Source organism: Melospiza melodia, chromosome 8 (genome assembly GCF_035770615.1).
Source record: "Melospiza melodia melodia isolate bMelMel2 chromosome 8, bMelMel2.pri, whole genome shotgun sequence".
NCBI lineage: Eukaryota > Metazoa > Chordata > Aves > Passeriformes > Passerellidae > Melospiza > Melospiza melodia.
The window spans coordinates 20,136,518-20,261,057 of record NC_086201.1 but is presented as its reverse complement, the minus strand read 5'-3'; the positions used below and the strand labels follow the sequence as shown (position 1 = coordinate 20,261,057).

Here is a 124,540-nt window from a genome sequence, read left to right as displayed (position 1 = left end):
ATCCATAAATATATAGGTATAGGCATTCTGGACTTCTCTATCAGTGGTGAGTAATGAAGCAAGATAGCCAGGATCAGACCTTACTTCTGACAAATATACTACTATTATGCATCAATTTACATCAAATTCAGAGAACACCACACTCCAAGTTTCCAATTTAGACTGACTTTTTCTTTATATTTTTTTTCCTGAGCAAATGCATGCTGTACTTGCAATGAAGTTCTATGACAGAACACAAGCAAGCAGGCATTCTTTAATTTACAGCATACAGACAACACTATGCAGAGTACCTTCAAAATCAGAAGGCATATAATACATCCTTTCATCTCCTAATATACAATGCCAAGGAATTTCTGTTTAATTACATAAACATGGCATTTTCAGCAAATGTTTGTAATATAGAAGATGTAAATATTTCTATTATTATTTGGTTAGACAAAATAAATAAAATGTGTTTGGAGGTAGTAATTTCTACCTTACAGAGAAAATATGATGCCAAAGAGTCCAGAAACTCCATTATAAAGTGGCTGTTATCAAAAAAGAAGTATTGTAAAATGTAGAGAACTCAAATGGCTTCTGATTTTGAAACAGACAATCTGTCTGAAATTCTAGTCAAAGACTGAAGTGGGAATTCTGCCTTTGGGATTTATCTTATACACAAAATAGATGTTTACTGTGCAATAGCTCTGTAAGGTATACATGAGTCATTTTTAACCACAGTATTTCCCAGATAAACACAACTGCTGTATTCATAATGAAAATTAATTCAGTTACGTAGATAGTGCAGTTCATAAAACATCTGACAGAATGGAAAAGGTATTTGACAAGTTCCAACTGGTATTTTTTCTTTAATCTTTCAGGTGCTTTTTGGTTGTGAAAGAAAAAGCAATGAAAAGTATACGCAGAAAGAAAAATCTGGTTGGAAACAAAATCTATTCCCCAAAACACTGGGTGCAGTTACAGGGAACAATGAGCAAAATTAGGTGGAAAAAGCCTGGGTTACTCTGATGATCAAACCCCCATGAGGACTGGGTGCAGTGGTGCTTACTTCCTACAAATTACCAATTAATCTTTCTCTCTTGTTTAACATAACAGATGGTCAAATCACACAGGTGTTAATTTCCAGGTATTTCTCATATATTGTCCTTACCTAATTACTCATTCACCTAATTTGGTGAGGCTTTAGGAGTTGGAGCAACCACTCCTGATCCCCTGAGCTTTTTTAAGAATCTACCCCATATTTCTTTCTTTACATATCCTTCTATGTAAATAATATCACAGGTGTCCGAGAGGACAGTATCTTACACAAAAGCAGTCACCACCTGAGTCTCTCTGGATTCAAATGCAGCACCAAGGAATGCAGAAACAAGGAAGAAAAACACAAATTTGAATGTGCTTTTATAATATAATTTTAAAAGAACTGGATTTTTAAGGATAATTTTGAAGGAAAAGTGGGCAGCTAACATGTCAAGACAAAGAATGGAGTTGCTGCTAATGACCCTATCTCCTACTGCTTAGTAAGCTAATTATATTAAAGAAAACCAGAGCAGAGGAAATTAGAGGGCATGTTGATGTTTCTATTCCTTCCAAATCAAAACACTAGCCAGCCAGCACGATGTAGGAAAGCCCCTTCAGGTTACATACTCTGAGAAAGCTCTTGTATATAGCTTTGGCAAAGCCAAACAAACACGCTAAGTATACTTGGGTTTTTATAGCCAAAGGCTATCCCTACTGTGGCTGTGCCCTCATGCTTTACATGTGCTCAATAAAGCAGAAATCCACCTTTCATGTCAGACCCTAAAAGAATATTACAGCTTAAAGTGGAATTGAAGAACAGAAATTATCTCCTGGAGCCAAACGTGTTTGATAATCTTGGAATGGGTAATAAAACTCTTCTGCAATCTTTTGCATGAGCTTCCAAGAAGTTTTTTGTAAGGAGGTATTTTCTGAATTTGTATCACAAAGCTACTGGTTAGCAGCAGCGGTTTCCAGTAAAAAGCTATTTCCTAGCTCCTATTCCCAAAGCATGACTACTAGAGCTCTGTAAGAATGATGTCAACTCTGCTGAAATGGCCATGGGCTCACAGGCATGCCCAGCAGCTCCAAGCAGCTGACACAGCTACTGCTAAACACCCACCCTCCCGCAGAGGGATAGCCGGGCTCCTGAAAAGCTGGATAGTGGAACATGTACAGACAGTGCATGCCTGCCCGTCCCTACTTGTATCCCATTCTCGAGGTGTGAGCATGAAACCACCCTTCTAACAGAAGAAAAACCCCACTATATTAGTTTGCTAAACTCTGATATAAAGGATGGAAAATAATCTAGACAAGCCATTAATTTTAATTTAGAAAATATTTAAATTAGAAAAGCTTAACCCATTTGGGTTGGAGGAAAAACAACTGGCCTTTTCAGTACCAGCTTAATGGCATGATCCAACCTATGCCTACCAACCTATTAATCCCATTTTTTTACTATGCTCCAGAAAAACCTACATCCTGATAGTGTAGGTATCCTGAAGATCCACACTCTACAGGATGTAGTGACCTGACAAGAGATCCTTACTCAGTCAAGGCTATGCCTGCCTGCCACAGATAATACAATATCACAGAAAATAATTTAATTACACAAAGATCAAAAACTTCAGAGCGTGACAGCTCCCAGTCTCATGCATAGTGCTTATCTAAGGCATAAAATCAGCATCAAGAGCTACATGTGCAACAAGGAGATTTCCTGCTGCAGACCTGTATATCTGAACACAGCACTAGCACAGCAGCACTCTGCTGACCTCACAAACTGTCAGGTAATTGAACACACAACAGAAACATCTCAATCTCTTGACACAAGCAGAAAAGCAGAGAACAGCATTTCAGCTGCTGTAAATTGCCTTCAGTAGCAGCAGGCCAGCTGGAACACCATCCACACTTCCCTCAGGTTTGCCACACCAGGAGACTCCCTCCTGCTCCTCCTCAGATCTGCTGGGACTATCCAACTCCTCCATGCACTCAAGTGAACTCAGCGCAGCCTGGTGAGCAAGTTGTGCAGAATTTTTAAATTACAAAACCCACATCCAAGTTTGCCAAAATCAGTGACCTACATTTAAGAGTAAATAAAGTATCACCAAAAAAAAAAAAAAAAAAAAAAAAAAAAGAAAGAAAAAAAAGGGCAGGGGGACCAATTTGACTATTGTTAGTTGATTCTTGTAGGTGTTTTGCTTGAAGGTGCTATTAAAACAGCACTTCATCAAACAACTACTCCCCAAAATCATCTGCTGCTGAAACACTTCTGTCCTAGCTGCTTACTGAAATGCTGCTTCCCTTCCCCCAATCCCACAATCCTTTCTCAGCTCATGAGGGCTCTATTTGCAATGCTACACAAAAGGATTAGTTGTTTCAACTTTTCTGTTTTCCTCTTTCCAAACAGCTTCAGTCATGTCTCTTTTGAGTGACCTCAACAGCATTTTACTCAACACTCAAGCCACCTTTTTTTTTGGGATGGGGGATGGGGGGGTTTGGGGGGGGCCTAGGTGGGGGGAAGGAAATAACCAAGCAATTTGGTTTGACATAACTACAAAATCAAATCAAAATAGTATAAATATGTATTCATTTTAAATGCTGCTTTTGAAGTCCTACATCTCTGAACCAAACAAGCATTTTCTGCACTTTAACCTCTAGATAAGCACCACATGAAAGCATGCATTAAGTAAGCTAGAAAACAACAGGTTTTAACACCGTTACTCTTCTCCTAGGTTTACCAGTGCTATATTCTGTGATCTCAGACAAACCATTGTACTTCAGCCTTCTTAACTGTAAAAAGGTAAAATGCATGCTAAAGCATCTGAGAATATTTTAAAAGTTCTGAAATTGAAAGCGACTTTGAAAAGATTGGCGCTAATGCCAACTATTATTTTCATAGAATACAAACTGCACTGCTAAGGGAAAAAATATCCTGACTGCATAATCACTTGAGAACAGTGGCTTCTGTACATGTGCTAGATGACTTTCAAAGGAAATGTCATATTTTTAAAATACATGTGCCACTACCATATTTAATAGAAAGTCATCCCATATCTTTTGGTGCCATGAGTGTTGGAGCCTCAGCACAAAAGCATTTGGTTTTGTATTAGGCTATAATCACTCTGCAGGAGCTGTCAGGATTTATCACATCAAAAATACATGCACTAAAAAAAAAAAAAAAAAGGAGTGCTTGCCCAGAGTTTGGTACTTTAGAGACATTAGACTCCATTTCATTAATAGCACCTATTTGTGCACTTGGTCTTTGTGGCTCAGTGTGATCATACTGAAGTATTGCTCATTCTCTCCAAGAGGCTTTTGTTGTGGCACTTCAAGGGCAGATCCTCAAACAACAGTAAGTGTTCAGGAGCAGCCAAATTAGAGAGGCTCAGGTGCTAGGAGCTGCATCAAACCCCAAAGCCACTGTGAGGATTTACTCACAGCCCATCAATGTCTAGTTGGATATTTTGTGCACAACCTGATTCAGTACCAAGTTGAGAGCATCAAATCATGTAGTGTCCCAGGCCTGGAAGAACTGTTAACTGACTACAGAGTTTTTCAATATGAGGTTGTCAAAGATACCAGCAAAAGACATCTGAGAAGTGATCACTGATCCATGCATTTCACAGGGATGAGACCACATGCAAAGGTGTTTGCATGCGAGGAACCAGCACAGCTTAGTAACTCATCTTTCTGAACATTTATCAGAACAAGACCTTTCTATATGAATTTCCAGTATATGTTTTGAAATATATACAGCCCTATTTTTAAAAAAGAATAAAGGTATAATTTCTTTTAGATGCCAAGAAACATAGGCTCTTGAGTGATAAATTATTTTCTTGAGGAATAATTAAACCGTCCTTTAGAGAAAAACTTGTGTGATTGCTTGTTTAAAATAGAAGGCTTCTGTTTTACAAAAGGCTTTAGGCTTAGCAGTCTTTCAGCAGGAATTTATACATATAGAAGGAAAACTCAAAACAAAACAACCCACCAACAGTCATAGAGAAGAGTACGGTTTCTGCCCTCTGAAACTACAAGAACTACTAAATACAACACCATTATGTAAGTTGTATGTAGAACTGCAATCCTACTAAGTGCATCAATAGCAAATACTGTCAACACACTACTGAAAATATTTCAAAACAAATTACAGTATCAGTAAATCACATTCAGCTTTCATTGCCATGTATACATTTGCCTTGAAGTTGGAGACCCAGAAACAAGGAGCTTAACAAGAAAAGGCATTCAACTAAGAAGGTTAAGTGAAGAACACATAAATAAAGGCAATGTCCTGCAACAGCTGAACCATAAAAAGGAAAAAACCAAACAAGTCTGCTCTGGTTTTAAGTACAGTTCAAAAGTGTTGAAGTCTGTCTAAAGCAGGAAAAGATGGATGGATTTCTGGGGGAGGAAAGAAAGAGAAATCACACATTTCCATTGAACTGTTTCAAACTAAGGGCATTGTACGTTTTTCTAGCTGTAGTCTTGACTACAGGACTCTGTCATTGAACCCATGGAAAATCCATGCTGTCATGATGTTACAATATTGGTTTTTCTATCCTGTTGTGTATGTTGGCGTTTACCACTACCAAGAATTCACAGTGACATCAAACCAAGACAACAGCTTTGTTACAAAGAAGATATATTGCTGTGAGAAACAAAAGATGGTGAGTGCAGATCTTCCATAACACACATGGCAGATCATAATATTAGAAGTTAGCAAGAGAGAGAGAATGACACAGTCAAGCACTGGTCTTTCCTCAGGGCAGTCTCAAACAAGAGCTGAAATATTAATCTCCCTGAAAGTCAAGTGAGATTTTTACAACTTATTTCAAGGAAATAGGACCTTGGTTTCATAGAACTAATAGTATCTTCTCTGTCCAGTAAAAAAAACTTTAAAAATTTTTAAAAGAAAATAAAAAATCTATATAACCAATTACTATTATATAAAAAGCTGGTTTATAGCATTCTAGCAGCGTGCACTTCATATTCTTTTACAATGTTGCAATTCTGAAACAGTGCCAAACTTGAAGAGCCAGACTCAAGAGAGTGTGTTTTTCCAGAGTTATTAATTTTGACGAAAATAATATCTACTAGTCTCCTGCATTAAAAGATTTCAGCTCTGCAGCTTTCAGAGTCAACTTTCATTTCTTTTTATGTTAACATGCTTTTCCTTTTAAGCTAGCTATATATATTCCTTTCTTTCAGCTATCACTGTATTAGCCCACGGTTAACTGACAGCCTTGGACCATCAGCCCATTGAAATGAAGGAGCTCCTTGCAGAACACAAGTTAAATCCATAGGTGGTAAACATACACCAATCACATTAAGCCAAATCTGGGCATACTACTCATATCAATAGCTTGGCAGCACTGCTGCCGTATAGTTATGCTTTTGTTTAAAACATTTTTGTCAAGTTTGTTTCAAACCTAATAGCCTTTTTGGTACAACATCTGCTTCTCTAGAGCCCTAAGGTCAGAAACACCTTGCAAGGTGGCTTGAAGAACAGTGAAGTAGGACGCCACAGTCTACTGTCTGTCTTACAAGCCAAAAACTATGGGAGGGTTTGCATCCAAGATTTGTGACAATTTACAATTTTCTGCATTCTCAGATAACAATAGCAAGAACAGCAAAAACAGTCCTCCAAAGTCCAATTGGCTTAAGAAAACCTTTTTCAAAGTTGTTCTGCTTTCTCATTGCCCCGCTAGTCCCTGGAGAAAAAAAAAAAAAGAAAAAAAAAAAAAGAAAAAAAAAGGGGGGGTGTGGCTCTGGTAGAGTTTTAAAAGAATCTTAATTCAAATTTCAGCTCAAAGATTCAAAGATTTGGATCATGGCTTATCACTCTCTCAACTATTCTTTGGTTTAAAATCCTTAAATATTTTAAAATAAGTCCACTTAGCCACTTATCTCTACTGAAAAGATGTGAGTGATTTGTTCCGCAGTTCGTGAAACAGACTGAGCTGTAAGCAAAGCACTGCACATCCTGCTGTTTATCTCAAGGTTATGCTGAGCGTCACCATCAAACAAGTGATTTGGCCCACGTTTAGTTGAATATTATTTCCCAGCATGGTACTGAGAGTTTACTAACAGCAATAGAGGAGCAGAGCAAAGAAGCCTTAACAGAAGCACTGTATTGTCCTAGTCCACCATTTAAGGAAATCTGAACATTCCCCTACAATAACAATTAATGACACTACATTTTCAATAAAATTGACACAGCATCTCCACTCCCCAGAGGATCAGATTTGTTTGCCTCTTCCCACCCATGCCTTTATTCCTGCATTTGAATGGGAGAGTAGATGGGTTGGTGAGAAAAAATATTACTAATTTCCCCCTTGGTTTGGTTTCCAGCTTCAGCAATGAAAAATCACCAACTTTTTGATGTTCATGCAAACATTAACATAGACCTGTAACATGATTAAGATTTCAAGCAACAAAACATGTAAAATGCAGCTTCAGGGAAAGAAATTGAAAATTTGTATCTAAAACAAGTCGTAGCCCTGCTAAACCAAAACGCAGCTGGTGGAGTGATTTATGGGTAGATGCGAGTTGTAGCTTGGTAATGAGCTGTGCTGGAGGATGACTCAGCTGAGCAGTGAGTTATCTGAGCTGGAAAAGAGAAAGCTGAACTATAGATAAAGTTCTTTCTCAGAAAGGCTGGCTGGTTGGCATTTTGTCCTTGATTGCCTTTGATTGATTGTCCCTGGCAATCTGCTGATCATGACTTTTAAAGTACTCTCAAGATAAAATACTTCAGCAAACACTAACAAATTTTGAAGGCAGTTTTCACCTAATTAAAAAAAAAAAAAAATAAAAAAGAAACCAACCAAACCAAACAAAAACCCCAAGAACAAATCCAGGGACTTTACCAAATTCTAAGAAAGAAATGTAAATTACACAAAAGAAAGCAGAGTCTTTAGGAAGGTCATTAAAATTGCTTCTAAGGCCTTTTATTTCCCATGGGTTTATTTTTAACCTCATTTTAAAGTGTGCTTTTGAAACCAATAACATATACTGATATAGTGACACTTAATAGAATTTTCTCTACTTGGTATCAGACAGCACTAGAAATGCAGCTTTACCGTTGGGTGATTTTGTTCTTCCCAGTTATTCTAAATGTGCCTGCTAATATGCATAATAGTGTACACTGAATGTGCACAGTCCCTCCTCCCTGGGCTCAGCTGGCAGCTCATCATCTTCTCAAATTACTCTCTCTGTTGCTGTTGCACCAAGCAAATGATTCTGTGCACTTCCAGTGAGAAGTCAGAAAACTGAACTCAGAGTACAATACCTCAAGCAGCAGTTTCAATTAATTATTTCCTTACCTGTCTTGTCTAACTCAGAGCATGCAGGAGTTGTGGGTGTGTACAGAGGTACAAGACAAAATGCATGATACAGGCTTGAGCCCAACTGAAGCTATTTACACAAATGTACCCCAAGACTTGCCAGTCACTTGAAATAGATAATGTGTTAGTAAATCCACTGACATCCAGGACCAGTCAAGTTTTTGGGTGAGAATTTCAGGTGAGTGATAGTTAAGTAGTGTTCTGATGAAGTATCTCAGCCGTTCAACAAGCGTGCTGGACACATGGCTATCACATGAAGTTTAGTCTAGTAGTCTAATAGGCTAATTTTAAGGAAGTTCAGATCAGAAAATAGGTAAGGTCCACAGCCTTGCTTCATGACTCAGACTGCAACCACAGGAAAAAAAAACATGAAGCAAGTCATAACAGCAGACTGACCTTAGCCCTGAGAAAGCTCAAGAGTGCTGAGGATACTGAAATAGAGAATTGCATGAGAATACTCCTATCTATCATGGTTTCTTGTAATAACTGCAGACAAAAGATTTTGCAAATATTTCAGGCTCCATGGGGCTGTCCCCAGAGGGCTGCAGGGTAAAGCACAACTTCTGAGAGGTGAAGGGCACAAGGAGGCAAGAACCTGGGGCGAAGGTGTTCAGCAGCCATGAAACATGAAGATCCACCCCTTTAAGCAGTGATGAAACAACACAGAATTCAAAAAGCTTTTTTGAAATTTTGCTCATCAAACATAAGAAAACAAGCAAGAGCAGTCTTGGGAAGTCTAGGACTATAACACAGACCCAGCAATGCTCCAGTCTAGCACACATCTCTCAAAAAGTGCTTTAGGAGGGCTGTGATCAAAATAAAGCCTCTTAAATGTACAGGTTTTTATGCCAACCTTGTGATTTGAAATCCTGAGTCACCCACTCCAAATGCCAGGAATTCACAGTGCTTTATGTATAGGCAACTAAAGAGACACAAAAATCTTGCAGGACTTCTATATTTTCCAGATATTAATGGCATAAACTTCTAATATAATTACAAAGGACTTGAGCTACAGTCTAATGTTCACAAGCATGTTAAAAAAAACCCAACTAAATACAATTTGCTTAATGTTACTTACCACCACACAATTTCATTTATGCAACACTGATTCATCAAGTTCTTAATTTTTTTACGAAGATCAAAGGAAAAAAGCGTCTGCAGTCTTATTACCAAAAGAGCTATGCTTCTGCCTGAAAAGATCTGTCATTTAGCACCATTCTACAGAATAACTGATTTTTATCTTTTTGTTTTCATTGCTCCTTGCATTCAGGGTACAGAATTTACAAGATCACTCCTTGTTTGCAGTGAGCTAAAGCAGAACATACAACACATTTAAAAATTGAAAGGTGTTCTTTTTCCTTCTGTGAACATACATATACAAAACTCTGAACGGGAGAAACATGCTCCCTATTGTTACCTGTAGAAAGAACTGTAAAAATTATTGTTAACAAGGTTAAAATTGCAAGGGCAACACCTGCTCAAAGAGATCATTCAGGAGATTTACTGCTTCAGAAATCTATGATAGAAGTAAGTTAAGATAGATAATGGCTAGTCATGGGATGTATGAAAAAGTGACTGATTATACATTGCTCCAAACCCCCGGTTTTCATTACTGACATAAATCAAGGTTAGGCAGTAGCTTAGCAAGTCTTAAAAGACAATAAAAAACACCAGTAAAAAAAACTGGCAGTCAGATTTAGCAGAGAATGTTGTGTCCAAAAATACCAGATGCCTTTATAAAAATAAAGTATGTTTTGCTAAGCAATGTCTGAAAAGTTTTTGCAGCCAAATGGAGCTTGATCTTTAATAGCTGAGCAACAGAGGTCCTTATTATTTAATTAAACACTCATTTTAGCTGACATTTATTTAAAAAACCTAAAATGAAGTGATTTTGCTGCAAGGCAAGTAGGTGAAATGGAACGGGTTTATTCATATAAGACTAGGAGTCATGAATGAAACAATGATTTTAGCATAAAAAGAATCTGCTGCTAAACAAGAAGTCACTATGAAACATTACATCCAGACTAGCTGATTTAACAAAATGGCCCTTTGATTTGAAAATACTTTCTGCACCATACTTATGGAAGGACATTTGCTCTTGTTTCCATTTGTGGTCACTACTACTCACATCCATGAGGACAGTGTCTCTCCATCAGGCATTAGCACATCTACCAATAATTCTTAAATAATGGCTGAAAAAAAATCTGATTTTATTTGGCAGGTATGCCATGGACTTTTCAATTATTCATTTTATTTATACACTGTCCTGCTCTCTATTAAAAATACTGCAACATTCCAAGAAGTCACGTGCTCTTCATACAAACACAGAAATAATTTTGCAGATAATGGGACTAAGTAGATGCTTTTGAAGCCAACAAGCCTATTTCCTCAAGCACAAACACCATTATTTTTAATGCCCAAGCAAAACCTCAAACTAAGTGCCTGATTTTCCTGAAATCCCTCATGCTGCAGCTGAACCCATCCTTCATCTTTGTCTCTGAGCACCAGCCATCTGGCTGGTACATGAAGAAGAAACCAGCCAAGGTAAGCTTGAGGAGGGCAAGTGGGTGCCTGAAGTCTGCAAAGCACCACTGGACTCCTGCCTGGAGAAAAGGTGTCCCCTGGTGAAAGACCTGCAAGAGCACATGCCAGTGGCAATGCACAGCCTCTTCTGGGAGTGTTCCACTAACTTCCCACCACACAAACAGGGAAGAGGAACCCTCAGACATTTGCCAGGCAACAAAGCTCCCTGATCCATCAGGTCTCGCCATTTTCCCACAGTGCCCTTGTTGCAGAGGGGAGACACACCAGTTTTTTGAGTGCCCCATGGGGCAGCCGGGTCTGCACAACTGCAGACGTGCAAAATTGGCACAATTTCATTTGGAAACAAACCAAAGGGAAACTCTGTGGATTATCCAAAACAATACCAGATAGAAACTGATATGCATTTTGGAGTCTTTAAAGAGCATAATTTCATTAAGCATGCAAGACCTAATAAGCACAAAAAGGAAATAAGCAGGCGCTGTCATAACAGGAAACATACTAAAGTCCTGCCTAAACTGGAGCTGGCTGGGAAGTGAGCTATTGTCAGACACTGAAATTGCTGATTACCTTGAGCAAGCATGGCATAATGGCCAAAAAAACCCCAAACCAAGGAGACTGGTTTGTTTATTTTGTGGGAAGCATATCAGAAACAATCTAAATCTTAAACATGCATATCCTAAAATATGCCACTGTTTCACTAAAGTGGACAGAAATATTTCAAGTTAAAGGATAGCTAGAAATAAGTATAAACACACAAATGCACATCTCTCTTAGTGCACCTGACTGGGGATACACATACCTTGCTGAGAGCATAGTAGTGTAATTCACGCAGGGTACATAATTTTCACTTCTTTTATCAAAGAAGTTTTCTGTCAAACTACTACACTGCAAATTTACTACTAAAATTGCTTTGAAATTTCGGAACTTTTTTTTACCTTTTTTTTTAATGTCTGGAGGATGGAACAAGGGATCATTTTACTGCCAGTTAGTATACTCCTTGACAATTTATGAATGGTACTGGACTTGGGCTGGTCCTATCTACAGGTTTGTTCTTCATAATTTTCTAAGTGGCACTAGCATTATTCATCTGCACCGAACATACTCAGTTCCAGAAAAGCACTTTCCAAAAGGTTTCTAATCCTGCTAATGCAGTTTCAGTTCCCTGATCCCAGCCATCCTGGAAATTCATGTGCATCACAGCACACAGCTCCATCCGGCTTTGAGATGAAATTGGGATATCTGCCCACACCAATTTGGAACTGACTTATTTCCCTTCAATGGCGTGACATGGCTGAGGCTAAAAAAATCTCCCAACTGCAACAAATCTGAGGCTTCCCCTAAAGGAAAGGTAGTTAAAGGCACAGGTAGCATAGCACTAACTAGATACTTGCTAAACCTCCTCTCTCATTTACCTTATAATAGCCTGTCTCATGGCCCTTTTTTCATATTGTGACCATATATCTTCATGCTAGAAAAATCCATTCATATTTTGTCTACAATCTAAGTTAAAAAATTGAACACTAAAACACAAGCATATCTGAGCAAATAAAAGCATAAAACTATGGATATTTCCCAATATGAGTCAGTGGGGATGTGGGAATTTCTAAAGACAAAGCATCAAAAACAAGAACATGCCACCAAAGAGTTGGTGTTGCTCCCTGGTAGTCAGCAATAAGGATGTCTTTTACCATTTAGAAATCATGCCAGTTCCATTATTTGGATCCAAAAGCTTGCTGTGCAGACTACAAGGCAAGCAGGAAAATCTAGAGGTAGATACTTACTTTTTTCATGTTCCCTGTGTGAAACAGCAAGGCTTGGTGTATCAAAGCTCTATACAGAAGGCTCATTATGTAAGTGACAACTATAATATTAAACTGAATAGAATGATAATATAATTCAAGAAATCTAATTGCTACTGTGCAGGAAACTCATTTTCTAACAATACAAAGCAAAAGCTGTCTCAATCACTAAAAAAATCCACCCCTTATAATTGTCTTTCATTTTCAATTTTATAAAAATGGCCTTAACTCCTCCTAGAGACATCAGCACTTAACTAGTCAATCAATCACCAGAATCAATCACCACACCTGCTGTCTCCATTGTTATTCCTTAAAGGAAAGCATTAGTACAGGAAAACATGTACTGACTAGAATCCACCAGAGGCAAATTAAAAAAAGAAAACAAAACCAAAAGAGTATTCTAATTACTAAAATGAAATACCTTTTGAAAACTGTAAATGAAAATTATTCCATCAGAAGAGAAAGAAAAGTTGTAAAATTTACAAATATAATTTATTAATTTGGTGGAAAATTAAAATAATTTGGATGTAATATTTATCTGAAAAGAAAAACCCAGCTCTCAATAACTCTATGTTCATTATTGTCAAAATACCTTGCCAAGGTAACCACTATCATTAGTTTTACCTTACAAATGGCAAAACTGCAAAGACCTCAGCAGTATCAGAAATCTTGAAATTTGTAGAAAAGCTGGGAAAGTAAGTCATATCTCTCATCTCTAGTGCAGAGTTTTGATTTTAAACTCAACCATTGAAACAGTAAAGAACAAAGACCAATTTCTCAATATTCTGTAATAACACCAAGCATTGAATATAGACCCATACTCCCAAGTTCAATATTCTACTATTCTCACCTCTTAATAGAGAAAAATCATCTAAGACAAGGAAGGGAAGTATAGGAGTATTACATAAATTTTTTACCAGTGTGACCTTTCCAGATCCCAACCACAAATGAAAAGAATCATTACAATCATTAATTAGCTGTGCCTTCATCTGTAGATGTGTCTTCATCTGTAGGTTTAATACTTCTTATAGATATGTCACCATGAACCAGATTAATCTGAGAAATGTGATTATTAACACACAAATAACTGGCAATATGTGGTGTGTTTCTATTTATTTATGGTAATAAGGCAGAAATTTTCTATGCACATGCACCAGTAATTCTCGCAGTGCCTCTGACAGGAGTCAAGAGTATGCATCCCACAGCAGCATATCTCCAAATTATTTAAAAAGAACTTACAAGTGGAGATGGCCTTCTATACAGGTGGAATAAAAGCTAGCACAGCAAAGAAGGCAGCACCTCATTTTGGCTTTGCAGGATATGCTTGTGAAACAATACCCAAAACAATCCTTGTTTTAGAGCTCACTGTGTGACATAACCGCATAACTCAAGTTTCAATCTGCAATCCTTTCCTAGCAGGATCTACCCAGCTCTGTGAGACAGCTCACACAAGGGCCTGGGGCTCAGTGTGCCAGCAGCAGCATCGAGGGACAGAGTGTCCCACTCTGCAGTGAGCTGAGCCTTGCAGGCTCCCGCAGGGACTGTCGTGCAGGTTTCCCCACAACCTCCCCAATGATGGGGATTGATGCAGCATTATCCAATATCACGAGCAACCGACAACAGCAATGGCCTTTTCAACCTCAATGGGCTGCATGGCACCCCATCTTTATTTCATTATCACAGCAGATAACTCTGAAGAAACAACATGCACAGCACTTTTCAAGTCAATGGCACCTCACTTTATGGGTCAACTCATATATACTCTTTTACAATCTCCTAAACTGGTTTCTTGAAGGAAGTAGTTTGTATAACCACATACAAAATAATCTTTTTAAAGTGTACCATGGTTTTTTCCATATCCTCACAACAAAATCTACATTTCCCATTAAAAATCCCAAACTGCATAATACAATATCGTGCATGCTTTACTGCAAAGTCAACGCAATGGTACAAGAAAGGAACAACTCTGTTGCATGAAAAAAAGCAGTATCTAAATAACTCAGAAAACATTTCTTCCGCCAACATCAATTTTCTAAGAGCAAGACATGCTGAATTTTTTTTCATTTCAGCATTTCAATACAGTGCGGTATTTTGAGATAAATTTAACACTTCAGAATATCTACATTTTCATTACATTTACCTCTTTAGGATTTTCAGTAGGACAAAAAGAATCACTGGTCTGGTGATGACATGTTATGTGGCAAATCTTTTTAAAGCAGAATTTTGGTGACTTTACTGATCTACTTTCTACTTTGCCATAAACACCACAGCAACAACAATGTAGGTGCTATCTGCAAATGGGTAATGTGAAGGTGTTTAATACAATTCTTCAGAAAAAAGAAACTAGATAGGTACATCCAACACCAGACTCCATTTCCTCATGACTCCTCCATCTCTAACTGGAAGTGAGACTGAAGGGCTGCACATACCATTCACTAAAAAATGAACAGGTTATGGGAATGTGTCAGTTCCACTGAAGGATGCACAAAGTTAGTTGAATTTAGACAAGATTTCTTTTCAAGCCAGTGAATGCTCTTTTTCAAAAAACAAAGCCATGTCTCACTTCCTGATCCTGCTGCTGGGCAGGGTATCCTGCTACAGGGTGGAGCATTAAATTGTTCAAGAAAAACGCTGGCTGGCAGCCAGTGGAAATTTCATGTGCTATGGATCACACTTCTATTCTACTATGATTCATCAGCTTCAGCAGCCACTAGTGATGGGTATATGTGGCATGTGCCACAGAATATATTTTCTACTACAGTAAAATTTGCCTACAGAATATTTTGTGCCTTCTAATGTGTTTAGTCTAGGCTTATCTAGAGACAATAGAAGGTTCTAGCAGCCTACAGCTATTTCAAAGGCAGTTATGGAATTAATCTCTTAAATTAGTAACCAATAGTGTAACATGGGAAAACAAACTGCAACTGGAAATCGAGGCTTGGGAGATTCAGGCTGGATATTTGGGGGAAAATATCTCCAGCAAGAAACCATTCTGGAGAACCTAGAATAGGCCAAATTGTCATCCTTGGAAGTTTTCAGAATACACTTAGATGAAACTACAGCAGACCCAGTACTTATTCTGCCTTGAGAGGGATATTGGACTAAATGTTCTTTCCAGCCAATACCCTATGACTCCACAATTTTATATATCCTCAGTATTTCTTATTAGTCGGAGTCTCCAACATGAATAAGAAAGTCATTTCTGTCTTGAATTGAATCAAAAACCACACATTTTTAAACACCTGCAAGTGGCTACAAGTCATTGCATTGTGCATCCAACATAATGTAAATACAAAATCAATAAATATATTTAAATATTTGTGTAATTATTTACATAATAATATTTAAACAAATACATATAAAATCAGAGCCTCAGGTGGTAATTTGCAAGGTTTCCAAAACTTTTAACCAGATAAATCAAAATAAATGAGGTGTTGAAATAAAAATGACAGGCAACCCTTTGTTCATCTGGCATAATGGAAAAAGACATGAGCTTCTACAAGCATCAGCCTGAATCTGTGGAATTAATTTTTCTTCAACCAACCTTGGAGTCAACCTTGTCACCTTTTGCTTCAGATTACAAGCTGGATTCTTCTCAGCTTCCCTAACACATTCAGGTATTTAAAGAGGAAAAATTGCCTTCAAACTGAAGCCATCCCTTACAAATTTTTCACATTGATGAGAAAGCACAAGAACAGAGTGTCACTAGTACACAGAAGAAGGTACTGTGATATTATAATAATGAACATAATATTAGCATAGATTTTCCATAGATGTAACACTGGTTTTTATTTTTCTTTTTTATTCAAAATTCCTCTTTTATTACATATTTACTCACTCTCCAAGGCCAAGTGAGAAGATGGGGTAGGAAGCCCAGCTACTGTACATCTTGTTTTGGATTTATGTGCATATTCAACTTCACGTTCTTTTAAACCCAGTAATCTTATAACTATATGTCATTGAATGTGCTTTCTATTGCTGAATGAACATTCTTTAAATGCAAGAAGACAGACAGGCACACTGCTGTTCTGACTGAAGTCAACAGGAGTTACCAATGGATTTAATTTGAAGTCGGATTAGGACTTCTGTGAAAAGCTTACATATAGAAAACCATGTACTGTAAAAATGTAATCCTTTAGGGAAAAAAGTCATTTATAAAAGCCTTCCTGTGAAGAAAAAAAGCACACTATAGACTTAGGTAATCATTTAACAAGCTCGACAGCTGAAAGTAAATAATTATTGGGCAAAGTTTCTAGGATGAAAGGTTTGACCTGCTCTTGAATCTAAAAGCAGCAAGCTGATTGACCTTACTATACTGTGGTTTTATTTCAGGAGTTGCCTTCCCCCCCACACCCCCCTCCCCCAAGCTTTCTTCTGAATTGCATGAATATTTCATGACTAACTGTGCATACCATGGCAGACAAAGAGCTAATAGATTAGTAACTTGACCTGCTATTTATTTGAGGTGCCCCAAACATGTAAGAAGGGAGACTCTGATTTTTCTTTAGAACAATCAGGGTTGATTCTAGAAACTTTACTTTAGCTGGGAAATTGGAATGGGTGGAAGAGGCAAAGGGTATGGTAAGAATTCACATCTGGGAATGAAAGGAAATCAGTGCACGATACAGTCAGACATGATAGAACACTCTTAATCACTGCAGTAAAACACTGAACTTCACTGCATTACCTAGAAACCTTGTTTATACTGCTTCTGCTTTACTTTAGCAAAGGATTAAAAAGACCCAAGCCAAACAAAAAACACACACCATAAACATGGGAAGAATTAGTTATGTCACATTTATACTGTAGAAGTGCAAAAGAGCTCTTCAAATGTCAAATTTTTTTTCCTGATTATGAGTATCAGTTAAAACTGATGGAGAAATCTCTTAAATTACATTCAAGAGTTGCCTGTAAAGCAATTCTTGGAAACCATGTCTTAAGATCAATTATGATTTAAGGATCTTGCTAGTGAAAAGCATGAAGCTTTGAGAGAAAGCAAAGTCTTTTGGATAACTAGCTAAACATAAAATGGAGATTTCATTAATCCCTTTTTCTTCTGCCCTCTGAACAACAATCACTAAAAAAGACAAGTAAAGTAATTGATTTACATGGAAGGAAAACATTTAACTATGAAGCCATTTTTATGCATTAAAAAGGTACACTAATTCATACACGTAGAGTCTGAAGTAGAAGACTGCATTTAACTGAGCCAAAAATTATTTTTAAAAAAATCTAAATCCAAACGGCATCAGTCCACTGTGTAGCCAACATCCAAATATAAAAATTCTTTCACAAGTTCAGATGATTAGAAATTACAAAAAAAGTGGCTAGAAAATGCTGCGCCACAACATTTAGAGACACACGTGTGCATCAGCACAGATGCTAGGTTGGTTGATCGGACAATTTCTAGCCTTAGGTGCCTATTTTCTGTTCAAAGTGACAGACTCTGAGGTTATGATAGCTGCACTTCAGCCTGTTAGTTTCTTGACTGCTGCATGCTCTGATTGTTAGTTGTAGCATTTCATTTGACTTAGGGATGTCAGGCGCTCACATTCAAAATATACACAACTGTGGAACAAGTGTGCATAAAGACCAAAGTTCTGAATTTGGTGAATCTAATCTGCTCCTACTTTCAGGAAATTTATACAGTTTATTTTCTAGACATTTTTGAGGAGGGAAAAAGAGAAAAAAGTACTATTTGTCACCTTCAAGTAATTCTTCCACAAAATCATTGACCAATCCTTGGTCGGGAAGCCATCTACAGATGGAAGGCTCCTTCTCCCCTATCACCTCTGTCCATTTTGAGCTTCTTTTGCAAAGGGATATTTGCATATTTGCTGAAAACATTTTTGGTAACCTGTGCAATGAAAGCTTTTTATTATCATTCAGTGTAACAGAAGTAACCTCTGAAGTCTTTAATCTTAAACTGGAAATGTGGCTTCACAGATACAGCTATTGAAGAGGTGAACAGGTTAAGAGCAGGAATGAAATCTACCCTGAAGAGGAAACTGCGTTACTAGACTTTGCTCTCCAGCACTTCTATTAGCCTGTAAGAAAGCAGCTGAAGGTAGTCAGAAGCAGTCATGCTAAATAACAATTCTGACACAGTTTGGCTGGTATTTAAATTGTAGCTAAACAAAGAAAAAAAGGCAGCTAAAGCTCAAAGGATCTAGGTATCTCAAACCACTCTGGTTACTACAGGAAAACACTGAGGTCAAGCAGTGCAGAAGGAAGCACAAAGTCCTGAAACTTTTTTCAAATATCTACGGGAAATAAATGGTAAAAGTCTGAGAGAGGAGATGTCAGAGTAGGGATTGTGCTGACTCTATGTGGGAATTAATGAATTTCTTTTCTGTCTCTTGCTCTACTTATTCATGCTGAAGATGGTCAAGTCATTTCACCTCTTCTCCTTTTGTTCTGTAAAGCTGGTATTATACCCTCTCCGGTGCATTTTTAAGGCACAGCAGAGCGCTGGAAGGAAGGAAGCCAAGGAAAGAAAGAATTCAGACTGACCCACTCAGCAGATATGTAAGATAGGGGAAAGTAAACCTATTTATTCCTGTGCAAGACTGGTGTGATCCTGTGGCTGGCTGGAGCACAAGCAGGCAGCTCACAGGCACTAACATGCTGGATGCCTCACCAAACCCATCTGAAATTACAATGCTGCTATGATTCATTAACACCCCCAAACACCATACAAAATAGCTAGGCAGAGTAATAATGAAAACCAACATTAAAAAAACATTAAAAAATTCAAACTGTCGTGAAACCAATCTACTGCATCTCAGATTAAAAGAGGGATGATTTTTCTCTCTCTGGGCATTAGAGTCTTTATTCAAAACAATCCTGAAGCAAACTGTCTCCCTGGTCAGAGCAAAATGACAGTATGGTGGAGCATCTTTAAAAAAAGCTAGATGTCTGGCTCAAAAACAGACTAGGCACCCTTTTCCACGGCTAATGCCAGAAGCATGATACCTCAGCAGCCTTTGGTGCTCAGTGTGCTCTGGGTGGCTACCATATATGAAATAGCAGTTCACCTTTTCCCAGTGTCATTTCATCTTTGATCATAAATCCTTTCCTGCTTGCAAAAACTACTGGCTTCCACAGTTTCTGTAAGGAAAGATCTGAGTAAACAACAAGTTCCTTTTTAGCCCCAAGGTTTTTCTTGAGCCTCTCTTTCGAGTTATAATATTTATAATTTCATCCTTCAGGTGGTTTACCAGTGTCTCTTCCATATCTGCTGAATGGTCTATGGTCTCGACTATGGGTATACATCATTAAGTAGACTCAATTTATAGCTGTTAAAAAAATATTGAAACCTGTATACATCCAAGTTTTCAATGCTTCTCAAAAACCCAAACAGATCAGATATTCAAATTTAGAGTGCATCACTTCACTAAGCAATTCTCACAAAAACCCAGGACAGCAACAGGTTTGTGCTACAGCAAGTCACAAGTTTCCACATTGTCTCAACATATTTAAACTGCAACTCAAATCTCTACTGACAAGAGAATTATTTCATTATATAAATGAATCTACATTAGATTATAGCAGTGATAGCCATAATAGTGGCACCATGATAAATAGTAATTAATCCAAGTATTTCCTCAATCCCCTTCACCCGTCAGCCCTAAAGCATTCTATAGATTAAAGTAGTAACCCCATCCTTGGCAGGGAAGAAAACTGAGGTTCTGCAGTGTAACAGCATTTGTTCAAGAAGGAGCAGTTGTAGATCCCAGACATTTCCCTGTTACTCCCTAACTTTCTTATTTTCTCTAATGGATCATTATACACACCCTACAATTTGGAAGTTTGATGGTGCTTTTGGCTTTTGTAGCTTCAAAGGCTTCAAAAGATCTGTGATGTACCTCAGACCTCAGGACTAGCTGAAGTCTAACTCCTGCTGATGAGGGGACTTTATAGAGGTGTGTGGTAAGTCAGCCACATATTAAAGTACAAGGTCTGCTCTTTGGCTCTTAGATGTCGAGTTGTAAATAAAAATTAATGTGTAATAGCACAATACCTTCCTTGGGCATGCTTCCAATTCCCGCTACAAAGAGCCTGGAAAACTGCTAAGAGCAGCTCAAGTGAAGAGAGTGACAGGAGTACTCCAGCAGAGTCGCCTAGCCATGTTCTTGCCTTTGATCACTCTCATTTCTCTTGTCCTGATTGTATCAACTTGCCTTTTATCTTCTTCTATTTAATCTGCACTAATGTGTCTGCAACATAGCTGAAGCAAAATTATAGTCTACATGTGGATTCTAGATCACCTTGAAATACCACACTAACATTGATTTCTAAAAGCAGATCTTGATAATAAAGGCAGTCGGCAACAAAAAGACACAGGAGACATTTTCCAAGCAACTAACAAATTCTGTAACAGATTCAGTGCAGAGATTTACCAGAAGGCTTAAGGCCCCCTAGTCTCCATCCCTTATCTCCTACTTGTCCTATATCCAAGCAGTAGTATTACTCATGTTATTAACACTGGATTTAATTTACTTCCTGGTAAGAGAGAGCAGTGTATGGCAGCACAACAGAGGAACAGGAGGAAGAAACAGTGCAGGGCTAAAAAGAAACACTGAAATATTTTATGTGGCTATAACACAAAAACTGCAACTCTTCTTTCAGAACACCTGTACTTCAGGCAGCACCCTTTACTTCCACCATGCAACTCCCACGGGGAAGGGAAAGGGTGATGAGGACATACAGCAGTGCAAATAAATAAGTCCCTGTCATTAGTATCAATCTGGAGGAGGCAAAGCTGCAGTTTGACTCAGACATGCAAAGAAAGTTTTACATTGTTGAGATTTTTCTTGGGGTTGTGAAGCATTGTCAAAAATAACCTACCCAGCCTTGCTCCCAAGCTCAAGAACTCTGCACACAGCTTTTGTATTCTGGCAAAGGCAAAACTATCCAATAGGCTGAGCTGCACAGGAAGATAACATAGATAAAACCCCCAGTGTTTCGTAAATCTTGACCTTGCAGTACAAGTGTGTAACAACACATGCAAGCTTGTATCTACACACAGTTACAAAAAATTCTCAGATAAAATATTTCACTACATATACTTCTCTCCCTGCACGAGGCAGACATGAACTGTACCACTTAGTTAACTACTGCAGGATGATCAGACACAGCAATGATGAACCCACAGTAGGAGTCTAAACAACAGAAGAGACAACTTCAGCTAGTTGGTATATTTCATAATACTGAGAACAGCATTCTTTTACACAAATAGCAATGTTCAAGGTTTTAAACAGCTGATGTCCACTTTGCTAGTATTAGGAGACATTGCATTTTCCTAAAAATCAAAATTCATATTTTCCACATTTATTCCCACTCAGAGTTGCAGTCTAAAAATATCAATCTTTCAAGCAGCATAATCATGAAAATTTTTTGGGGTTGGAAGGAAACTTGAAGAACATTGAGTTCCAACCCCACTTGCCATGTACAGGGACACCTACTAGACCAGGTTGCTTAAAGCCCCATTCAGCCTAACATTGAAAACTTCCAGGGATGGGCCAGCCACAACTTCTCTGGGCAAACAGTTCCAGTGCCTCACCACCCTCACAGTAAAGAATTTATTCCTAATACCTACCTCTAAACCTACCCTCTTTCAGTATGAAATAATTTTCCCTTGTCCTGTCACTACATGCTCTTTTAAAAAGGTCCCTCTCCAGCTTTCTTGTAGGCCCCTTTGGGTACTGAAAGGAGCTCTAAGGTGTCCCCAGAGCCTTCTCTTCCCCAGACTGAAAACCTGAACTCTCTTAGTCTGTTTTCATAGCAGAGGTGCTCCAGTCCTCTGATCATCTTCTTCAGCAAGTCTTTCTCTGGACTTGCCCCAGCACATCCATGTTCTTCATTTGTTGGGGCCCTCAGAGCTGCCCACAGTAGTCCAGGTGGAGTCCCACAAGAGCAGAACAGAGTGAATCGCCTCCCTTTATCTGTTGCTCATGCAGCCCAGGACACAGTTGGCTTTTGGGGCTACAAGCACACATTGCCAGCTTGTGTTGAGCTTATTGTCAACCAACACACCCAAGTACTTCTCCCCAAGTCTATTCTTACTCCATTATTCTCCCAACCTATGTTTGTGCTTGGGATTGCTCCAACTCAGGTGCAGGACTTTACACTTGGCCTTGTTGAATCTCATAAGGTTCACACAGTCCCAGCTCTCAAGCATGTCAAAGTCTCTCTGGATGGCATCCCTTCTATCCAGCATGCCAACTGCACCACACAGCTCAGGGTCATCAGCAAACCTCCTGAGGGTGCACTCAAACCCACTGGCCATGTCACCAATGGAGATGTTAAACCGCAATACCAACCTCTAATGAACACCAGTTGTCACTGACTCCACTTAGACATCGAGTTGTCCACCACAATTCATTGAGCACAATCATCCAGCCAATTTCTTATCCATGGGCTGATGCCTCTGCAGTTTAGAGACAAGGATGTCTTGCAGGACAGTGTCAAATGTTTTGCACAAGTTCAGATTACTGACATCAGTCTCATCTCTCTTATCCAAGGATGCTGTTACCTCACTGTAGAAGGCTACCAAATTTGTCAGGCATGACTTGTGAAGGTACGTCACCCGTCACAAATCACCCCCTTATTTTCCATGTGCCTTAGCACATGAGAATCCGCTCCATGATCTTAGTGGGCAATGAGAAAAGGCTATCTATCCTGCAGTCTCCATTGTCTTCTTTTTTTTTTCCTTTTTAAAAATGAAGGTTATGTATCCCTATTTCCATTACCTTTTTAAAAATATGTAGCAAAAGCAGAAAAGGACAAGACCGAAATTTTATTTCCTGCACATTTACTGTATCGTTACATTCATGATATAGAAATGCAACCTTAGCATTCAGCAGAGGTACTTAGTGTCAAGGAAAGGATAATAAAGACATGAGCATGTATCATACCCTTGTTCCTTCTAACAAGTCACAGCATCTTTATGACCTTGTTTCACAAGGGCATCCTCAATCTTCTTTGGTAATTCCCTACCCTACATTCAAAACATCTATTTCCCCTGAGGACAGCCTGATTCTGAGTTTGGAGAACATAATGAAATCATTACAGTCAGTGCAGTACCTACACTTGCGTCTGAAATTCACTTCCTTTTAAATGCATACAATGTCAGTTAAAACTCCTGCACCTGAAAGGTGTAGATGAAATATATACTGATGCTCAAGAACAAAGCACCTCATTAGCTCTCTGAGCACAGTGCACTGCAGCTTGTCATTATCCAATGCATTTCTTGCAAGCCAGTGGGTGGGGGATATGACAACCCCTGAGGCTGCATTGCAGAGAAATATTATCAACATTCAAGCAGTACCAGAAACAGAATATTGTCCAAAACTATTTGTCATTGGCATCTCCTTTAGTATGAAAGATGGAGGGCAAATGAAACAAACAACAACAACACAAACAAAAAACCAACCCACTCGTGAAGTGTAGGAATATTGCCTTTGAGTTAATTTAATTTATTGATAAAGCCATTTATAAGATACCTCTCTGTCACATCTAGGGCCACAATCCAATAGAGGATATCTCCTAGGATGAGCCATGCATCAACATGTTGCAATGGGAATTTCTTGGTGTTAAAGGGAAGTTCAAAAAAACATAAAAAGAAAAGGTAAGTTATTAATCCAGTTGCTGAAACATTTTAATATTAATTTTTTCAACTATAACTGTTCTAAAAATGGTTACATTTTACCTGCTGTACAAGAGAGATTTCTGAAACAAGACCCACAGACTTTTTCTATAGATGCAAAGTGATAATGATAACTACAGCGCCGAACAGGACAATCCCTCATGCTGCAGTGGTAACAAGAGTTACCACTTGCAGATGAGCTGAGAGTAGATTCAGGAAATAGACATTCAGGGACTGAAGCTACTTGACTCCAGAGAGTCCTGTGGCTGTGTATTGCAGACTGACTCGTCCTCTAGACCTATCTGCTGCTATGAACACAAACAGACACCCTCTGCAGGAGTCCTTCTAAATGTACCATTTCACTCTCCAAAAATCTGGAAACCTACAGAGCTATTTTGCTGTTTTGCCCCAGAGTTGGCAGTTAGAGGAATCTACCAGCACTGCAACAAAACGTTAAGTACTTTTGTCACAGGAATTGAAGACTTCCTGAGTAACCTTGAATTAACTACATTCTCCTGTCCCTCAGCTGTCATGCAGGATAGCACATAGTCCACTTACAAGGTTGCTGAGAGGCACTAGTGCTCCCAGTACCAAGATACTGACAGCCTTACAAGGCCAAGCATAAATATTACGGGAGCACCACAGAAAAACCTAGTCCTATGTGCACAACACAGTTCATAAGCGTTGTAGTAGGTTGACCCCAGCTGGATGCCAGGCACCCACCAATGCCATTGTATTGCTCCCCTCTGCAGCTGGATAGGGGAGAGAAAATATAATGAAGTGACTGAGATGAGGTCTGGAGAGAGCTCACTCACCAAATGTCATCCTGGAAAAACAGACTCGAACTGGGGAATGTATTGCTAACAAAATCAGAGCAGGGTAGTGAGTAGTAAAATAAACCTTTAAACCATAGTCCCTTATCCCTTTCTCCTTCCCAAGCTCTACCTCCTCCCTTCCAGCAGCACAGGTAGGCAGGGAATGTGCATTATGGTCAGTTCATCACACATTGTTTCTACCACTGCCCAGGGAGAGGAGTCCTTCCCCTGCTCCAGCACGGGGTCCCTATCATGGGGGACAGTTCTCTATGAGCTTCTTTGACATGAGTTAATCTCACAAGCAACAGTCCTCCAAAAACTGCTGCAATGTGGGTCCCTATTCCATGGGGTGCAGGCCTTCAAGAACAGCCTGCTCCAGCACTGGTCCTCTAAAAGGCCACAAATCCTACCAAGAAACCAGCCCCAGTGTAGGCTCCTCTTTCCATGGGTCTGCAAGTCCTTGTGAGAAGCCTGCTCCAGCAAGGGTTTTCCCACAGGTTCACAGCCCTTTCTTAGGCATCCACCTGCTCTGGCATGGGGCTCTTCTACGGGCTGCATCTCTGTGGATCTCCATGGGCTGCAGGGGAACAGCTGCTTCACCACAGTGTGCATCACTGGCTGCAGGGAAATCTCATCTCTGGCACCTGGACCACCTCCTGCCCCTCCTTTTCCACTGACCCTGGTGTCTGCAGAGCTGTTCCTCTCACATATTCTCACTCTGCTCTTCTCTGGCCTCAATTACATCTGTGCAATAACTTGTTTTTCCTTCTTAAAAATGCTATCACAGAGGCATTACTGTCATTCCTGACTGCTGCGGCCGTGGCCAGCGGCGGGTCCATCCTGGAGCCAGATGGCGCTGGCTCTGTCGGACATGGAGGAAGCTTCCAGCAGCTTCTCATAGAAGCCACCCCAGCTATCACAACCTGGCCACACAAACCAAATACAATTGTAAACTACCATTCTTTCAAATACTGCTATTTATCAATCCAGTCTCATTCTTGTCTATTTATTCTGTCACTTTCTGCTGTGCTCCCGAGGCTTCCGTATATAATCAAGTCATAAACATGTTTTACTTTGGTTTAAATTTTGTTTAATAATAATTTCCTGAGTAGCTTTAAACAAAACTAATTACAGACACAGAGACAGGTACACAAAAAGAAACAACCGCTAAGGACTCTTCAGTTACTAAATGTAAGTAAAATTTCAAAAGAAGCCCAAGCATGACAAGGTACAGAAACTGTGCTTCTCTGGCACAGAGTACACCCACCTTTGACATAGATCTTCTATCAACAGAAGAGTAATTTTCCCTCATGCAATGTATTTGTGAAATCCTCAGGCATCCTAAAGTTCTGGAAGCTAAGGGAAAAGAACAAGCTAGAGTGAAAGAAGTGACCCACATATCCATAATGTGTTTCATGGCAAGCAGATACAAATAACAACCATGTCCTGCTTCCTGAGAGCCTTGCCCACACATTGAGCCCCCAAGCTGGCAAGGAGGCCTGCAGCCCAGCATGGCAAGTACACAAGGCTGAGGATGACCTGCCTTAGGGCTGGATGTTATTGGCATAACAGAATTACAGGCAAGCTTGTCAGGAGGCAATTCATTCTCCTAAAACTTGAACCATTCCCAACACAAAAGAAGAAGGATGGTTACAGGACAATTTTTTCAAACAGCCATAAAAGTTCTTCCTTCTCTCTACTTTTTAGGTCTAACAGGTCAGTCTCTCTCCTGAGCATTGTAAATCACTTGCTCATTGCTGGTTGAAGCTAATACCATTTTGGTAGTTATCTGTGACCTCAAGATTTCTCCCCTTGCTCTTTCATGACATTAGGGGCACAGGAAGAGGATTTCCTAACATTGAGCCAGAAAAACAGAAACTGAAGCCAAACAGAAAATCAAACTGTGATCTCCCTTCCCCTGCCCATATTTTGCATTTTCATTCTTTAATTAGTAAGGAAAGCCAAAATGACCTTTTCCTTCTTTTAGTTTGCTTATGTGTTTGTTTCCGACATAAGAAATTTGTTCTTCCCGCAGGAGAACCAACTCCACTCTTCTATAAATAAAATCCACTTGTGTAAATGGAAGCTTGTTGGAGAAGTTTCAGCACAACTAATTTTAAAAATGAAAGACAAGGAGAGCCAGAAGCAAAATTTGATTTGGTCTCAAAAAGTATTGAGGAGCAAAGACTAAATGTCTTTGGTTATGTTTTCAAAAACATTAATGAAATGTGAAGCTACTACTTCTCTTACAAGAACATGAGTTGACCAGCATAGGGTTAAACCTATCAGAAATCTAGCAAAGCAGAGTAAAGATAAATTTCCTGAAGTGCACAGTACGACACTGTTAACCAAACATTGTTCTTTCTTAAATAAATGCTCACATACAAAAATGTATCACCTATTGCTGTGCTATGTAAGCAGGTTTCAACACTGAACAGCCTGGTGACTTACAGGTGCCTGGGTTAGAGAAGAGAAAGAGCACAGACGGCTCTTGTCAGCACTATAGAAGAGTTTGGCAGAAGACCTGAGAAGACAAAGAAGCTACTAAAGATGAACTGAACATACTGACAGCCCTTTCATACAATTTCTGAATAAGATAATTCACAATGCAGTTTACAAGTCCTTACAAATTCTTGAATTTCATAGGAATGTTTAGTATCTTACTATTTAAACTGTGTAGTCCTGATTTTAAAATTGGACTTTGCATTTCACAGGGAAAAAAAGAGAGAATTAATAATTTCTAATGGCAACTGTGCACACAAAAAACGTATATACATATGTCTGTCTCTTTCTGCTTTGTATGAAGGACTTGATGTGTGAAATGCGACTGCCCCACGCTCTGCTAAAAAACAGCCCAAACTAGACAATGGAAATGTACATTAAGGAAAGTGGGAAAAAATCAGTGTCAGAACACGCAAAATAGGTATTCACAGTGAAACAAAAAGAAAATTAATGTCCCTCAGTCTGTAGACTGATTATAGGCTTGCCATGATTGTTTTTTTCCCCTGGGAGATTATGTCTCTCAGGAGGTGACGTCCACTTAAGGGACAACGAACCACTATTTATATAAATGTCCATCACTGAAACTCTCTAAACAATTGTAAATATTGACCAGCATGCAGCAGATTAATTTTGGCCTCACTGTCACTGGTATATATCGTGGATAGCTATTGCAGAATAGCAGATCTCTTACATTCATACTTGACACATCACTGTTGAATGCGAAATTTCCATCAACAGCAAAAGAAGCATTTAATAGTAAGTTTATTACTTAATAGTAACTATAATAGTAAGTCTGTAAGTTTCCTAACAGAAACATATGCCTTCCTAATAATATAAAGACAAAATACAAGCAAGATGTTTTTCTAACAAAACTAATATAGTTTTGGCATTATACTAGGCACTACCTATGTAAATAGTACAATCCCATGGTAACAAAAGGTTCCTCTCCATAGGGAATATCTCCAATAGATTCCAAAACACAAAGCTTTGTTCTACTATAACCATTTAAATGTGGCCTGTAATGCACAGAAGCATTTTCCTCAGTTGCAAGAGCTACTTCAATGTGGGGTTTGTTTTTATTAATACAAGTCCTTATATTCAACTGCAAAGAAACTACAATATTTTCAAACTTAACTTAAGAAACTGTCTGATGTCAACTCTTGAAGCAGGGCAAAATAGCACTGAGTTAGCAGCATCCTGCTGATCCCTCTGAGGTAAAGACCACAAAATTTGCAATCTCCTCACATTCACAGCTCTCCTTTTGAAACCGTAACTTTACAAGCCTGGAACAAACAAATATTTTTAAGACTCACTACAAGACATGCATGGTCATAAGACAGGCAGGACAGCAGTATTTGGAGCAGAATCCAGCAGAATAACTAATAGCCAATTTTCAGAAACATCGAGTAGGTACTGTTTCTTTTCCATACTGTTTTGGATGCTCTATACCTGAAAACCAGACCATGAGAGGAACTCAAAAAACAAAAGCAGGCAATGACTCTCTCTTGCTCCCTCTTAGCCGCACCCTTTTTGGGTCTAGTAGTTCTAGCATTAGCATTATACTCTTAATTGGCATGACATTCAAATTCCTGCCTGAGATCTAAAGGAAATGAAGAAATGTGCATGTGTGTGTGTGTGTGTGTTTGTGTGTGTGTGTGTGTGTGTGTGTGTGTGTGTGTGTGTGTGTGTGTGTACTAGTGTAAAACAGGAAGATGTAGCAGCAGGAAGCTGATAATCAAAACTTTTTTCTTCCATAATGCATTTTAGTTTGTTCAAAATAAAATACCTTATTTTGAACACATTTCAGAGATGTAAATCTCTCCTTTTTCATTACTTTGCTGCACCCTTTTCAGTGCTCCAGCAGGGGAGGAAGAAAGTTGTTGTGAGGCAAAATAATTAGGGACACACACTATAATTGTTAGGAGCACTGAGCACAAAGGCAATACTAAGACAAGCTGCCTGAAGCTTTCTTGGCTGCAGGAAGTGGTGTTACCAAGGTAATCACTTTCAAACTGTGCAGCAAGACTGCTGAGCAACTTTTTACTGATCGGGATGTGTTGGCCAAAGCGTACTTCCTGTAAAAGAGAACACCGGCATTCACTGATAATTTGTAGGACTTCCATGTTTTGTCTTACATATGTGTTTCTAGCTTGCTGGAAGTTGAAAAGCTGAGCTCATTGTGAACATTTAAGATCTTCTCTATCACATCCTGAATCCTGCAGTTGATTTGAAAATCAGATGGGGATAAAGGAAAGTAATTTGACAATCACTGAGATGCTAATCAAATTAGATACAGAGAGGTTCAGTATGGCTTATATATACATTTTCAGGGATTAAAGTGCAAGGATCCGCTCTTCTCCCCCACTGCAGATAAATATATTTGCAGTACTTGTGCTTTCCCTCACAGGCCCCTTGCAGCACCTCATTTGGTGCCACTGCTGTGTTTGCTGCAGGAATGCAGCCCTTGCTGTGATGTGACATGAATTTGAGCCTGACAGCTACTGCACTTGAGATCCATGCAGAGGCTGTGCTTTTAATTCTGGAGACCCACAGTGAAGCATCTGCTCTTCACCAAGATAGCAGCTGTTACACTAATCTGAGGCCTCTGTGCTAATTGTGGCATGAACCCATGAACCAGTCACAGGGAGCTAACTCCTATCCCACACTATTTAGGTGTTAGATTATCCTGCTACAGAAAGTGGAAAAAAACCACACAGAAATGGAAGGAGGTGACATGTAGGGAAGGGTGACAGCAACAACAAAAGGGCAGATGTAAATTTCCAATCCGTGGCAGAAGGGGCCCAGTGTTGCAGCAGTGGCCCTGTGCTTTTCACATGGTGGCGTGGCACAACCTCTGTCTGCCGGAGAACAGGCAACTGAACACGGCAAGAGGGACACCAGAGCCTAGAAATTACTCAGCTGCTCCAGCATCCTGATCATGCACCTTCCTTGCAAGGAGCAGGAAGGGTTTTCAGCATACAGTGTTAAAGTGTCTCCTCTCTTTGCTGTGCTTTCAGCTTTTACATAACTATCATACTCATCCCAAGGTATAAAAACAAATAAAAAAACAGAGAGAAAAGATGCAGTCTCATTTTAGACAATATTTATATTTGTCCATTTTATGTGAGTCAAGCCATGCCACAAAATTGTCTAGGAGCCACTTAAAAGTTTTTCAGTTCATTAACAAAAGTTTCAGAGATCCTATTTGCACTGGGCCTGTGGATACAGTTTTACACAAAGGTAGAAGGACTTAACAACGTTTCTCCTTCCTCAAAGCTGGAAGTAACCCCCTATGTATGTGTTTTTAACTGTATTTCTATGCTCAAGCTGGAAAGCACAGTGGTCAGCTCCTCAGAATTTCCTCATCATAACCAAATGTGAACCCACCATAAAAGGAAGGAAGCATATTTTTGAGCAATAAAACCTTTGCTAAAGATGTAAAAGCTGCCACAACCTCTCTCTTCACAAATTTATAGAGCTGTCAGTTTAGCATCTCCAATAATCTTAGCTGCCACTATATCAAGGGATACTACGGTACTTCCAGTATTTTTTCCCTATCAGTTCTTTAGATGTTTACATTTTAAAAATTTTTAAAATCATCAAAATGTGATCAAGCAGTAAAGACTTTTAAAAGCCACTTGAACGTCTTCACTTCCCACCTCCAGAATTCTTTGTGATTTTGGGGGGTTGAGGGTGGTGATAGTGGGCTTTTTGTAGGAATGAGTATTGAGCACAGGGGGTTTTTTTCATATTAAAGGGTCTAAGTCTTTCTTCAAGCACAGCAGAGACAAGCCTGTAAACTGTAAGCAGTCTTCATTCCTTATTGACATCTTTCTTGAAAAACTGTAACCTTTAACCTTGAAACATTATTTCTCAGGGGCTGATTAAATGAAAAGTCTGTTTGGTCAATGGCAATTATAGCTGCAGACCTCATGGTAACCTTTAGTGTGTATATTCTGCCTTGCAAACAATGCCAATTAAATGGCTGACCGTCATTCCTTAAGTTCACCTAAAATTACATTATCTTAGAAGATAAAATACTGCTGATGCAATTTATATGTCTCTACAAACTGCTATGCCAACAAAGATTTATTTCTTCCGGGTAAAAAGGGTCAAAATAAGCAAAACAATCTAAAACTTAATTTGTAAAATACCTTTAAAATAGAGGAAACACAGATTTATGCCATAGGGTTATTTAGGTTTTTTTTCCTTCCTTACATAGCAGGATTGTTTGAATTACAGTACTGAGGGGTTTTGTGTTCTTGTGGGGGCTTGGTGGATATAGTTTGGATATAGTTTGGATATAGTTTGGATATAGTTTGTTTGGTTTTAGCTTCCTGCTACTTATATCTTCTTCTGTGAATCTCTTCTGTACTTCTCTTTTCCCCTTTTGCTCATGTTAAGCTAAATCTCTCTAAGGTTCAGAAAAGAACTGATCTTTCAAATACACAGGATAAACAGTGTCTCAGGCCATTTAATGTGCCTCTATTTTGCCATTGGTGTTGTTAAATATATTAAAAACATTTTAGCAAAAACTTACTTGCATATTTGTGCCAGAGACAAATTGAAGTCCTTGTTCATGCAAAGGCATGGCTAAAGAGTGACCCAAGGTATCACCTCAAAAGCCTCAGTTTACTGACCTCTGCCTCTACACATAGGAAAGCCTAGAAAGTTTGCATCTGCTTTGGTCTTCCCTATTAGCTTTACATCAGTGAAGTAGTGGAGGTAGAGAACATATTTATTCCAACCATTTCTAATAGCACTTTTTCCTTTTGTTTCTAACAGGAAGTCAAAGAGAAGACTACAGTTTTTTTAAAGCTTCACTTTACACTAATTTGAATACCAATTTCAAATTTCTCACTGAAAGTATTTATTCTTTACTGTTTAATAGCATCATTCTTTAAAGATTTTAGCAGATTTTAAAGCAGATTTTAAATAGTTTGTGGTTAATTTTGTTAGGCCCTGCCTAACTGTTAGAGAGACTTTAAAACCATTACATTTCTACTCTATTTCCCACTATGCACAAAGAGATATAGACTCTTACAAAAAACAAACTTGTAAATCAAAACAAAAGTCAGAGCAAAGTGAGAAACATTGCAGTGCACAACCCCTTTTTCAGTACCTCATCACAAATATCAAACATATTTGCCAGTCTCATATGGATTTTCTGTTCCTTCCATTTAAACTTTTTTCTGGTGGCCTTATTAAAAAAAAAAAAAAAAAAAAACCAACAAAAAAAAAAAAAAAAAAAAAAAAAAACACTTTCCACATCTCTGTCCAGCAAGGTCCTTTGCTTAATTGTTTTTCTGTTACTGTTTCAAATTAGGATAATTACACAGCATGACTTTTGTCAGCCTAGAGCAGCTTCCATCCAGAATACCTTTATTCATATTTTTTTACCTCCACTCAATACTATAATTTTATGTTATAAGAATTTTAAGGCCTGTTCAGTAGCACAATATCACATAATTAAATTTATGATAACATTCAAAACCAGTGTGAAACATCAAAAATATTTTAAAAGCAAATACAGACAATCTAACCAAATGAGACTAACAGGTATTTGGCCATACAATGCTGTCAGCCAAATGTGAACATGATTACGAGCATGAAGACATCTTTTGTATTGTTGGAAAAAAGCTCCTAATTGTTTATCTGGTTAAAATAAGTAAAGAATAAGAAAGTGCTTTGGTGCCACAAAGAGTGGCTAAAAGGAGAAGCTACGGCAGCATAACTAATATGGAAAGTATATTTCCTAAACATATGCTGGCCAAAATTTTTATTCCTTCATTCAAGTAAAAATATAGCATACATTAAGAAATAAAAAAATAGAAGAATTCACTAAAAACATTTCAAGAAAATACACTCTCAATCAAAAAACAAAACAAAAAACAAGTGTTGATGATGATATTTACTGTATTTCTTTCTCCATCTTTCCTTTGGCATCAAATAAATAAGTATCAAATAGAGTATCAAATAAAGAGTTTGAGAAAATTTGGAAATATTTCATGTCACTTCATTTCTAGATAATTATTTTCTTCTATGAAAAGTGAAATACACATGCATCAATTGGCTGAAATCACTGCAGCTACAACAGTGATTAATCCTCATTAAAACCAGAGCAGGAGCTCCAGAGGTACTTTAGAGGTTCTCCCGTCATGTGGGACCATCTGACCATAAGGTTCTCAAGCTGAAAAATCTGGAAGCTTTTTGAGTGCACATTAGTTGACAAGGAACAAAACATCACATCTTGGTTACTACTAAAATAACATTGTTCCATGAGCTACTGGAAACGTGATGCCTGGTTTCCTATAGACTGTCCTAGATTTTTTAACCCACTTATCCCCAAGCATTCTGATCAGCCAGACAATTGACATATGGGTCATGATGCTTCCACAGCTCCATGTGTGCCGGCTGTCCAGCCAGTGCAGGATGTGCACACTCATTGACCAGCTGGCTGCTGCCCAGCAGAGGCGATGGGAGCCAGGATGTAGCTGCCTTTTCTCAGCAGGGAGCACTAATCAGGCTGTTCTCTTTTACCCAGCTACTGATTTTTCTGAAATTTGTAGGAATATAAATATATTTCAGACATCTCATTCCCTTGTTAAATTTTGCAGCCAACAGGTTAGAGAGTTATGGTGAACTAAAAGGAAGAAAGAGAAACACACAGTTTCTGATAGCCAATGCAGTGCAAACATACATGTTTCTTTGCCATTGCAAACCTGGCAGCAAACATACCATCAAGGTTCTTCACATACCTCTAGTAAATTATAACTTATTTTTCCTCTAGTACATGTTTTGCTTTCATTATTCTCCCATAAATGCTACCTCATCCTTACTAAATGTTGCATTACTACTTTTCCCTGTCTTGAAATCCTTCTCCCTCTGCTTGGACGGTATTTGTGTTTCCAGTTGAACCAGGCTTGACGAATAAATAGCAACCAGACAGTGGAAACACATTAAAAACATACAGTTAACAGAAGTATGGTTACACACTTCCCATTTAAATGTTCTCAATAGAAGGAGTTATACATACAAGATCTATATATATTTCCAAGCAATGTATAGAGAAACACCCATGAATAGCGTCGATATTTAATGACAAATTCTGCACCTACTTCTGTATTTGTTATTTGCCATATCCTGAACCACTCATATGGCTACAACTCTTTAGCACTGCAGTATTACTTGCACTGAAAAGCACTGGCACAGGAACAACCTTGTGCCCAGTTACCACATGTTTTGGGGGAAAAATTGTCAAGACTTCAAGTTCAGAATTACACAGGACAGTCTCAACACAGTCTGCCAGTACTGGAAGCTTCTTTCTAGCCTTCATCCATCAAGATGCAGTTTATATATACTTTTAGAAGTAAACACCCTAGATTTAAGGCCATAAGATAAGACTGTAAAAAACACACTCTCAGATTCATGCCTACTACATAGCTGGCGTTTCCATAATATAAAATGTTTTTAACATTTCCAGCAAATGCAGCCAAGCATACATTTCCAGGATTGTACAAATAAGAGTTATTCTCTAGAGCTAAAAATAAGCAGAATGAGAACTGACATAGAAAAAAATATTTTCTTGCTCAAATGTATAGTGTAACTGAATGCAACTACCAGACTGTCTATAACAACCTCAACAATGGCAAAAAAATGAAAAGTGCAGTGATTTTTTTTAATTAAAAAAATCTATCTATGTATATGTGAGATGTTGTAGCAATGACAGATTTGCATGCTATTGTCTATAGAAATACTGTGACCAAGCCACTTTAAAAAGAATGTCTAGATTATTTATTTTTTAATTATTAGGTCCAAACTGTCTTCATATCCCCACTACTCCTCATGTCTGAATGACCTAATTCTCTCACCTCAGAGGAGGAAGAGAGTATTCCCAGCCATTATTTCTGTAAAGCCTGGACTGAGGTTATGACAGTTCCACAAAAGCATCAGCTCAGTGCTTGACTACCAGCAGAAACGCATACAGTTATTAAGAACAGAACAGTGAACAAAAGAAAACAATATTATGCTGCTGAATAAAAACATGATTTTCCAGGCCTTGAGTACAGTTCAGACTGGTCCCATTATTTAATCAAGTGAAAAGTTCAGAGAAGACAATAAGGAAGAACAGAGAAATGGGTCACCTGGCCAGGTTATGATTCATCAGTCTAAGAAAGTGATGGCCTCAGGAGCAAAGAAAGGGAAAAGAGTAAGAAGAGGATAGAAAATGCTCTTCATAGTCTCTCCTGATATTAGACATAGGGTCTTGAAAATGAAGCCATCAGGAGCCAGCTCAGAAGCAACACGCACAGCACTTCCTCACAGAGATGGTCAAACTGTGCCAATCTGAACAAGCCATGACACCATGACACCATTCAGCCCCACTCCTCTCTGGTCCAGCTTTATCATTCACTATGAACAAAGGCTGATGTGCAGTGGATTAGCAAGACAATTCTTTACAGTATGACTCAGAATCACAAAATCACAGAATAACTCAAATTCATCAAAATTATTTTACTGGTTTACACAAGAAGTTTTGTACAAACTCCATGACCTGTTGCAGAAATAGAGTGCAGCTGCTTCATCCTTCCAGCTGTAGATTGTTTATTTTCTATTATAAAATTGCATGGAGGTTTCTTTTAGGCAAAATCATTAAGCCATACTCAGCTTGTCACTATCCTGAAGCAAGTGCCATACCTATATGCCATAACCCATTCTGTATATATTTGATATACAATCCTCATTCTCATGAGGCAATAATATTACCAGACACAGCAGGTAGACCCAGAGAAAACACATGCCAAGAAACCTGTGCCCTAAACTCATAAATTGAAATGACTTAAGCCTTGACAAACTATAGAGAACCTTTTGAGAAATGCAGAGTGTGGCAGGTGCAGTCAGCACTTGTGTGGGAGGAGTTCCAGTTTTCTGGGCCACCATCTGGGCAAGGCTGCACTTCTGCTACACCATACTCATTACTGTGATGACTATCATAGCAGCTGTGATGTCTGCACAATATCCAGGCCAAAAAAAGAGGCTATTATTTCAGTAAATCATTAGAATGTTATCAGCTTTAAGGGATGTGTATGACTTTGAAAAATTTATCAGCTGTTAAACTCAGAACTCCTCTGACAAGTTACAATGTCAGCTATGCAACTGACATTTTTGGAACGTAAAATAAAATTTCATGCTGGAGCATTTAATATTCAGTGGAAGCACATTACTGCTGTGTCTTCCAATAACAATTTCAGCAGATGCAGCATGATAGTCTTCATAGGAAATAAGATCTTGGCTTTGAAATTAGACATCAGTTGTGAACATTGCTTTTTGAATGCAGGATGTTATTTGACTTTTATCAAGACTGATAAGAAAGCTGTTTGTCTATAGAGAAATGCAATACAGTAGCATGTTGGATTTCAGACTTCACTGCAGGTGAAGTGCAAGTTCACATAGGCTGAGAGAAAAAGAAAAGCTTTTTGTCCTCAAGTTCTGCTAAACCCAAAAAAAGCATTTCTACTTCCTAAAGCATTTCTAACTCTATCAGTATTAATCACTAGCTATAAGAAAAGCACCTGCATTTCCCCTTGCCAATACCTTACTATCTCTTAAGCACACACACAGGATGCTACAGAACAATTTGTCCACTTTCTCTTGCAATATTAGGAAGAAATGGTCCAGGTCTGGAAAATCTATTTCTGGTAACAGGCTATGTGTTAGGGAAATTAATCCTACCTTCCACAGCTACTGGAACCAAATACTGCTGCTTTTTATTAATTCAGTATTTCTTCTCCTTCTTTCTCCTCAAGCAATTACCATGTAAGGTTGAGAAGCCTCAAATGCTATTCTAAGGACAAAGATACAGCTTGTGTCCAGAACAGCTGCAAGAAGATACAGAAACAAAGTATGCTTGTGCTACCATGGTGCAAGTGGACATTCAGCAAGATTTACTGTGCCCAAAGCTTCCAAGTAAGGAAGCTTTGGGCACAGTAAATCTTGAGGCTATTTCAAGGGGTTCAACTCACACTAGCAATGATCAGAAGAGGATTGAAAATGGTTCAGCAACGCTGTAAAAACCAACAGCCCATACTGTCACAGACCTGTAAGCCATCTGTTCAGATACAGGGGTGTCCTGCACAGATGTCCTGGCTGCTTGCAACTACTGTACTGTCTCCACCACCATATAGGAAGTTCTCCTGACCAAGCTGCAAGATTCAAGGAAAGAATTTCATGCCTTGTGGACGGTATTAGAAGTATGTATACATCACTCCTATCCCTTCTGTTTCTAGTAGGGCAGTAAGTTCTCTATGAACAAGGTGAACCACCTCATGTGGATCCCCCTTCTGCATTTCATTGTATCAGGAGGTACTAAAGGAAAATCATAAAAGTAGCTTAAAACAATTATTCAATTATTCCAACCCACTTCAAAATTCTCTTCAGTTAAGTTCTTACATCAATAGAAGTCACACACTACAGAGACATTTTAGCTATTGAAAAGTGTGGATCTGATCTCCCACACCCACTCACAAACTTTTAGATCTGCATCCAACTCTGGGGTCCCAGGAGCAAGGAGGATGTGGACCTTCCATGATTCTGCTGGAGCATCTCCAGACAAGGCCACAAAAATGATGAGAGGGCTGGAGAACCCCTTCCAAGAAGACAGGCTGAGAGAGCTGGGGTTGTTCAGCCTAGAGCAGTCTCTGATGATACATTCTAGCAGCCTTCCAGTACCTACAACAAAGGTACAAAGAGATCTACAACAAAGCTGAAGAGGGACTTTGGACAAGGGAATGTAATGACAGGACAAAGGGCAGTGGCTTTAAACTTGAATGTAGGTATATAGCAAACGTTAGAAATAAATTCTTCACTGTAGTGAGGCACTGAAACAAGTTGCCCAGAGAAGTTGTGGCTGCCCCACCCTAGAAAGTGTTTACGGCCATGTTGGATGGTGCCTTCAGTAACCTGGTCTAGTAAAAGGTGTCCCTGCCCATGGCAAGTGGGGTTGCAATCTCAGGTGACTCCCTTTGCATACTTATTAGGCTATAAAGCTCTAGTTACATTATTGGAGCACTTCTCCATAACAGTCCCTTATTTAGTATTTGATTATTCAGAATTTATTTTTATCCTCTATATTAAGTATATAGGTGATGCCTCTGTAACTCATTCCATGTAAACCACTGACTCCAAGTTACAAAAGAGAATTTAAATCTGGTATTTTGTAAAAATGCTTCAGTTTGCACTTAAGATATGTGCTTTTAACATAAATTCTTCAGATGCAAATTCCCATCTCTTAAAAAAAAAAGAATTACATTATATGGAACAAAAGCAAGACAGATTCAGAAAAACAGTGCCACTAAAATTTGTGGCCATAAATTTTGACCCACAGACACAGATCAAATATCAGTCCAAAAGCTTAAAATTTGGTCAAGTTAAAGTATCTGAAAAGTGATCATTTACACACAAATGCCAGACAACCTTAGTATCAAGGAACACCATCAGCTCTATTAACTATACACAGTACATAGAGTACTCCTATATTTTGCACACTCTGAAGACTAGTACTGCAGTTCTCATGCTTGATGACCAAAAACAGACACAAAATCCAAGCACATGATATAACAAATATTAGATAACATATCTTGTGTAATACTTGTTTTAAAGAAAAAAGTACCTACAAAATTCTTTTGAGAGCTAAAAAGTTTGATTGTTCTTGACCAGAAATGTAGGAACGTTTGACTTTACTTTCAAAAAAAAAGTAATTTTAACTTTTAAAATAATTAAATTTTAATTTAAGGTACTTTATTGTTAAGAAGTCATGTCCTATAATAGTCTGTTTCAAGAAGTATATTTGCTAACAGAAAATTGTGCCTAGTTTACATTTCATAAAAGGTAATCTGCATTTTTCCTAAGTCACTTGTCACATATTTCATTCTTATAATAATGGCATTATGGCAAAGTCTAACCTAAAGCTGAAGGCAAACACAAATTCTCCTTAGGCCAATGAGGAGAGAGGATAAATCATTCTTAATCCTCTGAACACACTAAGGTTAATAAAGTGTTAGCTAAGATATTATAAGAGTCAAGTCAGTTTTATTTTAAAGAAGCCCTCCAAAATATGTTAGTTTTTCCTAAGCTGAACTTTCCTGTTTCATTTCCACTTAATCCTACTAGATTCAAGCCAAATGTGAAGCTTTAAGAACTCTTATTATTGGAACACTTTCCCACTTACAAATCTGTTCTTTGCAGAGTCATTGTGATAAGAGGACAAAGCTACCACTGAAGCAGCCAGAAGTAACAGTGTCACAAGGGAAAGAAAAGAAAAGAACACCCCAAGGCTCTTTAAAAGCAGCCCAAGAGTTTCTATTCATACAAGAAGTCGAACGAATGGCAAAATACAATTTAGATATAGGTCTACAGTCTGAGTAATTGGTGGGTAAGTACAGAAAGACAGACTAGGAATGTGTGCTTACACAGTGTACCAGGTCCAAAGAACATTTCTTTCCCAGAACAGCATCCACCATGCCTAGGAAGCTGATTCGTCATGACTTAGATGAGTCAGGTTCCTATTACAAAGACACCATGAATCACTCCTGGGCTCTAGGTCACACTCAAAATGCACACACAGCACAGGAAAAACGTTCTTATGCCATGAGCAAAGGAAGTACTTTCAGCATGCAGTCACTATTATAATTTCTATTTTTTTTAAAAGGCTAAAAATAAAAATGGAGAACGAAGAAAAAATTTCAAACATATTCAGAATTCTGACTGTTCTATCAAAAAAAGCTAATAATGTAATATCTCTCACTAAAAAACAAAAAGAGTCTCTGCAAAGTGAGTAGCTAGCCAGTGAACCTAACTGTAGTGGCTCAGTGACTCCAGCATTTGCTCAAATGAGACTACAGTGCCAGCCAAGCAGTGCCATGGACACTTTTCATTAGTTTCCAAAAGGCATACTGGAACACTTTCTGTTTCTACTGAACTCATTTAAATATGACATCACAACTTCCTGGCTACATTAAGGTAAAAGAAACAGGTATTAATAGGCTATCAATACACCAATACCTTAAAAGTGCAAAACTCAAAGCCTTATATCAAATAGTACCAAATTTTATAATGCTCGCATCCATCAAAAGAACTCAACAATTTCATATGTTATATCCTATTTTAAGGTCCATACTGTCATTTGGTTTTCCCATTAAGATATTTTGGCTATGCTAACCAGCAAGAAAGACTAATGTCCTGAAGGATATACTTCCAATTTTCCAAGATCAGAAGAAACAAATTGCAACAACACGTTATCTTTACTAAAAACAAGTTCTCATTTCATTTCAGGACACACTCCTGCTCTCCTAAATTTTTACTGCATTCACCCAGCATAGCAGATTCTCACCTTGCACTGGTCTCCTAGCCTAAGTGCCTAACTATAGGATGAGTCCTGCCACAGAGGCAAAAGCAAAGTGCAGAGGTTGTGCCTGTAGACTTCCTGAACATACTACAAGTAGAAACAGAAGGAAAACCATAGCTCTTGCTCACAGTGTTGCAGAGCAGCAAACTGCACCAGCAAATGATATTTTCATCCTTCTAGACTATCTTCCCTTCTGAAACAAGGAAGTCAGCTCAGTGTGGGGTATTCCAAACAGTCTCCTCAGCAACTACCCCAAGGTGATGCAGGACTTGGAGGTGTTACCACAGCAGGCAGGAATCAGATCTGTTTAGACAGGAGACAGCAGACTATTGCTTCCCAGGCTATAGATGCACCTGGACCCTCACTGCAGAGCAGCAGCACAATGCAATGTAGAAGAGGAGAGCTGGCAGGTTCAGTAGTACTGCTATTCTCAAAACTAGGAAGGCTGTTATTTAAGAAGAGAAAGAAGAACTATGACTCAGAAACTAAATAAAAACCACAGAGAAGTTTGACTGTGAATGAAGTGTAAATCAGAAAAAAAAATTAAAGAAAATATTTCTCAAACATATTTTGCTGCTGAAAAGCTAGGTTTGGCAGAAAAGCTGCAACAATTTTGTGACAGTATTGTTCTCCTCCTTGTAGAATTATTTTTGAAACTACATACTAATGCCAGATAATGTTACACCAAGAGCAATATGTTTCCTTGCAGTGTGCCTGCTCCTCCTTCAGACTATACTAAACACTTGGCTAACTCAGCTGCAAAATGGATAACCATGGCCTTAGCCAGAAAAATCATACTTACATAATGCAGGTTTCTCCCAGTATTCACTGTTGTTCAGTAGGAGGAATCCTATTCTATCACTACTAAATGCAGCTGTGTTAAATATTATTTACTTTTCAGCTGTTAAAATAAAAAAATAAAAAACCACAAAATGCAAAGAGGTGCTTTACATTATCATAAATCAAAGGTCTTTCAGTTATGATTCAGAGAGTGGGTACTGGGAAATGCAATTAATGTTAACATTGAAGGTCAGAACAATGTGCTTGTGCCATAAACACTTCTATATTTAAGCAAGTACAGGTAAACAAGAATTTCTAACATTATCTGTCATATATTATATTAATAGGTAGCATTAAATGTTACATATCACAGTAAAGGGGTTGGATTGAGTTTACATCATGTGGTAAGTTAAGAAGTACTTTCTTTCCTCTTTCCAAGCTACTCTCTCCCTTCACTTCCAAGAGTAAACAGATATAAAATCCAACTCTTAACTAGCTGGTGGTCAAGTGCTATTATTCCTGTATTAGTTTCCACCTTAGGTTGTGCAGCAGCTTCATTTCAATCTCAAGCTCTGCTTTGTTACTAGTCAGCAACACTGTTCTTTTAATGATTAACTGAATAAATTAGAGTCAGAGCTGAACATTGTAGAACAAGATCCTATCACAATGGCTATATTTTAAACTATTAAACAGTTACAGCTGTGGTGAACAATGGTTAAGAGATAAAAGTGCACATAGTGTTTTCCTCTTAAATTGAAAAAGAACAAAACCCAAAACTTAAGAAGCTTTAAACAGCTTTGCTACTTAAAAACCAGTCTTCTAGGGAAGAGGCAGTAAGAGATTAAAGCATACCTAAAAATCCACATAACAACTCTAAGGATAATAATCTGCTAATATACACTCCAGTTTCTTAAGGGTACCTTGATACACACATTCATTGACATAAGAGTCCAAATAAGACCAGTGTGCACCAAAACAAGATTCACCAAGCAGCTTTTGCAAACAGAATAAATATACCTGGCTGTCTAACATGAAACCTTTGATACACTATTGCAAAAAAAAAAAAAATAGGCAATGCAGCTTTGCAAATATGCTAAAGTAACTGTGTTCATCAATAAGCTATTTACTGATGACCTACACTTCCTTGTGTCTGTCCTGTACAACACAAGCACAGTCCCTGATTCCTAGGTGTCAGGATAATGCAGTTTATAAAAGAACTTAATTACTCCAAAGGAAGCAGACTTTTCTTGGATGTCTTGTCTTTCCTTTAATCATGGTACAGAGCTGAAACCTGAAGACTCAGCTAGAATTCTGTTAGTCAATTTAGCTTCATATACATCCCAAGCAGCTTTCCACTGAAGGGCTGGATGCTCAAACTATCCAGAAGTTACCACTTGGCAGCCAGCTCCCGCCTTCACACTCTGCCACATAGTGGGTGCTTCCCAGCTCCTCCCCAGCCTCCTTGCCATCCAAAACACGCTGCTGAGAGCACACAGCCTGGCAGTGATATTCAGCCTAAGTGAGACAGCTCGGCAGCTAGAGACACTAAATGCTAATTCAATGCCTTTTTCTCTCCTCTTCATTAATAGCTCCAAGATGCTGCACCTTCTGTCCTTGCCAATTGTATCACTGGCAAAAAGGTGGCAGCCTCTCTCTGAACTGGTATCATTGCTGCATACTCGACTCCGTCATTTGGTATGCTTCACACACTGTTCTGTGATCTGGCAACGATCCTGAGTGCAAGCTAATTTACACCTTCAGTATAACGGCTTTTGTATCTTCTGCAATGCTGGAATATATTACATGCAGCTGAAACAGAAGTCCAGCAAGTCACTGTCTGCCATCACCTTGTAAAAAGAACAAAAAACAGCGGAGAGAAAGAGATCATTCACATTTTTACATAGCTGGTTTTGTTTCCAGTCCTTCCTGAGCCCATGAAAGTGTCCTCTGCTGTTAACTACTTCTCTCCTGCATACCCCTGGAAACAATCTAGAAAAAGGTACATATACCAGAGACACAAGAGATGCAGCATTTCAGTTATAGAAAAATGTGTCTGAGTATTAAAATGTCTTCTCTGTTTAGAAAGAGTTTGCTCTTGCCCTACCAAAAGAATCCATCTTTAAGTACTGTCACTCCAGAGACACAAAGTGCATAGAGAGGGATTTAGGAGCCTAGTGTTGAAATCTTCAAATCAACCCTTACAGCTCAAACCCATGTTTCCAAGTCAGAGGGACCACTGTGGCGGGGGGGGGGGGGGGGGGTGCCAATTCTCCCTTTTCCTCCAAAAACTTCAAAAACATGGCACATCGCAACACATTTCTCAAACCTAAGTCCTATGCCTCAAGCCACACAACTGTCTCACTCTGCTTCCTGAACACACCTTAAGATTTACGTAACTCTGTGCGTGCCAACTGCACACAGAAATGCACTACTTAAGGGCACCCAGACTGTCATTTCACTATTAAGCCACTCTGCTGCATGCACAGTTTACCACAAGTACACTTATGCCAGCACAGGAAGGGGTCAGTACAGCAGACAGAAAGAGCAACCAGGAGAGCAGGACCACCTCGCTTAGACACAGTGCCAGCCTCTGCCAGGTCAATGTGACCATGAATCTGAGGTGTTTGTGTGCAAGGATGAACTTCATCTCATATAATTTGACTTCCTTTAGGGATTTATTAAAACTTTCTTAATATGCCCAACCATGGGTTCTGGGGAAAGTTTAGAGGTGAAAATGTGACTGCACCCAGAAAATGTGACTGCAGCCAACTTGTGAGAGACTTCAAGTGCCCCTGGGTCTGGTACTCAGGTATATGAGAAGCACGACATGAAGTGGAAATAAGCCACACAAGGCCAGAGAAGTAGATGGGCTATTTAAGGGTAAGCAGCAGTGATGCTGGAAGGGTTACTGGTCACTAGAGACAGCTCAAGCTGAGCATGTGGGCTATGTTCTGGGCTCACTTGCCTTTCCCTCCCTCACCCCACCTTGCACAGGAATGCTCAGCACTAGTTCATTACTGATTCAAAGGACAGGGATGACTTTACTGTTGCTTAGGCAGATTTGCCCTTTGCAGCACAAACACAGGACTAAGATGTCTGGGGGATCACAGCCAGCTTCGGGATATGAGGGAGTGTCTTTGCACCACTAAGCCGTGGAAAACTAAAAAGGAGGAGAAACACTACCTCTAGTGTCTCCATGAGTCCAAGTCCCCACCCACACAGCAGACTAGTTGGACTCAGTAACTCTAATTATTGGGTTTTAAGAGCAACAGGCATACTTCTTCCTGCAAAGGGAACATCCTGCCTGCTCTTGATTTCCAGGGTCCCAACTGGCTTTACTTGTTCTGAATGGCACAGGCAAGGCACACTGACTGCAGTTTTTACATACTGAGGCTGTCTATACCATGACAAACTTTTAAAAATGTACACATATAAAACCATTCCCGAACACTAAAAATATCAGTTCTTTACCATATTCAGCTCCATCTGCCTCCTCTGTTCCTGAAAAAACTGGCAGTCCCTGCAACAGAGCAGCAGTTTCCACAAGAAATTTGACCTCACTGGGTCAGCTATTCATTCCTGCAAACTCACACTGATCAAACCTAGTGTAGCCAAGGATAAGCACATACAGTTGCACAGCAACACTGCAGAAAGATGAGCCAAATTCACAGGGCTATGGGTTCCTAACTTTGTTAAAGAACATTAATTTTTTAATGCTACATTGTCAGGCACTAATGTACTGCTTAAGTGATAGTGCTCAAATAACAACCACACGAAACAAATAGTTTCATTCTTCAGAATGAACACAGCAAGAAACAGTATGTAAATTAAATTCTCCAACTGACAGTGGTAAGTCACTAATCCAGCTCTTTGAACCCAAAAAGAGAGCTGCAGCTAATTAAAATAATCTCCAATTACTGGGTTCTATTAGAGGTCTACATTTACCAGGGATCTCGATGATAGCTGGCTCTGTACTGGTCATCTGTCATATTCCAGGAAGATTTTCAGTAATTTCCTGGTAAATACACTCTGCCTATTGACTGTGCAGGAAGATATCACATTTTAACAGGAAGCCTTGTTGTGCTGTCATGCTCTTTTTTTAATTCTTTTTTTTTTTTAAAGCATATAATTGCCAAATAGAAAAATATTTGGTAGTGAGTGATCTCAAAGAAAGCAAGCTTTTTTTTTTTCTTTTTGTTTTTAAATAGTAATATTTTTGATACCATCCTCCAATTACAATGTGACTCCCTAACTTTCCTATTGCTATTAATGCTTACACTAGTCCTAAGATTCCTTCTAATTAGAGTTCATTACACCTTTTGTCAGTTTCATTTGCTAAGTAGGTTGGTAGCTAGACTAAGTGTCAGATAGTGGCCAAGAAAGATAATATAATGGTGCCTTTTGGGTTTTATGCTAAAAAAATGAAAAATAAAAATATTAAAAGTCACTGGACTGAACTGGCTGAAATTCCATTACACAACTATCCCAGCCTACATGATTTCAGTACTTGGCTCCACAGTTATATCTTTGTTTACAGCACAGACATCCTGGGATTCTCCTCCGTAACCCCATGTGAGTCCAGGTGCTGGTATGTGGGACAAGACAGAGCCTGCCAGTGGTTAAGCCTGAAAGGCAAGATTGAGCTTGAATGAGTCTGCCTTGGAGTCAGCCCCAACATGCTCCAAGACCCTGTGAGTGTGAAATACACAGCTCCTGTTTCCATGACTCCGTGCTTCACCCACTACTCCAGGATAGGCTCTCTGACTAACACAAGGGCGGTAGGACAGACAGATGGGCAGCACATCCAAACTAGATACGGATGAGGAGAAAGATGAAGAGGTGCTGCAACACCAACAAGATGTCTGTACTTCAGTCAGAGCTGGCAAAGTAGTTCAAAAACTGTGCTCTGGGAACAATTATCTTACTAGACCTATGGTTCTGATTGTCAGTGGTGGTGGTGGAGTAGAATAAAAGCAAAGCTAGGAAAAAATCAGGCATTTCCATACAAGTAGGAAAGGGCAACATGTCAGCAAATACGTAAAAGGGTAGCTTTGGGTAATCAGGTAATACAGGTATTTCCAAGTTCTTTTCTTTCACAGCCTCAGGAAAGGGGTTAGAGCTCCCACATTGACCCTACTCCACAAATCAGAACAATCACAAAGACACTGGGGAAGCCATGGTGTTTACAATCTCTATATTGTACCCCAAATCTACAGTCATGCTCCTGAATGGTCAATGATACCCTGAAATGGCCAAGAATTTGGCCCATAAAAATCAACAGGGAAAGCTGTCATGCATGTCAATCCAAGAAACCACTAAAGAAACTACTATGTAACTCACCCAAATATCAAGGGAAAATGTTTCCTAAAAATTAAACAGGGGAACACTTCTTCAGAAATATATCTGGCATTTCCTGCCCTGCCCCAGAGGACATACTTCTCCCTGAGATATGTGTAATTTTAAATTAGCCAAGTCTCTAATTAATCTGCTGTGCACAATTTATCAACTCTGGTGTTTTTTGAGGCACAAAATTATTGGGAGTTAACAGCAAGGGTGTTTGAGTTTCATTGCACTTATGGCATACTTCAGCATTGCAGGCCCCATGTTTTGGTAGTCTCATGTTGCCGCTCTTCACTGTCTTCCAAGAGCTTTGCTCCCCAGTAGTCCTGGCCTGACAAACAGCCCCTTCCTCTCCACCTAATGTGTCACAGTGGAGCTTAGATTATCAATCCTTTATCTTGTTCTGAGGTGCAACTTCCCTCCTCAAAAAAAGCTCCTCTTAAACAAAAACAATAACGCCTTAATCACATAAAAAAGGATGTTTGAGATTAATATACATTTTACAATGTAGATTGTTGCATTCTTGCAACATAAGCCACTTCTCAGAATCTTCTGTGTTGCATCCATATGTGGGATGTTCAGTACAACAGCCTCATTGTAATCGCACAACTTTGGCCTTGTGTTGGAAAAAAAATGAAGAGAGCTTCCAGAATTGCAGAAAGATCAAAGGTTGAAGCCAGGCATTAATGACCTAATAGGCAGAGGTCTAAAAGTCAGCAAACCCCCTAACCCTTGAGAACAGCTCTTAGTTCACTTGCTGTTGTTTTCAGATTACTGCAGCTTCTTTGTTTCTTCTCAATTCTCATTCCACATTTTTGTAGCAGATTACAGATTCCTTTGTTTGCTTAAATTGTAAAAATTGGGATCCTAGAATTTTATTTCTTCTCACTTGTTGCTCTTTGTAGTCATGCAGTGACTTCATCTGAGGCTTCCAAAATAAAATCTGGAACTGGTGTTACAGACAACAGCTGTGGTTGACAGACGCTACTACCAGCACCTCAGTCAGCCTTGAAAGCAAGCTTATTGATTGCTGAGTACTGCTTATCAGCTTCAATAGTTACTGACTGGCAGTAACAAAATAAATAAAAAACAAATCAGCAAAGTCTTAGCATCCAAACAAAGAAACAACTGTCCTCAAAAGTCTCCTGTGCAGTTAAACTGAAGTGTTCATAGAACACATAAATATACAAATAGTAAATATAGCAAATATACATACTCCCCCTAAATTGTAAAGGAAATAGGAAGCTATTATTTTCTGCAGCAGAGCTTTCTCTCTAATACTAATATGTTAGCATTCCTTGCCTAAGATAAAAGGTGTTAATGCTCACTGAGAATAAGAACTGTGGGGTTTTTACCTGAAAATAAAGTTGTCACGGTCTCTAGTTGTTCTTCGGGTAACATCAGAGTGTTTGAATGACTTCTAAGTTTCCTTAACACTCCAGATTATTTTGTAAAACAGACTCCTGATTTTCCAGACAAAATAAAGTGGTTTTACTGCTTTTAAGTTTTTACAGCTGAAGTCATTAATTATTTTCTTGCCAGCTTTAAGTCAAGACACTGGTTTAACTATGCAGACACATACTGCAATCTCTTTGATTCCAGAGCAATAACTAAGGTGTATTTGAAGCAAACCTATCATTGAAAGGCACAAGAAAAAGGGGAAAACTGCTATACACCTATATAATAGAGAAGAAGCTACTTAATTTTAAATAAGAGACTTCTTTTGAATTAAAATATTTGTTAAAACTGTCACCCTCCAATCTTGATCAAACACATTTCAGAGGTACAAATCCAAGCAATCTGGAAACTGCTTGAACATACCGAGTAAGAAGGATAAAACTACTTTATTAGTTCTCAGATAGCTAAGTAAAAAAACACATTTGGAAAATTTCTACTCACTGTGGCTTGTGCTCAGTCAAAACTTGCAGTAGCTAAATAGAGCAAGTATTAGTGAAAGTACTCAGGCTCAACAACTAAACCAATATTACAGAAAGGAACACAAGGAAGAAGTTAAACACACAGCCATCCACTCACACACATCATCTCTTTGATGACTTAGCCAGTGCTTAGCACATCATTTATGATAAAGAGAGTATAATCTTGATTCATAATGGCGTAGCCTGTTATTTCTCTAAGCCTTCTCCTCTCACAAGTTTTACACAAGCATGAAGCAGTATTGTGGAAAGCATGCTGGCAGCAATACAAAGATCTCACTGATGTGAAAGGCAAAGCCTTTGTTATAAGCTGGGTGGTCAGACTGCCAAGTAATGCTGTTTGCTACTGCTATGCATTACTAAACACTGTTCCTCTGTGTGTGATCTTTAATGTTAATACCTTGTTTGATGAAGCAATATTTAATAACAATAGAATATTTTAATGAAGTCATCTATAAATTGATAGGTATGCTCTATCCTAAGAAAAATATGTAATGTGTAATTTCTACAGAAACACAGTTCCCAGTTGATGATATTCAATGGTAGAGATATGAAACAAGTGGAACTGCTAGAACCTATCAAATCAAAACAATTTTCAAATCAGGCAGGGTCCAGATCTCTGCTTGGCAACACACTGGTAGACATCATACTAGAGATCTGTGACAGTGCATTGCTCTTGCTTTAATTTTACTGTACCTCAGAAGAGGTCACAGCATTATGAAGCTACTGGAGATCAGCCACAAATCATAGAAGGGTTTGGGTTGGAAGGAATCTCAAAGACCATCTAGCTCCAATTCCTCTGCCACAGGCAGGGACACATTCCACTAGACCAGTTTTCTTCATCTCCTTTCACCCGCCCCTTAATGTCCCCATTGTGCACAAGTCCCACTGGCTTTGCCACACTTGTCCCCACAAGTTGTGTCCTGCCAGGGTGGACAACGGAGCAGTGGGCCCATTGAGTAGCAGGGATCATAGTGCAGAGCTGTCCTCAGTAACTGTTTTGGATGGGAGCTTCCCCCCTGGCTCCTGCCCTATCTATGCATTCACCCAGGCCAGAGGCAGCATCACAAGGAGATGAGCCCTAGTGGCATGGGACACCAGCACCTGTAGCTGCACCCAGCTCAAATATTCCCTACCCTAACTCCAGAGCTGGTTTAGCACCAAAAAAATGTTTTTTGCCCAAAAGTATGCTGCAAACAACAAGAGACAATAACAAAACATTCCCAAATTCTGTACTCAACATATTGTATAAAATAAAAAGCTGTAGACCTTTATGCTTTGTTGAGGAGGATTTTCTAAAGTCTTGTTCTCACAGATGTGATACCAGAACTTTGGAAACATCTCAAGAAATTGAAAGTTTTTCAAGCTCAGGTGGAGTACTAATTCAGGAAACAAGCCATGAGAGGGAGGTATTTAAGGCAACATTTATGAATCTACAGTGCAGCCAACTGGGCACATCTATTAACCGTCTTGCTACAATAGTAACATGTTTTTTCAAGAGATACTGCCATGCTCCAGTGAAACACACCATACACACTTGGTAATGGCACGGTTTTGAAATTTCAATTTCATGCAAAAGAAAGTTCAGGCATTGTTTTTCTCCTTCGGGCAAGAATGGAAATTCCTGATGCAAGTAGGGAATTGCCCAGGGGTACTTCTCTTCATGAACACAGTGTGTATACTAAGTCCAAACACGACCTTCAGAAAACCTCCTGAAGGAGATGCATTAAGTCTACAAGATGGTTGCTATTCCCTCTGCAGGTTCTGTAGAAGATTGACACAGAATTCCTGATATTATCCTAAAGTACAGGTTAAAGCTACTTGAAAAAAAATTGTTAAAAGTATTTTTCATATTGTTCATGAAGACTGTTGTGGCTTCTACTGACTCCAATTTCAATTATCCATTTTCAATAATACATACTAGAAGAGAGTAAGCATGCAAGACAATAACCATTGTTATTGTAAAAGAGATATTTTTGCCAGCTTTCATAAGTATATAGGCATGTTTTTCACTTTCAGATACCATCACCAGGGGAAAAGACTAAGTTTCCTGAATGTCCTGTTAAAATTGCCAATGCAAGCCCCACATTTGTATGTGTGGATGAATTGAGTATTGTTATATATCACTGTTTTTAGAACACATATGATGCACATTTGTTCTTCAATGTGGTTTTAAATATAACTGCATCCTTGACAACTTCTGTTATAATGTGACCCACCCTTACAGTGAAAACAAAAACAAAACAAAACAAACAAACAAAAAAAAAATCCAAAAAAACACCCACCACATTGCCACAAAAAAAATGGTATAAGAAAGAATAAGAGATATAAGATATTTTAAGATTAACTAAAATTCAAGAGATTATGCATGACTGACTTCCTGGTTTAACAATAGGCATTAGACTTGTGTCCAAACCACCACATTGACTCCATCAGATGAGCTGCTGTCAAAAGAAAAAAAATAATAATAGCATGAGAGGCCACAAGAAAACAGCTAGCTGTCAGACATATCACCTGAAAAAATAAAGGTTCAATTTACTTACCTACCTACAATACACTTAAACAACTGCTGGGCAGCATATGAAGCAAGCAAGCAAGGCAAAAAGGGCAGAAGCTGGCACAGCAGCCTTACTTACCTTTGCTGTCAGTTCACTAAATCATCAATGGTAATGTATTTGTTGCAGCTTGGTATTTCTTTGAAGAACTTCTAGTTACAACACCAAGTTATTATTAAATATCTGCAGAACTCTAAAAACCTTAACTAACTAACTAACTAGCTCATGTAAACAAGGGATCAACAAAAACACATTTTCTTTTAAAAGACAGATATTCTCACAAACTCTTTACTTATCTCTATCCAGTTCACCTCAGAACAGTGAGGACACTTTTAGAATTCAAAAGTATTCAATGCCTTCTTCACACATAACAAAAAAGTTAAGTAACAGTAAAGTAAGTTCTGGTTCAGCTTAACAGCAGCTCTCTGGACTTTAAAACACATTGTTCCCCCACCTCATTTGAGAAATGACAGTGCTGTCTCCTTCCCATTCCCCTCCCCAGCTTCCCAAGCATTGATATCATAACAGAATTTAACATGTACAGGTATGTTAGGTAAGTACCAACTGGCAGCCACAACTAGTTAACAGCTAAAGGAATGCTTCCTTTCATCCCAGAGTTTGCCGGGAGAGGTCGGTTTTCATCGATGGATGAATGAAAGGTGAAAGACAGCATTTCCTTCTCAGACCCCCTAGGGGGCTGGAGTCTGTCTGCCAGCACAGCTGTGTTGTCACAAACCTAGTGGAAATGTGCCATCTCCCGGGAGAAATTTTTTTCTCATGACAACATGGCTATGAATATACCTTCCTATCTGTCTCTGCTCCTGGGTTTTTATCAAGATTGGACCAGCTAACCTGAAGGCAAATCACCTGGACAGGCAATTTTCCTCACTCAGTCTTTCTTTCCCAAAGTCAGGCTGGACATGTGAGGACATGGCACACATTTCCTCAGGTCAGAGACAGCAATATCCAAATCCCCATTACCACAGCAAGCTGAGAGCTGCTATACTCCAACCACAGCACCACTGCATTCCTCTGCCACACACAAAGCTGAAAGAGTCATGCCATCGTGGCCATACTGTACACACAGGGCCTTAGATGACATTTCTTATTGCTGCCTACTCCTAACCATTTACAGGGACAAATGTATTGAATGAGATGGGGAACATAACCTGAACCCACCTAGGGAGATATTCCATCTCCTGCCTCTTTCCTGCCAGGGAATGAGAAAATGAGAAAATTCATAACCTCTGGGAAGCTAGACCTCTCTTTGAAAAGTTGCACTAATTATTCCCCCTTTCAGGAAGGTATGTGTATGCAGGACAAAAGAAAAAAAAAAAAAAAAAAAAAAAAAAAAAAAAAAAAACCAAAAAAAAAACAGCAACCAAGGGGACACAAAGAGTATTATGAAGCAAGCATGCAACCCTCATACTGTACAGTTTATGTCTAAATGGCAATTATTCCTCCAATATGTGCTGTCTCACATTGTCCAGGAGCAACTGCTCACAGTTCTTCAATCAGAGCATAAAAATTCCCATTTGTAAGGTAACCTTTTCCTTTGCTGCAGTGCACTTAGCAATGTAGCTCATTCTTCCAAGCACTAAGATCCATACAAGATTCTCAACTGTTAGCACTGCAGGCTCCTTACAAATCCTGACCACTCAGAGCTTAAACAGCCCAGTCACCCATGCACCAATTCCCAGCCCACATGTACCTTGCACACCCTCTATTGCAACTGCAGCCTTTTGGTTCCAAGAGCACTGTGAACGTTTTATCTACTTAGTAATCAGCTTTCATTTTCAGGCACAACAGGCTGCCCAAAACGTAATTGTTTCTCATCTCAAATACTATCTGACTTAAAAACACATCTTGTGATTTTCAGAGGTGCTGAAAAATCTAAGGCAACTGGTTATCATTAATGTAGCTATAAAGAATTCCTCAGGAAAGCATCAGCTTCCATGTAACAGCATGGTCTTAGTAAAATATGAAGTCCAAGCCCTAACACAGAGCTCCTTATGCTTTATACTTTTTAGAGAGTTATGGAATGGTCTGGGTTGGAAGGGACCTTAAAGATGATCTAGTCCCAGCACCTCTGCTGTGAACAGGGACACTTTCCACCAGACCAGGCTTGAACACTTGCAGGAGTGGAGCACATATCCTTGTGCAGTATCAGCTACAGTCTGATCCATCACATACTGTACATTCAGAGTTTTGGGACACATACACTACTCAGAAGTCAGGGTGTAAGTTTTACTACTGTAGCTGTTCTCTGCACCAGCTTCCCACTTGGATGCATTTATTGTGCAGAATGCCTCCCTTCTGTTTAAATTAAACCATATCTGAAGTAAACTACCCTAAGAGACCAAAAGCATTACTTATACTGTCATCCCTTAATTTGATGCCACCAATGTTGTTCAGACAAGTCCTTAGATAAGTCACTTCATTTTCTTGGCCAACATGAAAACCTCCTGTCGCAGGCTTTTAAAGTGGACAGAAAACTATCTTTCTGAAAAAAATTCTCATTCTAATTTCAGTAACCAAACCTCACTCACATATAATGAATAACTGTTACTTCAGAAAAATCAAGTCCTGTTCACACCCAATCTTTGGAAGCTAAAAGAGAACTCAGACCTAAAGCAAGCAAACCAAGCAAAGCAATTCCTTTTTTCCCGTTGTCCCTCCATCAGACTAGATGTTATTTGGTTGCCCTGACAAATAAGCACTGGAAATATAAAGACAAATGCTAAAACGTACAACATATAAAATAGCATATTAAAGATGTGTACCAAGCTTTGTACTACAGGATAAATGGCCTAGCAGGATGCATCCTCATGGAACAGTGGGGACACCCTGCGGCCACTTAGATTCTTTACACCTTAATGTTCACATTACTATTAATCAATTTTTCAACTACTTTTGCAAATTACATGCAAAGTCACATAAGACTGAGTCACGAGAGGACCTGAAGGCAATAGAATTTACTTAGCTAATTTACCACCTACCATTTTATGTCGGCAGTTGCTCTGCTCTCTCAGTTTTCAAGACCTTCTCAGATATTTTCTTAGCTTCCAAGCTGAAAAGAAAAAAAAAAATTAAGGTGCTTAAACTCCTTAGGTGACAACACTAACCCCTGACAGACATGCATACAGGTAAAAAGCAACTTTCTAATTTAATTTATTTAGATGTACAGCAGCGTTCATAAAAGGCATGTACTTCTCAGATCTAGGCATTCTGCCAACAGGAAAAATACTACGAGATTAAATACATGTGCAAATCACCTGCCAATATTGTATGTGAAGCAAGCACAAGAAAACAAATGGCAGTAACTCTTGTGAACCTGAACACAGTTCCTTTCACCCCTTTCCTTCCAAGGAGGAGCAGTTTCAAGATAGATGTGTGTGCAGATTATGAGATTGAGCACTCCTCACAGACAATTCACTACCCAAAACTCCCTCTCTGTCATATTTACACAACAGACTTCAGCTACACAGCCTGAAGAAAAGGTCCCCCAACCAGTTCATGGAACAGCTGTGGCTTCACCAGTTAAGGTCATAGCAACACACGCAACGCACTCACTTCTGATCACATTTACTTCACCACTTAAAAAAAAAAAAACTTCAAAGTCAATTGATTTTTAAGGTTTGTATGTGCATATTTTCTCACTACTGGAAAAAAGAAGATTTTCTTTTAAATTTCCAAGTTTGAGCAAATAATCATTTCTATTTAAGATGCCTACAAAGGCTGGGAATAGCCAGTGCCAAATCCCAGGGCATATGTCCAGGTATTCCCATGAAGAGTCTCTGCAGTTTGCATGGTCCACAATTTGAGCCAATTTAGCGCAGCATTCCAGATGGGAATGCAGCAATATAGGACTTGCCCCAAGTATTCTGCAGCTGTATAATCCATTTACAAGATTTGTTCTTGTAAATATCTTCTTTAAAGCAAAACACACATCTCCTCCTTCCAAGCAAGACATTCATGTTTTCCACCAGGAACAGACTTTATTATTTGCCAGTCATAGGAGGTGTCAGCTCAAACAAGATCCTGCAGAAGAAAGCACACTTCGCACCTCAGACAGTTCACTGGCACCACAAATCAAAACTCATCCAGTACACACAGGGGATGTAGCATTTCTGGGCTCCAAACACCATTGTCCACTAAACTGAACCCTTCAAATAATCACATTTAAGCTAACACCAAAGCAGTCTAGGTTATTCTCAGTGTTGAAATTTGCTTAAACTGCGCTTAGGCTGCACAGGTAAAGGTTGTACAGATGTTACAGTCAAGGAAAAATAAAATGTTCTCTACTACCTGTGCAAAACAAGAGCTCAAAATGATACAACTGATCAACTCAGCTTAAATCTGCTCCCACAAAATACGCCTCTCAGCTTCTCTCACACTTGCCATCTACAGCAATATTAGAAATTATCTAATGATTCATCTTGAAAGCATTTTTCATGCATGCTCTTACTAAAGAGTTTTGTTTCATCCAAATATTCACACAAAAAACACTTTTGACAAAGATTTTCTTATTGGCTGAACCTGAGTGTGCTCAAATCCACTATAAAGTGGGCTCACAAGCACTTGCCCTGTACCATTTGCCTGGCCTCTGGCCAGTTAACATTCCCACAAAACCCCACTGAAACGATTCATTTCCAGCTATTCTACCAATCTCATTCTATTAAGGGAAAAAGAAAAAACACTCCACAAAACCACCATGAAAAAGCACACAGTTTTTTGGTTTTGTCAGCAGTATTACTTACGATACATCTGGTAAAGAAAAAAAAACTGGAAGCCCCAGAGATGATCAGAACATGTCAAAGAGCCCTACTGCAGAACAAGGTAGAATTTCAGTCTTAAAGGAGGCAAGAGGGACTGTTCGGGCATGCTCTGCTTTGTTCCCAAAACCCACAAGGTCTGCTGCTCTACTGCCTTCACATTCTGCACACAGACCTTCCTTCCCACACCAAGCATCTGCAGCAATTATTAGAACCAAGAATGTGCTGATATTAGACACTCACTCCAATGCATCAGGCTGTGCACTTCCTCAAAATTGTGCAAGGAAACAACTGAGAAACACCTGTGCTAAATAATACCAGACTAATCCACTATTAAAAGTCACAGTTTGTGCTCCAGTCTGCTAAGGTTTCTGCTGAAGAAAGGTGCTGAGCTGCCAGTGAATCATCACTGAGAAAGATAATCTGAGACCAAGACAGCTTAATAAACAACTCTGAAAGGATTTTACAGAACCCATGTCTCATGTCACGCTTGTATAAGCTGTTTACAACAAGGGGCTAAGAAAGGAATCCTCAGGGAGCCACACAAGGGGGCATATTCTTCTCAGAAGAGTTATGTGATTTTTGGAATGAAGTAATCTGATGTACAGATGAATGAGACAATAAACAGTTTTTAGAGAGGAAAATGATAATGCTGGATTCTGAAACTAAGCACAGCAGGTAGCAAGCTTACAGAAGGGTGTTGAAAAGATTCGTACAATTTCCCAAAAGCTGATACACTTAATCCCTCAGAAAAGGAAGACTGAACTGTTACCATCACTCTCGAGTGTAATACCAGATTTCATAGGTACAGTGCAAGCATAAACCCTCCTCATGGCTTCATCTGGCACATGATTATATTACTCTTCAATTATTAAGGCAAATACTCAGAACTACACCATGCATTACATCACTAGAAGTCCACTGAAAAGCATTTCCCTTTGCCATGGAAAGAAATCCATACTTGTTAACATGCCACTGCAGTAGAGACTATTGTCCAACTACTTTTGTGCAATATTATCAGAAATAATAAGCCCGTCTCTTAGGATTCACCACATTCTTGCTGAAGTAAGTGAAATGGCATGGCCAAATGTGGACCTTAGTGGATAAAATAATATTTAAAAATACAGCAGATTAAAAATTAACCTCATTCTTAATGTTAAGCGCCGTTCTCTTCAAGTGAAACTTGAGATGAAACACTGCATAACAACTTGTTCCATTGATCCTTAGGTTAAATCCATGCCACATATATTGAGTCAAGATACCAGCCCTAAAGTGTTTTCACGTTTTTCTCAGACAAAGTCTATTTCAGGAAGACAATCATAGGAATAATAGTTAATAAAAAAATTAAACAAAATATACCAGCTTGGAGTTAGCATAACCATTTCTATGAATTATATACAACTGCCTTTTAAAAAAATAATAAGAAATTAATATAACCAGATTAGCTGGAGATGATGACTTTGATGGTCCTCTCTTGTGTTTATACACACTGTGTTTACCATACTTCATAAACTAAATATGCCCACAGTCAGCATGAGGATGCTTCTAAAACAAACAAGTCAACAGCAACAAAGCCAGCTCAATTGTTTTGTTGCCTCTAGCAGTGAGTGCTGTATACTCATACAAACTTCATGACCAAAACTTTTCACCACTGAACTGCCCTGCAGCAAGGCAAGCATCCTCCCACGTGCAACTGAAAGACCAGCGTGTGTAAAATGTAATTTTGTATCATACAAACATTCCTTCTCACGGGATATAAACAATAACACATGATCTATTACACCAAAACCAGGCAGGATTGCCGAGTATGAACAGCAGGTACACAAAACACTCCTACTCTCCTCCAATTTTTCCCTCACTCCCCAGTCTTTCTCTGTCCCTTCTAATTACCCAGTCATGTAACATTCACAATTCCCAAAGCAAGGACAAAAAAAGCAGAATTAAAATTATTAGCTCAACACAAGAACATGAAAACACATAAACACTGGGCAAGCCTAATGCCATTATTTTTTTAAACTCCTGATAAAACTATGACTGATTCAGAGAAGTGTGTTGTAAAACATTCATGATAGTCAAGTTGTCTCTCACATAAAATAAGTCTTTCTCCTTTCTTCCTGCTGCCTGATGTCATCTCTCCATTAATCATGCCTTTATTTATACAAGTTGGTGTTTAAAACAACCACCTCACAAGAAAAGTTCAAGTAAATTAGAAATAACAAAATCAGATCAACAAGATCAGTCATGTGAATAAATGCAAAGTAAATAAATGCAAAATAAATGCCAGTGGTCATTCCAGCAAGTCTGTGCCTCCACATAAGCAAAAAAACTTCAGCAATAAAGCCATAAGACTTTGGAGCAGCTATCAATTGACAATATCATTTAAATTTATGAGCCCTGCATCAACTTATGAGGAACAACTTGCACTATTCATATAAGCTAAGGCAAACAAAACAAAAATCATGCCCTTTACTTTTTGTACAGATCACCATGTACATGCTATATAGCACTATTTAATTTCATTACAAAATAAAAATTGCCACAGAGTAAGACAGATTCCCAAGTAAGTCCTTTTCTGTATTAAATCCTCAGAGTGAGATGAAGTGCCCTTTCACCTCTGTATTTTTTCAACTATCTCACACACTTCAAAGTGTGACTAATGAAGGGTAGCTGATTGTCCTGCTGCTTGCTGACAGCCACCAAACGCTGTCTGCCCCTCTCCCGAGCGAGCCAGCTGCTTTTTCAGACTGCCGGCCTTCACCCAGCGATGGACACAAACAGTCCTACGCGGATGCCTTGGCATCACAGTGCTGATTGCAGGAAGCGCTTTTCTCTCCCACTAGGCACCAGCTATACTTGGGAGAGTCAGCAGCCCGAGAGCCACTGCTGCGGGCACCGAGCTCTCCGTGACCGCCGCTGCTCCGGCTCCTCCGGGCCCCGCTGCCCAGCAGGGCCGGCCGCCAGGTCCCGGCGTTATCACGGATAACGGGATAACGTTAACACGGGTTCTGGGCACGTCGGTTCCCGCGGAGGCCGCGCCCGGGGCTCACCGCCGCCTCAGCCGAGCGCCCCCTCCCCGCAGCCCCATTCACGGGCCCACCTGCCGCTGGCAGACGACCAGGGCCAGCCCCGCGCACCTGCGCTGGCCGCAGCGCCGCCACCCCGCAGGCACAGATTCCACGATCAGGCTCCGGCCACAATCCTCTTCCAAGCGGCCGACGCCGGGGCGAGGCCGGCCCGGGGCGGGAGCGGGATGCCCGGCACCGGCACCGGCGCCGTGAGGGAGCGGCCCCCGCCGGGCGCAGCGGGGCGGGACGAGCGCCAGGAGGGGGCCTGAGGGGGCACGCGCGGGCTCGCGAGGCAGGGCGAGCTCAGGGCGCGCGCGAAGATCGCCAGGTACGCCACGCACCCCGGCCCTTGCGAACAACACGACGGCGGCCGGACGCTTTTTTTTTTTTTTTTTTTTTTTGTTACCTATTTTTTTTTTTTTTACCTTTTTACCTTTTCTTTTATTTTTTGTTACCTTTTTACCTTTTTGTGGTAACATCTGCAGCCACCCTCGCGCCAGTGCCACCTCCCTCCCTGCCCGCGCTGAACACACGTGAGACTCCCGCAAGGACGCGGCCGCACCCCCGGGGCAGCCGCCGGCAGCGCGGGCTCCTTCTCCCAGCGAAAGGAACGCGCTCCCTGGCAGGCGGCCCCGCTCCGCGGCGGGACAGTCGAGCGAGGAAAATAACATACAAGAGTAAAAATCAGTTCCGAAGCGCTACTCAGCGCACCTGAGACACTATTCCAGCTGCTGCCCAGCGGTGCTGGCCCCGGCAGAGGGCGGCCAAGGGCAGCGCCGCCGTGCCCGACTGGCAACCGGGCCCGACGGCCTTGGTGCGACCGCCCGCGGACAGGGCAGGGAGACAGGCGGCTGCTCGCGGGTGCCTGGCACCTGCGGCCCCGCCTGGGCTGCATCAGGCGCCGTTAGGGACTGCCGCGTGGAAGGACGTACCGTGGGCGCCTTCAGCAATTGCTGTACAAAACACGCGTGCTAAGCAGAATGTCGCCCCTCCGCGTCAAATGTTACGGAGATTTCACTGGAAAGCTCTGCCACTCTGGCACAGAGAGCGGGTTACTGATCTCCTGCGATGTGCACGCTCTCCCGGGGGCACAATAACTGAGAAGGATCCCAAACGCGGCCGCCCAGCTCCACCCGCGTGGGGATGCCCGTTTAGGGGGGACCGATACGCGGATCTTTCCCTGGGGTTGACGGCCAGACGGGGGCACACGCCAGAGCACAGCACGGCAGAAGCGGCCGGGCTGAGCCGCCCCGTCCAACCAGAGGTGCAGCAGCCTGAGCCCAGCGACGGGGAAGGTCCCGGTCCCGGCGGCCCCGCGGCCGCTCGTCCCCACGCCCGGCGCCGCTCCCGTCCCGCACTCCGCGAGCCCGCGGGGCGCCCGTGCGGGCGGGCTCCCCATTGGCTGTTGCTAGGTGACGTACGCCGCGCCACGTGACCGGTGTTAAATGCCGTCCCGGCGGCGCGCGGCGCGCACAGTCCGTCCCGCTGGCGGCGGCGGGAGCGCGGCTGCACCGCCCCGGCGGAGCGCGGCGAGGCTCGCCATGGTGGCGCGGCTCTGACCGCCTGCCCCCGGTGGGGACGGCCGCGGGGCGGCGACCCGTGCCCCGGCGGGCGGGGGCGCGGGATGACGGGCGTGCTGGAGAGTCTGATGCCGGACATGCACACCAGCCAGATCTCCGCCGGCAGCTACCACCAGCACGGCGTCCTGCACAAGCCGCAGGAGTCCCCCACGCTGCCCGTCTCCACGGCCACCGACAGCAGCTACTACACCAACCAGCAGCACGGGGCAGCGGGCGGGCCGCCCTACGGCCCCGTGAGCTCCTACCCCTACGCGGGCGGCGGCACCGCCCCCTACTCTGCCAAGGCCGCCTACGACGTGGGTTACGGGGGCGCCTACGGCTCCTACGGGCCCTACGGCAGCAGGGCCTCCCCGGCCAACAATGACTCTGGTACGTCCGAGCCCCGCGAGGGGGACGGCTCGGTGAGCCTGGCGAGGCGGCGATGGGGGCTCCGGACACGGGGTGGGCCGGGAGAGCGCTCGCTCCCGGCGGGTCGCCCCGACGGGGAGGGCGGTGATGCCGAGCTGCGAGCAGGGCCCGAGGTGGCGGGGGCGCCTCGCCTCACTGGGGTTGCCGTTTCTGCCGCAGCAGAGAAGGAAGACTGCGAGCCGGAGATCAGGATCGTGAACGGGAAACCGAAGAAAGTGCGGAAGCCCCGGACCATCTACTCCAGCTTCCAGCTGGCGGCTCTGCAGCGGCGCTTCCAGAAAACCCAGTACCTCGCCCTGCCCGAGAGAGCGGAGCTGGCGGCTTCCCTCGGCCTCACCCAGACGCAGGTAAGGCCTTTCCGCCGCGGGGTCCCGGGCGCGTCCCGCCCGGCCGGGGCCTGTCGCCCTCCGCGGAGTCGGGTGCGAGCGTGGGAGGAAGGCCGGCCCATGGCGCCTCGACGGCCCGCGCTGGGAGTGCAGGCGCGGCGGCAGCGCCGCTGAGGCAGCGCCGGGAGTGCTCGGGGCTGCGAAAGCTGCGCGTCCCTGCCCCGTCGCGGGCGGTCTGGGCGCCGGGAAGGCGCCGCAGAGGCAGCGGCCGCCTGACGCCCCTCTCCCCGCAGGTAAAGATCTGGTTTCAGAACCGCCGCTCCAAGTTCAAGAAGATGTGGAAAAGCGGAGAGATCCCAGCGGAGCCGCCTCCCCGCCGCAGTTCTTCGCCACCGTCTCCCTCCTCGCCCCCCGCCTGGGACTTCGCTCCGCACCCACGTACCGCGGGCGGCGCCGGCACCGCCAGCCCCAGCCCCGCCGCCGCCTTCCTCGGTAGTTACTCGTGGTACCCGCCGGCCCCCGCCGGCCCGGCGCACCTGCCGGCGGCCGCTCCCCTCCCGCAGCCGGCGCAGCCCCCGCATCACCACGGCAGCGGCAACATCTTCTAGGCGCCGTAGTAGAGACTTGAGCCTGCGGGCCGCACCCGGCAGCCGCGGGGCACCGACGTGCAGCACTGGTGTTTTGGTGAAGCCTGGCTCCGGCCTCGGCCATCCCGGCGGAGAGGAAACTGCTCCGCGCCTCGTCCCGCCCCGTTGCTGCCGCCGGCGGGGCCCGTGTGCATTCGGCCCCGTGGGGTCCTCCCTCCCTCCCGCCGTGAAAACAACCACGCTGCGAAACGTGTACTCACCTCCCTCCCTCTTCTCCGTCTATCTTCCTCCTCTTCCCCGGCATTTTCATCAAACCATCGGTGCAGAACTCTGGTTAACTTTACTTTTTATTTTTTTAAAGTTGACAGGTGCCTTTGCGGATAACCTCACGTTGATGCTGGGGATTAAAAAAATAAAACGATTAAAAAAAAAAAAGATAAATAATTTTTATATGTAGATTTAAAACAGAAGCCTCCCGTGTTTGAGGTATCCGTTCTAGCCGTGAACGAAACGGGGGCGGGGGCCGGCCGCAGGCGGCGGTGCCGGTGCGGCTCCCGCCCGTGCGCTGCCTCCGGGCTGGTTTCGTGCCCCGACGGGGCTTCCGCGCGTCGGGCGCCAGCCGCAGCCAGCTCTCCTCTCCAGCCCCCCCTCCACTCTACCCCCGCCGGCGGCAACCGAGCCACTGACATGCCCCTGATCTCTTTGATGTCTAGCGTCGTGAAGAAAAAAAAAAAGTATTTTTGGTTATTTATTATGGAAAACTTATACACTCATTAATGTTTCTTTTACAATAAGCAGAGAGTATTTAAATAAATTATTGTTTCCATGGTGCCCACGCTGAGTTTTTGGGGGATGGGGAAATTTGAGGGTGTCGATTCGGACCCGGGCGTTCGCTGGGAGGGAGAGCCGCGTCCCCTCCACCCCCTCCCCATTGTAACAGTTGCCGCAAGCCCGCAACTTCCCTCCTCCTTCCCCTCTTTCCCGTCTACAATAAAATCTCGCCCCTGACAGTGTTCTTGGCGAGGCCATGAATCACTCAGCGCTGCCTGCAGCAGCCCAGAGCCGCCCCCCTTCCCCCTTTCCCGCCTGCTGGCGCCAGCGACATTTCACCCGGGACAGACTGCTGCCGTCTCACAGCTTCCCGTGGCTGTCCGGAGGGCTTCGGGGCAGAGCCGTGCCCGGGATTCGCCGTGCCCGGAGCTGCACCTCGGGCGCAGCCCCGACCCAGAGGCATTTCGCCTTGCCCCTCCGGCAATGGCAACCAGGCCGGTAACCTGCACGGGATCTTTGCTAAGGCCAGAGCTGGTGGCTGCCCCAAGCCCCTCTGGGGTACTTCGAGGGCTGGAGGCGCCGACTGCTCTCTCTCTGAGATGTGCCCCTTGAGGACTGGACCCCTCAAGATGTTCCCCTTTGGGATGCAGCCCTTCAGCTTCATCCCGCCTAGCCGAAATCCTCTGGGATGTGCCTCGTAAGGGCAGCATCCCTCCAGGCTGAACCCCTTTCCAGGCAGCACCCCGTCCAAGTTGCAGCTTCATGGGATGCATCCTTCGAGGGCTGGACCCCTCTGGAACGCTCCCTTGCGCCCCTCTGAGCTGAACCTCACTTTGATGGCCTTTGCTGCACCCTTTGGGGCCGCCCCGCCCGGGATGTCCCCTCCCGGCTGTGCCCCCCAAGCTGTAACTCTGAGGGCACACCCCTATGGGCTGCACCCCTGGAGGCGCTGCTGCTGGAGATGCAAAAGCGGCGGAAGGAAGGGATCCCTGGCCTCCATTACCACGAGGACCCCGCCATTCTTGGAGGGGACACGGAGAGAGAGAGCCGTGATGAAGATCCCATTGCAGACAAGAAGGCTCAGGCCAGCTTGCCCGGGGTCGGGAATGGCCAGCCTGGCCGAGGCTCTTCCTTGGCATGGGGAGCTCGGGCGGGGCCGGGGAAGGCGGAGGGGGGCGGCCTCACAAGGAGACACGTCGGGAGGAAGGGGGAAAGAAGGGGGAAAAGAGGGAGGGGGAAAGAAGGGGGGAAAGCGGGAGGGCAGATTGCTTCTGAGAGCTTGGGGAAAGCTTGGGGGCAAGGGGAGGCGGAGGTCGAAGGAGGCATGAAGAAAAGCGAAGAATGACGGGGGGATGTTGGAAGAGGAGAGTCGGGTGCAAAGAAAGCGAGAAGAGGGAGTGGGAGAGACAAAGGGGAAAGAGGATCTGCCCTCCAGTGCCGACTCTGACCCGGCGGCGAGGATGGGGACAAGAGTCCAGAACCGTCCCAAGAAACAGCGGGGCCGACTCATCCCGTATCCCTCCCCTCCTTCACCCTCCTGCCGGCCGCGGGCCACTGGTGGCAGTGGCCTCAGTCGCCCGCTCGGACCGGGGATCAGAAACTTCCCCGCTGGCGGAGGGCGAAGCGCCGGGGCGGCGAGGCCGGAGCGGGGCGGCAGCGCGGCGAGCAGCACCGTGGAGCCCCGCGGCCCCGTGGTCCCGCAGGAGCTGTGCTCCCGGCAGCGCGGTGTTCCCGCGGGCTACGGCTGCTGGGGGGGAACGGGGGGAAAAGTGGGATACACGCCATGGGCAGGTGACAAGTTTTGCTAAATCAGTCGTCTGGGATGCACGAGGAAGCCGTGGGCGCCGGCCACGATCGGGACGGAGATGATTCCCGTTCCCTCCCTGTCCCCCACCGCTTCCAAAGGCGCTTCTCGCAGTTAAATAAAGTTCCCCCCAAACATCTGCGCGCCGGTCTCTCCTGGCCCGGTGTCTCCAGTCCGATGTAGCATTGCGGTTCGGGGTGTTGCTCGGTCCCGTGGGGTCTGGCAGGATGCCGACAGCTACGTGGCGTCCCTGGGACAGGGACCTACCCAACGGGGGAACGCTACCAGCGGTAGGGGAGCAGAGCACACCACACCCAGTACGGGAGCCTCCGCGCTTTCTTTCTGTTATTTAGTAATTTTTTATTTATTTATTACTATTTATTTGCTCTCTGCTGGTACAGTCCTCTCTGGGCTGTCCGCACTCAGTGTATGCGATAGGGTTTTTCGTCCCCGTATCCCCCAGAGCCCTCCCAGGGTCCGTATCTCCCCCGCTGTTCGCATCCCAGATGCGGCTCACGCCGTGCGGGGGTCGGCGACGGCGGCGGATGCAGAGGCGCGGTGCCGCTCCCGCACGCCCCGCAAATGCACACGTATAGAGATATGCGTCTGTTTGTAACCTGTTTTCTCCTGCTCTTTTCCCGTCCGATGGGACGGGGCAGGCACCGCTGAGAACCGCGATCCCCCTCACAAGCTGCACGGGGACCGGCCTCCCGGAGCCGGCCAAAGCCGCGGGGAGCAGGAAAACCGGGGGGCGAGAGATGCCCCGGCCCCCGCAGCCCTCCGGGAAGGGACGCTGAGCGGGGGAGGGAGCCTGCCGGGGGTTCTGGGACCATTCTACCCCACGTCCCAGCGCCGAGGTTCCCCCTGCCGCCCCCCGCCGGGCCTGGTCCCGGCTCCGGGCCGGGGGAGAGGCTGAGCGGGGCCGGTCCCGGGGGGGCGACCGGGGTAAGTGACGGTTCCGCCACCAGCCTGGTCCGGGAGGGCGGCACGGCAGCCGCCCGGCCGAGGGGGCACCCTCTGCCCCCCCCGGAGCACGGGCGGGGCCGGCCGGGCTTGTACCGTGGGGAGGCAATTTACTCATTTGCCCGGTGAAAAGAGAAAGCACGAGAAATTCAATTAAAGCGGCTCTGGCAAAAGGAGTTATTTGAGGCATGAATGTCTCCCCTAAAGCTGCAGCAATCATGTGGCATTAGACACTTCCGGAATCCTATAGCCAACTTGAAAAATCCCAGACCCCTTTTTTCCCTAATTTTTGCTCTGATCTGTAATTTTATCCACATTTGCACTAGTTTGAGCATTCTGGCTCTCCCATCTGAAAGCCTGCAATTACTATATAATTCTTCGCAATTTCACATGTCCTAATATGGACTGTAATTTTTGCGCAAGACAATTTCCTGCTATTTCAAGCATCAACATTGTCAAAGTTGTATGTACATAATAAATGGGAATATCAATGCATAGTTTTTAGCATAACATCTTGACTCCTCGATAATTATATCCGTTCGGAGCCTACGCAGAATTAGCCTGAATTGCATGGTAACTGCTGCTGCTTTAAAATTTTTAAAAATTACTCATAATTTTCCCAAAGATTACCAAGATCTCGAGTGCACAATGTCATCAGCGTAATGAAGAGTAAACATTTATGCTAATAATCTGCAATTTTTTTCATCAGCTATAAAGACAGAGGCTATATAGCAGAAAATTTCAGTCATATTCTGCAAGAGCAGAGCTGCAAAAAGGCTGCTGCGCTCAGAGGCATGTGCATCTCTGGGGGATCTCAATCCACATTTGCACTCTCAGGATATTATTATTGTGCTCGGCTTCTTTTTTTTTTTTTTTTCGCTTTCTTTCTCCCTCCCCGATCCTCTCCCTCTCTCTCACGCTCTCTCGTTCTTCTAACTTTCGTAGCAAAAAGCCGCGTTCGGTCCTTTGGTTTGGTTGTAAAGCAAAGACTTGTGCCCAGAGCCTCAGGGACTGAGGCGGAAGGTAAGGGTGGCGACACAGGCTCCTTTCTCGCGGGGGTAGGTGAGTGTGCGGGGCGCGGGCCGGGAGAGGGGGGGAATTACCGGCGGCGGCTCCGCCGACCCAGTCTCCCCGCAAACTGCCCGCCGGCGGCACCGGGGCGAGGAAGGGAGCGGGGCCGCGGGTCGGGCGACGGGGATGCCGCGCACGGCCGAGCCGAGCCGAGCCGTGCCGGGGCGCCCCGCGGGCCGAGCCGGGCGCAGCGCGGAGCCCGGCGCGGGCACTGCGGCGCGGGGCACTCGCCGCCCGGGACTGCCAGGGGCTGCCGGCGCCCGCGGGCGCTCGTTCTCGGCCGTGGTTTCGTGGTGTGCGTGTGTCGGTCCCTTGCGAAGGGGAGCGTTACTGCCCGGTCCGGAGCCGGAAGGCGGGCGGGAAAGGCGCCGGTGCGGAGGGGGACATGGCACTTTTTCACTGGCATGAGAGTGGCGGTGGCGGCAGGAGCGGGGTTAGGAGGGCGGCAGCGGGGAGAGCGGAGCGGGCGGCGGCGGGGATTTCTTATCCCCCTCTGTCAAACGAAGGGAGCAAATTCCCAATGCAAACGGGCTTGGGCTCTGATATTTGATTTTTTTTTTTCTAGTTTCAGGGGCCGCTCTGTGCTCTGCAATTAGATTGACACATGTACAACATCCCCAGCTATTCAAGGGGGTTCGCAGGGACACTCCAAGGGGATTTTTTTTCCCTTTTTCTTTTTGGGTGGAAGATATTAAAGAGGTATCTGTTGTTTGGCAATTTTGCTAAGTCTGTCTTCATTACTTCAACATTGTGCATTTGCTAATTTGGAAGCCCCTTCCTATTGACAGCTCTGCTCCATACACCTGCAAGCAATTTGCAGAGCTCCAATATAGGAGAATTGCAGAGATGGCAGCTCGCACCTATTTTATTTTTTTTTTCTTCGCTTTTCTCAATGCACAGCAAATTTGGCTTTCAGTGCGTTATCTCTTTTGTTAATGCAAAAAGATTCCCTGGGCGAAAAAATTGCTCATAATTACCAGAGAGATGGGGAAACTGCATTAGAATAAATAAACCTGAAATTACTGTAATTATGTTGTGTTTGATGGGCTCGGCTTGTAATCAAGAAGAGAATACAGTGAAATGATGCTGACCCTCTTGGGTTTGCAGCTGTACGCGCACTTTGGGGTCTTTTTTTGCAGAAAAGAGTCATTTTGATCATCATTAAGCTGTGTGTAACCTATTTCAGAAGTGTTTGAAAATGAGGGGCACTTTTTTTTTTTTTCCCCAACAAGGAAAAATATATCCCAAAATTACATTTTGCCATTTACGGGCACATCCATAAGGTTGTATTTGCCGGGTGACAATTGGTAAAGGTATAATATTCGAAATCAGAGCTTAATCATTGTAATGAGGTATTGTTTCAATATAAGCACCTTTGGATTATTCATAGTTTAATTAATATCCTCATTATGAAAATCTTCGAATCAGATATTTGATGAACTACTTGTCAGCAACAAGGCAGAATTAATTAGGCCTGTATTGAGATTAACATTTTCAAATGTACAATTATAATAGCCTCTAACTCAAGACCGCCTCGCTGAGAGAAAACTGATAATTTCTCTATTTGAACTGTTAGCAAGACATTATTGAATTAGGAGAAGCTGATATATCTTTAAAGCCCTCCGAGCTGCTTGACCACCCCTCTTTGGCCCGGTCGGAGGCGTTTGGTCAGCGGCAGAGCCGCCGCGGGAGCTGTGTGGCTCCTGGGGCGCTGCGCGGCCGCGGAGCCCTCCGGCTCGCTCGGCACTTCGGGCCGCTCGGGAGCAGGCTCGGGCCGCGGCACTGCGGGAAACGCGGGCGTTTGCCGTGTGCGATCCCGCTCCCCGCGGGCCGCCTGTGCGCCGGGGAGGATGCTGCACCGCCGCGCCCCGGGGAGTGGGCGCGTACCTCGGGCCGAGTGAGCGCGGCCCCCGCGGGGCTGCACAGCCGATCCCCCGCGCAGGGACGCGCACGGACAGCCGGCCGAGCCCAGCAGCTGCCGACTGCTCCGCTCTGCAGCGCTTTATCCGCCTCAGCAATAGCCACCGGTTGTGCCGGCGCTGAGCCAGCCCGGGAGCGGGCACGGCTCGGTCCGGGGCTGGATGACCGCGGCGGTACCGGCACAGCTTCGCCTCCCGGGGAACGCCTGGGCGGGCAGCCGGCTCGGCTGTTGGGACGGGGGCCGGGGCTCTCCCGGCTTGAGCACATCCCCTTCCCGCCCCAGCAGCTGCGCCCGGTTACCCCCGGCTCCGAGCGGCCCCTCCGCCGAGGGTCCCCCGATTGACCATCGGAGTTAGGCTGCCGCCGCCTAGCTGGGCGCGGCTGGGCGCACGGGGACAGGCTGCCCTGTCCGGGCCGCGTCGCTCCTCCGTCTCGCCTCCCGGTCACGGCCACCGCCGTCCCGCCGCGGAGCGCGTAGCCCGGCCCGGAGCCCGCTGTCGGCCGCGCTACGGGACAGGGAGCATGCGTGTCGCTTTTTCCAAACCATAATTTTACTGTCTCAAAGAAACTTTATAACTTATGTACAAAGATTTGTGTGGGTTTTTTTCCATTTTCTCCCCCAGATACAAAGCAATAAGTTAACATTCTCAATATAAAACTAAACTTTGACATATAGAACACTAAACACAGCCGAGCTCAGTTTATCACATTTTCCGAATTTCACAAGTAAAATGTCAAGATCTCAGTACACAAAGCATCATGTTTTACAGCCACACGAAACAGAACAGAAATAATAATTATAATTATAATAATAATTAAAAAAGGCTAAATTTGTGCAACATGTTTACAGAACAATAATAATAATAATTAAGAATAAAATATGTACAGCGAGTAGCTCCTGCACGTCGATTTGTGCATTTCACCTTCGGGCCGGCTTTGCGAGGGGAGGCCGCGCCGGGACTGCGCGGGTGTGCCCGCCTGCCCGCCCTCCCGGTGGGTCCCCCCCGCCGCCCTCCGGGCTCTCGTTCCGTCCTCTGCGCCTTGCTTCACCTCAGCAAAGCGCCGGCAGCTGCCGCAATTCCACTTCAGAGTACCAAACAATGTGCATTTATTTCCTTTGTTAAATACTCGAGAAATGCAAATCATTCGGACCAAAACTTTCTACAGCAGCGAAGTATAAAAGTTACTGTAAAAGTTAAAATCGCATCCTTCCCTCGCGGTGATTTATTCGGGGAGAGGGGGGGGGAACGGGACGACGGACCGTCTGTGGTTTTGTTTAAACTGTGCGTCCAAGCAGTACACTCAGCAAGCTGAGTTTGTTTCTAGCACTCTCATAGTGGTAATTTAAATCAATAAATAAACCCCCTATCTTCCCCTTTTAACAACAACAAAAAAATATACAGATGGATAGTGAAAGGTACAGAAAATGTCGCGGGAAAGAAGCTCTGGTAAATTGTACAGCTTCCTTCCCCCTTGCAATTTAAGAAACGGTCAGATCGGAGTAGTAAATAAATGACCTACATTTCAACAGACACAGACAGACAGACAGGACAGAGGAGAGGGCTTCCCCGCCCCCCAGACATCTTTTTCTGATTGTCCCACAAAGCCGCGGCCGGCGCTCGCTCTGCTCCCAGGCTGTTGTGCGGTGCTCGGGGCCGCTCCGTCAGCTGTCAGCGGTGGGAACCGGCCCGCATCACATCTGTGCTCTCCTGCACCGAGCTACCGTGCAGCGTCCTAATGGCTGGATGGGCAAGAGACCTCCTGTTTGTTTGTTTGCTTCGGTTTCTTTTCTTTTTATTTTTAATTCTCTCTCACTTTCCCCCTCTTTTTTTTTTTTTAATTTCTTTTATTTGACTTAGTTTATTTTTTTGTTTTGTTTTGGTTTGTTTTGGTTTTTTGTATGTTTTTTTTTTTTCCTGTAACAATTTTAATTATTTTCGGGACCGATGGTGCTTGCATTAGGGGAAAACGTATATATAATCACATCAGTTGCGGCTGCTGCATAGCTTCTTGGTGGGCCGAAGGGTACCACGACGTGTAGCTGGGGATGTAGGTGCCCGGGGTCCCCGACGAGGCCTTACCGGAGGCGGAGGTGGTGTTCCACACTGGAGGCACGGGTGGCGAGCTGCCCGAGAGAGCCCTGCCGTTGGTCAAGGCGCTGCTCTCCAGGGCGGCCCCTCCTTGCTTCATCAGCTTCTTGAATTTGGAGCGCTTGTTCTGAAACCAAATCTTCACCTGCAAAGGGGAACGGAGCAGGGTTCAGCACCCCTCGGTACGGTCCAGCATCCCTCCATCCCTCCCAGGGCACGACGGACCCCCGCACCCGGCGGCCCCGCAGCTTCTCTCCCTCATTCCCCCCGCGACTGCTGTGTTATTTTGTGACTCCAAGGCACCCAGGAGGAGCCCCTGGGCCCTCTCCAGCGGGCTCTGCGGGGGCTTCCCCAGCACCGGGAGCGCCCCGCGGCGGGACGGGTGTCGCCCCGGGCCCCGCTGCCCACGGCTGTGACCAGTGCGCCTTACGCGCGTGGTCTCCCACGCCGACGGTGGGGACACGGAGGGGACACGGGAGAGGGGCCGGAGCTGTACCTGGGTCTGGGTGAGTCCCAGAGATGCTGCGAGCTCGGCTCTTTCGGGGAGAGCCAGGTACTGAGTCTGCTGGAACCTCCTGTTCAAAGCCTGTAGCTGCAAACTGGAGTAAATAGTCCTGGGTTTGCGGATTTTTTTCCCTTTCCCGTTAAAGCGAACTTCCCCTCCTTCTACCACAGTGCTTTTCTCCGATTCGGCCCCTACAAACAACAAACGACGCAGAATAAATAATAATAATAGCAGCAATAGCAATAATAGTAGCAACAGTAATAGCAGCAGCAGCAGTAACAATAACAACAGCAACATCGACAATAACAATAATGAGAAGGAAGAAAAGTGAAGCTCGAGTAACGCTAACAAAGGCTCCGGGCGATTATGGCAGCCCAGGCTTCTTCCCAGCGAAAGTTTGCTATTTTTACAGGCTGCAGTTTAGGTTTAATTACCCTTAATTGCATACATTGTTTATAGCGCTACGCAATAAATAATTACGAAGACTAATACGTGCACATCTGGGTTGGTTTCTTTTCCAGCCAAGCATTGTGCGCTCTGTGTATTGGTCCCCTGTGATTTTCAGCCTCTCTTGACTAATATTTTGTAATTTAATTTAATTTTTTCCCCCGATAGATTTTTTTTTTTTAATACAACACCCTCCCTCCCGCCTTGCCTTCCCTCCTCCCCTCCCCCCCTCCCCAAAGCCGAGTGCACCTACCTGTCTCCTCTAACCGGGTCTGAGTCAGGCTGGAGCTGTTGGGGTAGGACTGCACTGAACTGATGTAGGGGTTGGTCGAGTGGCTGCTGACCGAGTTCACATAGGGGTAGCCCAGCGGTCGGGAGAAGGACGAAGCTGTGCTGTACGAGCTGTCAGGCTGAGAGTGGCCCGCGGAGTGTAAACAGTGCATGGAATAGTGTCCGTGGGACATGGGAGAAGGAGACATTTGCTGGCTGGGCGGCCCAAACTCCATAAAGACAGCCTTCCCTGAGACGGGGCTATTTAGACTCTCTGGCATGGTAGTCATGGTCATTTCTTGTCGCTTGGTCTGTGTGTGTGTTCTCTCTTCAGCTTGCCTTTTTGGGGTCTGTTGTGTTTCTCAGGACAGGAAAGAACCCAATTTAAGCGAAACAGGGTTTTTCACTTTCCATTCATAAGAAAATGGAGTTTGTCTCTTTGAAAAGTCTAAGCATGATGCTGTAGATCTACACAAACTCGCCTAAAAGCTTTGACTCAGCCAAGTCTATGAATATTCATGAGACGGTGGAGCTGATTGGTCCGCCGTCTTGCATAATCGCTTTGGATTGGTCCGAGGCGCTCGGGGCTCGCCCGGACCCCGGCGAGCGCGGAGAGCCGGGCTGGCAGCGCCGCGCTTGCCCGAGCGCCGGCGGCGGCCGCACGCCCGCCCCGCTCCCGGCCGGCCCCGGCGCAGAGCCGCCCAGGAGCCCTCTCCCATCGCAGGCCGCCCGCTCCCGCCGCCGATCCGGACTTCGGCGGAAGGCACCGCAACCCCCTCCGCCCTTGTCCGCCCCTCGCCGGGAAGGCGGCGCGGAGGGGGCAGCAGCCGCGCTCCGCCGGGCTGGGCGGGCCGCGGGGGTTCCTGCAGCTGCCGCCCCGCTCCGGCAGACCCGGCGGGACCCGCGGACAAAGCGAGCGGCCCCCGCCCGCCAGGCCCCGCGGGCGAGCAGCGGCTCTCGGCCCTGGCCCGCGGGTCCCAGCGCCGCCCGCACCTCCGGATCGCGCCGCCCGGCTCCTGCCGCCGCTCTGTAAAGGGGAAAAAGCGATCCAACCAAACAAAGTCCCCCTGAAAGGGCCCAACGGCGCATTTGAGCTCAAAATGAAAACTTCCGCGTGCGTGAGCGGTAAATGAGGTGGGACTTAGGAGATCCTCCCCAGAAAGCCCACGATGAATCCCAAATTACTTTGCTAGATAATTAGAAAGTGTTGATAATTATTTCTTTCATAATTCTGCGGTGTGACTGTAACAGGAAAATGATCTTGTGAAAGTTCACACGTGCAGATGTATTAGTTACTGATTCATTTGATTAAATGCTAGTCTCAAGTGCTCTGATCCACAGCTGAAGGCGGCCCCATTAGCATAACACTGATGTTTAATTTTCATACGCATAATTAGCCATATATTTAACACTAATAGCAACATGCAGCCTTCCAGCATTAAACAGCCTGGGATTTGATCTGGCCTGGGCTGAACTTTCCCGGTTACACCTAGGCTGTCTAGGGTGCGCAGTTATCACTGCACTACATCTATGTAATCAAGCACATTTTGGCAAAGGGAGAACACCAATAAAAATGAACATTCAAAACAAATCGCAGCGTTGATGTCGTTAGAGGTACTAGCGCCGGCAGCGGGGCTTGGGCACCCCCGGCAGAGCCCGCGTAGTGTTCAGGATCCTTCGGGCAGCGCGGCCTTTGAAGCAGCCGGCCCCTAACTGTGCAAAGCTGGCACAACCGAGCCCCTCTGCTCCCTTTTTTTTTTTTTTTTTTTTTTTTTTTTTTTTTGTTTTCTCCTTTCATTAGTGGCTCTGTCGGTTTTAATTGCCCGTTTCCTAACGACGCTTTTACCTCCTCCCTCCCCCCGCCCCCCTTTTTTTTCCTCAATGTTTTGGGTTTTGTTTTTTTTCTTTCTTTGCTCGCAATGCGCGAAGTTCATTCTCACTAACTCTCGGAGGCTTGGCGCAGAAGGGGCAGTGACGGTGTTTCCGCACGCACACGGTACCCCCGCCAGCCAGCTCTGCCCCTCTGGCCATGGAAGTGACCACCCGAGGCGGGTCAGCGAGCTTGACCGAGCAGGCAACAGGGCGCCCGGGCAGCTCCGGCACCTTCGCCGGCCTCAGCCTGACAACTGCAGAGGGGAGGCCGCTCCGCGTCCGCCGGGACTGCGGTCTTCTGCTCCGCTCGGCCGGACACGGGCAGTCCCGGAGCGAACCACAGTCCCTCCAACCCCGCCAAAGCCCCGCGGAGCGGTCGGTGAGGCTCCGCTCGCCCCCGTCCTGCAGAGCAGGGCCCCCGCCCCTCCGCGGTCCCGGTCAGCGCGGCCTCGGCGGGCGCGGAGGGGCCGCGGCCACGGGACGTCCCGACCCCGCGGGAGCGACTGCCACGTCGGGACTCTTATGGTGCTGGCCCGGCAACACCTTCTGCATGATGGGCTTGTGCTGGCCGTCCCCGAACAGCCGAGACATCTCTCCAGTCTCGTTCGTAATTAGGATTACAAAGGTGCGCTATCAATGCCTCCGTCTGGCCGCCAGCGCTCCGCCGCGGAGTAAAACTCGCAGTCCCGCCAGAGTTACCGGCGGGACTTCAGGGCGCACTGATTACCAGGAGCTGCCGACAGCCCCCCCACGGCGGGCTGCGGGGTTTCCCCGCTCCCGGTCGCCCCGTTCCCGCCTCATCCCACGCCGTGGTAAGAGCAGGACAGGAGGCAAAGGGCAGACGATGGTGAGGAACATGGCACCTGCGGTGCTATCCAGGGGCTCCCGGCGTGGCCAAAATCCACGGGAGGCACCTCTGCTGCGCCTCCGGGACGCACCGGACACCCTGCTGCCCCCAGTGCCCCTCAGAAGGGGCAGCGCGGCTGGGCGATGGAACGTAAGGGAACAAAACACATGCCCCTCCAGGCAATGCCGACTGTCCTTCACAATGTTTAATCTCTGCGTATTTGTAAACTTGGCTGCATCGTTTGTTTTGCAGGTTTTATGGCCTTCCAAGCTCCTCTCGGGAGGATGAAGCTGAGTGGCTGCCCCGCGGTGCTAGCCGTATTCAGGGAGGGGGGTCCCTGCTTTTTGAAAAGCTGCTGTTAGAAACTATTAGAGCTGAGAGCTCACTGTACCTGAATGAAAGCAAACAGCAGAGTGAAGCTGTAAGAAAGCAGCTTACTTCTGCCCAGGACCACTGAGGGAGCCAGTGCTGAGCCACTCTGGTTGCCTGAATGTGCAACTGGCCAGCCCTCAGCATGCGACCCCATCTGCCTGCAATGAGGGCCAAGTCACTTGTACCAAACAGCACCGCTGTTGCCGTGGGCCTGGGGAAATTCTGGAAGTCCTTTAATTATCTCCAAGGCTACTCCACGTTTCACAGGCCCAGGTCCTGCTCTGGTAGCCTCCAAATACCAGTGCCAGACTTGTTTGATCCCGCAGGGCGGTCAGCAAGTGGCTAAATTGCAAATCAAGCCCTGCACACCCGGCAGGCCTAGGACAGGACTGCAGAGAGCACAGGGCCGAGTGAGACCGCAGCTCCTGAGGTTCATCGGTTCCAAACTCTGGGCAGGAGTCAGGACTCATCTTCCAGACTGCAAACTCCTCTGCCTCCATAAAATGCTTAAACTGTAGAGTGCCTCCCCCTTAACTAACATGGGCACCACAGAGCAGTGATTACCCCAAACTGGCTAATTTTTCAAGCAGGGCAATTATTGATCCCCAGAGAGGTGTGCTTTGCATCTCATTTTTAATCACTTTTTGTGCTGTGTAAAAAGAGGCAAGAAGCAGGGGATTGCTGCTGGGAATGATGCTGGGGAGAGTCTGTTCCCTCTGCCTGACACTCTCGGGAAACTTTTTTCCATCCTAGTAGAAGTTACAGCCTGAGAAACAGCACTGTGTTAATCTCAATGAAGACAAATTGACTCCATACCTCAGCTATAAAGGGAAAATGCTATGTTTCTTTGTCCTCTCAACTGCCTAAAGACTGTATAATCTGATATATCCATTTGCCCCACATAGGATTTGGAAGAGAGGGGCCCCACTTTCTGCACCTAACCCCAAAGAACCCAAACCCTTTCCACTTGCAGACTATGCTTGGCTGCTCCAAGGGTCACAAAATACCTAAAGACTTTTATTAAATACTCACCAGGTAATACACAGAAATGTCGAGAGCCAACACCTCAAATTGCTTTTTCTGTCCCCTGGAGTGACTTATGCAACAGTCATTTCCCTCAGAAATTACAGAAACCTCTTCCCTGTCCCGAGTGAAACTTGAAATCCCAGAAGTACAGCAAGTCTCTCCACTCCTTGCTCCATCTTTAGGCTTCTTCCACCAGTTTAGTGAGGATTTCTGCTCCCTCTGAGGTAATCACCAGGGTATGCTCAAATTGTGCCGATCTGAAATTCACATTTAGCAGTTATGAGGGGGAATACACATTCACCATGCCTGGAAAATCATCTCTTTGGGTTTTTTGGGCTGGCAGTGATGAGTTCCATGTCTTAGGAAATACAAAAAAAAAAAAAAAAAAAAAAAAAAAAAAAAAATCAGGCACCTTTTATTGTCTACAGAAATCGCAGTCCATTTGTCCTCCAGAATCTTAAATTCAGGGGATCCTTCCATTATTATTGGCTCTGTATCAAGAAAAACAAAATGTATTCTAAAGTTAGTTGCACTCCTGTGTGGATTATGAAACAATCAAGAACAGGAGGTATCTCAGCAGGTAGCTCCCCATCCACACAGGTCCCATCTCCCTGGGCTGGCATTCTCTTGATAGACTAAAATGTGAACTAAAAAGGAAGACAAAATAGCAAGGTAGAAAGTTGCCCATTCCTCTTTTGTAAAAACATGGAATTTTAATCAAGCTTTAATTAAGACCGTGTGGATAATAACCAAAGCACCAACCACATTTATAAACAACAGATAGTTTTAAATATTTGAATTTTTTAAACAGGCTTAAAATGTTCATTAAATCAGCAAAACAACAATTTTCTTATTTCCTTCTAATTGCCGTGCCATTTAGCCACACAGTGAGAACGAAGGCTTTTCCCCCAGCACTTCTCCACGACTGGAAGTGAGATCAGTCTGCGGGGCGAGGCTCCGGCTGGTTACCGCAGCCGCAGTCCCCATACCCAACAGCAGCTCGGGAAGGCAGCAAATGACTAAGTGCCACCAGGCTGCTCGGCTTCGGGGACACGATCGCATCCTTCTCACCCTCCTCAAATTAAGTGTCCTGGCAGAGTCTTTGCCTTGCCAGAAATAGGAGTCAAATATTAGCAAAATTTATAATTAACATTTCCTTCTTTAAATCTTGTAATTTGAAAATTATTTAATCCAACTAGTTCCTAATGCATTTTTTAAAATGATATTTTAATCTATTTCCTAAGAGGTCAATCTCACCGACGTCCCCCTGTCTGCATGGTTATTTCTATATCCCAATAAAGAAATGTTACAGATCTGGGCTTCTTCGTGTGTGCTTTTTAACAGAAAGCCATAGCAGAGAGTTACTAACCTATTGTGAACGCCATTCCCTCTTCCATTAACAAATCACTGTCATTGGCTACAAAAGAAAAAAAAAAAAACAAAAACGCGTTTATGCATCTTGGGTCTTTTTTTTTTTTTTTTTTTTTTTTTTTTTAAGAGAACGCAAACAAGCCCTTTGTTTAAACCCCTTTTTAGCTCGCAGGTACTGTGCACCCGAGCCCCGTTATGAGCCGGAGCACCCGCCGAAAGCGATCCCACCCCGGCCGCAGTGAGACCACCCCGACGGCGGCTCCGTCCAGGCCGGGAGCTTTAACGTTTTAGCAGGGATTTTTAGCAGGGATTTCTCCTTGCCCCGTGACAAACTTTGCCGGCGTGGCTCGGGCGCGGGCGGGATGCGGAGGCGCGGGACAGGGCGGCTGCGGCCCGGAGCGGGCGGGGCAGGCGGTGCGCGGCGCTCAGCTGCCCCGGCAACTCCGCTAACCAGCGGCTCGTCCTCATAAATACCCCCGCGACCTCAGAAAATGGGGCCGGGGATGCCTTCCAGCTTCCCAGCGATTTAGTCTCCCCACCGGCAATCCCCCGCCCCGCCGGACCGGCAGCGTGCCTGTGTGTGTGTGTGTGTGCGGGTGTGTGCGTGTGGGGCTCTGCTCGCTTTACCGCCCGCCCTCTCCCCCTCCCCGGAGCCCTCTCATCGCCCGGGCGGAGCGGGCGGGGGAAGACGGGCCCGGCGGGCGGGGGCCGCTTACCGTGGTGCCACACTTCGGGGTGCCCGTGAAAGTACGACCCGATGCCGTGGCCGACGAAGAAGGGGCAGACGTGGAAGCCGCCTTGCCATGCCAGGGAGCTGCGGGGGCAAAGAGGACCTGTCAGGGTGCGTGCCCCTACCACCAGCCCCGCTAGACGGCCCCAGCCCTGCTACGTGTTGCTACTGACCCTGGGTCACCACTTTGCCACTGTTCCGAAAGACAGGCATTGAAGGGAGCGTGGCTGAGCCATTGTTAGGTTTCAGAGTGAACACGCCTGCCAACAGAGCCTGGTGGTTCCTGTGCCAGCCCTCTAAGTAAAACAGCAGTGTGTTGTCTCCCTGCTCGATGGAGGGTAACCTCTTCCACAAGCACACGAGAGAATTCATTTTAAGATGGCACAGCTGAAGTTGGCAAGTTGGGCATCCGAGGCCTCAGCAGAGTACCAAAGCACAGCCTCTGCCGAGTTCTCTGGAAGCGCAGAGTCTGTGCTGGGCTGCATAGCCAGGGGACTGCGCTGGGTTTCCTGCAGAAGGGGCTCCTGCTGCCAACAGGGAGACTTAGGAGCCTTACTACTTTGCTTTCATGATACTTCAAACATTTAGTATAAAAACCTATTGAAAGTTCGGCAAATAGATGTATGCTAAATAACAATGTATATCTAATGAATCTATTGCCACAGAGGCAAAACCAAATCATAACAATTACGGTATTTCAGTTCTGCCTGAGAGATCTGGCCTGCCTTTCATGGCCTGCCTCAGGGAGAAGCATTTCTGAGAACTGCCTCCAGGACCATGGCTGAGCACTGATCCCTATCCATGGTAGGAAAGAAAATTCCTCTCCCAGTTCCCCGAAACTGGAGGACTTGAAGATACATGGCTGCTGGCCCACCCCATGTCTGCAGGCTTCACTTTTCAGGGTCACCTGTACTCAAGCAGTGGTGGACACAGTGATTTGAGGCAGCTCAGTCAAGAGGCTTGTTTCCAAACTGGAAAAATGCAGAGATTCACAAAGATGTGGAGATGGATTAGAAGTGCCAAGAAAGTTGCCCTTGTCCCTGCATGTCACCCTCATCCTATTTCTAAAATCAAACAGGAGCAAGACAGGAATACACTTAGCCTGAAGAGATTTTCCCTATAACATTAAAAGCTTAATTTGCTTCTTTTTGAATGAAGGTAGGCATTGAAGAACTTCAAGTTGTCTGTATTTATGTCTGAGGAAATGCTGTCTCACAGTTTCACTACAGGTGGAAAGCTGGAAAAGTTAGAAAACTCAACTAAAGGTAAAGCTGTTGCAGAAATTAAAGCCTGTTAATCCCCATGGTGTAGCTTTTATTCAGGTGCAAAGTGGCCTCAGCTTGCTGTACAAAGTAATCACCTTTGCACACCAGGCTCCACAGACTCTGCAGTGCTGGCTCCAGTGCCCATGGGTCATCGTCCCAGAATTTAATGCCACTCAATTGAGGGACATGCTGCTCCACCACAGTTAAACAGCAATGAGAGAGTAGAGTTGGTTAATGCTGCAGTGTTCAGACTTTGGAACATGTTTTAACAGGATTCGTTACTTTCTACCCTTTTATTGCTCTGATAAAAAGACTCATCATATTTCTTCATTAGCTCTGGAGAAGAACAGAAATTTCAGGTTTAGGTACCCCCAAACTCCAAAGAGGATTACTGATAAAGCTAGAAATTGGGCCCTAATTTGTTTGCACTCAAAAGTCCAGGCTTTATAAATAATTTATGTGTACATAAACTTTATACATCAATTATTTTGAAAAGAAATCACGAAGGATTATGCAATGGGAAGTCCTACTAGAGATGGAAAATACTTTCTCCCCTGCCTTTCTATCATGTTCCCCATATCTGGGTCAGAGACTTGGCCTGCTGGCTGTGATGCCACTGAAGGTCGAGCAAGAAGTACAGGGAATGGTGATGAGTTAGAAAGCCAGATTCCTCAGAAACATACACAAAATCCAAGATCTCCAGTGACCAAGCCTAGAGCAATGCAGATGATGATTCCCATATGAGTGAAGTGATTCTCCAAGGAGAGATGGGAGAAGTCATTCATGCAACATATGATAAGGTATTCTTTCATCTTCTTCTGCTAGTCTTTTAGCAAAATCATAAACAATCACACTAACTGTTCAGCTTTGCTGATGTCCTTACATGGTATCTTGACCAAGGACAGAGCATGGTAATTTTTTGTATTACTACTGGATTTTTTCTTCCAGAAAAATCCATGTTCTGTAGCAAAACAGAAATAGTTTTTCTCTGTGCATGTATTCTTCTGAGCACCATGGCTACATACTTTGCAGTGAGCAGGGGAAGCTCCAGCCTCAGCATTCAGCTGCTGCCAAGGAGGGTGGCAGTGGCAGCAGGAGCTGTGTGTTGGGCACCAAGCACACAAGCACCAGGGCACACAGAAGGCAGTGTTACAACAGTATCCTGTCCTCATGCAGTCAAAGTAATGATTCATATGCATCTCAATGGTGAATTCTACCACTTTCTTGCCAAATAGCTTGAGAACAATTCTGTTAGCATCAGTACTTCAGTGGTTACTGTCTGTGATCAAAGAGGGGATCCCAGAGCTCACAGGGCTTTGACATCTACACTGACAGACCTGTGCCCCTCCTTCTTCCCTCTTGTTTACATCCAGAGCCTTGGTATTCTCTACATAAAATGTAACACGGTCAACAGACCTGCAGTAACACACAGAAAATAAGCTGCAGGTATGAAATTCAACCATTTTCAATCTGGTTTTAGTATTTGCATGCACTTCAGGCATTTCTCTCCACAACTACTAGCTTTACTTTGGAGTATTTAATAAATCCTAGTGTACTCTTACATCCTTCGGGAGTTACAGTAAAACACCCAGCTTTCATAACAAAACAAAGCTGCTAATCCTAGCTACAACTTGCAAAGGTAATCCTGTAAATGTACATGTTGGCTGTAACTTTGAGACAGCTCTGAGAAGAGTGAATTGAACTATTGGTCTTGGTCAGCCTCTCCAGTCTCCAGGATTCCCAAGCTGTGGAATCTGATTAAAAAATCAAGATGCCAGAGAGCAGAGCATTTTTGCACACAATTTACCATTTCTTGCTGACAACAGCTCAACATTTTGGTCTCACCGCCCAGCTCAGGACCTGTCAGTGGTGGCCTTTCTTTGCAGCTGTCTCATGAGACAATCTTACAAGATTGCAGCATCAGATGCTTCTTGCAGACAGGCAGAGTAAGTTTAGACTGCTGGAGGAGGCCTGACTGCAAGTGGGAAAGCAGTGAAGGCAGGAGGCAGAGGGTGGCATGGCTGAGCTGGGCTGCCTGGCATCTGCTGTGGGAAAGGATGTGCTAGTTCCCCTTGGAATGGGGAACATCCCAGCAAATCATCTTCAGAGCAAATGCTGGGGCAGCAGAGGTACACCTCACAAGACAAAACCAAGAGAAAAAAAAAGCTTCTTCAGAATAATCACTGTTAAAAATACCCATTGACAACATTTATTATCATACATATTGATCTTTGTTGCATATTTGGGCAGAGGTGAATTGGGCAGGATTAAAAGCATAATTATTTAGTGAGCCCAGTACTTGATTTTATGTTTTGCTGCCATGTGTTCTAGCCCAGTGGCTGAGGAGTCAAGAGAGCTGCAGTGCTGCCTTTCTTTTGCTGATGGCAAAGCCAGGCCAAGTGTCTGGCACTGGCAAGGATCAGCAGTAAAGGAACATCACTGAGGGCCAAGCTATCCTCCTGAAGCCATTGTCAGAGCCTGTCATAGGGTGGTGTGCTTCAGAGAGTGGAGACAGGAGAGATAGGTGTCAGTTGCCATCTGAGCATCCTCTTCCCATGTTGCCAGACAACAGCTAATTCTCTGAAAGCAGGGATAAGTGTGGAGACATACATTGCTGTCCTGACAGCAGCCTAACAGGGAAATTGCCACAAAGGAGGAACAGGCAGGACTGACTCTCTAGAAAGCTTTCCCTTATACTCAAGCTTCCCCTCAAAGGAACTCTTGGGTGATAAATCCCTCCTGGTAAGCTGAAAAGTAGGTTGAAAGAATTTCCTTAGGGAGCTGTCCTGTGCAGATATCCTGTAGGTGCACCTAGAGAAGCATTTTCCAAATTTTGTCACTTTTTCCTCAGGGTAGGTCTGGTCTAGTATTCTTAGAACTCACTGAAGAGAAAAAAAAGTGAAACAATCCCATTTTCAGCATTGATAGCTACTGCTTCTCTGGGCTCTGTGGTGGCACAAGGGAAGAAAGAATTTGACTGATTGGAGAAGATGGCACAGACTGCTTTGCTGCCAAGGACAAGTACCCTGGTGATCTGATCCTCAGCCAGGGATCCTTCTCCCACACTGCCAGATTCTCTTACCAGGGATGAAACCTTATCCAAAACAGTCCTGCAGAGCAGCATGACATGAATGGCTGAAGTTGTTAAACAAATTTGTCTTACACTTCTTGGCAATGAAAATACATGAGAAACACTGAAACTGGTAGCAGCCCCATGATAATTGTGTTCTTAGGTAGGGATCTGATTTTATTTTTTAATTAGAAGTAATCATGTTTGTCTTAGCTATATTAGTAGCAAAACGGCCACTGAATGGCATACTTGTTGGTTTTTTTTTAAGTACTGAAACCAGACTCATCCTAAACTTTATTTATTTATGATAAAAACCTATTTTGAATAGTACCATAGTATTTAATTTGAAAAACTACAAAATTCTACAGGGAAAATATTCAAGTAGGGTTTTTCTTCTGAAATAGTAATCCTAGACTGAGGGAATGCACAAGTTCAGGGATTCCCTATAATGACAATAAATGTTGAGGTATAATTAGTAATATTTTTGAAAGCCAACAATTGTTTTTTGAAAGAAAGGTACATTTTAGTTTCAAACTGGAACACAAATTACTGTATTTTTCTTACAATAGTGCTGAACTTTTATTTGAGGTTCTCCGTTTCTGAAAGCAGACATGATGGATTGAAATAAAAGATAATTTATTGCAATGCTTACTTTCAAGTGCAGAGAGAAGCAGTGTAATTGTAATTTACAGTAGCTGTCAAGGAAAATCTATCACAGATGACATTAAAATGACTTATTTTGCCTGAGCCACTTATTGTTTAAATGTGCATAATCTGATAGAAACAGATTTTTTTAAAAATCTGCTTTATATTGTTCTAAATTAATATCAAAACATATACTTACTAGTTAAACATTTTAAGCCATTTATTAATACTTTCATCAGTACTATTTTTTTGTAGGAGTTGAAATTTAGTTTATTTAACGACATCACTTTTAAGTTCTTTAGCTCTCTACACTCATAACACTTTCATGCACTTAGACTCACTGTCTAAAAAGCAGATTTCAAACTAGATACATTTTTGTCTGAAAATGTCAGAAACAGTAGAAGAAAATGGACCATAGGGACCAACTCCATTTACACTGGAACTGACCAATAGTTTTGATATGCCTTCCAGTAGAAAGAGGTTAGCAATGACCCAAATTTTTCTAAGCAAAGTAACTCACGAATCCATGCAATCTTTTATTTGCAACTTGTAGCCGATGGAAGAATGAGCTGCTATCAAGGAAATACTCAGTGTCAGCTATTGAGCTTCCATGACAAAGACTATGCCAGAATATTGACTGCAAACTTACTCCGAGATATAATTATTCTGAAACCTCCTGTAGAAAGGAAATATTCTCATTATTTGTGCATAAGATGCATTCTGGATATGACTGGAGCACCTTTACAGAAAAACTGATGAAAGAAACCAAGACACATTTCCATTCTGATGGACCTAAATGTTTTCAGCTTCTAGGTTAGGTGCTTGTTCTCAGGCATTTATAATATCTAATTCTTGTGAAACTTTACATATATATATATATATATATATATATATATATATATATATGTATGTATGTATGTATTATATGTCTGTCTGTAAGCAAATGTCAAATGACAAATTACCTGAAACAACACACAGCTTCACCAAGCCAAGGTGAGCTTTCAGCAAAGGGAGTGTTAAAGTAGTTCTAAACAAATCAGCGCATTTAAATCACCAACACGATAAAATCTTGAGAAATAAAGTTAATGACCTGCTATTTCATATGCGGTTTTGAATAGCTACTAGCTTCAATTAATCTGCCTTGCAAAGGGGACACTGACTATATATTTACATTTTGCAAGGAAACTGACCTCTGCAACAACACAGCAAAAATCCAATGTCACATTCAACTCTTATTTTTCTTCTTCTTCCTTTTTTTTTTTTTTTTTTTTTTTTTTAAAACAGCTAGAATTAATGTAGTGAATCCGTAATGAAATGCATTATCCTGCATGGAGATTTATCAGATTTTCCAACTGAATGCCATGCTTTGCTAGCACTAGCTGGAGTTCACCTGCGTGTTGGTGTGGCGTGTGGCTCTTTTTTGTAAAGAGTTAAGTTGAACACAAAAAAAGGGAACAAAGGTCAGCACCCAGCCGCCACTTGAATGTGAGATTTTTCTTTTTATTCCCCTTGATGTATACTAGGCTCTGTGTTATTAGTCTTAATGATGGAAAATTGTAGTGTTGATACAAATCTTTTTTTCAAAGTAGTAGGCGGGAGCTCCATTTGTTAGTAAGTTTTTTTGTGACTAAAAGCCATGGACAGTACATTTATGTAGCAGTAAAAGGCCTAGATGCTCTTTCCATAGCAGAGCTAATTATTCCTACTGTGACCTTACTGATCTACCCTGTTCCTAGTACATCTCATCTGCACGCCTGTTCCTCTGTGTAGATGGTGTCAGAGAATATGAAAAACCCTATAATGAAACCATTTTCATGATGGAGAAAGGCTACTGGAGTTGCACTTGCTACAAAGAGGCTCAATTATATGAGTAATTGTGATAATTTTCTACATTCATAGCCTTCAATGGGGAAAAAAGAATGAGAGCCACAAAAGAAAATTACTTTAACAAGAAAGTACAGAGAGTAAAAATGGAAGAAGAGACAAAAAAGGGGGAAAAAATAACCAGAAAAAAAAAGTTTAAAAAATAGATCTGGAGGGAGGAATAGCAAGACAGGGAGAACAACAGAAATGCTCAAAAAGCCTATGTGCAGCTGTGTTGCACAATTAAATTGAATTTTTTTTCTGCAGTTGATGAATGTGACTACTGCAAATGTGCCTCTGTAGTTAGCTATCATTTGTTGTTCCGTGACAGGAAAAGGATAATTACCTCTCAGAGAGAATCAAAGGCTGACATGCCCTTTAGACACAGCCATGAATGCAGAGCTCGATAGAATGCTTGAATAAGAATCCAGTGTTCTGTGCCCCCTTCTACTCAAGAATAAATTTTGTTAAAATGCAAGAGCACCACCAGTAAATTTGTTGAACCCTAGGTGTTCAAAAATATGAGGTGCATCTATCGACTCATCCCATTTGCAAAAATAAAACTACATTTTGAATTCACTTCTATTATATTCATGGACAGTAAGATAGTGAGATATGCATTAAATTTCTTTTCCCAGTAGGGGTCTGATTCAACATTTCCTATGAAAGAACAGAAAGACACTATCCTTTTTCTCCAGGCTAGTTAGCCTATAATTTAAAACTGTCAAAAACACAATTTTATACAAAGTCTTCAATAAAAGCTTCTCAGATATAACCCAAAGAGGTTTTACTAAAGTTTGATTCAGACTCTGTTACAATATTTTTAAAGCTATAAATACATCTAACTGATATTTTGCCGTTCTCTTTTTTTCTTAAAGTATTTGAAGATTTACAAAGGGAAAAAAAGGCAGCATCCTTTCAAGGTGACTAAGCCTTGCAGCTTTTAAGTAATCAGAATGAATTCAATAGCTTGTTGGGACCATTAGTAGTCCAAAGAAGTATTGCTTAATGAAATGTATATGATATATGTCTATTTCTTTCTTTTGGCAAACATTTTAAAATAATCCATAGGTACCTTCAAAAAACGAAGACGCATTTTTATTTAAAGCCATCAGCAGAAGAGTCATGACTGCATTTATGTGAAGGCTAGAAGAGATGCAAAATAGGGAAAAATCTCTGAATGTCAGCCCTTTTTTCCCTGTGACGTTAGCAGGCACTGCTCTTTGTAAGATCAGAAGCTCTCGAGTTAAATATTTTCGTAGTTTTTAAACAAAGAGCTTATTTATGTTGACTAATTCCTTTGTAACAGTCAATGAAAACAATGGTTTCTAACTGTCTTACACCGTTAGACAGATGTGGTGTAGTGTCATACAAAAATAAAAAATAAACAAAAGCCCACTGCAAATTACATCTGTTAATTTAAATTTACTTTATGAATATATTTTTCTTTTTCTACAGTTATCTTTGCTGACCCTAGTGTAATTCACTTAAAAAAAACACCTCTTATCCAAGGAACAACATTATAGCTTGGCAGTTCACATACTGATATCAGACTGAAATGATGGTTTTGAATCATAAAACATGTCATCAGCTTTATACCAAACCACCAATAACCTTTGTCCCATTTGCCAGCCCTCCTTTTACTTGTCAATATAAGGCTTACCTGATTGTGTTTCCAATTACAGAGAAGGGAGCCCCTGGTCTGCAAGCTGCAATTGCTTCATCTCTACATTTCCTGGCAACCTCCACTAACTTTTCACCAGATTTATCCACATTGCCCACCAAAAAGGTTTCAGAAGTGTCACCATGGTAGCCATTGTAATACACCTAAACATATACAGAAATGCAAAGACATTTTCGCATTTTGCAACCAGAAACAAATCATGGTCTTAATTAAATCCATTCTTTCTAGCAACAAGCTATAAATTGCAACAGATAGACAGGTAAGTCATATTTGCAAGACTGGAAAAGCAAAACATTGCAAAGGAAAAAAAAAGCTTGAAAGACTGCAAGGTGCCTAAGGGTTGCCATTGCTGCCAATTAAAAATTCAAGAATAGCAGAAGCTGTGCATCAGTGACCAGCAGTGCACCAGGCAGTGACACTGCTCAGCCACAGACCATGAGGATAACTGGGAGAAGATGGGTGGGGGCCGTGGATGGGCTGAGGGGGCCTTGGGGGCTCTTGGGTCCCACCCATGGTGGCCCCTTGCCCTGCAGCCAGGGCCCTGCTTGCACCCTGAGGGGCAGGGCCTGAGCCCCAGCGCTGGGGGAACCTGCTGGTGGCTGCCAGGGAGGTGAGTGTCTGCAGGGAGCAGCCCCCCTTGGAGCTCTGAGTGAGAGCCATGCCCAGCTACCAACAGCCAGAGTGACCCCCAGGGCCAAATCTACTGTCAGCTGTTGCATGTTTTCTTTAACCTAATTTTTAAGCTACAATGTGGCATTAACATTGAATTTTACTTCTGATTTCCAGAGGTGAATTTTGAGAGAATAAATGTACTGCCATGGCACTGAAAAATTTCATGTTCTGAGAATGGAACATGCTGTTGAATTAATTACAAATTGTTTTTTTTTTCTTTTCCTTTGAAATGTCATAGGTTTCAAATGTTAGCCCTCCTGAAATTCTCTGTTGAGCACAAGAAATCCTGGCTATGCACTATGGAGCTCTGCAACACACCATTAAAATGGGGTTTGCAGCTCTGCACATGGCAGGCAGGCCCATAATTGTAAGACCAAGCCATATTTCCCTACAAAAAGACAAATTATAATGGTGCACAGTTTTGATCTTCTAAAACATTTTTTCTCCCCCAAACAGTGGGCAACTATCCTTCCCCAACTAATTACTCACCGAGCTCGAACCACTGAACTTTTGCCACTGGCAAGCTATTTGTGAAAGACAGACTCACATTCTTTTTGGTTGATTCCAAAGTAAAAAAAACCCCATAGCCCCAAAAACCCCACAATACAGACAGTTTATCTCAAGGCCAGGTTTGTCTTCAAGCTGAGATATAAAGAAAATGCAGGCCATTAGGAAAAAGGGGTATTTTAAAGAAAGGTGAGTGCCAGCAAGGGCCCAACTGTGCTGCTACTGCTCTGGCAAAAAGCAGCTGCAATCCTCTTCTCTACACCTTCCTCAGCCAGTTCAGACTACCATAAAATAATTTTTATTTTTTATTTAATACCTATTGGGCAGGTTTTAAAGTAGATAGTTCATATTTAGACTAAACTAGTTTGTTTTTAGCTCTGGAAGGAAAACACACAAACCCCCAAGATTAAGCATCATCATCCTGGAAAAGCAAACAGATTTAAAACACGGGAGAATTAAAAAAAAAAAACAAACCCACAAACAACAACAAAAAAACCCAACAACAAACCAAATAATAATATTTACTGCAGACCATCAGCTGCAATTACATATTTCTGATGTTAATAAACTATAACCACAGCAAATGTAATATACTATTTCCTTAAATTCAGTGAAAGAACCAAGTTGTAAGAAACATTAATCTGGTAATAATAGGCTGAAAATTGCACTATGCTCAGGATCCAGCAATGGATAACACTATTGTCTCTATACTAAAACACATTTTCAAGTCCATGTTTCAAGCCTATAAAATTTGTATTTCATCTATGAAATGCTACCATCTTAATTGTGCTAAAATGGATTTTTTTGTTCAGATAATCTGTACACAGTGCTAGGTATTTAAACTTAACAACCTGAGTATTATTTAATTACTTTATAGAACCTGTACACAATTATAAACAATTTGTTGTGCAATATTTACTTTGATTTTTATTCTGTCCAGCAGTGAAATGTCCCAGTTTTGCACATTAAAAATAAGCTAAAAGATCAGTTAATAATGCTGAAAAGTGGTATTTTTTCCTCAGCTGTTTTGGACTAAGCAATTATCACACATAGCACAGTTTAGTTTTAAATGATTAAAAAAAAAATTCTTACAAAGACAGTCAGCAATTCCCATCCTTGCAGGAATCTTTATATTCACAGAAATGTCAAGATTTATTTTCTGAGATTAAATTAAAAACAAATAAATATATGTGTGCAAAAAGGCCAGTAACATTTAGTCAGACATTTGTAAAGCAGAGTGGACAAGACATACACACTATTTTAATATAAAAATTATTTCATTTAGTTTATCATGGAAAGTATCTGTGATATGACTCTATACTTCTTTTACATCTAAGGTATCATTATTATCCTGACAGACTGAACAAAAAGTAAAATGAACCTTAAGGAGGTACAAAGAAATATGATTTAAATCCTTAGTTGTTGCAAACTGGTTTAGTATAATAAACTGAGCAAAGTGACACCAGTTCATAAAAGTTAAAATGAAGGCCAAAAATAAAGTTTTAAAATGCTAGATTGCACTGTGTAAACCTGATAGTCCGAATTCTACAATTAGAAAGTACAGAGATGGGAAAGAATTTAAAAAGATCAAAACCCCAAGCCAAACCAAATCCAGTTCTGGATCACATATGAGTATAGAATGGGAAAAAGGTCGTTGACCCTTATTTTAATAGAAAAAATATTTTAGAAAGCTTGAATCTCATGCTCAGAGGTAGGTCTGCTGAAGATTTCTTCACTCTGCCAGTATGAACATGGTATCAGGTTACCAATAGGTTCTTTAATGATTTAAAAACCTTGCTTTTATGATATTCTACTTCCTTGTATGTGACGTATTATTGCAAAATAATGGAGTGATTAAAAAAAATCTGTGTCCATACTAGAAATAAACAACACTTCAGAAAAATAAAAACATGCACAGTAAAAAGAAAAAAAACTCCTGCAAGACACAAAATTTTTTTTAAATGAAATGAGAATTAGGTTTCCAGGTCCTGTGCTTTCTTGCTCCTAGGAAAACCCAGCCTGTGTTTATTTAAATAGCTATAATTGATGATTCCCTGGAAATATTAAGTCACAGTTATATCACACTATTTCTGTTTCTGCTCAAAAGGTTCAGGACTTCCATACAGAAATGGAACACAACACTACCTTCGGGGATTTTAATAAATGTAGGGAACACTGCTAGCAAAAGAGTTGCTGTCCAAATAGACTGACATACCCAGGCCAATGCAGCCTCTAATGACAGAGTAAGATAATGTCAGGCCCCACTCAAAATCAGCAGGAAGAGGAAGATCAATCTTGGCAGAGTGAAGGAAAAATGCTGGCTTTCTTCATGTTAGCTCATCTCATACATATCTATCTTCAGCTGCTGCCCAGTACTGTGGTGCTCTGCATTAACTACACAGTGGATCAATAACAATTACACCTTCTCAAAAACATGACACATAGCAGGATTGGGTTGACATTTCACTTAGGCCAACATTGATCTCAGTGCATCTGATTCCAGTCCTAAATTCAAGTCAGGCCTGAGTCTAGCTGGAATAAACACACAGTTAAAAACAAAAAAGGAAACCAGCTGCTTGTGCCTTGGCTCAGAAGTAAACAGCACATCCATCTGTGCATCCCCCATCTCCAATCCACTATTCTTCCTGTTGCTACTAGTGATTCTAAAGTTGATCAAAGACTATTTTTTATATGAATTACTCACCGTGACATCAATGTTGATAATATCTCCATCCTGAAGAGGTCGACTGAAACATAAACAGAAAAAAAAAATAATGGTGACAGACAGCTCCCAACAAAGGGAATATAAGAATAAACACCTAATGACACATACATAAAAAATCAAGGGGTAGATAGTTTGTGATGGAGGAAGGCAGAAGCAAACAGAATAACCATTTTTAATGTTCAGCTTCGACTATTTAGAGAACAAGTGTAGCTGAATATAAAATAATGAGAAACAACTACCAGAAAAACATATAAACACCGGAAAAATCTACCATTATATTTATTCTTTTTCTCTCACTAGGGTTCATATTTTACTTTGTGAGTAGCTGAATGTATTGAGAATATAAAAAAATCCCACATAAATTCAAATATATTTATTCCTTAGCCTATACTTATTTTGCCGGATGAACAAAAAATCAGACCATTTTTTTCCCCTCACAAACACAAAACTCAAAATGCAATATGCTATTTTTCTTTAAGTGTCTGGAAAACCAGGATAATATATTTTTTTCCTATTTCACATATATTTCTGTAACAGCTATCAGCATCACAGGCTAACATGCTCTGCATCTACAACGCATTTAAGTACGACATTTAGTTAACTGAAGTATACTCAATATCAAATACAATTTATTAATTCCAGTATAACATTTTAATTTCCACTTGTAAAATGTACATTATTGAGGAAATACCTGTCAGGAATACCATGACATACCACGTTGTTTACAGAGGTACAAACAGATTTTGGAAAACCTCCATAGCCCAGAGGTGATGGATAGGCATTCCGTCTGATTATTTCATGATGAACAATGGAATCTATTTCTTCAGTTGTCATGCCAACCTAAAATATCAAACATAACATCCTGTTAGAAAAGCAAAGAGAGTTTCTCATATTTACTGAATGTGATTGCAGCCAAGCTTCAATGAAATATTGGGCGTTTCAAATATGCTGCTTTGATACAAGACTATACTGTCTGATACACTTTATTGATATATAGACTTTTTTTTTTTTCTGAAAAACCCTCCGAAAAAGAGATTTTAAATAAAGCATGCAGTAGAAATAAGCACTCAAAGGTTTCTAGAAAACCTAAAATCCTGTCTACTTCTTTTCTGTTCTTTTTTCCATATCTACTTTCTCAAAGACACCAATTTCCCATGTCATCGTTTCCGTAGCTGCTATAGAAATGTCTTGTTTCAACGCTTTCAGTCCCTTAAAACACAACATTACTTTCCTCTTTTATTTGTAAAAGAAAGGATATTAAATCTTGTAATTGCCCAGTACATTCATCATAATGTATTTAAGCATTTTTAGGAAATTGCTTTCCAGGTATTCCTAAATTTTATAAAACATTGAAATATTTAGATGCAAATTTTAAGGATATTTTACTTAAAGCTGTCATAGCCTGGATGATCATAATGAATCTACAAGTACTAACCATCATTTTTAGAAATCTTCATTTTTATGCTTGATGTTTTCTAGATTCATATTTTCTGCATGATTTTACATATTAAAAAACCCCTCTCATGAATCAGTCAGCCATTTTCTGGGTATCCATGGAGTGCAAAGTGCACATGCTTAAAATAATATTACTCTTGCTTTTCTTTTGGATCAGCTCCGTCTCTGGAATGGTTTGAGCTGAAATTTGGTAGGGAACCCTCTCTAATTGAGAAGTACTTTTGAGGGTTCCTCTGTAAATTGATTTTGCTTTGAATGAGTTCCAAGCCTTTGAAAAGCATACTTTGTACAGAGACAAGTATCATTCTTAGCACACTGAAAGAAATGTCTCAGTGGCTGTGATTTGGAAGGAACATGTGGAATACAGGTAGACTGTGGTGCAGGAGACAGTTACATATTGAAATTCTGTGTGGCCATGCACAGCCAACACAGAAGAGTGCACTTGTGTGCTGTGCTGAGGATAAAATCAGCTCTGTTTACTCAGCTGAATTTTGCTCAGCACAGAAACATTGTTGGGCAGGTGAGGAGCAATGAACGTGGGTTCAAGACCAGGATTTGGGATTAGTGCACATGCTCCCTGTTTTGCAGCCACAGCCTTGGCAGGCTCTCTGGATTGGATAGGGCATCTGTTGGTTCTGGATAAATACAGATTTGTTGTTTCTGCCTCTGCTCAAACATCTTCATCTTTAGCCCACAGACAAACTGAACTGCTATGTACCTGACTGGCTGCTGTCTACTGCTTCTCTGCTCAAGCAATTTGATGGGATTTTTGGATACTCAGCAGACAGATCTCTGGTCTCTGCATGGCTTACACTGTGCAAAGTTCTTCTTTTAACAGTATGTGCTTTACTTTTAAAGATACTTTTGCTAGCTGGGCAAGTCAGGGGTGGCACCTGCTGTGCCCCTAATCCCTTACTCGGAACAGGGCAATTCAATGGTATAGAATATTTTCATGTCATAGAATCTGTGGTTTTATTCCCAAATCTGTAACTCAAACTCAGGAAAACTATCATATATAATACTGTATCATAATTTGAAATCCCACAGGTGGTAATGGCAACATCAAAACCATGTTCAAACTCTATCTCTCTGTATCCATGGATTATAATGCACCTTTGTTATATTGGGGGATCTTAACTGCCACCAGCTAAAGCACAGGCAAGAGCCAGTTTGGAGGACTGTGAACAAGGTGGGTTCAGCAAGATAGCAGGAACAAGTGGAGGAATGGGACTCCAAGTAAAACAGGATTGTAGAGTTTAGCTTATGAGACTAGGCTAAAAGAGCTTGGTTTGTTCAGTCTGGTGCACAGCTCTATTCTTGCATGAAGGGGAAGATTCACAGAAAGGCAGGAAGCTGTTTAAATTAAAGAGCAGTGTTGGCACAAGAACAGATGGGCATAAACTGACCACAGGCAGCAACAGGCTGGAAAGCAGAAGATGCTCACTGTCAATAAGGGAGGGTTTTGGAGCATCCTCCCAGTCAGTGGAGTCTTGAACAAACACTTAATTGTGTAAAACAGAGCTCACCACCAGTCTGTGACTGACCTGAGCCATGGTTTTAGCACTGCAACTCCAAATATCAGCTCTCCCTTGTACACAGGTCCTGGTTGTGTAATTATTACCTTATACACCTTTTGGCTCCAAAGCATTCATTATGCATGAGTAGTATTTTGCTATTATATGATTTAGCTCATATTATGAACTGCATCATAAACTACACCAGACTGCATACATGTGTATTCACACATGAATACAACAAAAGAGTACTTGTGGAAAAACTGCTCTCATTCAAAACCCACATTGCACCCTGATCCTTTGGAAACATGTATATGCCTTTAACTTTAAATGAGTACATTTTATTGTGCTGGAAAACAATTGAACATTAAAAAGTTAAACATGCACAAGGCTATGCAAGATTAAAGCTTCAGGCAATTTTGTTATTTGCTATTCCAGCTCCAGAACTATACCTTTGTGAAAGAGTGATGATAGCTGAAAGAAAAATCCCCTTTTAAGTCAATGGCATTGACCTACAGTCCCCATCTATCTCTGCATCTCATAGCTACTCAACCCATTTCACCTTATCCAATATGCTATTACATGAAATACCAAGGCAAGGCTAAAAAAGCATTTCTTCATCTGCAAAACCTGGTAGTAGACTCCTCCCTCTACATTTTTTCTTGGGAGGTATCCTAAAAAGCATACTGTAGGAATATTTCTGGAAATCATGGGGCTTTACTATCAATGCACTCTGGAAAATTGTGTAGAATTTGGCAGCTGTTTTTCCTGTGGCAGCTCTATGAGGGGCACTGGAGCCACAGGACAGTGAGGGCTTAAGGATGGATGGGAATGGAGAAGGCAGACCAAGTGTGGGCTTGTACACATGCAGAGCTGGAAAACATGACATATGAGGTAGATGGGCCATGAAATGAAAGGAAAAAATGTAGCATGTGCCTTAGGAGAAACTCACATGATTTGACACAATCTGAAGAGAGGGAGATGACAAACACAGAGATATTACACCTGAGCCACTAACTATGCACTACATAGATCCAAAGTACAGAAATAATTCAACAGCCATATCATGAACCGAATCAAAGGTTAATAAATCCTTATTTTTTCATAATCAAACTTAAAGTTGGATGCACATAATAGGAAAGTTAAAAGAACAAAAAAGTAGGAACAAAACTCAAATAAGTGAAAGCATAAAAAACACCCAAGCTGTTCTGGGACCTCTGTAATTGTTACCTTTAAGCCCTTTCCAGCCAGAAGCAGGACATGACGGGCCAACTGACAGGCTTGACGAAGCCCTTGAATCTGATCTTCATTCTTAATTTCTATGTCGTCTCCCCAGTCTGGTACAATGCCTGTCGTCACATAGTCTGGCTTCTTTATGTGCTTGGAGAAAAAGGATTGAAAATGAAGATCAGAAAACTGAGCATGACAATGGGATCATTTTCTCAGATATTGCCTCCTGCTTCATGGCAGCTTGCCCTTTCTGTCGTGGTATCGACCTTCCTAAGCCATCAGGGCAAACCCTCAAGGCTGCCTCAGTATTTCTTCCACTGCCCTTTTGAACTTAACATTGCCTGTTACTACTGACTTACACAGTCTGTTAGCCTTCCAGTGCTGAAACCCCAGATACTGCAGCTGACTTCCAGCACAGACAGTCTCAAGTTAAGAAACTGGGAGAAAGACTTTAAAACTCTTCATTTTCTTTTGCAAAGAGGGGCATTTCTACAAAAGGCATCTAAACACTGGAAGTAATGGGACAAACATACAGAATTACTCTCAAAATTAAACCTGATCAAATCCTGCGTTTCTCATTCAAACAAAACACCTATTGAACAATCCATGAGATTGCTTTTTGACTAAGAACCTTAGGATTTAAATGATTTTAATTTAGAGGCTTTTACACATTAATCTAGTTCATATGCTGTGTCTAAATTTGTCCATCTACAACATTATACAAAGGTATCCCAATTTGCTGCCAAGGAAAATGTAGTAAACCTCATTTTTTCCACACAAGAACTTCTCAGCCCTTGTAAGAGGTGAATTTTTTTTTTTAATTCACATCAATTTAACAATGTTTATAAACATGAAAGCTAATAAAAACAGTAATGTCTTGCACAGAGTTGGAAATGCACTTTCTGTCAGAGGGTCCTGGGCTGTTTCACTGGCTGTGGAAGAATCCCTTTGCCCATGACAGCCAGACTGATTTTCTGCCATGCTGGCCACAGGGTGAGTTTTGCACTGACTTCACAAAGTACACAGTCAGTCAAGCTGGCAGGCAGAAAACAAAGTAGGCATTTTGGCTACAAAACAACCATACAACAACAGGGTGTAGGAGTAACAAAGAGTGGGGCAACTGATGAACTCTACTGGGACTTGAAATAGGAAGGCTACTGTTACTGTTACAGGTATTTTATGTCCAATCTGATAAAAATGATGAAATTATCTTCAACAAACTTATGTCAACAGAATTTCAGATCCCATTTCTTTAAAACGAGTGCCATAACAACTGTAACAACCTCCTATTGCAGTAGTTTGGGCCTTAGTCCAAAAAAAGCCAACCAAAACAATGCCATTTTTTAGATTAGCAACTCCACACACAGCATCACCCCTGCTGTCCCCTTGGAGGGCACTCACCTATTAACTGAGACATGATCCTACTGACCTCTAAGAACTGTGAAGGGAGAAGCCCAAAGCAGAGTACATACAAATGTCCATGTGGACAGTTTCACACCAACATCTTAAAAAACACTGTTATTTCAAAAAAACACTGTTATTTCAATGTGATTTTGCCATACTCTGAATAAAAGTAAAAACTTTGCCCTCAACTTTTCAGAGTTCATAAATGTGGACTGATTTTTAGATGTCTGAGAACTCTGATCTGGGAAGACAACTTTTCATTATGACAATGTATTTCTTCTTCTTTACCCTAAAAGAAGCATCTAAACACAGAAAATAAAGTTTTAAAATTCTATGATTTTAAGCTTTTGAAAATAAATAGAGCATGTAACCCTATGTTCTCCCTGCACACAGAGCTTCCACAGTCTCTTAGGGCTAAGAGCTCTACTTCCATCATTCTTATCTCTTTTTCTATCTAACAACTTTTTAGTATATCTGGCTCATGGAAATGTCCTACATTTGGCATAAGAAATCTATATTAAAATACAGAACAGAATTGTATAAAGTACTAATGCACATCCTGAGAAGCACTGTTTAGAAAGGGTATTTTGGTTTCCTTTGGCAAAAGGAAAGATACTAAACAGTTAATCTGTATGCTGTAATTAAACAGGGGGAAAAAAGAAACGGAAAAAAAGGAAACGAGAAGTGGAGCACATGTTAAATTTGCATTTGCATCAAAAAGTCCCTTCTGGCTTTAAAGTAAATAAAACCAAAAATATATGTTGCAAGGAATAAGAACACTCAGGCACAAAAAAGACAAGTTTAAAACATGCAGCAGGACAGCTACCAGCAGGTATTGTACGTTCTTTTTCTGACATAACCAAATAATAAAACCATCAGCAAAATATAAGCATTTTATAATTAGCTTGCTAGAGATTTATACAGAAGGGGACTTAGATGATCATGAATGGTTCCTACTGACTTCTGGTAAGACAGTCTACCATTGCTTCAAACAAGAATCTGGACTCAGAATTGTTGACAGATGATTATAATACTCACATTTATTCTACTATAACTAAACAAGCCCCAGGTTTGAACTCCCCCATAACTAAATACATCACTGTGTTTAACATGGAAGACAGCTGGACATCAGCTCTCCTATTTCAAATCCCAGACCAAGCAACAGGACAGTGATCCAACCCCCAGCTGTTGGACAACAAATACACTTGATCATGACTGCAACCAAACTCTACACTGGCTGAAGAACAGATTAGGTAACAGAAATTGCAGTACCTTAGGAACTTGGTGAGCTGGAGAAACCATGGCTGGCCAAACTACGCTATAAGCAGCATTTCTTTGTCCCTGAAAGAAGAAGCATCTTTGCTGATGATTGCTTGAGTGCCTGTGCAGGTAGTTATGATTGCACAAAGAAAAGATTATGTGGCAGCCAGTCACAGAACCTGTTAACAGATAAATTTAAAAATATTAACATTTTTACAAAATGGAAAGTATGCAAAAAGAAGGGCATAATGTGAAACAGAGCACAGAAGTCATGTAGTTGCTGAGGGTAATTCAAATCTTGTAACATTTAAAAAAGAGTAGAAAGAACAAGTAGAAATGGAGAAAAAAAAAAAAACAACTTTCCCAAACAACACTTTGAAGCTTAATAAAATATCAAATCTGTTTTGGCTTGATGCATTAAAAAGCAGTGTGGGTAAATTCCCCACAGTTTACAGACAGGAGTGATGCTCTAACTGGCCTCTGCTTGGAGCAATTTGCAGGGCTGCACTGTCCAAGGCTTGGCAAAGCAGTTGATAAGACACAACAGCAGGAAAAGAGAAGACAAAAAAGGAAGATTTAATGTTACTTCATACAACATTTTCAGCTGTATTCTTGCAGAATTGGTCACAGATTTGAGCATAACAAAGATAATGTTGCTCTTTGTCTTGCTGCTCAAGACACAAAGAATAGTTCATTTTGGTCGGGGGGCAAGAGAAGAAACTTCAGGAGATATTTTTATCTTGGCCGGAAGTAATTGAAGGCATTAAAAGTGCAATTTATTTGGAGTATTTGAATCAGATTTCCATTTAATTCTCATGGGCATTTGGAAAGTTTCATAGCTCAAACTTAGTTGTTGGGCAATGACAAATTTTGCCCCCAGAAAATAAAAAAGTATAAAATAAAAAAGAAAAAAAGGGAAAAGAAAGGGCAATTGAGGCCCAGAGACATCAAAACCAAAATAATCCACCACAAAAGACAATGCTAGCATCAAAACCAGGAGATTCAAAAGGATTATTGACACTGCCCAATTACATCACAATTACAGACAGTGTGTATTTCCACTACTCAAATGCTCTACAATATAAACAGGGTTTTTCTCCTGAAACACAAGTTTACCATAACAGTTGATCTGCTTCTGAAAAATGTCATTATGTATACAAATACAAGAGCAATCTTGTGGCAAGTAATCCAGATGAACAATTATTCTTCAGTAAAAAGTTTTTGTTTAAACAGAAGCAACTAAATATTTTTATATCACAGAAATTAAGAAATTAATCTACTGAATATTTTGTAACTATGTAAAAATGTTTATTTCCAGAAGACTTTCTTTCACATCTTGCATGTTTTTTATTCTATTGTACTTCCTTCCTTTCCTTTGGATGCATTTATCATGTTCAGATGCAGAAAGTATCCTTCCACATGTGCCATCTTTCAAAGAGAGCCCTTTTACTCCATGACATACAGAAGATTTGAGTCATGCTCAGTTTTGGAGCCCCAAACCCAGACTGAAAGAGTCTTATCGGGTTTGCATTAGAAATGTTTCCGACTGTCTCTTTGCACTGGTCAGGGTCACATTTAGATACCAATGTCTGAAAAGTTAAAGCCTAGATGTAGAAACTTACACTCAAGCCAATTTTTACTGGGTTGTTTTTGTTTGTTTGTTTGTTTTGTTGTTGGGGTTTTTTTGGTGGTGGTGATGGGTTTTTTGTTTGTATTGTTTGGGTTTTTAGCTTGGTAGGTTGGTTGGTTTATTTGTTTGATTTGTTGACAAATAACAAAGTGAAGCTGAAGGGTGAGGTTCACCTCAAGCTCTCAGTATAGCCTAAATACCCAATGGAAGCTGCCTGCTTCAAAAGAGAAGAAAGTATCTCCAAGGAAGTGGAGCTGCTCAGTTAACAGAGGGCTGGATTGATGTGGCAGCCCTATTGACTGTAACTAGGATTTAAACAGCAGACTCATAATCTGCTTTCCTAGAGTTTCCTTCACAAGAAAAAAAATATCATTGTCCAATTAACAAAAATCACCCAAATATACAAAAAAACCCCAGAAAGGGTCACCTAAACTGCAACTGTTAGCATGTCCTAAAAGCCCAAAGCATCCTACAAACTCCCTGTCTGGTTTGTACTCATTTCTGGAATCTGGAAGCACAGAATCTGCCAAGGCAGCAACTTTTGGGCCATCAGAAAGAGCAACCACTCTGACAGTGTAAGCCAAGGTGCCTCTTTTACAAAGTGCAGTTGAAGTACCTTGCTTTTAGCACAGCTAAAGGTACTACAAATATATTGAAATCCCACACTCACTGATGTGGTTAGCTAAAGTCCACATGGACATCAATATGTGAACATGTATTTTAAATGCTCTCCTTGACGCCCAGAATGCTCCCCGGACACCTTGTAGATTGTATCACAATTTAACCGGGGAAGAAAAGGTGCAAGTATGCTTGTCAGTTATTCCCAATAAGCTCCCCCAAATACACACTCTTAAATACATTAAACCATATTCATGGGTGCATGTCTATCCACTAGCTCACATTCAGAAGGGATACCGAATAAAATTTTTACCTCTATTCTCCCAAAGATACACTGCAAGTGTTGTCACAAAATAACAGGATAATAAGGTACTGTAGCCTGTTGTTATTCTACTAACCACTCATTATAAACCAGATGCATACAAAACTATCTACTACTTGAACAGATGAAATGAGACAAGCAAATAAGTATCACCATTCTAAAATACAATTCCTAAATTATATTACAAGAATTACAAACACAGGGCAACTAAACCTTTATTTGAAATATAAAAAAATATAAGAGAAAACATTCTTCTACAAAGTAAAAATAAAATTAAATAAAATGGCATTAAAATACAATGAAGTTACTGGTCTATAATGAAAATCTGGACTCCATCCACACACTTCCTTCCTTAAGAAGGCCTTCTAATGCCTCCACAGTGCCTTTTATTTTTCAAGCTCCGTATTCCCAGCTAATTTGATATAGCAACATCATCAATCACCTGAGACAGGAACAACTGTCTGTATTCTCCAAGTCTGGCTCAGAGGTTCCCTCCTCCCCATCCCTTACACCCATCAAAGCTTTTCTCAGTGCCTTTATTTACTTCTGCAACACTGGTGCTCAAGCACATCCTTTTGTTAAGCTTTCTGTGTATACTAATTACTGTAAGACAGTTCATACACATGGCATTTATGCATCTTCCAGCAGAAACTGCAGCCACAGCAGAGCATGGTGTGTGAAGCTGGGTAGGTTGGTAACTGACCAGCACAGCCAGGACACAAATTCAACCCCTTTAGGTGTTTATTTGTTTATCCTGTACCCCAAGAGCAAGGCCAGGTCACCCGCAGGAGCAACAGAATACTGACTATGAGCTGCACTAAGAGAATGATCAGCAGCGTTCCTGAATCCCATGGGCTGCACGGAGCACAGGCAATCCCTGCCCACGGCTCCGTCAGTGAATCCCTCTGTGCCGTCCGTGTGCTCGCCCGAGCCCTGCATTCCTCAGCACACCTTCCACACCTGCCTCTGCATAACGGTGTCAATAAGCACTGTGAGCTCTTCTGAATTACCACATGAACTTATCTTGTGTGGAAATTACATTTCTTTTCCTTTTAAATGAGTCAGTCAGAGCAGCTGAATATGGCATTCTAGAATTATGATGGGTGGGAGCATTTTTAAGTGACTGATTTTGCAGCACAGTGTGCCCTATATTTATTAGCCTTTTACTCTAGGGCTATTTTAATTGTTATCTGTTCATGCATGTTACACTATATAATGAAATGCTCTCATTTCACTCCTAGAGTGGAGAGTTTTTTATGTGTATCTCTATTAATGACCCTTAATTAAGTTGATTTTAGTAATTTAAATGTGATTTTCCTCTGGTCAAGAAGTATTTTTAACAGGAGATGTTGAGAATGAACTCTCACATAAGCCCTTTCCTAATGCTTCCTGTTTAACAGTTACAGCAATTTTTCAAGCTATGTTTCCAATGAATGAAGTGTGGAGTAGCTGGGCAAAAACCTGCTCATTTACATGAGTCATCAAATGTGATTGTTAGCAACCTTTTTTTGGTATTTATTAATGAAAGATTTCAATTTTCCAAGCAATTAACAAAAATATTATCAATGGATAAACTTCATGACAGTTCTGAGCTACAATAAATACAAGGGTGCCTCTTAAAAAAGACAAGAAATAAATTAACATATTTTTAAATAATTTAGTCACAGTATCAACAGAAGCAGAGTACCAAAATGATTTAAGATTAAAAGAATTAACATTCAAAACTATTTAGGAAATAAACTCAACTTGCTCTTGATAAAGTTAACAACATCAAAAGCATTGTTCTGACAACTGTTCTCAAATTATGTGATTTAATCTTTCTTTTTAAACTGAAAAAAAAAAGAATGACTGTAGAGATTTTCTTAATATATATTCATTTGGAGGTAAAACACTAGAGATCTTTAATTTGGCTTGTCAGGTAATTTTAATACTCTGGCATAATTTAGGTTCTTCTTTAGCTTCTTCAAATACTCATTTTGCTGAAACTTCTGAGGATTAAAGCTTAAAATGAGGTATTAAAAATCACTAAGGAGAACAATATGTGGAATCCAGCCAAGGCAATGAGGTAAGAATACATAGCTTCTTTCTGCTAATTACTAAATGTTCCCATTTTTCAATCCAAAATAATGGCTGTGGTTTGAAAGACCTTTACTTGTAATTGTAACTCTAACTGTCTAATAAAACACTGACTTTGTAACCCCCTGTTGCAAAGGTATGTCCAAGCTTCAAAAATAGGATGGGAAAGATTAAAGGTTCTTTCCAGCCCTGTGTAACCTGTGTAGCAGAAGACCAGCTCACATTTCACATGCAATAACCTGCGCATTTGCTAAAAAAAAAGAAAAAGAAAGAAAAAAAGGAAAAAACCTCCAAGAACAACATAGGGAAATGCCTGAGGCAGAAGTTGAAACTGATTGGGCAAAGTAGAAGGACAAGAGCCCTTGAAATTAAACAAAAGCAAATTCATTCTGTTGACAGATGTTGATTACATCAAAGCCATGAAAGAACTTTTTTTTTTGTTTCTCTTTTTTTTCCCCTTTTTTGCAACTAATACCTCCACATTTCTGTACATTATGAATATAACGTATCTTAATCAACATAATCCAACACATGATAATTCTCAAATTTGGTAAAATTATATTAGAAGAAGGTCTTAATAACAGGCTTCTCCAAACAAGAGTGTATTCACATGGTCATGTCTGCATACCCGTGCTGGTCACGCCATCATCAGCCCCTTACTTCCAGGGGTTAACTGCTCTGGCAGCCAAATAAAATACAGAGAGCGCTGTGTAATTATGGAGACAGTCAAAGGGCAGACTCTATTTTGAAATCTATTTGCACAGACAAGGTCTTCCAATTTCGCTTACAGGAAACAAGCTGGTAAAGGGGGTCTCCTCCTCTCCAGATGCTTTCCACACGTTTTTCCCACATCAGGAAATCGTGGACATGGACACCATGCAGGACTGTTTCCTGGATTGCAGAACTATGTCATTACAAGGAGAAGAGCAAGTCCCTGCTTGTGAGAAATATTTCCTCCTAATTGGATGTATTAGGGGAAAGCAAAACCCATCAGGACTACTGAAAATGTGACTAGCAGCAATTTGTAAACAGGACGCAGCCACAGCTGTCACGATGGTACTGGAAAAGAGAAAGCAGAAATGAAAGGGTAAAAACACTCTGTTTTTAACAGCATGATTGGGGAAATGAAATATTCATCAGGATAGATGTGACTTCAGTTACAACAGCAACACACTGGTGAAAACTTCAACAACAGCATGCTTATGACCCTACCCTGATAAACTGAAACACAGGCCAGTATCTTGAAAACATTCTATTCTAATTGGTATGGTTTTATTTAATTTTTCTGGAAATTAACAACAGAATTTGTTTAGTTAATAGAGGCATTAACAGAACTGCTCTTGTTACTCTCCTAAGAGGCAACGAAGCATAGCAATAGTCGAACAGCGACTGACTCCGGGGGAGAAGAGTCAGCCCCTGTGCCAGCATCACTGTGACTGCCCCGTGTCACTGAAAAAAGTCTGCTTTGGCCCTCAGTTATGCTCCTTGCTAATTACAATCCTGCCCTTACTTCATGCAGAGTGGAACTGGGCAATTTGTTGGCTACATGCCAATATAAATGAGTTTGTAAGCTTATAAGCTATATGGAAACAGATTTTGTTTTGCTTTACTTACTACGATTTAGTCTAGACTAACAGACTAAAATGATGAATCAGTGCCTTCTGAAATAGTGCTGTGCTTCTAATTCATTATTCAGTCAAACTTAGGGCCAACAAAATAGCTGTTCTGCAAGTTGGTAAACTGGGAAACCACAGAGACTCAGAACCCCTTCTATTTACAGGAAGGATGACAGCCTAAGGGTACTTCATCCCAATAATAACAACATTCAAGTACCGGTGCCCAGGTCATGACAAGCCATGACCCTCCCCATAGCTCCTTCAGGAAGCTGGCTTGATGCCACCTTTTATCAGCAGCAACTGACAGTGCAACTTCAACAAACAAGAAGTAAAAAATAAGTATTATATCCTTAAAATCTCCTTTGACCAGTTGAGCAGTTACAGAACTGTATACACACAAACACATAGTCACACCAAGGCAGTGAAAAAAATAAATTAACTGACCGAGTAAAATTCTGGTATCATTAAACAGTACTTCTTCCTTTTATTATAGGACTTAAAAATACAGCGTACAATCTAACTATAGCTAAGTGATATTCATTACTATAGCAAAGGAAATGAATTGTTTGTTACAGAACAGGGGATCAAACTGTGCAGACACAGGGAACAGAGCATCGCAGTCCTCCAGCACAGCCTTCCTTCCCACTGTTATTTCTACTACATCTTCCCTCTCTGACAGAAAAACGCAAGAAGAAAATAAAAAGACAGTGTTGTCTAAAGCAATATCACTGCAAAATGAGATAAGTCCAGTACAAAAGCTGCACAAAGCAATATTAAGGGTTTCAATCACAGTTACTATCAAGGGAATTTAGGCTCCAGATCACAGCATCTGGCAAGTTTCAACTTCTCTGACTAGCAGGAGAAACATTCCTCTTATGTTACTGCATTCCTTTATTGAGTAAATTAATTTATCATAAAATGAATAAATTAGAATGAGAAACATATCTGTTCAGGCTTCCATATTTAAATACATTTCCAAGCACTTTCTATCTATCTTTAGATTTTTTTAAAAGATTAGAGAAATTACTTTTGCTTGAAAGACTGGTTATTGTCTTCATGATTTTGATTTTGTAGGGAAGAAACAACTACTGGAACAAGTTAGTTTTAAAAATAGCACTTGTTTCAGATTAAAAAAATAAGCTATTCAAATAGTCCTTATATACATCACAATACCAAATCTAATTGTTTATATGCACCCACCCACAGCTCTAACATTCACTGAATCCTACTGGGTTAAAATCTTTTCAGGTGCTCTGTGAAACAACTGTTTTCCGACTGGCATGGTTATGTCCTATACACATACCTGACACAATATTAAATGTGAAAAATAAATCCTACTTTAACCTCTAAAATTTCCATCTGGAATGGAAAAAATATGTCTGGATCACCATAAAATCCTTAAAAGGTTTTCCACCCTTTCAATAGGCAAGCAACATTGCTGAAGTAAGAGTAATCTTTGCATAGGAAATTTAGGAATGCTCCTGTACATTGTATCAGCACATTCTGTGCAGCTTGACACATGGGAAGAGAACAGGCAGTCAGTCTTTTTCTGCACTATTTTCCATGCATCTACAGCCAAATCTCTAAGGACACAAGATGATTTCTGAATCATAGGTCAGTCTTACCTCAAAATTAAGGAAAAAAGTGCACATGGCCAACAACTTTGGGATGAACACCTTAATAAAATAAGATTACATTACTACTCATTTGGTAAAATTGACAACTAGTAGTATTTCTTGCCTTGTGTTAAAAGTTGTTAATTACGTGTATTGTCCTGTTTTCACCTGAAAACACAAGTTCTGTTAGGACAGTAAGTGTTTACTGAGAAAACAAGTGTACATCCTTTGCTAGGGTGATGAGTCTAAGGCTGGGGAATTACATCCTGTAATCCAGATTTCAAAATACAGGAGCACAGGGGTCTGAGAGCTTACAGCTTCTTCTGCTAAACTGTTGTGGTGGTGGTAGAAATAAGCTCTTATTTTTATTTCAAGAAAATGCTCTGCACAAGAAGATGTCTAATCAAGAGCTTGCTGCAGATAACTTGTAGCATCCTGATTAAAACATTTATTTTTAAACCCGTCAGTCATTACCATGTGCTATTTATGCGTAACTTGGAAGCTTATTCATAAATATGTGACATTTGGGTCACTGAGTGAATTATAATGATAGAATTATGGATCAAATTTGGAAGAGTAGAGTATAGTGTTTGGGAGACGTTTTAAATGTTTTTAAACACCTTTCACTTATCTCCTTGCTTAACATTTACAAAGACCTCTTTTTAGCATAAAAATCTGTTTCTCAAACAGTGATACAGGAAGAAGTTGTTTACATTTTCAGAAGTACCAACATACATCACTTATGACAAAAAAACCAAGCACTCCATAAGAAATGCTCAATCACTGTCAATCATACACACTAAAATATACATAAACCAAAGCATGTGGTATGAACTGTATTAGACTCAAACTGAACAGAGAATTACAACTATAACAAACAAAACCCAAATAATTACTAGTGACTCACAGGCCTATTTACACATCTCACCAAACTATTGGAAAGGTAGGTAACCATAGAAACCTGTCAGCCTAAATTCAGCACTTTAAAATTTGTATTTAGTTTAAAATGCTGACAATTCTGTTTCTATTTGACAAAATTCATATTTTTAAAGGATTCAGTTTTTGCTTTGGTGCTTAAATAAATGCCTAAAATTATTTCGTTTACTGGTTACTAATAATTTGCCTTTTATATTTGATTTTACCTGAGCAAAAATTGCAGTTTACTCTCAGTAATACAAAATGTTAATATATTTTAATATAGCAAATTAATTTCTAACATTTCTTTAATGACTGAAATTAAATAACAATATAAAACAAACACTTCTGCACTTACTATGAAATGTTTTGCGCACGGACTTTTTTAAGCTGAACACCAGCAGAAAAAAGAAATTACTGAAATTAACTGTTAAAACTGAATTGCTAATAGCCTTTTCAACTTATACTTCTTTTTCACTGACAATTGCAATTTGCATGGCTTAAAATTCAATACTATCATTAGTACTAATGTCCTATATTTTACTTCATAATCTAAATGAGTAAAATATTATTTTTGTAGTTCACTGGCTCTTATACTTAGGCTGTAATGTTCAGTGTGTATTTCATTATGTAGATGAGCAATGGAAGTTGTCTAACATGATTTAAATGGGTCAACAGTATTTTCCTATTCACATTAATCATCCAGACAGCCACACAGAAAAAAAATAGCCTTGAAAACTAACCTAGGAAATCCCTTTTTATCAGAGACTCTTCGCCCCACTGCACCAGCAGCAAGCAGCGCTCCGGGCGCAGGGAGCCCCGGGCAGGGGCGGCAGGGCCGGGCCCCGCTCCCCCGGGCGCGCTCGGCTCCCGGCGCTGCCGGCCCCGCTGCCCGCGGCCCCGTGCCAAGAATGATTCTCGTCCCGCCACGTTCAATGGGAGCTGTGTGTTGACAAACTGAGCAAATCTGAATCGGCAAAATTCATTCTTGGCACGGGCACACACAACTGTGCTGAAAGCAAAGGCGCGCTGCCCGCTCCCTGCACTGGCAGCCGGCTCCTCCTGGCGTAAACACACTTGTCAGGGCTCCCGCTGGAGTCAAAGGACACGGGATGAGGCCGTTTATTGCCAGTTGTTTATAAAACACACCAAAATTAAGGGTTCTATTCTCAAGCCATGTAACCACCATCTACGGCCCACTTCATATATGGCATATGGCAAATAAAATGGCAATTTATAATTAACATGGCCCTTCTGTAGGAAGGAAAGCTATTCTAATAGATGATAAAGGGGAAGAACATAAGTATAAAACAGGCAGAAAGTAAAAGAATTATTGTGTACTAAACATTTAGACTAATTTATTAAAAAAAAAAACAAAACAAAAAAACCTCAAACCCAAAACAAATGAACAAAACCCCAAAACAAACAAAAAGAAAAACAAAACCAAAACACTCATTTCTGAGCTATCTTCAGGTTATTCACTCACTTTGTATGGTTTATTGGACTATTCTACTGTCTGATTTTCTAAGCTAGACAGAGTAAGCAAGGAGTCTTTGCAAGAATTTAGGTCTCAAACTCCTTTTTCTAGACGGAAAAGGGTTTACACAGTCTTTTCTGCACAGACAGTAAATCCATAATAAGTGTTTTGCTCTCCACAAGATGAAGATAATCTAACTTGCCAGCAAAATATGACAGGCAATTCTCCTGAGCATGTTTAACTACCTTGTGTGCAAATCGGGCCAGTAATCTATGAAATTCTCTATAGGGACATCCACTTAATCAATTACTAATCTGTAAACTCAACTCAGAACTTCTGGATTCAGTGAATTACATGCTAAAAATCCTGCTGCATATTTTTTCACATGGAAAATGTGAAGTCTATCTCAATCTATACTCATGGCCTATTGAAAAGCGATGTCACTGTGAATTTGAGTCTTACAGCCCTGGCCACAATTTCATAAGTGTCAAGGCTCCAGATCTGTATTCGGTAGGCAAAGAGCTACAATGAAGCTGATTCTGCAGTGGCTGTTCCCCTGGCAAAGGCACAGTCCTTGCAAGTGCTGTGCCCATGCCTGGGCCACGTTTGCTCCTCCTGCAGTGGCTGGTAGTCCATTGTCACCGCGTGTCACACTGGAGGAGACACGAGAGAACTGCTCCCTTTCCCCAGACACTCCAGCAGATTATTTTCATCAGGCTGAATTTCCAGCTGCCAACACCCCCCCAACCTGTTTGCAACACCCGACTGGTTTCCGCAGCTGGGGATACTGCTGCAGCAAGCTCTGCCCAAGTCTTTCCATCAGCTACCTCACTCTATACCTGATTTTGTGAAGCAGCTTTTAGAAAAGAATTATTTGGACAAAACAACCTCCACATGAACAAAAACAAGACTGCCTTTATCAAGGGGATTTTAGAAACAGCCACTTCAGAGCAATCTTTGGTTTGCTCTGCAATTACATTCTTGCCAGAAAACATGTATTAGTTAAGGAGAGTACTCTACAACTCAAAACTCTTAGACAACATAATGGTACTACTCAGAGAGCTGCTGGGACAGTTATACCAGTAAAATAATTCTTGCTGGTACAACCTGATCTTTTGGAGCAAGCTTTGATTTACGCTTTCCCAGAAGAGAACTATTCTCATGAGATGAGCCTCTGCTGATTTAGCAGGGTGTGTTGGAGCATGAATAATTTTTTATAAACCCAGACAAGACCCGCTACTGTATTTACTTCTTTAAAGAACACCCATTTCTACCATGACTCACAGAATTCTGTTAATAATAATCAGTGCAGAACAACCAGAAATGGCTTAGAGGTCAGACCTGCCTAGCCACCTCAGAGGAGCTAGTTCAAAAAGGACATGGCAACGACATTAAGCCTTGTCATCACCTACCATTTCATGCACAAGGCACGAGTGTGATTTGATGCTCAGATCACAAATGACCATGGGCAACACCTCCTCTCAGTATCAACCCAGCATGTCTTTGTGAGGTGTCTATCCACTTTGTCCAATGGAAAAGGACCTCAACTCAACAGCACTAGATGAGTTTACAAGCACACTCCAGAGCAGAGAAGTCAAGCAGAATACAAGCAGATCTGCAGTGACTGCACCATTTCTTACACAAAGCATGTCCACTTTACCTGGAGGGAAGCTAGGAGTTTACTCTTGCTTCTGCCCAACTCCATCTTCACCTGTGTCTATCAGTAAATCTGAGACTTCCAGAACAGCTGGAATTTATATGAGAAACAAACTTGCCATTTTCTTTCAATGTTATGCCACATTTGTTGACTTTCTTTTTTAAAAAATGCATAAGGCAGGATGCAATGTAAATTTATGTACAAGAAAGCATGAAACAGATAATCTGAGAAGTGTACAAATTTTTACATAGAACATCTGATATGCTGTAAGTAATAATGTATACATTCAGACTGTGTTATTACTGCAATAGCTCTTTATGGTTCAAAATAAGCTTGATCTAAAATGAAGCATAACTTTAAACAGGTTTTAACAATGAATACCTGAACATAAACATATTTAAAATGTGAAAGCTGGAGACTTTATAGAGCTTGTTAGTGGCTGGTTATTTATAATCTAAACTCAAAAGAACAGTGTGACTTTCAAAAACACCCAGGGAAGTTTTCTCAGGCTGCACACTGGAGAGTATGTCTGCCAAAAGACCTCCAAGGAGCTCTGAAGAGCCCTTTATTCTTCCTTCTAAGGCTTTCATGCAGCAGAGCAGCCTGTTGAGCACTTGGGTTTTAACATTCTCCTTTTTCTTCAGAAATTATGAAGGGGAAGACATTACTGATTTGGAAAGGACATAATCTCCAAAAGAACAATGGACAAACTTTCCATACCTTGTTTCAAGTCATACAAAGAGGGTAAAAAATGATCAACTGAGAAGAAACCCTTATTATACAACAACACAATTTTAATGTTTTGAAACAGTTCCTCTTAAAAAAATCATCTAGAGTCTGTTTTCACCCTAGATAACACTAAAGGCCAGTGGCATGATCTGAACTAGTGAACACCAAATATTACTTTTCTTAAATGGAAACTAGAACTTGGCTTCATACAGTGCCTTCATACTTAGTGTGTTATAAATTGCTTTAAATACTGGCAGGCAAACAGCCATTATGCACTCAAGAGCTCATACGTAAGAATACTCAGCATTTTGATAGAGCTTTTCATCTTCAGAGTGCTTTACAAACAACTCATTAATCTCAACCAATGCACCTGCAAGGTAGATAAATATCTGCATTGTAGGTGGGGAAAGACTGAAAGTTCACTGACTCATGCACAGCCATGCTCACTAGCAGCCCCAAATATCCCCAGCTCCTGGCCCCCAGTGCAGTGAAGGACCTGAGTCCCACGGTGTGTTGAGCTCACACCTTCTCCTGAGCCACAGAGCTGCAGGAGAACTTCTTTTACTGTGAGGCACTGGCAGAGGGCTGGCCTGGCTGGAGACCCTCCCTTTCCCAAAGCTGGTAAGTTCCCAAGGACTGCAAGCTCCCACCAGGATCACCAACCCCAGGAAGTGGGAAGTCCATGAGACACTAAAGTGAGACTCACAATATAGATTCTCAAACTGATTCACGATCAAGCAGTGAGCTGGAAAAGCCTCTGCACTGCCAGAAGCCTTTGCCTCTCTCCCTGTTTATTTCTAGCTGCTGCACAGGCTCCAGGGCAGCAGATTCCTACAAGTCAGACAACAGAACCCTGAAGTCTCTGGCCTCTGAGTACTGCCACAATTCAAGAAAACAGCTTCACTCCTCTGGTGTTCTCTAACTATTAAAAACTTGTAATGAAATTTTGCCTTCAAGAATTGTAATTCTCTTCCCTGTTGGTGACTGGAAAAAAAAAATTGAACCTGATTGCACTGCATGATTGTACTTTTAACTTTCTGAGTTTTAAAAGTATCAGATATGATTTTTCTTAAACCTCAGAAATACCTGGAATGTCAAATCTGGAGCAGATGAGAAACGTGGAAAGTGTGAACAATACAATACACATACTGTGCTACAACAGACTTTATATTCCCTTACACCGAGAAAATGAATAATGACCTTTTAGTAATAACATATTTATTTCTGATGTTTATTAGTCACTAAATTTAAATATATAAATCTGACAATCCTTATCTGTTCCATCTTCACATTTGTGAGCCCAGGGCTTAGCAAGTTCTCCAGCCACTGTAGTTCCTCCCAGGGTAAACCACTCATGTTTAAAAATACAGGTTAATCAGACAAACTGTTACAATAACAGAAAAACAAATCCCACTTTTTCTTAAGATATCGAAGAAAAAAGTCTCTCTACAATTAAAGGTATAAGCAAACACAAGCAGCAAAAGATAAATGAATGGCAAAAATGTATGTAGATAAAAGAGCTCAGCCAGCCTGCCCAGTTGAACTAGATATAAAAGGCAAAATAAGAAGAAAGAAGCAGCCTTTAATACTCTTCCCCACCTTAGTGTTTTAAACCTATCAAGAAAAAAAAATAACAAGCCCACATAATCCAAAACAAAATGAAGAAACAACTCCTGATCATTAAACAGAAACGACAAGTTCCCCACATTTAGAAGACTTTTAAGCTTATTATTTCATTGATTTAAAGTGAGCTTGTGTCTGACTGCCAACATCATGCTTTTAAAAAAGAAGTCAAATCTACAACTCCCAATGAAAACAAGGACAGATAAGAGCAAATTAAAAATATAACATACAGGAAATAAAATTGGATTTAATTATATTGAACATTAACATTAATTCTGCAATCACAAAGAAATTCTAAAAACATTTTCTAAATTAAAAACTCCACTATAAATAATATGCAATCTTTATATAATGTAGTTTTTCCAAAAGAAGGAAACAGATTAAAGAGCAGCATGCAAGAACAAAATTTAAATCTGCAATTGTATCCACTAAACTCTGGAAGCCTAACAATGATGATGCAGTAAAAAGCCACCCAACATCACAACCGTAATGCCGCAACATTTTTTGCTATTTTGTTTAATAACTCATCGCTTTCTTTGTACGCAGTAATGAAGAGATGTCACAGCAACTCGTGTCTGTCTCTGTGTGCTCCATTCTTTCCTGCTCCTGTTTTCAGGGTAGGTTAAAAAGAATCTTTTCTCCTAATCATCAGCAAACCAGTACCAGATTTCACTTGTGGTAAAGTATGCTACCCATCAGTACAAGGCAATGCTCCATAAAAACAACAAAGAAAATAAAAAAAGCAAGAGGCAAGGTCTGAATACATTTTTCTTTCAATTCCCTTGGGAATCGTGGTTCTATAGGTCTTGAATTCCCAGGCAGAGGGGATCATGTTCATCAGCTATGGCAGCTCCTCTGGGCCTAAGTCCAGGTAGACTGCTTGTCTAAACTTGATGAAATATAGGCGCCATCAGGTAACAGCAGTGCTTGGGGAGACTCCAGAAATGTGTAACTGAAAACTAAAAAATGAAATTAAAACAAGGCTGTAGCCAAACAGCCTCTTTCTACAGGATGCAATAACTGCAAGGCAAAGAGTTTACAACATACAGACTGCTCCTTATATATGGTCTTTTGCCTCTTCACATAGACAATATGAAAGCTGGATCGGGCAGACAAGCATATTTTAACAAACACTGATTTTAAATAGAAATACTTAGGAAAGAAACCACTGTGACAAATACAAATAGCTTGAATAGAACAAACATTAAAAAGAAGTCATTGCCCTGTAACCCACTCCCCCTCCCACTACATTACTTCAAAATATTTTCAAATTAAATTTTCATGCTAATAAGTATTGCTAGATCAACAGCACTGGGATGTGGTGTCTGGAAGCACTGCAAGCTACCCATCACGTCACATCATCATGTCAAACTGTCAAAAGAGAAGGAGAGGCAGCAAGACTCTCACTAGATGTGTGTTTTGAAGTGCTACAGGAATATGCTTGTTTGGGAGTGGGGAAGGAAGGAGGAAACAAAAAAGGAAAATTACCAATGCCCAGTTGGTAAGATCATTGTAACTGGGTGTCCTAAAGGTAGTCTTAGCACAGAAAAGGCCTTTTCAGACTGCATACATGATCAAGTACTCCATAAAGCTTTGAATTCACAAATTGCAGTGGACCAGCAGGACTGTCACTGGAGAATGCTCAAAAGCATCTCCTAAGCTTTTGTTTAAGTTTCCTCTTGATTCACAACTGTCACAATCAGAACATCATGTCTATTATATCCAAATATCATGGAAAGGAAAACCAGCTTAGATTTCATGACAAAGACCTCCACTGCAGCTTTAGCATCAAAACAGGTTCAACACCAGAAGCAGCTTGTCTTCAAGGTGACTTCAGCCAAAATCCACATCTCTTCAGAATAAAAAAAAAGAGAATACCATAACACCACAGAAATATTTTTTGGTATCCTCAACCTTACACTCCGACTACAGCTATCCAAGGAAAGCCACACAAGAAATGAGGCGAAGTGTGCCAAACTGGCTCAGCAGGGTTCCCCCTGCACAGCTACAGAACACCCACAACACACAAATCCCAAATTTTACAGACTATGTGGTATGTTGTTTTTATGTGCACCTTAAATTCAGCTTCTGGTCCACGTAGGGTAACTCAATGCAAAAAGCTGAGTGAAGGAAATTCTGTATCTAAATCTAGAAAGCACTTTACCTATGTCCACTGCTGAACTGCAAATTTGCCTGGTAACTTGGGAGCAGCAGGCACCAGGGCAGGCTCAGGCCCTGTTTCATCCTGCTGATGCTGTGCTGCCACAAAACCCTCCAGAAATTACTCCCTCAGTGCTAGAGTTTCTCCATCCATCAGCTAGTGCTCATGATTTCAGCCCCTTTTGTCTGCTTAGCTATCTGCACTGTGAGCTCTCAGAGGCAAAATAAAATGTTTTATTATATGTTCACAGGACATTTGATCCTGCGATTTTAGGCAGTGAAGCTATCTGCTCTAAAATAAAAGGCAATTCACTATTTGAGGTCCAGAATTTCTTCAGGAATGATCCAATCCTTCATTCTTTCTCCTCAAACGCTATATATTACTCTAAACAAGCCTAGAGACCTCTCATATACTCTACCATTATTCTTGATGTTTTAAGTAACAGAACATGCAAGAACCAAGTAGCCAGACACTTCACAGTTTGATCCTGCACATAGCCTTGGCAGGATCATCTTCCAGTATAGATTTTAGGAGTCTGTATTTTTGTTCCCTTGAATTTAATCTCTAAAGATTGTGAAGTGGTATTCTTTATTTCACTCATTTGCTGTATGAGTATAGGGGAGGTTAAATCAGTTATTTGGTTCTTTGCAGAACAACACTGGAATTTGTGTGTGTTGGATAACACTCCATTTGTGAGCCTGAAGGGTAAAAGACTGAAGCAACACCTAAAGGAGAGACAAAGATTGCCTTCTTTGCTGCCCAGAGGCAGCACTGAACTGAGTATCTTGAATTAAAATCACAGACATGACTTTCCATTTCAGACTTTCTACCCTGTTACATGGTATTATGTTGAGCCTTCACTTCTACATCTGCAGGCAGGTGAGGAAATGCCAGATGACAGCAGGCTCTGGCAGGCAGTGTAGAAGTTGTGCATGCCAACAGTCCTCACTCCAGACATCCCCATGTCCCACTGTGAAGACAGCACTGGAAAATCCACTTTGGAAGCACTGCAGCAACAACTCCCTACAAGGGGGCATCCCATTTTCTTTCTAGAGTCATTCCCAGACATTTCGTGGTATTTTCCTTCAGGGTCAGCAGCCTATGCACAAAGGTGGACAATGGCCCTTCAGCAAATCACCACACCAGGGCAGTGAGCTTCTGCAGATGGTGGAGAAGCCTCAGAACTCTGCCATAGGAATGGAAAGAGGAAGTAGCTCTTTTCTGCTTAGAGAAAGCTCCAGGCGAGCTTTAAGGAGAATTCTGCAAAATTAAAAGTGATACATACAAAATACATTTCCACACAAGGTCAATTTTGTCTGAAGGCTTATGGCTGGGCTTACTTTCCTTAACTCCTGGCATATGAAAATGTACCTGTGTAATACATTTATCACAAACTAAACACTGGCAGATACAGGACACTACCTGGGACCTGGGCACCCAAGCCATAAGGCATGCAGAGCAGAGAAAGCATTCACAAAAATCTGAACCTAAGTACTCCTCAGGAACTCGTCATTAACTTTGTCTCCATGAGGGTTTTAGCTGCAACCACAACGGTGACACTCTGGTGCCAGGGCAATGGGCACCTTCTTACAAAGGAGAAACGACTTCTTAGTCTGAAATGCATGGCTACGAGAGTAGGTGGGGGTCACTAAAGCTGTTGATGTGGCAGAAAATGTTGGTTTTCAGCAGCTGTCCAGGACATCTGCTAATGACTTTCCTTCATTTAAAGGCAACCCTAGCTAATGCTGAGAAACCTAAGCTCACAGAGAAACCACACCCTACACACCCACCCACAGCCAGAAGAGAGAGATCTCGGCAGAAAAAAAGCCACAGTGTGCTGCCAACAATACATTACCTCTCAACTGAGAGAACAGAGTGATTGAACACTTTATTGAAAGGGGAATATTTTTCTCTCATGCCTCAAACCATGAAAGTGCATGTCTTCCCCAGAGCTGCTGCACAGTTGAAATGGGAATAATTCCTCGCCTGCCTGATTAGTTTTGAGACAGAGATGAAACTACCTCAGGATTACTTAAAAAATGTTGAAAGTGTACTACAATCAAATGGTTTGAACTTCCACCATGAATCACTTGCAGCTCATAATGCTAATGTTAAATTCTGGAGACATGAGTCTGTCTACAAATTAATGGAAAATGTGAATTAACATTTTCTTCCAGCTAATTGCTCAACGCATATATGGCACAGTGCAGCCAAGCAGATTAGATCTTGAAAACTCCCTTGCACAAGTTTTAAACCACTTTTTCTCATTTGCCAAAAAAATCAGAATTACAGGACATATTTAATTGTAAGTCTGAAATACCAGGAAACAGTCAAGTCTCCCCAAAACTGTTATCTGTACATTCGATGGTTAACTAAAAAAAAAAAAAAAAAGGTTAGAAGTACTGGAAGTTACTGTAGGTGAGTATTAATTGTTTGAGTTGTACATTTGTGAACTTCTTTTTAACAGTGAGAAAAATACAAAGTGATAGTTCTACCATTTGAATATTAATAGAGCTAAGAAGACTTTTATGATTCATTCTTAACATGAGAATGGTATCTAATATGCTGAAATTTGTTATTAAATATGCTTATCAAAGAGCAAGCTATAACAATTAAAAAAAATAAATATAACTCCTGTTTCAAAATGCCCCATCAGAAAGATGGAAACAGACTGATTCAGTAGCATATGGCAGCAAAAAAAAAAATCTGAAATGAATACTTTGATTTCAGGAAAAAAAAAATCTAATTTTGAGTCCTTTTACTTCCTCTTAGAAATACTGAAAAGTTTGAATTTTGTAAAACCATGAGCATTACCAAGGTCTGCAGATTAAAAAAAAAGCAAGAAATGAACTGTATCAGAAACAGTGCTCAGTAAAAGAGTCAGTAAAGCAGGTACTTTATTTATTTAATCACTTCCCAGATGGAGACCCCTTAGCACACTTCTGTCCAGTAACATGCACAGTCCAACATAAAATGGCAATTTATAAGTTCATTACCAGTTTTACCATCCTAAATGTCAAAGCCGTGTCTGACCAGAATAAAAAACTACGTAAAATGACTTGTCTGCACTCCATCCAGAGCACATAAACCAGATCACTTCACACTGCCTCAGTTCCTTGCTACACCTTCTGTATTAGTCCAACTAATGTCTGTAACTTGTGTGGTGCTTCAGGACAGTTTGATGATTTTCATATAAATACCCTTCTGGAGAAGAGTTTAGTATTCCTTCTATACACAGTTTTGGCTAACATAACTACAAAATATAGAAAATACTCAACCATGCATTACTGACAAGGCTTGTGAACCAAACTTGTGACCTATACAGCCCAAAAAAGAAAAAAGAAAAAGAAATCAAAAACCCCAAGCAAACCCCAACTTATTTCTAATGAGACTTGGCACTTCTGGACAAACTTGACAGCGTGAGGCTCTGAAGCTGTACCACAACAGTATCAACTCCAGCTATGTCCCTCTGTTTCTATAAAAAATAAAAAAGGTTTAAGGCATTTCCTCCTCATTTTACTAACAGAGGGGAAAGAGTAACATTCTCAGAAAAATTTTGAAAACAAACATCTCTGAAAGGCTCTGTAGTCACAGAAGAAGAAGGATCCCATAACATCTCATATTCTGTGGTGCTGGAGACAGCCATGGTTCCAGTCAGGGGCAGTTTGCAGGTTCCCCACTGGGGAGCCTGTGGGGAAATTCCCAGTTCCACAAGGGGCTGAACAAGGCAGCCCAGCCCCTTACTGAGCAAACAGCCAGCCTGGGAACACAAACTACATAGGCAAGGGATGTTTCACACCCCACCAGTCTGTACTGAACTGACTTTAAAAACCTGGCCCACAGTAATTCACACAGCTTAGCACAGAATTCTGATTCATTGTTAGGGAAGCAAGATCAGGAATCAATTATATCAGTATGGAATACAAAAGTAACTCAATTTACATGGGATGTCTTCTCATCAACTATTTCCCTGTGGCACCAAACCCTAAAATTTCATTATAAGAAATTAGGGGCTTCTACTCTACAATAATTCACCTGTATAAAATAAATCGATCTGTAAGAGATTACTATGCTTTAAACCATCTAAGATACAATTGTAGATATAAATGCAGCTCTTTCATGTGTCCTACTTTATTACCAATAAAGTAGCACAGATTTAATTACAATAATACCTGAAACTGTGATAATATCTAATCAGACCATTTACAAGCCAGTGAATCAGCACACAATCCATACTATTTCTAACTACAAACTGTGACAGTGACTTGATGTCTCTGTGCTCTGGGTGCTTCCTAGTACAGAATAATAAATTCAATTCCCACTTCTATGCATCACCTGTAAAATTGTTTTTGAATATTCTTCAAGAAAAGGTGCCAGCTAAAATGCAGGTCAACCCACTGCTGGTCCACTCTGAAATGCAGCATTTGAGCATACAGAATTTCACAAAGGCTGGTGGAAACCACTCACACCCTAAAGAGTTGTATGCCCTCTCCTTGGACTGAATTCTGACATTAGCAAGGCAGAGACTACTCAAATAACTTCCCTATATGATTACTGAAAAGTACTTTTTAATTTCCTAGTATTTTTCAGTCAATTTTATTTTTTAATAAAGGGTTTTTTTTAGGCTAGCCTAAGTCCTTCTGATATGTGGATAAAGCATTTAGTCAGTATACAGCTTCCAAGATCCCTGCTGCTCAAATGCACTTATGCAGAAACAATTCCATAATAAAGAAAACTTTCATCATTTATAAAAATGTAACATCAGATACATTAAAAAGAATAAGAGGCTATAAAAAAGTAATTTTTGTTCAATTAAGATGGAATAGATAGCCTTAGATGAACAGAAACATAATTTAAATTACTTTTGTCTTTCAGTATTTGCAAATTAAATTATACTGAACTGTCCCATTCGGGGAAAATTGGACTTTGTTTAATCAGTTTTGTCTTAACTATGACAGTTTCACTTTCTTAAGTATCTGTAAAAGCATATCCCATAGGGAAGCTGAACAAGGTTTGATGCCTGAACGGAAGGTGGGAAGGCTTAGCAAATGTAATTCGCTAGGTTCTTTTAACTGGATGACGGACATCGGGCTTTTAAGGGCGCACGGGGCTGAGGACGGGTGTAGGACATGGGCACGGGACTTTGGCTTGTGAAGGGTTATGTGGCAGAGAAAGGGCTCAGAGAACCTCAGGGCACGGGGGACAAGGGGCCCTGACAAGCCATTGCGCAGACGGGCGTGCCAGCAGGTAAGGAATCTGCACTTGAACGGCTTGGTAAAAGAAACAACACGTACACTCATGTCACGTTACTTCAGCAGCAAAAGTCACCAGAGCAGAAGCAGAGCAGAGCATTCCCACCGCCTTCCCGCACCGCGGGGTCCCCGGGAGGTGCCGTGTGCGGGCCCCAGGCCGAGCACGGCACCGGGGGAACTCGCCTGAACAGGAGCCGAGCCCTGACAGCTGCGGCCGCTGCTGCGGGGCCCCGCCGCCACACGCCGCCCCCCGCCCGCCCGGCGGAGCGCTCTCTCGCCAGCCCTCGGCAGGCGCGGCGGCGGCGGGACCTTTCGCTCCTCGATTTCAGAGCGAGCCCCGACTGAGCGGCGGCGGGCGGCGGGAAGGGCAGAGCGGGGCCGGGCCCGCGCCTCACCCCGGCGGCGGCGGCGGCGGCGGCGCGCACTCACCTCCGCAGCGCAGCGCGCGGGCGGCCCTGGGCGCCGCCATGCTGCCCATGTGAGGCGGTCACGTGGCCGCGTGTGGCGGCGGCCGGGAGCGCCCCCCGCCCGCCCTCGGCCGGCGCGAGCGCGGTGTGAGGGCGGCGGGCGGGATCCGCCCGGCCGGGGCAGCGCTCCGCTCCGCTCCCGTCTGTGGTCCGGTCCGGTCCGGTCCGGTCCGGTCCGCCCGGCCGCGGCTCCCTGCCCCCGGGGTGCTGCTGGCTGCCCTTCCGTACGGCCCCATCCTGCTCTGCTTACCGGCCCTAGCTGCAGTGGTGACTGCTCCTTGCGCAGCGGGGCAGAACTGCCGAAAGCGGGACTCGGTCCCGCATGAATGCAGCCGTACTATTCCATGAGGGCTGGAGCTGCCTCATAATTTCTTGCCATTAAAAAATAAAGAGAACCCCAACCAACTAGGCAAGCAAACACCACCACCCTCCCTTCAACTTGTACTTTTGTGAATAAAATAGGAACTACTCTTTATGAACTAATGAATGCAAAGGAAAAACCTGGAAGGCAGGTGCCAGGAGGATGGTGCCAGACCTTTTGCTGTGGCGCCAAGTGACAGGATGAGGAGCAGTGACCGTAACTAAAACACAAGTTTCATCTCAGCAGGAGGAAGAGCTTTACGTTGAGGGTGGCAGAGCACTGGAGCAGGCTGCCCAGGGAAGGGCTGCATTTTTCTCTGCAGACATTCAAAACTCACCTGGATGCATTCCAAAATATGGAAATAATCCAAGTATTCCTTTCTTACATCCTCACACACATGTAATGATCTTTGTGTCCTTACATACATTCATGGGTACACACGCAGCAGTAAATTGTGGGATAAGTAAGTAAATTGTCAAATGAGAACTCAGGCTGTTTAGCTCCAGATTTATTTACCTCCTGGTACAGCCATAAGTAGTTTTTAACTTCCCATGTACAAGTTCTATGAGTTAGTTAAGAATAGACTCAAAGCCCAAATACCTTACACTGCCTCCAAAAAATAAAATATTCCACTTCTTATAGCCACATTCTGGATGAACTGACATGTTTCATCATCATTATTCAGTAGGGGGAGAATTATAAGATTTTCAGAAATAAAGCTATAGGAATAAATACAGAGAAAGCATTGCTAGGCTGATCAGTTACACCTCGTGAGCACCATTACCCTCTGCTCACTGGTGACAGCTATGCACACATTTCATTTGCAGAGCCCAAATGTGCACGTCTTCACTTTGCTCCTAATTCTACAATGTAGTATGGTCTTTCAGGAGCATAATTTTATCCTCTTTTGTATCTTGGCAAGGCTTTAGGAATCCAGACACTCAACCACTAGTTCTGTAACATCAATGTGCAGTGTAAAGCAATCACACATTCTGCTGCTTGGCCTAAGCAACTATATATAATTGCTTACTTATTATTACTATATGTACTTATAGTATATATATATAAAAAATATCTACTCTTGAGGGGGTGTCCTTGTGTGTGCTTAAAGAGAACAGCACACTTCACATGAAAGTATCCATGTATGATGAGTAATGAGCCACATTTTCCTCAACTGTCACTAAAGGAAAAAACCAGAGATCTCTAAGGTAGCCTAGTCTCACCTTTCTTATTTGAGTCAGCAAGTATTTCCTACTCAGTGGAACGAGGCCACTGTTAGAGAAAATGAAGTGAATGCTTAGCTTTTTTTCTGCAGCTGTAAGTCCTAAATTCCTTTATTGTAACAGCCTGAAAATTGGTTGATGGCATAAGAAAATGGAGGCAATTCCAGTTATGCTCCTACCACCTTTGTAATTACCTTGTCCTTAAGTGTCAGGCTATTTCACAAATACTTGTAGGTACTGACTAGTGGTTAGATTGGACCAATTATTTTTGCATGCCAGAAAATAAGAGGAGATCAATCAAATTACGATCAATTACATTTCAAGCAAACTGTGTAATTTTTGCAGTCTCTGGATGCATCTTCAGCCTAACAACAGTCAGTAGTCTCTAATTTATGCTTAGATGCAGGTTTTCTCCTTTTGCTAAGAAATACAAGCAACGGATATGATTTTTAGGACCTTTATAGCAGTAAAATGGGGGTGAGTGTTTCTGAAAAGAGAGACAGACCAGATACTAACATAGCAAACCTGAGAAAATCATACTCCACTACGTTCAAGTGGTCACCCAAAGCAAATACATCACTTTCTTCTTCATGTGTATAATTATCTTTTGGTTACAATTGACAAATCCCCCTGAAATATTTAAGATGGACAGTGATGTCTCAAGACAGCCTGAATGTCAGGTTGAGAGGTAGTTTTGGAGAAATTAATTTTCAGCTCAGGGTTTATTCAACACATATGTATGAAAGACTGTCCTTGAAGAATGTTTCACATCCCATCTCACTTGCATTGGTTCTGTGCTGTGAAAGTCACCAAGCACTAAATGTAGAATCTTAACTTTATTTCCTCCCAAAATTGGGTAGGCTGATATTAAAATAAGTAAAAGTGTGCTAAAGAAGACATAAAGCTAGGTTTTTACATGCAAGTTTCAAAGCAGTCTGTAACAGACTGTAAGGCAACAGAGTCGTATTTTATGCACACACAAATTCTTTTATAGAGCAATATAGAAACACACTTCTAGTTTAAGTACAGAAGCTGGGGTTAGGCTTAGACTTTCCTATCTAAGATTGTCTTAAAAGATGATTTAGTTCCACAGCAGCTTTTGCTGATGAGACTGACGTTGTTTAGGTCCTGCTCTAATCACAAATAGGTGTTTTTTTCAGCACTGATGTTCATCTGATCCAGGGTGAGAGAGTCTGGAGCCCCGAACTTGCAAAAACCCATAAATCTCCCACATTAGTGATACAAAATATATATAACCAGGTAAAGCTACACTAAATAAAATTTACATTGCACCTTGAGGGAAAGAAAAATAACCTATTTACAGATCCCCATCATACTAAATTCATTCTAGGCAAAGATTTACTCTTTACTATGAAACTATGAAGTTTTAAAACATGAACGCCCCATAACAGCTCAGAGAAAAGCCTAACTAGAGAAAAAAGAAAGCATCTAAAAATAACAGCTATTGAACATGGAATATCTCCCTTATTGCCCTACCATTCAGAAACAAAAAAGGGATGTCAAGCTCTTCCCATTGATCTAGATTTTCTTTACGTTTTATCTCTTCAGCTCAAACTGTGCAACAACCACAAATGGAGCACACACCTCCTGTGTGAGGAATGTTTGCAGCATTACATGTTCTTTATTTACTGAAGAAAGAAGCTAGTGCTACTCTCAGAAAAAAACAGTGCACAGTACTGCTCCTGCTATATATAGATTTTTTTGTACAGGCAAAGAGGGAATTCTGAATCCTCTTCCCAAGGCTTTGTCTTCTTGGTGTCATTACCTGAGATTCCTCCAGTTTGGGTCGGAGCTTTATATCTGAAAAGAACTTTGAAGAGTCAGTGTAGGACATTTTTTCCAACCTTTATTCTCTGCCTCTGCTCTGGAGAATTAAACATATTTTGAACATGGAAGTATGAAAACTGTTAGATTAATGATCCTTTGTACCTAGCTTGTACCATTCTAGATGTAAAAGAAGCTCAGCTACAGTGTGTAATCTTGTTTCTTGCAATGTGTATCACTGAAGGCTTTAGTGCAAGGAACAAAGAACCTGGTAAACGTGTATTTAAATAAGTAGCTATGAGTAGAAATTGATAGTTGTAATATTTTTCCTTTTACATTGTAAAAAAGATGAGTGATAGGGAGGCAAAGTCATTCCTACAATTTTCCCACCAGTTGTAAGCTAGTATGATGGCAGATAGCATGCCCTGCCTGAGCCAAGCTTGCATCTATTTGTACTGCTTTGTGTAATAGCCTTACATTTTTACTGGCTGCACTAAATTTTTAGCATCACAATTTCAAATATTGTCACTGGTGTAGTTAACTGCCTTTTGTAAATGGAATGTTTTAATAGAATGAACCCAGGGTTAAAGTGAAATCTTTCTGATAATTGGAGAAAAGAGCTAGCAGTATAAACCAGCTGAAATTATTGAAAATCATGAATGACAGCTTGGGGAAAAATATTTTGATGACTTCAGGCTTTTTTTTTTTCCCCAGAAAATGGAAATATCTGCAACACATACTTGCTTATGAGATACAGATGTTAATATTTATTATGCTGTCTTGTTTTTCAACTTCAAGTCCAAATTATCCTAGTAAGCAATGTTTTACAAAGCAGTAGCATTACAGAATAATTTTAAATTTGAAAACTGAAACTCCAAGGTTTTATATGATAGGCTTACCAATGTAACAGGTATTTCTAGTTCCAACAGTTTGATACTGAAGAAAGCAGGTCAGAACTGACATTGTGAGGAAAGGTAAAATGGCAAAATATGCAACATAAGATTTTCAAGCTTTCTAGTGTCTGACAGCCATAAAATATGATAAAGGAGAAGAATAAAGAACAAAGTCTCAGTGAGAGACAAAAAAAGGAATTGAAAAAAATCTATATAAGCCCACACAAATCCTTCATACAGACATTATGGGCTGCTTACCCTCCTGCTGCTATTGCAGAGAGAGACAATAGGTCAGTCTTGAATTGCCTAAACTGCCACATAGCAGCTTTGTGTGCTGGTTCATAGGA

At 41.9% G+C, this 124,540-nt stretch overlaps 3 protein-coding genes across 9 annotated transcripts; 1 reads left to right on the top strand and 2 right to left on the bottom strand.

Annotated features, from left to right (window-relative positions):
- The first annotated feature begins 61,104 nt into the window (after positions 1-61,104).
- Positions 61,105-63,249, top strand: DLX2 (distal-less homeobox 2). Of its 2 annotated transcripts, none has more exons than XM_063161371.1 (3): positions 61,105-61,467; positions 61,669-61,853; positions 62,126-63,249. In XM_063161371.1, exons 1-3 carry the CDS (start codon positions 61,143-61,145, stop codon positions 62,438-62,440), a joined length of 825 nt encoding a protein of 274 aa, XP_063017441.1. In that variant the 5' UTR covers positions 61,105-61,142; the 3' UTR covers positions 62,441-63,249. The 2 variants fall into 2 exon arrangements, with proteins under 2 accessions (XP_063017441.1, XP_063017440.1); XM_063161370.1 differs by having other exon boundaries at positions 61,666-61,853.
- A 6,386-nt stretch (positions 63,250-69,635) lies between these two features.
- On the bottom strand, positions 69,636-72,849 carry DLX1 (distal-less homeobox 1). Of its 2 annotated transcripts, XM_063162138.1 has the most exons (4): positions 72,244-72,849; positions 71,535-71,734; positions 71,030-71,183; positions 69,636-70,689 (listed from the first exon to the last, which is right to left on the bottom strand). In XM_063162138.1, exons 1-4 carry the CDS (start codon positions 72,554-72,556, stop codon positions 70,619-70,621), a joined length of 738 nt encoding a protein of 245 aa, XP_063018208.1. In that variant the 5' UTR covers positions 72,557-72,849; the 3' UTR covers positions 69,636-70,618. The 2 variants fall into 2 exon arrangements, with proteins under 2 accessions (XP_063018208.1, XP_063018207.1); XM_063162137.1 differs by lacking the exon at positions 69,636-70,689 and having other exon boundaries at positions 70,774-71,183; positions 72,244-72,848.
- Positions 72,850-74,759: 1,910 nt separating this feature from the next.
- On the bottom strand, positions 74,760-119,949 carry METAP1D (methionyl aminopeptidase type 1D, mitochondrial). 5 transcript variants are annotated; one of them, XR_010028568.1, is made up of 12 exons: positions 119,894-119,936; positions 103,207-103,477; positions 97,785-97,951; positions 95,109-95,258; positions 91,601-91,749; positions 90,889-90,931; positions 86,985-87,148; positions 78,465-78,562; positions 77,747-77,794; positions 76,790-76,868; positions 76,384-76,634; positions 74,760-75,319 (listed from the first exon to the last, which is right to left on the bottom strand). XR_010028568.1 is itself a non-coding variant. In XM_063162135.1 (11 exons), exons 2-11 carry the CDS (start codon positions 103,268-103,270, stop codon positions 76,556-76,558), a joined length of 1,041 nt encoding a protein of 346 aa, XP_063018205.1. In that variant the 5' UTR covers positions 103,271-103,477; positions 119,894-119,936; the 3' UTR covers positions 76,348-76,555. The 5 variants fall into 5 exon arrangements, 4 of the variants coding, with proteins under 4 accessions (XP_063018205.1, XP_063018206.1, XP_063018202.1 ...); XM_063162135.1 differs by lacking the exon at positions 74,760-75,319 and having other exon boundaries at positions 76,348-76,634; XM_063162136.1 differs by lacking the exons at positions 74,760-75,319; positions 76,790-76,868 and having other exon boundaries at positions 76,348-76,735; positions 119,894-119,937.
- Between the last annotated feature and the right edge of the window lie 4,591 nt (positions 119,950-124,540).

Excerpts from the sequence above, each read along its gene's own strand:
- DLX2 (XM_063161370.1), top strand. The coding sequence starts at position 61,143 with ATGACGGGCGTGCTGGAGAGTCTGATGCCGGACATGCACACCAGCCAG. Across the intron at positions 61,468-61,665 it reads CCCGGCCAACAATGACTCTG|CAGAGAAGGAAGACTGCGAG; the intron begins GTACGTCCGAGC and ends TTTCTGCCGCAG. Across the intron at positions 61,854-62,125 it reads TCGGCCTCACCCAGACGCAG|GTAAAGATCTGGTTTCAGAA; the intron begins GTAAGGCCTTTC and ends CTCTCCCCGCAG.
- DLX1 (XM_063162137.1), bottom strand. The coding sequence starts at position 72,556 with ATGACCATGACTACCATGCCAGAGAGTCTAAATAGCCCCGTCTCAGGG. Across the intron at positions 71,735-72,243 it reads GACCCGGTTAGAGGAGACAG|GGGCCGAATCGGAGAAAAGC; the intron begins GTAGGTGCACTC and ends TGTTGTTTGTAG. Across the intron at positions 71,184-71,534 it reads TGGGACTCACCCAGACCCAG|GTGAAGATTTGGTTTCAGAA; the intron begins GTACAGCTCCGG and ends TCCCCTTTGCAG.
- METAP1D (XM_063162132.1), bottom strand. The coding sequence starts at position 103,270 with ATGTGGGAAAAACGTGTGGAAAGCATCTGGAGAGGAGGAGACCCCCTT. Across the intron at positions 95,259-97,784 it reads CAGCTCACCAAGTTCCTAAG|CACATAAAGAAGCCAGACTA; the intron begins GTACTGCAATTT and ends TTTTTCTCCAAG. Across the intron at positions 87,149-90,888 it reads TTATCAACATTGATGTCACG|GTGTATTACAATGGCTACCA; the intron begins GTGAGTAATTCA and ends GTATATGTTTAG.